Source organism: Xyrauchen texanus, chromosome 34 (assembly GCF_025860055.1).
Source record: "Xyrauchen texanus isolate HMW12.3.18 chromosome 34, RBS_HiC_50CHRs, whole genome shotgun sequence".
In the NCBI taxonomy this organism is placed as follows: Eukaryota; Metazoa; Chordata; class Actinopteri; order Cypriniformes; family Catostomidae; genus Xyrauchen; species Xyrauchen texanus.
Genome location: NC_068309.1, coordinates 26414512 through 26558690, shown reverse-complemented (window position 1 = coordinate 26558690; position 144179 = coordinate 26414512). Strand labels below are relative to the sequence as shown.

At 40.5% G+C, this 144179-nt stretch overlaps 2 protein-coding genes and 1 long non-coding RNA gene across 4 annotated transcripts; 1 reads left to right on the top strand and 2 right to left on the bottom strand.

Annotated features, from left to right (window-relative positions):
• Positions 1-38865: 38865 nt before the first annotated feature.
• Positions 38866-63294, bottom strand: LOC127627564 (neuronal acetylcholine receptor subunit alpha-9-like). The gene is made up of 8 exons (XM_052104008.1): positions 63287-63294; positions 62742-62809; positions 57322-57468; positions 57217-57232; positions 53033-53170; positions 42443-42975; positions 40608-41036; positions 38866-39119 (listed from the first exon to the last, which is right to left on the bottom strand). The coding sequence occupies exons 1-8, from the start codon at positions 63292-63294 to the stop codon at positions 38866-38868; spliced, it is 1593 nt and encodes a 530-aa protein (XP_051959968.1).
• LOC127627737 (nuclear pore complex protein Nup98-Nup96-like) lies at positions 63251-105893 on the bottom strand. Of its 2 annotated transcripts, XM_052104252.1 has the most exons (34): positions 105741-105893; positions 101341-101447; positions 101140-101235; positions 100018-100071; positions 91922-92119; positions 91662-91801; positions 91431-91538; positions 90683-90866; positions 90312-90514; positions 90060-90185; positions 89803-89935; positions 89500-89592; positions 89275-89418; positions 85797-85930; positions 85451-85638; positions 85222-85341; positions 84477-84757; positions 84207-84320; positions 83979-84117; positions 83686-83863; positions 83308-83460; positions 81539-81763; positions 81315-81441; positions 79813-80230; positions 79350-79573; positions 77118-77387; positions 76772-76929; positions 76561-76701; positions 76055-76206; positions 75680-75901; positions 75314-75552; positions 65186-65340; positions 64970-65081; positions 63251-64624 (listed from the first exon to the last, which is right to left on the bottom strand). In XM_052104252.1, exons 2-34 carry the CDS (start codon positions 101417-101419, stop codon positions 64422-64424), a joined length of 5511 nt encoding a protein of 1836 aa, XP_051960212.1. In that variant the 5' UTR covers positions 101420-101447; positions 105741-105893; the 3' UTR covers positions 63251-64421. The 2 variants fall into 2 exon arrangements, with proteins under 2 accessions (XP_051960212.1, XP_051960213.1); XM_052104253.1 differs by lacking the exon at positions 100018-100071.
• A 28314-nt stretch (positions 105894-134207) lies between these two features.
• LOC127628143 (uncharacterized) lies at positions 134208-136164 on the top strand. The gene is made up of 3 exons (XR_007968609.1): positions 134208-134269; positions 135589-135960; positions 136086-136164. It is a non-coding gene; the product is annotated as an uncharacterized LOC127628143 (long non-coding RNA).
• The last annotated feature ends 8015 nt before the right edge of the window (positions 136165-144179 follow it).

Sequence of the window (144179 nt, the reverse complement as noted above, 5' to 3'; positions counted from 1 at the left end):
GATGGCCTCAGAGAATTGATTCGATTAAAATATAGATATAATGCAATTTTGTTGCGGAAAGTGGAGTTTTGGTTATTCAGGGCAAGACAGTCATACTTTGAGTCAGGGGACAAATCAGGGAAGCTTTTGGCTAGATATATAAAACAGAGAGAGTCTTTCTCTACCATTCCCTCAGTGAAATCTGCTGGTGAAATATTTACCTTGGCCATTGATATTAATAATGCTTTGAAAGAATTATATCTTGGTCTTTATAGTTCCATGTCTGCATCTACTGATGAAGATATTAGAAACTTTGTGGAACCATTAGAACTCCCTAAACTGACAACTTGGCAAATAAATTATCTTGATTCTAAGATAACCTTTGAGGAGTTTGGCTAGGTAATTAAGGCCTCACCTACAGGCAAGGCTCCGGAGCCAGATGGTTTTGCAGCTGAATTATTTAGATCTTTTTGCTACAGAATTGGCTCAACTTTTGTTAGAAGTTTATATGGAATCATTAAAGAGCGGAAAGCTTACACCAATTATAACACAAGCCCGGATCAGTCTGAAACTTAAAAAGGACAAAGATCCAAGTGAGTGTAAGAATTACTATCCAATGTAAAAATTCTGGCTAACCGATTAAGTTATGACATCTCTTATACTGTACATACAGATCAGGTGGGGTTTATTCAGAGCCGCAGCTCTTCTGATAACATTAGGTGTTTCATCAATATCATGTGGTCAGTGGTGAATGATCAGACTCTGGTCACTGCCATCTCACTAGAAGCCAAAAAGGCATTTGATATAGTAGAATGGGATTGTCTTGGAAATGTATGGGTTTGGGAATACTTTTATTGGATGGATTAAGTTCATTTATAGACATCCGGTAGCAGCATAACAAAAACAATTATTAATTTCATATTACTTTTCTCTGGATATGGGCACCCGGCAGGGTTGCCCTCTTTCCCCAATATTGTTCTGTGCTTGCCCTGGAACCATTAGCAGCCGCGATAAGAATGGAAGATTATTTTTTCAGGGGTCTTGGTGTGAGGTATGGCACATAAGCTTTTGCTTTACGCTAATTTTATATTATTTGTCTCCAACCCCACTAGATCTATGCCTTGCCTCCACAGAATTATTCATTTATTTTCAAAATTCTCAAGATACAGTGTCAACTGGTCTAAATCCGAAGCTTTAGCTCTGACAGTATACTGCCCAGTAACAGCTTTTCAACTGGGTGCCTTTCAGTGGCCCAAACAGGGAATTAATTATTTGGGCATTTAATTCCAAGCAAATTTGTCTGATTTAGTTAGTTAATTTTGACTCTTAATAAAAAGGTTTTTAAGCGATGTGGGCAGGTGGGCTTCATTACATTTATCTATGATTAGGAAGGTTAATGTTATTAAAATGTATTGTATTCCAAAATTTAACTGCCTGTTACAATCTCTCCCTGTAGATGCCCCATTTCACCACTGACCACCCCCTTCAAAATCCACGTATCAAATATGATACAACAGGCTTTTGAGGTATATCTCTCTATCACCATTACATTAAATTCATGCTCACCACAAAAAAATAAAAATCTATGAGAATTTCAGCTTTTGAAATTATGATATATACATTATATAAGATAAAATGAAAGTGTGAACTAATATTTCTCTGTATTTTCAAATATGCAGCCTGCTCTGTCATTTATAAAAATCTCATTATTTTATATTACAAGCTATTATGATATCATCTTAAAATGATCTTACCATAAAATCCTGAGACGTGTTTTAAAAAAAAAAAAAAGACTTTTTTTTAAAAGTCTGTATACTGCTTGGTGCATAAAATACATGCAGTATGATAAAAACATTTTATTGAAAAAAAATTATTTTATTCATATTATATTCAATGTGCTGAATTTAATTGTGATTCATTTCAGTCCATATTTATAGACCACGGAGAGGAAGTTCTCATGGCCAAACTCTCAAACATTTGGTATCTCTGAAAAGCCCAGGGAGTCCTCTAATAATACCCCAATATTTATCACTGTAGCATGTATGGGCTAAGAAAAACATCTAGGTTACGTATGTAACCTCCTTTCCCTGATGGAGGGAACGAGACGTTGTGTCAGAGAAGCGACACTAGGGGTCTCTCTTGAGCGCTGATATTCACCTCTGGACTATGAAAAAAGGCCAATGAGAGTTGGCAACCAGTATTTGCATGTCCCGCCCCCGGACATACGGGTATTTAAGCGGCGCAAATACGGGAGTTCATTCAGGATTTTTCTGAGGAGGCGGAAATGGTCTGGCCACAACAGTGGCTCGGCTCAGCGACGTGGCAGGGGAGACACAACGTCTCGTTCCCTCCATCAGGGAACAGAGGTTACATACGTAACCTAGACGTTCCCCTTCTGTCGCTCTCTCCACGTTGTGTCAGAGAAGCGACACTAGGGGTCCACTTATAAAAGCGCCATGCGCTGAGCCGTGTACGTGAACTGCTGATACAGGAGCAAGCAGGTTTCTTACTTGCAGGACGACCAACTGTATCAGGCTGCACGTACCCTTCTCCAATGCCCCATTTAAGCCATCAGGATTCCTTAATGTTACGAAAGGCGCACTGTTTGACCTGAAACCCCAAACGGCTGAGGTGGCTGAGCACCTGGTCTCTGTGTGCGCATAGTAACTCTCGGGAGTGGGCCAGTATGAGCCAGTCGTCGAGGTAATTGAGTATGCGTATGCCGGCTTCTCGGAGCGGAGTAAGAGCTGCCTCTGTGACATTCGTGAAGACGCGAGGGGACAGAGACAGGCCGAAGGGGAGGACTTTGTACTGATACGCCTGGCCGTCGAACGCGAACCTTAGGAAGGGGCGTTGTCGAGGGCGAATGGAGACGTGGAAGTACGCATCCTTCAGTTCTACCGCTGCGAACCAATCTAGATGCCGGACGCCAGATAGAATTTGTTTCTGGGTGAGCATTTTGAACGGGAGTTTGGACAAGGTCCGATTGAGAACTTGCAGGACCAAGATCGGTCATAAGCCGCCGCCTTTCTTGGGTACAATGAAGTAAGGGCTGTAGAAACCCTTCTTCATTTCGGTTGGAGGGACAGGCTCTATCGCATCCTTTAGTAGAAGGGAGGTGATTTCTTCGCGCAGGGAGAGGTCATGCTGGCCGTGTACTGCGGAAAAATGTACGCCCACGAAGGGGGCGGAGACCTGGCAAACTGAATTGCGTAACTGAGTCGAATGGTCCGGTGCAGCCAGCGTGACGGGTTGGGCAGTGAGAGCCATGCCTCTAAACTCCGTGCTAGAGGCACCAAGGGGACGGGTTTTTTGGAAAACCCAGCGGGGCTTCGCAGCGGTGCGGAACAGGTAACGCGGCGTCGGGAGGCAACGTGGCGTCCCGAGGCTTTGGTGCTGAGAATGAACTCAAAGCACTTACCTTGCTCCGCGCACCCGGCAGGGGGCGGGTTCGTGACTGAGGAGGAGGTCTGATGTTGGCGTCCTCTGGACTCGTCTGAACCGGCTGGCCGGGGAACAGTCGTGGCGCTGAAGGCGGGGACACCGCGTCCATGGAGCCGGGACTGTTGAGGCCTGAAAGCAGAGTGCCGTGAGAACGGCATTTGCGGGCCATGTGCCCCAGAGACAAAGGAAATAGCTCTTTTATTGAGAATTTGGGTACCGCAGCCCTTGTTAGGGGATGCGGCAAATGAAAAAACAAAGGATTCTCCTCCCGGCCCTCCACCGGGGGATGGAGCGGTCTTACCACCTCCGGAGCTAACATCTTGGGCTCTGGGTGCGTTGTCTCAGGAGCGCCTGGGAGCCTTCCGGGTCCTCGAGGGGGTCCGTGAGACAGGGGGCGTGCGCTTCCCGCGGTTTGCTCGACACTGGGGCTGAGAGCTGGGCCCGGGTTGAGGCGGAGCAGGGGCTTGCCTTCTGGCCGCGGGAGGACGCCCTCGGCGAGCAGACGGGGCATGGGCCGTGGCGACAGGCTAGCGGCGAGGCATGATGTGAGATATGGCCTCCGTCTGCTTCTTCACCATGGAGAACTGCTGGGCAAAGTCCTCGACGGTGTCGCCGAAGAGGCCGAACTGGGAGACAGGGGCGTTGAGGAAGCGAGTCTTGTCAGCTTCACGCATCTCGACCATGTTCAGCCACAGTTGACGTTCCTGGACCACTAGCGTGGCCATCGCCTGCTTGAGTGCTTGCGCTGTGACCTTCGTCGCTCTCAGGGCGAGGTCGGTTGCTGAGCGCAGTTCCTGCAGCGTGTCGGGATCAGGGCCACCCCCGTGCATGTTGCATAGTGCCTTAGCTTGGTGGACCTGCAGGAGAGCCATGGCATGCAGGGCGGAAGCGGCGCGTCCGGTGGCGCTGTAGGCCTTCGCTGTCAGCGAGGAGGTTGCTCTACAGGTCCGGGAAGGGAGTATGGGGCGACCTCTTCAGGTGGTAGGGGTACCGGGGCATAGATGGATCGCAACCACCCTATCCACCTGGGGAATCGCCTCGTACCCATGGCGCGCTCCGCCATCGAGGGTGGCGAGGGCGGACGAGCCTGTGGCGATGTGACGAGTGGAGAGGGGTGCTCTCCACGAAGACGTCAGCTCGTCATGCACTTCCACGGGACCGGGGGGGGCGAGGCTGTGAGCGGCGCCCAGACCCCAGGAACCAGTCATCGAGCCGTGATGGTTGTGGGGAGGATGGAGGGTTCCAATCCAAGCCCACGCTGTCGGCTGCCCGGGAAAGCATGTTCTCATCTGTGCGTCGGCCTCAGCCTGGGCGTGCAGGCCCGAAAGCGGCAGCCCAGGGGAGTCCTCGGCATCAGACAACACGCCCTCCGATGCCGCGGCGAGCTCATCGGCTGCCTTCGCAAGAGGGTCGGCCGACTGGCTGTGAGGCGAGTCACCGCTACCTCGAGCACGGACGGGAATCAACGAGCGTGTCGGGGCGCAGGTGGTCCGAGGGGGCGTACCCGGTGGAGCTGCACCCGCTGCCATCCCCAAAATCGCCTCCATCGCCAGCCGCATCATCCTCAATCCCGTGGGAAGAAGAAGCGACACGGGGGGCGGCTGGAGTGGCTTGCTCATGGTTGTAAGCAAGCCGCGACCGTAACGTTGTCATGGTCATGTTCTCGCAGTGAGAACATGAACCATCCACAAACTCAGCCTCGGTGTGATCGCTACCCAGACACACGAGACAGCACCTGTGGCCGTCGGAAGCGGAGAGCACTCTACCGCATCCAGAAACAACACAGGGGCGGAATGTCATGTCTTGTCCTGTCTTGTCATGTTATGTCTCACTTCTGTTCTTTCCCCCTACTCTGTCTCCCTCTGTTGGTCATTCTATGTTACTTCCCTCTCCTTTACTCCGCTCCCAGCTGTTTCTTATTTTCCCTGAGTTCCTCTTTAATCCTCTGCCCACCTGTTCCCTCTTTCCTCTGATTAACTCTCTATTTCTCTCCTCGCTCTCGCTACATTCTCTGTCGGATTCTCCACTCAGTTATACTACCCCTTAGAAGCAACTACTGCCCTGTCTGTCTCTGTCCAGAGTCCTGTCCTGCTGGCGTATACCATTGTTATACTGTTCTCCACTAAGGACCTTCTCTGATCTCTGTGCCCAGTTACCTGACGCCACGAGCTAGTGGCACTCTACAGCTACCCGCTGCCTTGGGAGAGACCCGCTGGCTGTTATCGCTTCTCCACTCACCCTGTCTACTACCTGTGGACCACCACCACTCGAAGGGAGCATTTGTTTGCTGTTTTTGTTATCGTCCTCTCTGCGGACTGTTTTATTTGTATTCCTCTCAAGGAGAAGACCCTGTGTTGACTTTTTACTGAGCTTCATTAAAGACTCTGTTTTGTTTCTTACATCGCGTTTGGGTCCTCACTTACCTTCATAACAGAAGAATCCGACCAAGATGGACCCAGCGACCCCGGCCACACTCCACTCAGCCGTCGAGCTCCAGGGAGCTATGTTGGGCAGACACGAGGCTGAGCTGTCTGCTGCACGACACACCATAGAAGGACTGGTCGCCCAAGTCACCGAACTCTCGAGGCAGGTTCTCATCCTTCGTTCAGAGCCTCCAGCCTCCTCCAGGGTCCCCGAGCCCCCAGAGCCCAGGATTAATAACCCGCCGTGCTATACTGGTGAGCCCTCTGAATGCCGTGCTTTTCTCACCCAGTGTGACGTGGTTTTTTCTCTCCAACCCACTACTTACTCCCAGAGCAGAGCCCGTATCGCCTACGTTGTTTCTCTCCTTTCTGGACGGGCTCTAGAGTGGGGTACCACCATCTGGGAGGCGGAGGCTGGATGTACAAACAGTTATCAAGATTTCAAGGAGGAGATGATTCGGGTTTTTGATCGCTCTGTTTTTGGGGAGGAGGCATCCCGGGTCCTATCGTCTCCGCGTCAGGGTAAGCGGTCTGTTACTGACTTTTCCATTGAGTTCCGTACTCTCGCTGCCTCCTGTGACTGGAACGTGCCGGCGTTGCTCGCTCGTTTTTTGGACGGTCTCTGCTCGGAAGTGAGGGAGGAGATTCTCTCCCGAGAGGTATCCTCCCGTCTGGATGCTGTGATCGAGCTTGCTATTCGCCTAGAGAGGCGTTTCGATCGCCGTCGCCGAGCTCGCGACCAGGAGTCTACATTTTCCTTTGCACCCCCCTCCGCTGCATTACCACCCTCCTCCACCGCCCCGGTTCCTGAACCCATGCAACTGGGGAGCATTCGCATTTCTGCCAGGGAGAAGGAGCGGAGAATCACCCACCGTCTCTGCTTCTACTGCGGTTCTGCTACTCACTTCGTCACCTCCTGCCCGGTAAAAGCCAGTGCTCGCCAGCAAGAGGAGAGCTACTGGTGAGCACTACAACTCTGGTCTCTCCTTCGAGGTCTTGCACCACTCTTCCCGTCCATCTCCACTGGACTGGCTCTGCTGCCACCTGCAGGGCATTGGTGGACTCTGGCGCGGAGGGCTGCTTCATGGACGACACCTGGGCCCGGGAACATGGTATCCCTCTCTTGGACTTATGTCAGCCCACAGCCCCATTTGCTCTGGACGGCAGTTCCCTTCCTAGGATTCAGCGTGAGACGGTACCCCTGACTCTCACTGTTTCCGGTAATCACAGCGAGACCATTTCTTTTTTTATTTTTCAGTCCCCTTTCGCCCCTATTGTTTTAGGCCATCCCTGGTTAGTTCAACATAATCCCTCTATTAATTGGGCCAAGAATACTGTCCTTTGGTGGAATGTCTCTTGTCATGTTAAATGTTTGATGTCTGCTGTTCCCCCTGTATCCTCTGTATATGTTTTTCAGGAGGAGCCTGGTGATTTGGCGGGGGTTCCGGAGGAATATCACGATCTGCGGACGGTGTTCTGTCGTTCCCGGGCCACTTCCCTCCCTCCCCATCGTTCTTATGATTGTAGTATCGATCTCCGTCCAGGTACCACCCCCCCGGGGTAGACTTTACTCGCTGTCGGCTCCTGAACGTCAAGCTCTCGAGGATTATTTATCCGTAGCTCTCGAGGCCGGTACTATTGTTCCCTCCTCTTCTCCCGCCGGGCGGGGGGTTTTTTTGTGCAGAAGAAGGACGGTTCCTTACGCCCCTGCATTGATTATCGAGGCTTGAATGATATAACAGTTAAGAATCGTTACCCGCTCCCTCTTATGTCATCAGCTTTCGAGATCCTGCATGGAGCCAAATTTTTCACCAAATTGGATCTGCGTAACGCTTACCATCTTGTGCGCATTAGGGAGGGGGACGAGTGGAAGACTGCGTTTAACACTCCGTTAGGGCATTTTGAATATCGGGTTCTCCCGTTCGGCCTTGTTAACACCCCTGCCGTGTTTCAAGCACTAATTAATGACGTCCTGAGAGACATGCTAAATATCTTTGTTTTCGTTTATCTCGACGACATCCTGATTTTCTCTCCGTCTCTCCAAGTTCATATCCAGCATGTGCGTCGCGTCCTCCAGCGCCTTTTAGAGAACCGTCTTTACGTTAAAGCTGAGAAGTGCTCCTTTCATGCCGCCTCCGTTAATTTCCTCGGCTCTGTCATTTCTGCAGAAGGCATTAAGATGGATTCTGCTAAGGTCCAAGCCGTTTTAGACTGGCCCGTTCCTAAATCGCGCGTCGAGCTGCAGCGCTTTCTCGGCTTCGCAAACTTTTATCGACGATTCATTCATAACTTCAGTCAGGTGGCTGCCCCCCTGACTGCCCTTACGTCTGTCAAGTCATGTTTCAAATGGTCCGGTTCCGCCCAGGGGGCCTTTGATCTCCTCAAGACCCGCTTCACGTCCGCGCCCATCCTCGTGATGCCTGATTTGTCCAAACAGTTCGTGGTCGAGGTTGACGCATCAGAGGTGGGCGTGGGTGCCATCCTCTCCCAACGCTCTCCCTCGGACAACAAGGTCCACCCTTGCGCGTACTTTTCGCATCGCTTGTCGCCGCCTGAACGTAACTACGACATGGGTAACCGCGAGCTGCTCGCCATCCGCCTAGCTCTAGGCGAGTGGCGACAGTGGTTGGAGGGGGCGACCGTCCCTTTTGTCGTCTGGACTGACCACCGGAACCTGGAATACATTCGCTCCGCCAAACGACTAAACGCGCGCCAGGCTCGTTGGGCGCTGTTTTTCGCCAGGTTTGATTTCGTTATTTCCTACCGCCCTGGTTCCAAGAACACTAAACCCGATGCCTTGTCACGTCTCTATTCCCCCGAAGTCTCCACGGACCCCGTGGGGATTCTCCCTACGGCCCGTATCATTGGATCAACTGTCTGGGGAATAGAGAGGCAGGTTAAACGAGCACTCGCTCTCACTCCCTCGCCGCGCACCTGTCCTAGACACCTCCTCTTCGTTCCCGCCCCCACCCGCCTGGCCGTTCTTCAGTGGGCTCACTCGGCCAAATTGGCTGGTCACCCCGGCGTTCGGGGCACGCTCGCTTCCATTCGCCAGCGTTTTTGGTGGCCCACTCGGGAACGTGACACGCGTCGTTTCGTGGCGGCTTGTTCCGTCTGCGCGCAGACTAAAGCCGGGAATTCTCCCCCAGCCGGACTTCTCAGACCTCTTCCCATACCCTCTCAACCGTGGTCACACATAGCCTTAGACTTCATTACCGGACTCCCTGCGTCGGCGGGCAATACAGTTATTCTCACTGTCGTCAATCGTTTTTCTAAAGCTGCCCATTTTATTCCCCTCCCTAAGCTCCCTTCCGCCAGAGAGACTGCGCAAATAGTCATCGAGAATATTTTCAGGATTCATGGCCTCCCCTCTGACATTGTTTCGGATAGAGGTCCGCAATTTACTTCCCAGTTTTGGAAGGAGTTTTGCCGCTTAATTGGGTCTTCCGTCAGTCTCTCGTCCGGCTTCCACCCTCAATCTAACGGTCAAGCCGAACGGGCCAATCAGACTGTCGGCCGCATCTTGCGCAGCCTATCCTTCCGTAATCCCTGGTCCGAACATCTTCCCTGGGCAGAGTACGCCCATAACTCGCTTCCGTCATCTGCTACCGGCCTGTCTCCTTTTCAGAGCAGCCTCGGGTACCAGCCTCCGCTGTTCTCATCGCAGATCGCCGACTCCAGCGTTCCGTCTGCTCAAGCCTTTGTCCAACGTTGCGAGCGCACCTGGAGGGGTGTTAGGTCAGCTCTCTGCCGTTATAGGGAACAGACTGTGAGGGCGGCTAACAAGCGTAGAACTAAGAGCCCCAGGTATTGTCGCGGCCAGAGGGTATGGCTTTCCACACTTAACCTTCCCCTTAAGTCTGTCTCGCGTAAGTTAACTCCGCGCTTCATCGGTCCGTTCCGCATCTCGCAGGTTATTAGCCCCGCCGCGGTGCGACTTCTTCTCCCCCGCTATCTGCGCCGCGTCCACCCAGTTTTTCACGTCTCCTGTGTTAAGCCCGCTATTCGCGCTCCCACTCGTCCCTCCTCTCTTCCTGTACGTGTTGAGGGCGCGCCCATCTATAGGGTCCGCAAGATTCTTGACATGCACGCTCGGGGTCGTGGTCATCAGTTTCTGGTTGATTGGGAGGGTTACGGACCCGAGGAGAGAAGTTGGGTTCCTTCTCGGGACGTATTGGACCGTTCGTTCATCGATGATTTCCTCCGTCGCCGCCAGGTCTCCTCCTTGGAAGCGCCAGGAGGCGCTCGTTGAGGGGGGTACTGTCATGTCTTGTCCTGTCTTGTCATGTTATGTCTCACTTCTGTTCTTTCCCCCTACTCTGTCTCCCTCTGTTGGTCATTCTATGTTACTTCCCTCTCCTTTACTCCGCTCCCAGCTGTTTCTTATTTTCCCTGAGTTCCTCGTTAATCCTCTGCCCACCTGTTCCCTCTTTCCTCTGATTAACTCTCTATTTCTCTCCTCGCTCTCGCTACATTCTCTGTCGGATTCTCCACTCAGTTATACTACCCCTTAGAAGCAACTACTGCCCTGTCTGTCTCTGTCCAGAGTCCTGTCCTGCTGGCGTATACCATTGTTATACTGTTCTCCACTAAGGACCTTCTCCGATCTCTGTGCCCAGTTACCTGGCCACGAGCTAGTGGCACTCTACGCTACCGCTGCCTGGGAGAACCGCTGGCTGTTATCGCTCCACTCACCCGTCTACTACCTGGGACCACCACCTCAAGGAGCGTTTGTTTGCTGTTTTGTTATCGCCTCTCTGGACTGTTTATTTGTATTCCTCTCAAGGAGAGACCCTGTGTTGACTTTTACTGAGCTTCATTAAAGACATTAAAGTTTGTTTCTTACATCGCTTGGGTCCTCACTTACCTTCATAACGGAAGGGCATCTTTATAAAGACGTCCTTAAAGGCGTTCAACGCTGTGTTTTGCTCTTTTAGAAATTACTCTTAAATAAACTCTCTCTTAGGAAAAACTCGTGAGGTTTTAAATCTGCACTGTCGATGTGCCCAGGGCAGGAATGCACAGCCGCAAACAGGAGAAAGCGCTGTTGTGCAGAATCAACAGCATGCAGCAGAGGATAACAGGAACTCGTGTGTACAGCAGTTGCAGACACACCATCGGCTCGAAGAAATTTTCTGAATGAACTCCTTATTTGCCGCTTAAATACCCGTATGTCAGGGCGGACATGCAAATACTGGTTGCCAATCTCATTGGCCTTTTTCATAGTCAGAGGTGAATATCGGCTCAGAGAGACCCTAGTGTCGCTTCTCTGACACAACATGGAGAGAGTGACAGAAGGGGAACATAATACATTTCCTACACAAAAATGGTAGTAGAACTTTTTTCTCTTTTCTCAATTTTTTTTTTATAGTTTGTCTAATGGCACTAAAATCAGTTCAATGCAAAAAAAAACATTTCTAACAATTCTTTCATATGTTCAGGCTTTACAGGGTTAAATTATAAACATAATCAGTCGGGGGAGTCCCCACTATCTGTAAAGTACAGAATATTATTATTATTTACTTATTTTATTTGAAAACACTGACATTAACATGTAATGCATAAAATTAATTCCAAACTCCATTAGGAACATAAGTTTATTTATATTAATTTATTTTTGCCCTTGATTTTGAAAAATTAATATTTCCAGGTTGATACAGAAAACGTCTAGGTTACGAATGTAACCTCCGTTCCCCGATGGAGGGAACGAGACGTTGTGTCGGAGAAGCGACACTAGGGGTCTCTCTTGAGCACCGAATATACCTCTGATCTATGAAAAAAGGCCAATGAGAAGTTGGCAGCTAGTATTTGCATACCCCGCCCCCGGACATACGGGTACAAAGGCGAGGCAAATACTAGAGTTCATTCAGGATTTTTCTGAGGAGCCGGAAATGGTCCGGCCACTACAGCGGCTTGGCTCAGCGACGTGGCCGGGAAGGACACAACATCTCGTTCCCTCCATAGGGGAACGGATGGTTACATTCGTAACCTAGACGTTCCCCTTCCGTGTACGTGGTCTGACACAGGAGCGGGCAGGTGTTTTTTACGTGCCAGACGACCAGCTGTATCAGACTACACGTACCCTTCCCCAATGCCCCACAAAAGTCTTCGGATTCCTTGTGGTTACCCTGACAGGGGAACAAGGCGACACTTGCCAACCTGGGAACGGGCTAAGCCTGGCTGGGCATCTTTTCTCTCTATGTTTCTCACATAGAGCAATAGACAGCTGGGGCCCTTACACGCACTGAGGGAAGGGGGTCTTACCCAATTTCCTATTCTTTCAGGGGGAAAAGACCCTGCGGAGACCACCCCTACCCAGCTGGGTAGGTAAGGTGGTGAATACATCTCATGTGTTTTTAGGAGACACGTGGAAGTGGCTCGATGGTAGATCCAGCCTCAGCGAGGGAGGAGTTGCTACACATAGCGACCGGTGGGCAGCCGAAACGTACCCAAGGAAAACGCGGGTCCGCTCATAAGGGGACTGTATCATGGAAAATACAAACAGGGGGAGTCCGTGTAGGAGTCCTCACCCTGTGGAGCACCTATTCCAGTACAGGGTAGATTTAAGTACCCGCAGTGGATTGGGTCGGCAAGTTCCTCCGCCGAACTGCGGACCCATGAGGGCTAGGGAGGAATCGACCAGGGATTCGAGTTGAGTGGAATCTCCTGGGAAAAAAGACGCACAGTTTTACCTCAAGCGAGGGAAAGGGCGCTATATGCAAGCGATTCACCCGGACAGCCCATCAGCATGTTATCGAGCTCTACTGGCTCGGACCTGAGACAACACGGGATGAAACTGACTCAACCCTGAGATTGTAGTATCTCGTAAAGGTGTTGGGTGTCACCCAACCCGCTGCTCTACAAATGTCTGCCAGGGAGATACCCCTGGCCAATGCCCATGAGGATGCAACACTCCTTGTCGAGTGAGCTCGGACCCGCAAGGGGACAGCCTGAGTGTGATAAGCCAATGAAATGGCATCTACTACCCAGTGGGAAAGCCTCTGTTTGGAGACAGCATACAGAGAGATGCTCAGAGTGTCTAAAGCTCTGTGTGCGGTCCAAATAGGTATGCAAAGCACGTACCGGACACAGCAATGACGGGGCTGGGTCTGCCTCCTCCCGGGGCAGCGCTTGCAGGTTCACTACCTGGTCTCTAAAGGGAGTGGTAGGAACCTTGGGCACGTAGCCCAGTCATGGTCTTAGGATCACATGAGTGTCTGCCGGACCAAATTCCAGGCAAGTGTCGCTGACAGAGAACGCTTGCAGGTCCCAGACCCTCTGATGGAGGCGAGCGCGATCAGCAGGGCAGTCTTAAGAGAGAGGGCCCTGAGTCCAACTGATTCTAGCGGCTCGAAGGGAGGTCTCTGGAGGCCCGTGAGGACTACCGAGAGGTCCCAGGAGGGGAACAGGCTTGGCCGGGAGGGATTTAACCTCCGGGCGCCTCTTAGGAACCTGATGATTAAGTCGTGCTTACCAAGGGACTTGCCGTCTACTGCGTTGTGGTGGGCCGCGATAGCAGCGACATACACCTTCAAGGTGGACAGGGACAGCCTCCCCTCCAACCTCTCCTGCAGGAATAGGAGCACTGACCTAACTGCGCACCTCTGTGGGTCTTCAGCCCGGGAAGAACACCTATTTGCGAACAAGCGCCACTTCAGGGCGTAGAGCTGCCTGGTGGAAGGGGCTCTGGCTTGGTTGATCATGTCTATGACAGCAGGTGGTAGGCCAGCTAGATCTTCTGCGTCCCGTCCAGGGGCCAGACATGGAGTTTCCAGAGGTCTGGATGCCAATGCCAGAGCGTGCCCTGCCCCTGAGAAAGAAGGTCATTCCTCAGGGGAATTCACCTGGGAGGGGCTGTCGCAAGGAGTACGAGGTCCGAGAACCAGGCCCGGGTGGGCCACTAGTGTGACTTGCTCCTCGTCCTCCCTGACCTTGCACAGCACCTGTGCAAGAAGGCTCACTGGGGAAAATGCGTACTTGCGCGGCCCCGTGGGCCAGCTGTGTGCCAGCGCGTCTTCCCCGAGGGGAGCCTCTGTTTGGCCATACCAGAACGGGCAGTGGGAGGTCTCTCGGGAGGCAAGCAGGTCTACCTGGGCCTTGCCGAATCATTCCCAAATCAGCTGGACCGACTGGGGGTGAAGCCTCCACTCTCCACTGGGGAAGCGTTGTCGTGACAGTGCATCCGCTACCACATTGCGTTTGCTGGGGATGTGAGTGGCACCCAGCGACCCGAGTCGCTGCTGGCTCCAAAGGAGGAGACGACGGGCGAGTCGTGACATGTGGCGGGAGCGTACGACGCCATGGCGATTTATGTACGCTACCGCAGTGGTGCTGTCTGACCTGATTAGGACATGTTTGTCTGGAATTAAGGGGAGAAACTGTCGCAGGGCAAAGAAAACAGTCATCAATTGATATGCCAGCGCAGCGGGGCCCCTCTCCAAAGGCCCGCAGCTGCGTGTCCATTGCAAACAGCGCCCCAACCCGATTTGGAGGCGTCGGTAGTGACCAGGACGCGTCGGGACACCTGCTGCAGGGGCACTCCTGCCCGTAGAAAGCAGAGGTCTGTCCAGGGTTTGAGAGTTTGGCGGCACGCGCGGGTGATTATCACACGGTGCCTGCCGTGGGGCCATGCTCATCTCGGGACTCGAGTCTGAAGCCAGTGCTGAAGCGATCTCATATGCATCAACCCCAGCAGCGTGACTGTGGCGGAGGATGCTATATGCCCCAGGAGCCTCTGGAAGAGTTTTAGAGGGACCGTTGTGCCTGGCTTGAACTTTGCGAGGCATTTCAGCACCGACTGTGCACGCTTGTTGGTGAGACGTGCAGACATTGAGACGGAGTCTAACTCCATGCCGAGAAAGGAGATGCTCTGAACCGGAGTGAGCTTGCTCATAGGAAGGGTTGGTGTTGCGGCAGAATTGAGACGTGGAAGTACTACCGCTGCAAACCAATCTAGGTGCCGGATGCATGTTAAGATACACTTTTGCATGAGCATTTTGAACGGGAGTTTGATCAGTGCTCGGTTGAAAAACTCGCAAGTCCAAGATTGGTCGTAAGCCGCCGCCTTTCTTGGGTACAATGAAGTAAGGGCTGTAGAGACCCTTCTCCATTTCAGTTGGGGGGACAGGCCCATCACGTCTTTGCGCAGGGATTTAGCATGTTTGCCGTCTACGGACGCCCGCGAAGGGGGGGGGGGCGAGGCCTGGCAAACTGAATTGCTTAACTGAGGTTAGGCAGTGAAAGCCACGTCTCCAAACTCTGTGCTGGGGGTAATAATAATAAATAATAATACATTTTATTTAAAGGTGCCTTTCTCGGCACTCAAGGACACCGTACAGGGATACATAAGACATTTAAAAGCACCAAAATTAAATAAACAACAACATTAAAAAAAAAAGAGGTAGAGCAATTGATATCATGGGAGATTGTTTGAGTTGCGATTTGAAGTGGAAAAATGAATCGATGTTTCCAAATTGGGGTGGTAATGAGTTCCAGAGACAGGGAGCAGAGTGGCTAAATGCTCTGCTCCCCATAGTGGTGAGACGGGCGGGAGGGACAGACAGGTGTATGAAGGAAGAGGATCTAAGGGAGCGGGTGGATGTTGGACCATGGAGAAGATCAGACAGATATGGGGGGGCAAGTTTGTGGATGGCCTTGAATGTTAACAGAAGGATATTGAATTGAATACAGAACTGGACCGGGAGCCAGTGAAGCTGTTGAAGAATAGGAGTGATGTGGTGAATAGAGGGGGTTCGAGTTATGATGCGGCAGCTGAATTCTGGACCAGTTGAAGCTTATGAAGGGATTTGTGAGGGAGGCAGAAAAGGAGAGAGTTGCAGTAGTCCAAACGGGAAGTGACAAGACTATGGACAAGAATGGCGGCAGCGTGTGGTGTAAGGGAGGGGCGGAGGCGATTAATGTTTCGTAGATGGAAGTAGGCAGACCGGGTAATGTTATTGATGTGGGACTGAAAAGATAATGTGGTGTCAACGATGACACCCAAACTCCTAAACTGGGGGGAGGGTGAAAAGGAGGAGTTATCAATAGTGAGTGAAAAACTGTCGGTTTTGGATAAATTAAATTTAGTGCCAATGAGGAGAACCTCAGTTTTTAATTTGAGAAAATTTTGGGAAAACCAGGTTTTTATTTCTGTAATACAGTCAGTGAGGGAGGTGGGCGGGGAAGTGAATGAAGGTTTGGTCGAGAGGTAGAGCTGGGTGTCATCAGCATAACAGTGGAATTGAATGTTAAATTTGCGGAATATATTGCCCAGGGGAAGGAGATAAATGATGAAAATTAGGGGCCCCAGGACAGAGCCCTGGGGCACACCTGAAGTGACAGTAGAGGGACTGGATTTGAAAGACTTAAGTTGATCAAACTGAGTGCGGCCAGAGAGATAAGAGGTGAACCAGTCTAACGGAGCGTGGGTGATACCAATGGAAGATAATCTGTTGAGAAGGACGGTGTGAGAGATGGTATCAAAGGCTGCACTTAAGTCGAGGAGGATGAGGATGGTAAGGAGTCCAGAATCAGCTGCCATGAGAAGGTCATTGGTGATTTTGATAAGTGCTGTTTCAGTGCTATGAAGTGGACAGAAACCAGACAGGAACTGTTCATACAGGTTATTGTGGGATAGATGAAAATGGAGTTGAGAGGCAACTGTTTTTTCTAGAAATGAGGGGAGCCAGGGAGGGAAGGCAAGTAGGTGGCAAAGGGATTCCCATCCTGGTCCATCTTAGAATCATCATACCCCCTTATGGCATCAGTTTTTATGTCACTGAGCTTCCCAAAATCCTCCCCTTCACTCCACCGCACCACTGCAAACTTCCTCTCCATGTGTTCTAAAATTATCAAATAAATAAAAATCATTGTTTGGCTTAGCAATCAATAAATGACTGGCAGACAGAAACTGTTATTAAGATAACATTTAAGATCAGTATTCTGACAAAAAACACTTCTACTATTAGGTATCTGCAGGGTTAGGCAAGTTATATTTAAGACTTTATTGCCACTCAAAATGAAATTTAAGACCCATTTTGAATATATTGTGATACACAATTCTGTTGTCTAATTTGATAATATCAAGCACATATTAAACACATTTCTTTCTAAATTTGATCTGAAATATCCAAAGGAATATAATCTGAAAATTGCAGATTAGGGTATTGATAGGTTAAGTGATTTAACAGAGGTGAGCAGATAATGTGATATGTCTTTATGATTATTGTGATATTAATTTCTTTCATATAACGTTAGCCTATCCTACCTGACAGGTGCCTCTATAGCCTACAATCAACCAGAAAGGGTCCGGTGGGTCCGGTGTTTCCTATTAACAGACAGTAACGTTAGAGAAATACAGAAAGCACATTAACGTTAACTTACTGACTACAAGATGTTCTTGAACATGAATATTTTGGCCAAAGGCTGTGCAACCAAATGTAGTAAACATATAAATAATCATTCTATTTACTGGTTTAAAAACCTTAGAATCAAAAACAAAGGTTCTGTAATATTGACATGGAAATAAAATGGTGGAGACCAAATATTTATGCAGACATTGAAAAAATGTTAACTTTGCCATGTTATCTTTGCCTTCTGCCAATGCTAACATTACTGGATATGTTCTAATCTAAGACAAGGCCTGTCCTGTACACTCATCCAACGTTACACTTGTGTTATTATCATATAGATATTATTAAAAATAAGGATAATTAACGTTAACTTAACTAATCTTGCTAAAATGCACCACTTTGGGTAATATAAGCTGAAAGTGACTGTGAGCTAACTTAATTTAGCTAACCTTAGCTACAACAGTAACATGTAATGTTAAACCAGTTAACGTTCGCCATTATAAAAATCAGTTGTTACTTAAATAAATGTATTTCAAATTTAAGCTCAAACATTGAAGCTTAAATCGTAACGTTAACTCCAGATTCACCAAACTATGTCGTCTGTTGGCCGTTCGTCGGTCGTGATTCAAAAGATGCCTTCTTTTTCAACCTTCTACTTTTTTCCCTCCATGTCCCTCTACGCCGGTCATGGTGTTCTGCAGTGTACTCGCTCTCTCTCTCTCTCTCTCTCTATCGCTATCTATCTATCTATCTAGCGGCCCTGCGCATGCGCATTACCCACAACCTCGCACTGTTCTGTAGTCATTATTTTCGAGGAACGGGAACGTTAGCTAGCTGAAGTTTCCGGTAGCTTTCTAGCGGTAAAATGGTCACATCGTGTTGACAAGGACATTAGCTAGCTTCACCAGCAACCCTAGTAGACATTAAGCACCCCTCACCCGGCTTCACTCGCAGGCTCCCGCCCCCTCCGAGAACCAAACAGCTGGTCCACCAAAATGGAACTTCAACCCTTGGTCCACCAAAACTAAACAGCAAGCCCTGGTCCACCAAAACTAAACAGCAACCCTTGGTCCACTAAAACTAAACAGCAACCCCTGGTCCACCAGAAAATAAATTACTTAGACTGGCGGCTTCGACCGTTGGTACACCCTCCCAAAGCTGGGCTGGTGGACCAGTGGCCTCGCCGCAGGCTGCTCCTGAGACTAAGTCTTTTCCCTGGTGGACCAGGGGCGCTCTAACCTCCGCGCTCTCTGCTTGCCTGCCTCAGGCTGGGCAGACTCTGACTCGGTCTCGCATCCCCCGTGTCGACGTGTCTCCAGACCGCTGGTCCACCTTGTGTCTCCACGGGGTCGAACTTCGGCGAGCTGCCGGACGCCCGGCTGGCCGCCACCGAAACCGACAAAAACTTGGATCGAGGGCTGACTTTCAATGGATCGCAGCGAGTGAGCAGCTCTGCCACGCACGACACTCCGACCCAGAATCAGGTCGTCTACAAGTCATTTAGCACCAGGTTCTCCACAAACTTTCAGTGCAACTTGTATAATGTCATATACTAATTAAGTGCAAAATTAAATCTTTCTACGGCAAGAAATGAGTGACTGGGTCTTTTTTATTTTTACATGGCAATTTTGAATATTTGCTGCATACACAAGAACTTGAAAATCTAACTGTAAATAAAAATTAATTTTTGACTATTTTATTGGACAGAGTTACTCATAAAATCTTAAATAACAACAAATATAACCCATGTAATCATTTTTGGAAAAATTCACTAATTGAGATTGAAGAAAGTGTGATCTAAAACCTGAGACAATGCTAGTGTCATAAAATCTTAGAAATGCCATCAATTATTTTTGGTAATCTCATCATGTGCTTTTCCATGTACTTTAATGTCTCATATATGTGACATCTTACATATGTCTATTGTCTTGTAAGGTTTTTATACAATATACCAAGATTTTGGTTTCACTAATGATTGCCCAACTCATATAACTTTGATGAACGTGTATCTACTAAGAATATTGTATGTGGATTTACTGTCATATATAGTAATTATAAGTTCCCAAATTATCTTAAATCTCATATTACACAATTTTACTAAGGATTTTGTGTCTTGTTTGACTGTTATATATATTACTTACAAGTTTCAGATAAAAGATATAAACATTTAGTAAAATGTATCTATATCTTTTCCATATGGGTACTGGCTGAAGGAGGTGATTTACCCAATATGAGGCCTCTCACTTTTCTTGGCTGCAGAGCCTATACTTTAAAAATAACTGATAAGTTCTTAAAAACTGATCATAATGTTGTTGTATGGTACTGAAAAAAGGACCCCGAATTATAAAAACATAAGAATTATTTAGAATTCTTATGTTTTTACTTTGATATTTTATTATCACAAACTATTCCATAAAAGTCATTAAAAATGCAAAACTAACTGAAAACACTTCTGACACTAAGAGGTGAGAGCTGTTCAACCAGTTTCTCTAGTCTAAAACATGCAAGTGTGTATTTAGTTGACTTAAATTTAGTGAAAATAAATTGTATCTTCTTTATTCCGACTGTATACGGTACAATGGAAAAAAAAATTACTTACAACTTCCTTGCAATTCATTACAGACAATTTAAACTATTTACACATCATACAAGCAGGCAGAACTCACAAATAACAACAGTTGGTGTCTTCCCTAAAAGCCTGACCACAAATATTTGGGTTGCCTCCCTGTCAGCCATGATGTAGACAGATGACCACTTTTAATCCAGGACATCACAAATGGAGTAGGGTCAAAGACCTCTATGGGTGGTCCATTTATGTCAACAAAAGAAAAGAGAAGACAAGCTCTTTTCCTGATGTTATTAGACTTTTTATTAGAAGAAGCGACGTGACACTCCCCTCTACATCCTTTGGGCCCACCACCCATTGGAGAAACCACAGGAGTCGGGTGCGCTGCCATATGGGTGGCAGTGAAGGCCGTGGGCCTCGACGGACCAGACCCGGGCAGCAAAGGCTAGCTCTAGGGACGTGGAACGTCACCTCACTGGGGGGGATGGAGCCGGAACTGGTGAGGGAGGTGGAGCGTTACCAGTTGGATCTGGTTGGGCTTAATTCGACGCAGAGTTTTGGCTCTGGAGCTGTACTCCTGGATAGGGGATGGGCTGTATTCTTCTCTGGAGTTTCCCAGGGTGTGAGGCAACGGGCGGGTGTGGGGATACTCATGAGCCCCCGGGCTGAGCGCCGCTACGTTGGAGTTTACCCCGGTGGATGAGAGGGTCGCCTCCCTACGCCTACGGGTTGTGGGGGGGGAACTCTGACTGTTGTCTGTGCATATGCAGCAGTGCATATACAGCAGTTCAGAATATTCGGCCTTCTCGGAGACCCTGAATGGAGTCCTGAATAAAGCCCCAGTAGGGGACTCCATAGTGATGCTGGGTGACTTCAACGCGCACGTGGGAAATGACAGGGACACCTGGAAAGGCGTGATTGGGAGGAACAGCCTCCCCGATCTGAACTCGAGTGGATGTTTGTTATTAGACTTCTGTGCTAGTCATGGATTATCTACAGGTGCTGGTCATATAATTAGAATATCATCAAAAATTTGAATTTTCAGTAATTCCATTCAAAAAGTGAAACTTGGATAATGTATACATTCATTCCACACAGACTGATATATTTCAAGTGTTCATTACTTTTAATTTTGATAATTATAACTGACAACTAATGAAAAACCCCAAAATCAGTATCTCAGAAAATTAGAATATTGTGAAAAGGTTCAATATTGAAGACACCAGGTGCCTCACTCTAATCAGCTAATTAACTCAAAACACCTGCAAAGGCCTTTAAATGGTCTCTCAGTCTAGTTCTTTAGGCTACATAATCATGGGGAAGACTGCTGACTTGACAGCTGTCCAAAAGACGACCATTGACACCTTGCACAAGGAGGGCAAGACACAAAAGGTCATTGCTAAAGAGGCTGGCTGTTCACAGAGCTCTGTGTCCAAGCACATTAATAGAGAGGCGAAGGGAAGGAAAAGATGTGGTAGAAAAAAAGTGTACAAGCAATAGGGATAACCGCACCCTGGAGAGGATTGTGAAACAAAACCCATTCAAAAATGTGGGGGAGATTCACAAAGAGTGGACTGCAGCTGGACTCAGTGCTTCAAGAACCACAACGGACAGACGTATGCAAGACATGGGTTTCAGCTGTCGCATTCCTTGTGTCAAGCCACTCTTGAACAAGACACAGTGTCAGAAGCGTCTCGCCTGGGCTAAAGACAAAAAGGACTGGACTGCTGCTGAGTGGTCCAAAGTTATGTTCTCTGATGAAAGTAAATTTAGCATTTCCTTTGAAAATCAAGGTCCCAGAGTCTGGAGGAAGAGAGGAGAGGCACAGAATACACGTTGCTTGAAGTCCAGTGTAAAGTTTCCACAGTCAGTGATGGTTTGGGGTGCCATGTCATCTGCTGGTGTTGGTCCACTGTGTTTTCTGAGGTCCAAGGTCAACGCAGCCGTCTACCAGGAAGTTGTAGAGCACTTCATGCTTCCTGCTGCTGACCAACTTTATGGAGATGCATATTTCATTTTCCAACAGGACTTGGCACCTGCACACAGTGCCAAATCTACCAGTACCTGGTTTAAGGACCATGGTATCCCTGTTCTTAATTGGCCAGCAAACTCGCCTGACCTTAACCCTATAGAAAATCTATGGGGTATTGTGAAGAGGAAGATGCGATATGCCAGACCCAACAATGCAGAAGAGCTGAAGGCCACTATCAGAGCAACCTGGGCTCTCAGGCAAAAGGAGCCCCAACTAAGTATTGAGTGCTGAACATGCTCATACTTTTCATGTTCATACTTTTCAGTTGGCCAACATTTCTAAAAATCCTTTTTTTGTATTGGTCTTAAGTAATATTCTAATTTTCGGAGATACTGAAATTGGGATTTTCATTAGTTTTCAGTTTTAATCATCACAATTAAATGATATAAACATTTGAAATATATCAGTCTGTGTGTAATGAATGAATATAATATCCAAGTTTCACTTTTTGAATGGAATTACTGAAATAAATCAACTTTTTGATGACATTCTAATTATATGACCAGCACCTGTATAACAAACACCATGTTCGAACATAAGGATGCTCATAAGTGTACATGGTACCAGAGCACCATAGGCCGATGATTGATTTTGTAATCGTGTTGTCGGATCTGAGGCCATATGTTTTGGACACTCGGGTAAAGAGAGGGGCAGAGCTGTAAACCGATCACCATCTGGTGGTGAGTTGGGTCAGGGGGTGGGTAAAGACTCTGGACAGACCTGGGAAGCCCAAGTGAGCAGTGCAGGTGAACTGGGAACATTTGGAGGAGGTCCCAGTCTGCAAGATCTTCAACTCACTCCTCCGGCGGAGCTTTTCATGCATCCCTGCCGAGGTTGGGGACATTGAACTGGAGTGGGCAATGTTCAAAGCTTCCATTGCCGAAGCCGCAATGGAGGGCTGCGGCCTCAAGGTTTTAGGTACCGCAAGGGGTGGTAACCCTTGAACACCGTGGTGGACACTGGTGGTCAGGGAAGCTGTCCGACTGAAGAAAGAGGCCTTCCAGGATTTGTTGTCCCGGAAGTCTCCGGAGGCAGTTGCAAGGTACCGACAGGCCTGAAGGGCTGCGGCCTCGGCCATGAGGGAGGCAAAGCAGTGGGTGTGGGAAAAGTTCAGAAAAGCCATGGAGAAGGACTTTCGGTCCGCACCAAAGTGCTTCTGGAAAACCGTCCGCCACCTTAGGAGGGGGAAACGGGGAACCATCCAAGCTGTATACAGCAAAGAGCTCAGCTGTTGACCTCAACCGGAGGATATTGGGCGGTGTAAGGAACACTTTGAAGAACTTCTAAATCCCAACATGCCCTCTATGCTAGAGGCAGAGCCGGAGGCTGATGGGGGATCAGATTCTATTTCCCTGGGGGAGGTCACTGAGGTAGTCAAACAACTCTGCAGTGGCAAAGCCCCGGGGATTGATGAGATCCGACCAGAAATGCTGAAAGCTTTGGATGTGGAGGGGGTGTCATGGATGACACGCCTCTTCAACATTATGTGGAAACCTGGGGCCGTGCCTAAGGAGTGGCAGAATGGGGTGGTGGTTCCCCTCTTCAAAAAGGGAGATCAGAGAGTGTGTGCCAACTACAGGGATATCACACTTCTCAGCCTCCCTGGTAAAGTTTACTCCAAGGTGCTGGAGAGGAGGGTTCAGCCGATTGTCGAACCTCGGATTGAAGAGGAACAATGCGGTTTCCATCCTGGCCTTTGAATGACGGACCAGATCTTTACTCTCGCAAGGATCCTGGAGGGGGCCTGGGAGTAGACCGCTACATGTGTTTTGTGGATCTGGAGAAGGCGTATGACCGGGTTCCCCGGGAGAGACTTTGGGAGGTGCTGCAGGAGTACGGGGTGGGGGGTCTCTTCTTAGGGCGATCCAATCCCTGTACGTCCAAAGCGAGAGCTATGTCTGGGTCCTCGGCACGAAGTCGAGTTTATTCCATGTGGGGGTTGGTCTCCGCCAAGGCTGCGCTTTGTCACCAATCCTGTTTGTGATATTCATGGACAGGATATCGAGGTGTAGTCGGGGTGGGGAAGGTGTGCGGTTCGGTGGGCTGGGGATATCATCGCTGCTTTTTGCAGATGATGTTGTATTCATGTCATCATAGGTCTGTGACCTTCAGCTCTCACTTGATCGCTTGGCAGTCGAGTGTGAAGCGGCTGGTATGAGGATTAGCACCTCTAAATCTGAGGCCATGGTTCTTATCAGGAAACCGATGGAGTGCGTACTCCAGGTAGGGAAGGAGGTATTGCCCCAAGTGAAGGAGTTAAAATACCTCGGGGTATTGTTCACGAGTGAGGGGACAATGGAGTGGGAGGTTGGCCGGAGAATCGGGGCAGCGGGGTGGTATTGCACTCGCTGTATCGTACCGTTGTCACGAAAAGAGATCTGAGCCAGAAGGCAAAGCTCTCGATCTACCGGTCAATTTTTGTTCCTCCCCTCACCTATGGTCATGAAGGCTGGGTCATGACCGAAAGAACTAGGTACGAGTACAAGCGGCCGAAATGGGCTTCCTCAGAAGGGTGGCGGGCTCAGTCATCCGTGAGGAGCTCGGAGTAGAGCCGCTGCTCTTTTGTGGCGAAAGGAGTCAGTTGAGGTGGTTTGGGCATCTGTAAGGATGCACCCTGACCGCCTCCCTAGGAAGGTGTTTCAGGCACGTCCAGCTGGGAGGAGGCCTCGGGGAAGACCCAGGATTAGGTGGAGAAATTACATCTCAACACTGGCCTGGGAACGCCTCAGGGTCCCCCAGTCAGAGCTGGTTAATGTGGCTCGGGATAGGGAAGTTTGGGACCCCCTGCTGGAGCGGCTGCCCCCACGACCCGACTTCGGATAAGCGGTTGAAGATGGATGGATGGATGTTATTAGACTTGGTGTCTGTTTCATTTACAGCAGATAATCCCCTCTCACATTCTGCAGAGTAGCAAGGTAGGTTATCCTTGCAGTTAGTTTTTTTCAGGGTTTCTCCCTTCTGTGTCCACTGCAATTTTAAGTCTTTAAATTCCTCGACTGATTGTCTTGTGGATTCACAAAGAAGTTTAGCCAGGTTGTGCACCTCAGTGTCACCAAACAAGACCAGTTTGACATGTCATGGGGCTTCAGTAACTCAACTGCCAACTCAAATCTCAAACTGTAAATAACTTCTTGAAAAATTTGAGGTCGACATATTTTCCCTTATCTCACACCAATGATGTCCACACCTTTAAACTGGCCTAATGAGATACACTCTTCAGCCTTTGTGGTAGATTTACCTCCCTGAAATGTCAGTGCTTGAAGCACTTCAATGGTCTGCTCAATGTATTGGCTGCTGTCAACAAGAGTTGAATCTCTTCTCTGCAGCTTAAATGACAGGCTCTGGAGTTCCTATAGAACCTCTTTCATACATGCCAAATCATATAGAAAACTCGCATTTCTGATGTGCTTTAAAAGCCCTTTAGTATTTTTGTCTTTCAACTTCAGTCAGAGATGTGTCTTCCCCCTCCGTTTGCAAATGTTTTGCTAGTGCAGGAAACTTTTCCACACTGATTGTTACTGTGTTAAAACAACTGGCTACCCCTCTAATTGTGAAGAGCTGGCCAATTTTTGGAATTTGAATGGCCAGATCGTTTGCTACTTTTTGTAGTAATCGTGCATTCCTGTGGGACTGGTGAAACAAGCTTTACAGCTTTGAGAGGAAAATTTCAAAATGACTGCAGCTAGATACAGTTTTTAATGAATCATAAACAGCTAACTCCAGCTGGTGTGCCAAGCAATTATTGAATTTAACTCTGGGGAAGTAATGTTTTAGCTTCGCAATCACACTTTTGGCCTGTTAAAACTGAAGCCCCATCAGCAGCAGTACCAGTGACATTCTTCTGCAGAAATGTTTAATCAAAGCCAGCTGCCTGTAAACTCCACCTCAACAAAGTGTAACTAGAATCAGCATTGGTACCCTCTTTTAATTCCACCAAATCTAAAAAAAAAAAAAACATTTCAACATCACCTTCTCCTTTTGACATCAGATCTGACAAATCTGATAAGGAAGGCAACACCAAATACAGTGCTCTCATCAACTGTTACACTAATGCGAGAGTTTTTAGCTTTTATATGGGACACCACGCTCATTTTCATTTCCTTTGATATGTGCTCTATTATCTCAGCACATGAGTGATGAACGCGCATTTAAATGCTTAAAGTGCTACTTAAAGAGTCGTTGTCTGTTTGTATAGTACTGAAATATCAATCACTCACCATTGTAAATTCATTATGGCCGATAACCTTTTGAATAATGATTAAAAAAAAAACATTAAAAAATAATTTACCTGCAGCAAATAGCATATTTTCTTAGAAATTCAATAAACCAACTACATATGAGTAGTGTCAGCTATTTCTATATTAATTAATTTTTCATCATCGTTTATTTCATATTATTGCTTCTAATTTTATATTATATTTTATTTTAATACATAATTTATCAAATATGAATTACTAATTAATGATTATATTAAATATAATTAAATATAATATAAAGTATTATTTTATTACTTCCGATCTACATAAAGTGTAAACATCCTAACTGTAAAGTTAAGGTGTAATTTTGTGGTTGTCCAGCTGGTGTCCTTCACGAGTCTGTCTAATTAAGATGCACTTGACATCGACAATCCACGATTACTTCAGAGTGCTCATAGATCTGCAACGATTTTCAAGAGCTTATTAAATTACAACGCTTTTTTTAATATATTTAAAATATGTTTTTAAATATATTATAATTAAATCGTCGTCACATCATATGTTCCTACGCTTAAACGCATCTAGTGATGTAATGAAGTAAAATGTCCGCAGACACTGATCTAGAGTCAGCTTTTTGCGTCAACAGGGGCGAAGCCAGGACTTTTTCAAAAGGGTGGCCAGGCAGGGGCAAGCAAGCGATCAGTCTGTGGTGGCATCTGGTCCACCCCCTAACTAAAACCTGTTAAAGTTAAAGGTTTGGAAACGGATCACAGACAACCAGCAGTTACAGACAGTTATTGGAGCAGGAATCAAAAGAAACAGACACAAACTCTCTGTGCACAAGTGCAGTACATAACCAATCATGCTATCGTTTATGGTGAAACTTATGAAAGCAGAACAGCGACTGCAAATCACAAAATGATTTAACGAGTAATGATAACTTTTAACAATGAATCTAAATTGCTTTTTAAACTCAGTTCATCAACATTCAATGAATGACATTTTCTCTCTTCATTGACTATCTGGTAAAAAATGGGTTACATTTACATTTGACATGGCACTCACATTTTAAACACTTATGTCCAGGGGCGAAAATTTCATCAAAATGTTGGGGGGGGACAATAAACATAACAATTCTCAAGAGCAATTTTTGAAGGGGAGTGAGGCAAGGGAGGGGGGACTCAAAATGTTTAAAATGTTTTTTTGTTGTTGCCCTTTTTGCATTTGTATTATTTTCTTTCTTAAACAATTATTTAAAGAATATATCATTATATTATTTACAATACACATATTTTAATGATATTTTAGGGGGACAACACCCCCTTCATTTCCCTATGCTTTACGTCATATTCAGCTCTGTCCATGCCATTCAAATGTATGAACTAATTACGCCATGCGCTACACATATACTGGGCCCCCTTGGGCAGTTTTAATGGTATGACCCATTTTAGAGATTAAACTTGATTCAGATAAGCTTCCTACTATGAGTATTTGTTTAGAGCCCACCCAAATTTAGATTTGATCTCCTTTGGGAGGTAGTTCAGGCTTTAATTAGGAGGGTCGGACCCCACCTACATAATTCGCACCCTGAGTTTATTTAAACTGTGAATGGCATGCAGGATGTTGAAATGATGGCTGGACAAAAGTGCTTTCGAGCAATTGATGGGAGCAGTGATGTCTTTTATTCGTCTTGACTTTTTATTGGCATATTCTAAACACACATGTCAGTTTGACTGCTTGTTGGAGAAAAATCCTCTATCTGACCTTCTTCCCAGCTATTCTGCCATTACACGCATGAACACTCTTGATTACTTAAATCACAGCTTCTCCTGAGTCAGCAAGAACTGTGGCACTGCAATCATGCCCAAACTGCAAAGCCAGAGACCAGCTTCCCTTGCAAAGAAACCGATTTAAACTGCAGTCTTGGTGGTGATGAAACTCTCAAGGTGAACGGACAAAGTTAGCTATTAAATTAGAATTGTAATCGACTGCAATTTCAATGCTTTAAGACCTATCTGCAAATGTTTCAGGGCTCTGTCATCATAAGCGAAGCAGCAAATTCGATAAGCCTCAATTTGTGTGCTGTCCAATATAAATTTAGTTCTTAGCTATGCCATCCCTCCTGAGGTCTATATTGAAGTCAAACGCTAATTAACCTTACGATTGCTGTGAAAGCACACAAAAGGTGCAAAAGGTTAAATGGTGGGATGTGGAAAAAAATTAATGTTTCATGATGTGATTTTATTTGATGATTTATGGTACATTTGGTCTGCACATCAAATCTATAATTTCTGACTGATGAAGATATTAAACGTTCAGTATACCAACGCCAAATGCCTTCACACCTGAGTTTAACTGAACTAAAGGGATTAATTATATAAATCTTCTATAGACCACAATCTGTGTATCTTCCGTTCATTCCATTTCCGTTTTGAAATAATAAAAAAAAAAACAGAAAATGAAAAACAAAATATTTACTTAACTCTTCTCATCAACACTTACAAAAGTCACCGAGTAAAGATAAGAGACCTAATGTATATTTTACGTGGGGTAAGAGGATGTGACTATTCAGATGATAGATAATAGTGTAGTAAATATGGCATTTTGTGTCAAAACTATTGTTTTCATGGTGATTTTAAGGGATATAAAGCAAAGAGGCATTTAAGGGTGAAGGAAAGCCCTATTCGGACAGAATAATTTTACCAAACATAAATCCGTATATTATTACTGCAGATGTCTTTAAATTTACCGTCGATTTGCATGATGGGACTTAAGTGATGTCTGCAGAAATCATAGAGATGAATGTGTCTTCTGCATTTACACATTGTCGCCATATAACTGACCTATCAGAAAATGTATGGCAGTGCATTAATTAGGATATGCGGGACATTTTAAACATGAGCATATACTGCATCTGGGATTATTAGAAGAAATTGTTTGGAATATCTGGCAAAATATAACAGAACTGGTGATATAAGCGAGCCTGAAATCCTAAAAAAAATATGGACAATCCGTTCACATTATATGGGTACTATATATATATATATATATATATATATATATATATATATATATATATATATATATTTATTTTTATATTTAAAGATAACTATGTATAATTATTACATCATTATATTTTTAATTATTGTTATATGAGGGGCTTTCTCAGCAAATATTAGGGCCCCACGATTGGTTCGGGGCCCCCCCAACACCCCCAATTATTAATTTTTTCTGCCCATCAATTACTGTAATCAACAAAACACACAACCGTATCAATGAAACGTATTATGTTTAGTTTCGTATATTTTTCAAAATTTCTTAATCTAATTTTGGAACTAGGATGGAGGATTTTAAATTGTGTGGGTGCCGAGAGGATGATGCACGCAGCACTCTGCTGTTTCCGTTTGTCAACTGCCAGGAGCAGTAGCTAGGTAACAGACATCCAGCCATCATGAAGCGAAGGTTCCCACCTGGATCAGAGAAATGCTGTTTTCCCAAATCAGACGATAGTGCATGCCAGAAGCATGGCCTCTTTTAATATTGTTTGCTACTTTTTGTGTGCTGGATTTTTTTTCATCATTACAGTGGAAACAACTTAAAATACTCTGTCATTTTTGGGCATACAGAACTGTAAGACATCATTAGAGACTTTAAAGGGTCTACTTTTATTTGTGTAAAATCGTGTGCTTTTGTAAAAATAAAGAAAATACAGCCGTCTCTGTCTCTGCAAGCATATTTCTGAAACACGTCACAAAAATGAACTGAAACTCCGCAAATACTTATCACACAAACATGAAACATATGTCTAAAGAAAGCCTAAAATGTCTACTTTTAAATAAAACAATTAAAATTTAAAACAATTTAAAATATGAAAATGAAAAATATTATCCTGCAATGTAATCTGTATGAAACAAAGCTATGTTAGTTGACATGCTATTTTATATAAACATGTACATATTTTACTAGTGGGACTGTTTCCAGAATCGCCAGCCAAGATTCAGAGTATTGCAATTTGAAATATGTCCTAATAAGCAAGTTTTAGTTATATTTAAATGCTGTTTCGGCTAAAGCAGGTATTTCAATTGTATTATATAAATATAATATGTAATATGATATAAAAATAATATAAATTTTTAGATTATATTTTAACAGGTTAAATGAGTAAAATGCACTTTAAATATGCCCATATTAGAAAATAACCATCTTATAATGATTTCTGAAGGATCATGTGACACTGAAGACTGCAGTAATGATGCTGAAAATTCAGCTTTGATTACAAATTACATTTTACAATATTCAAATAGAAAACAGTTGTTTTAAATTGTAAAAATTTTTCACAATATCACTGTTTTTGCTGTATTTGCTGTATTTTGGATCAAATAACAGCCTTGGTGAGCAGAAGAGACTTCTTTTAAAAACATAAAAAATCTTACTAATCTAAACATTTTAAACAGTAGTGTAGGTTTAAAGTTTTAAGTAAAGTCTTTATGTAAAGAACATGTATAGTCAGATTACTTGTTTTAACTTAAACTTTATTCTGATCATTAAGTCTCCTCACATTCATTCTCTCTCAGTCACATTCCTCATTGATAGGCCCAGGGGAGGGTCTTTGTCTCCTCAGGTGTGAATCATATTAATATTTATGATTATCCACGCCTCCCCGCATATGGCCTTTCTAACACTATGTGTCTTATAAAAGTTAAAGGACTATATTGTTTTGTATGAATGAGTGATCAGGATGTTTTCACATCATTTTGTAGCATAAACTCTAGAATACAAGATCCAGTTCTCAAAAGTCTTGTAGACAAATGTTGATTATGTGTTATATGGCCTTATTTCAATGACTTACATTTTTAGTTTTTTCAAAAACCAAGCATAAACTTTATTTTCTCAAAAATACAAACATCTACATACATGTTGCTCACATATTATTGTAGTCCTACAGTGTTATCAGACTTTAGCCATTAATATGTTTTTAAGCAACTAAAAAAAGCACAAATGTCAAGGCATCTAAAAACTTCTCCAGGGCCCAAAACACCCTCAGACCCCAGAGGGTTAATTATAATGCTCCTTCCATCCATTTTTTGTATGTATAATTCTGTATAATAATATCCTTCTTCTCCTAAGGAGCACTATTAAAATATTTCGGGACAGGACCACAAACCACCTCCTAGTGAATGCTAGTGCTATCACTGCTAGTGAATGGCCCTTACTAACTGTTCTGGTAACTTATTGGTAAAATTCTCTCTCTGAAATGAGAGCTTTTTAATTTAGAAAATATCTAATTTCTCTTCTTTTTGGCTGGTTCAGAAACCTGTAGGGCCCCAAACACTATTTTTGTTTAGGGCCCCCAAAACCCTAGGGCCGGCTCTGATCTTTACCACTGAGCCACCCAGGCCCCCTGCTCTCTCGGAATATCCTTTGAGACAGACAGACAGACAAACAGACAGACAGACAGACAGACAGACAGACAGATAGACAGATAGACAGATAGATAGATAGATAGATAGATAGATAGATAGATAGATAGATAGATAGATAGATAGATAGATAGATAGATGTCAATATAAGTTCCCCGAAAGTACACTATTACATTAGTATTAAAGAGTGTAACTTGGTAACCATGACAAACAAATACTAGCCAAGAGACGTTAGCTAGCTAGTTAACCTATTGGCAATGTACAGACTAAAAAATTTATTTCATAAAGGTTAATTAAAAACAGTAAAGTCAACAAAAGAGCTGCTTTCATGTGGTCATAGTGTGTTATGCATTTCCTTTCTTGAAAATAAACTATTTTCTTGTTTTTTTTAGCAGTATGATATGTGGTCTAGACAGCTAATCAAAATTTACCAACTCATCTCTGATTGGCTGAAATTCTGGCACATTTGTTGTGCAAACAAGCAGTCAAGGCTCTGCACGCATGGAGGAGGAGAGAGCGAGTGAGATCTTGCACATGAAAAAAACAGTGGAGTTATGTACATTTCAGATTTCTTTGCAAATTCACATTCAAATAAACTTTGTTCAGCGCAAATACATTTTGTTTGTCATCAAAGATGAACTGAATTCATCTTTGCAAGAAGATGCATTGCTTCACAAAACTGAGTTCACATGGATGCAAAATAACTTTTTGTGCGCTCAAAATATGATCTTGTGCGCATAGTAGGGTTGGGCGATGTCCCCTAAATTGGCAGTTGACGATGTTGACAGTAAAACATCGCGATGGACGATGATATCGTCAGTGGGGTGGGGCGGGGGATTATATAATTTCATATAATTTTCAAAAATTATATGAAAAATTATAATTTCGTTATTTTACTAACCCAACTAATGACTCGTCGGCGCTTTATCAGTAGGTTGCACGACACGTGAAGCATTTTTTTTTAGCTGTCACTTAAGAAGAGTTGTGCACTTTTTATTTTAATATATCTCTTTACATAAAAACTATTTTCCACTTAAAAACTATCATTTCGTTATTTTACTCACTGATGAGCAAAAGGTCGAGACAGAAATGACCATGTACCTGCAGGAAATGGCCATTGATGTGGAAGAGGACCCGCTGACTTGGTGGAAAACGAACGACAAAAGGTTTCCGTTCATGGCAAGATTAGCACAGAAATATCTGTGCATATGTGCTACCAGTACTCCATCAGAGCGGGTCTTCAGCACAGCGGGTAGTGTAGTTACTCCAATCCGCAGCTTATTAAAACCAGATAAAGTGAATATGTTGGTATTTCTAGCCAGAAACATCGAAATTTAAACATGGTCTATGGTGAAAGATATTAGACTTCTTTACGCATTTTTCGCCCTCCGTTGCGGAGCTATTCGATTTTGCATATTATTTTTTAAACGTTCATTTGTGTAGTTCATATGACCACTTTACAATATTTCAATAACATAATTTATTTTGTAGCCTGTGCTGAAGTTAATTGTGCTGCTAATTATAAGTGAAATGTTAATGCCGAGTTTCGGTCTGAGTGTTGCTCCCGTTTTCTTGTTCTTTATTTGTTGTTCTTCTATGTTTTAATAAATGCGTGTTATTCATATTCACCTTGTTTCTTTCATTTGATTTGACATTATGGATTTATGGCCAAGGAAATTTTTCTTTAAAAGTATTAACCAGACAAAAGTGATTTGACGTTCGCTGGTCTGGGTTGATCTTAAACTGCCGCTTCAGTGTATACAAGAGCTATGTGACAATGAGCAGATGTTCTGAGACACTACAACTACTAATAATTAATTAATAAAGGCTATTTTCTTGTAGCCTACAACATAAAATATTTTAATCTAAATGTACAGTGTAAGACATGTAAAAAAAAGACAAGAAGCTAACAATGTCAAGATCAATATTTGTGTAGCCTGCCTGACACAGTATTTTCACAGACTAACACGTCACGTCTCTGGCATATACTACAGTATTTAAAATAGCATATATGCATTAGTTATATTCTCAATTTAATTTACAGAGCAATCCCTGCAAAGTTTTTAGGTTAACTATAGAAGAGACTAGTGAGTCACACTAGCAAGACTCGCAAAAGGGGGCGTGGCATCACGATGGTGGCTCTACATCGTGATGTTGGTCAGCCATCACGATGGACGATGATATCGTCCATCGGCACAACCCTAGCGCATAGAACATTTTAGTGTGCTCAAAATAAAATCTTGCATGCTCAAAGTATAATTTTGCACACACAGAACATTTTTGTGCTCTCAAAATATATTGTGTGCACAACATTATCTTGCAGAATTGTGGCACACATATACTCCATAATCATAAAGTGGGTTAAAGGTGTCAATACTTGTTAGCCTTTACTGGAACTCCCATGGACATTTCTGGAAATAACAGCGTACAGATTTCTAATTTACAAAATCAGTATTAAGGTAATATTTCCCAGACTTAATTGTCTGAATGCATAATGCGTTTTTAAAAAGGGAAAAACCTGTGTTAGTGAATAATTTACCAAAGCAAATAAAAAGACAAGTTTTTTCGTATTCCATTTTTTTATAAAAAAATGTATATGGAATGAACAGAAGATAAACGGATTAGACCACCCCGTAATGAATAAATGATTGAAGGTGAGATAAAGCTCAATATGGATCACAAGGGTTATCTGCACTTTAATTAGGATTTTGATGGATTTACATTCGGAGTGAAGATGAAATTTTGCCCACTACAAAACACAATCATAAAACTGTCACTGTAGAAAATGTAGTGTGAATTTATTCTTGTTTGATAGTGGCCATATTTCCTTTTTACAGTATAGTTGTACAACTCATTGCATTTAAATGACAAATTTATATTTTGCAGTGATTTCACAGTGAACAGGACCAGAAAATAGTTACATAGCAGAATTGTACTGTAGAATCACAGTGATTTGCACTTAGGATCACAGATTAAATAAAATGATAAAAACATGAATAAAAACTTTTAGATTTGTAATGTTCAAAGTATTTGTAATTTGTCACCTGTTCTATTTTGTATGCAGAGTGTTGATATCTGTGCATGCTTAGTTGATGTCTAGAACTAAAAGTTCACCATAAAGATAACAACCACTCAGCTCACCACATTAATACTGTAAACATCCCGGCTCCTTTAATTGTCCATTAAAGAGTATACAGATGAGCCACATCATTATGACCACCTGCCTAATATGCTGTTGGTCCTCCATGTGCCACCAAAATAGCGCCAACCTGCCAAGGCATGGACTCTACAAGACCCCTAATGTCGTCCTGTGGTATCTGGCACCAAGATATTAGCAGCAGATCCTTCAAGAGTTGCAAGGTGGAGCTGCCATGGATCGGACTTATTGGTTCAGCACATCCCACAGATGCTCAATCGGATTGAGATCTGGGGAATTTAGAGGCAACAACTTGTACTCTTCATCATGTTCCCAGCCGAACATTTCCCAGAGCATCACACTCCCTCCAGTGGCTTGTCATCTTCTCACATTGCAGTCTGGTGTCATCACTTCCCCAGGTAAATGGCGCACACGTACATGGCTGTCCATGTGATATAAAAGAAAACGGGACTTGTTGGACCTGGCAACCTTCTTCAACTGCTCCAAGATCCAGTTCCGATGCTTGCCTTGCCTGTTGTAGGCCCACTGGTGGACGGGTCATCATGAGCACTTGCGGCTACGCAGCTCCATACGCCGCAGGGTGCAATGTACTGTGTGTTGTGACACATTCCTATTGTAATCATCATTAACATTTTCTGTGACTTGTGCCATAGTAGACCTTCTGTTGGTTCGAAAGAGATGGGATAGCCTCTGTTGCCCTCATACATTGATGAGCCATGGGCACCCAACACCCTGTCACCGGTTTGTGGTTTGTCCCTCCTCAGACCACTGTCAGTAGGTACTCACCACTGCTAACGGGCAGCACACCACAAGTCTTGCCATTTCAGAGATATTCTTACCCACTTGCCTGGCCATAACAAATTGGCTCCTGTCAAAGTCACTCAGGGCTTTACTTCTGCCCATTTCTCCTGCATTCAACACATTGACTACGAGAACTGATTGATCGCTTACCATCTAATCTACCCAGACCTTAACATGTGGCCTTGTTAGAAGATGATCAGCGTTATTCGCGTCACATGTGAGGGGTCATAATGTTTTGGCTCATCCATGTATATTATTTCTGTACTATAAAATGTAAACTTATAGTGTAGAGCACAAGTTATAATAAGACTTAGAGTTAATCATTACATTTACATGTAGCTTATTTACTTCATGCAGCACAGTGCAACCAATTGTGTTCTACTAGTACACAATTACATTGGCTGATAGAAATTAATTAATAGTAAATAATGCCAAGCCAAATGAAAGACTAATCACTGGTGACAAATTTTGACAACTATGTACACTATTATCCCACAATGCAGAGCTTTTATTTACAGTTTGTTGTAAACTAGCCTTCATGGATTTCACAGTATAATTCAGAATACAGTATTTTATTGTGATAAATTAACGTTAAATCTTGTAAAATCCTGGCAATTGTTTACAGTGTACGAATATTTTTAGCTTTGTGATTAATTCAAAGATTCTCTGTCTCACACAAAGATAATTGGCAAAGCATAACTAAGCAATTACATTCTGTTTCTATACATTTAATATATTGTGCATACAGTATAAATAGAACATGATTTTCAGCTACAGGTGGTCACAAATCAAGTAGTGGTAATATGGCTCACATGCAGTAACAGGCAAATGGTGTCAAAAGATCTCAAACAGTCTGCGGTACAGAGGGCAGAGCCCAGAAATACTGTGGATTTGGCTCCATTTGTCAATCTCTGAACTTCCAGATCAATTTCTCTATGTTGTTTCAATATAAAGAAAAAAATTGTTGTGCAAAATCTGTATTTGGAATTGCATAACTCCTGACACAAATTAAGATTCGTTCAAAGCCACAGATTTCATTGCAAAATAGAGCAATAAGCCAGACTATACTGTTTTAAATGTAGTAAATCCCTTAATGTTACCCTTTTGTTTTGTTTTTTAACTGTTGTATAAAATCAATGTCACATTTGAAATCGTGTGGATATTCGGGAAACATTGCATCAACATTAAAAACACTGCTGGGATATCAGCCTGCATTTTGTTCGCACAAACAGCGCAAGCGGCTCGTGACAGAACACAGGCCGACTGAATGACACTTCAATTTAAGTTGACAATCTCAAATGAAGATTGCTGAACTCCAGCTCGTCTGTGTTTTCAGATCATCCGCACTTCTTGCGTTAGAGAGCGCGCGCGCATGATTGCCAGATACTATTGAAAAGACCGGGTAGAAAACATGTTCTTTTAACAGAAAAGCTCTGATTTGGGGTTTAAATTATTGAATTCTTTCGCGCTTTCTGCTATGACGTGGAGTGCGGGATGCACTCAACGTTGCATGAATTTTTAATTAGCCTGCATTAGTAACAGTTAATTTTGTTATGGTATGAACTTAATCCTAGTAAAGGCAAAAAATATATAATACCTTTGTAACGAAATCCAAGACTTTGTATACCAAATCCAAGGCTTTTAAGGCCTTAATTTGAGATTATTTTTCAATGCTTTTAAGATCCTGCGGGTACCCTGGTTAATGTGTCTTGTCCCCTCACAATGACAGTAAATGAATTATTAGGCTACATTACATCAGTCACGTCACATAGTGGTCTATTTTCAGTTCAAAATGGCGAAAACAGACAAAATTTTATTAATTTGCCTGATTATTTTTGTGATTCGTTTAATATTTATGACCTAAAAAAACTGTCAAATAGCAAATGTTTAGTTTAGCAACTTACATCTTATCTCGCACTTGACCGACCGTAAACTGAAGCGCGTCGATTCGCTCCTTTACTGTCGAGTTGCTCTGCTAAAATTCGCGCTGTGAACATAAAGCCTGCCTACTTTGATTTGATTGGTCATCTCAAATATTCTGACATTGACGAGCAGTGACAGACCAATGAGGCTCAGATGAACACACACACACACACACACACACACTCGGCGCCGCTGCGGAAGAACGCGCTGATAACAAGACTGAGGCCCTGTCCCAAATGGCGCACTTCATGCGGACTTTCGGTCTCGTGGACTTAAATTGCGCGTGCTCGCTGAGTCTACGAGTCCGTAGGCCGTCCCATTTAGCATTTTAACGCTCTGAAGTGTGCTCAGCAGCGCCCCCTTTGTACCCTTGAAGCAGTAAGGCACTTCAAGTACCCAGGAGTCCTTGCGAAAGGCCAATCAGACAACTGGTGTGAAGAGCGCTTTCGCTCACGGACACAGACAATTGATAACATGGCTGAGAAGAAAATATTTAAGTGTAAGTATCATTATGGTTTTTATGACTGTGTACATTTTACCAGTTGTTACCTACAGTTTATACAAACATTATGGTCATCGACCAGTGGTTGATGTCTCAAACATAGTAATAGCGCGCTGAATAATAGGCTGATCGCATAACGATTCATTATATAGAACCGAATGGCAGGGCTTTACTGAGTCATATGTAAGTGAAGTATGGATATTTAAACCTGTAAATTAAAAGCGACATAAAAAAACAAGGTACACATAAAAAATATAAAATACATATATATATGTATATAAAGAAAAAAGAAAATTAAACAGTAAATCAAATAATAATGACTTAATGCATTAACGACTTTTGACAAGTTATATGTTTATCTACAAAGTCAATAACATTTACTTGCTTACCCTTTCCTCCGTGCATAACATCAGCATTTGTATGCATGGAAAATAATCTTGTCTTCTACGACATCGGAGCGTATAAATGTGATTTCTCTGCATGGCAAGCCATCTCGCAAACACAATAGTAAAAACAACAACAATAGGCAGCATATTTCCCCGAACCGAACCTGCAGCTCCTGTCCAACAATAACCACGCTTCACGATCGGGTCTGTCCCAAAAATACTTCTCAATGCGCCTTTGTGGACTTGCGCGAGGGGCCCTATAAGTCTGCACTACATGATGTCACCGAAGTGTGGACTCTGAGGAAGTCCACAAGTCCGGAGTGTGCCATTTGGGACAGGGCCTGAAGCGAACACGAAGGCTTATCACATATTTAAAGATGGAAAGGGAGAAAACAGGACAGAGTAACACGGCGAATATCGCTCATATATATATTTTTTGATGACGTAGTTAAGGCGGCAGGCGTGTGTTGCTTAGGCGGCCGCCTTAGTTTCAAAGTGCTGCGGGAAACCCTGCATTTGTTTTGCTGCCTTGCAAGCACTAGTATTTTCTACAGGAAATGCACATTGTATTTTTAGTACAGCTAACACATTTTCTGCATACACGAATCCTGCCATATGGACCTTTCCTATGGTAACTACGCAGGCTTTTATGTATGAGGCCCTTGGTGCCTGTCCTTTCAACCTTTCAAACTGCTTTCCCTATAATCAGCAAACTCATGAGAAAGACCATAATAAAGAATATCCACATAAAGAAGCGATCCATGATTTTGGCAACTTTCCGCCACTCCCCACTCCGTCTTTGTGTGGCCTTCTGGTCGTAATAACAGTTAGCGATGTACTCAATATTCCTCAGGAGTGTTTGGTGATGGCAGATACACTGACCTTCAAGAAGTATTTCTTTCTTCTTCACTGGTTCTTTTCCACCCACTCCATCCTCCCTGACTCTTCCTCCACACCCTTCTTTCAAGTCAAGTAAATTTTATTTGTATAGCGCCTTTCACAACACACATCGTTGCAAAGCAGCTTTACAGAATATCAGCATTAACAGACGATAAAACTGTAATGTCTATAAAGTCGATTAATCATCATTGTGTAATTTAGATAAAATACGATTTTTAATAGTGTTTAAAGATAATTAAATGATAATTGTATTAATAACCCCAGTGAGCAAGCTGTAGGCGACTGTGGCAAGGAACACAAAACTCCATAAAATGTTGATTAATGGAGAAAAATAACCTTGGGAGAAACCAGACTCACTGTGGGGGCCAGTTCCCCTCTGGCTAACATTTTGAATGTAATGTAAATATTAATTATGTATAGGTAAAATCATGGTTTAAAATTATTAAACTAAGTGTTAAGGGTCAGTGATTAAACATCGATTGTGTTTGAACTGTAAGATTAATGACCAAAGTCTTTGAAGTCCATCTTGATTAATTGCAGAAGTTCACATAGATGCAATTGTCCTTGTTAATTGGCTGATGAAGGCTTTTGTTGGCAATAGTTAGTCTAAGCATTTCATTTCAAGATCGTAGTCCATAAATAGACCGAGGTGATGCAGGTTGGAGTTGGCATCATTTCATCCTCTGAAGTCCGTCATAATAGATTGAAGTGATGTTTGGCTGGCACCGGCTGCATTTAGTCATCATCATTCTGCGACATGTAGCAGTGGAGTCCAACATGAAGCAGGAATGGTGCTGGATCCAGCCGGTTCTGGTGACCTCAGGATAGGAGTCCGAGGTTGAGACAGGGAAACAAATAAAAAGATGTAAGCGTAGATGCCATTTAATTTATTGCAGAGTAAGAGATCATGCTCAATGTTTCTGGTTTCTGGTTCGGCAGACCCAACTAAAGCAGCCTAATTGTGGGTTGGAGGATAAATTAGGTGTATGTCTGGCTAAATAGATGAGTCTTTAGTCTAGACTTAAACTGAGAGAGTGTGTCTGCATCTCGAACAGTGTTTGGGAGACTATTCCATAGTTTAGGAGCCAAATATGAAAAGGATCTTCCTCCTTTAGTGGATTTTGATATTCTAGGAACTATTAATAGGCCAGAATTTTGCGATCTTAATGAGCGTGTTGGAATATAAGCGTGGTAGAAGATCACTTAAGTACTGCAGGAGCTAGACCATTCAAAGCTTTGTACGTAGTTAACAGAATTTTAAAATCAATACGGAATTTAACAGGTAGCCAATGTAACGATGATAAAATGGGGCTAATATGATCATATTTCTTGGTTCTCGTCAGCACTCTGGCTGCTGCATTTTGAACCAATTGAAGTTTATTTATTGATCTTGCTGGACATCCTCCCAGTAATGCATTACAATAATCTAGTCTTGAGGTCATGAACGCATGAATTACTTTTTCGGCATCAGCAACCGAGAGCATATGCCTTAATTTAGCAATATTTCTTAGGTGGAAGAATGCTGTTCTTTAGCTCCTGCAATCTCTCCATGGTCCATGCCCACAGTGATACCTTCTGTCCAGCCACTGGGGCACTCCTTTCCTGGCCCGAGAGATAACGTTGGACTGACATCTTCATTCAATTTGTCTTTTGACTTATGTGGACACACATCATTGGCTGAAACACCTTGTACCCTCAGAGCAAAGTCTTCTTCTCTGGCCCGGCCATTAATAGTGCAGTTGTTTCCCTTCTGAGCAGGTTTGTCTGGATGAGTCGACAGGCAGCCCTCCCCCATGTCATAAACAAAGCAAATCCAAGCCAGGTAGTGCAGGATAAAGCGCCGTGCCCAGGCGGGAACAGGTTGGGCCTCTGGCCCGCAATGGTGGATGTTTATAATGAAGATGGTTAAGGCAGTTGAAGCTGTGATCATGGTCATTGTGGCAATGTAATATTTCCCTGTGGAGGGTTAGAAACAGTCAGTAAGTTTGCAGAACTGTAGACAACAGATTTCATTACAAAGCAATCAGCATTAAATAGATGGTTATAAATACTCACAATGTGAGTATCAAAAGGAAAGTTTCTATGAATTATCCCAATGGTACCACAATGGTATCCCAATTACATTGCTACAACTCAAATAGCGAGATTTCTACAGTACTGTTAACGAAGGGACCACTGCAGGCAGTCCAAGTTTCATTAGGAAGGCTCATTAAAACATTCTGTGGTTATTGACTCAGGGTGCAGATTGTTTATTGCATCGCTTCTAAAGCTCCAGCAGTTTATGTGCATCTCATTCAGTCTCATATTTATTGGGTGGGGGTGGGGTGTTTCTTTTTGGTGGACCAGTTCATTGCACACCAAAACAAGCCATTAATGGTGTGTTATGTGGAATAAAGCAGATACACTATTTACACAGCATTAGCTCACGGCATCATTACTCACGTTTATGAGTAGGGAATAAAAGAACCAGAGTGGATTTACTCAGACAAAGGCAGTCAGTGCACAATAAAGTTGAGATGGCTAAATGATGGCAGAATAATTGGCAGACATCATTGGTTTTTAAGTGAGATCACGTTTAATAAATAATGCAAAAAGAATGCAAGTAATGGCAAGTAAATAACGAAACTTTGTGCTGTACAGTCAATCAGAACTCTGTGCAGTCAATCAGAACTCTCTGCACTTTTGGATTTGTCCTTCTATTGGGGGTTTGTTTCACTTCCCCTACAGCCCTATATTGGAACGCACCAGAGAATTCCAAGTATCCTCTATATCTTTGCTGGCTGTTTAGAGCTCCCACCCCTTTTTGGAGCTCTGCTTACAGCTATATTCTTCTTGATAATTTTCCCTGTGGACCACAGGAGCTTGACTTTTGGCCTAGTTTGTTTATGATATGAATTTCTGAGATCTGAATTTAAGAAATGTGTATTTGTAGTTCTACATTCCTCCTTAATCTGAAAATTTCAACCTGTAATATTATATATGGATAAAATTTTATTTATAAAATATACCACAAAAATGTCTAGAATATAAATGAATAAAATTCTAATTTTAAAACTTTAGTCATTGTTCTAGCTCCATAAACCACAGCTAATTAGAACATTGTTGATGTATATGTACCTGTATGTGTATGTGGACTGGGATTTTGGACTAATGAGATTTCACAGTGGATTGGGCTACCCAGCATAACACATCAGAAACAGAAAATAAGCAATGAAAAATGCCCTGTCGTCATAATCTCATCTGGTTAGGGCAAAATTCTGATTCACATGGAAGATACCTTTTATCGCTTGTCACTTTATCACATTGTGTCTGGTTAGGACACAAAGTAACTGTATAACTAAACATGATAAGTTACTTCTCACCGATGAGTGGCACGTTCTCTGAAGGAGGCATGCTTTCGGCGACCAATAGCTGAAAGACAGTAAGGGCCAGTAACACTGTGACCCCTAAAGACACTTTCTCTCCAGAGTCAGCTGGCAGGTAGAAGCCCAGAGGAGCCAAGAAGGAGATCATCATGCAGGGTATGAGTAGATTGAAGATATAAAAGGTAGCTCTTCTCTTCAGGTGAAGCGTGTAGGTGATATCTGGATAGGGGTCTGAGCAGCAGCCATAAAGAATAACGTTTTTCTTTGCTGGCATTCCCAAAACCTCCCACTCTACGTTCTCCACAAAGTCGGCCAGATCAGCACTGTCCAGAGCATTATGAAGGTCCATTTGGTTGCCGTTGTGTGTCCAAGAACCAAAGGTGAAGCGGCACTGCTGTGCATCAAAGGGGAAAAAAGACACATCAACTTTGCAGGAGCTCTTGGTTATTGCTGGCTGGTCCCACAAAATCTGTCCATCATGGCGGATCACCACATTGGTCTCCATGGAGCTGGAGAACTGATCATCTGCACTGGTGGACAGAAGGTAGAAATCAAGAAAGACTAGATGATGAGCTGGTGTTTAGTGCTATGTTTGTCTTATTAAAAGCCTACAACATTGCATTATTCATTAAATATACAACTAAAGTACTTATACATATTTAATCTGATGAGAAAAAGTGAAATTAAAGAGTGTCATTGTACAGTGTAGTGTAGTGGGACATAGTGTACACTTCTCAGGAGAGTACTCTCTATCCCACTACTTCATTTTCAAAGTTACCAAGAAGAACCTTGCTTACCATAAAACTCTGCGTGAATTGTCCTTGAGGTTCATCCTTTAAAATTAACAGCATCTACAACTAAGGTTTCTTCTTATTGATGCCTAGTCTCAAACAATTAAACACAGATCTAATTGAACAATTATCTTCCACAACCAGGATCACAACCGCTATAGAAATTGAGGGTGACCAATACTCAAATTAACGATCAACCAACATGGATTTTTCAATGGTTGATTTTTAAGTTACATTTGGACCCCTTAAACCCCGAATGTGTGTTTGGATCTTTGAAGACAACCACACATCACAGAGCCATGGCGGGGAGTGGATTTGGATGGCTATTTTAATCTAAATATTTTGGTTGTGGTTTGCTGCCACAAAAATGTAAAGGACCAGAATGTTCTAAAAAGAATGTGTATGTTTTGCTATGATGAGCTTTCTGGACATGAAAATGGTTGAATGGTGAGCTCAGGCCATCTGTCAGCTGACCAGCATCAGATCACCTGAGTAAGTATTTAAGAATTTCTGCTTGAACTTGTCAAAGCTTCAAAATTCTGGTCAAAGTTCAAGGGATTCTTACATGTAGAGAAATAGAAAAAGGAAATATAAGAATAATCTTAAAGGTCAGTAAACATGGACTAGAGTTCCAGGAAAAAGTATGTGAACCCTTTGGATTTACCTAGATTTCTGCATGAATCGGTCATGAAATCTTCTCAAACACAATAACAAACAAAACACACAAACAATATTTGGTGGAGATTATGCTGCCAAAGGAGGGCCAACCAGTTATTAAATCCAAGGGCCCACATAGAGATGGTTTTGAGAAGGTGTTCAATTAAGCTATGAAAATGTACCATTGTTTGATTGTTATTTGTTTAAGCCAGGGGTGCCCAATACGTCGATCGCGATCTACCAGTCGATCGCAAAGGCAATGCTTGTAGATTGCACAAAATTTAAATGTACTTTCGTTAAATTTTTATAAAAATAAATATAATAATGTCTTTCCTTCTTTTAGTTTCTGACTGACTTGCACTTGACGAGTAAATATTGACCAGGCGAGGTTTTGTTTATTCAGTTCTCTGTTCCCAGTAGTTCTTGTTTATGCGCCTTCCAAGAACTACTGGGAACAGAGCGCGAAATTTCGATGCTACTGCCCGGATTAGGCAAAACTGTCTGATTCCATACAGTGCAAGTCATCAGAATAAGGTAAATGCCCTGGCTATTGTAATCTATTGTGCTGTTGGTGTTTTGGGTTTAGTTTTAAAACTGAATGATATCAACATTGAACATTATTATATATATTTTTTATTAATTAGAAAATGAATTCCATGAAGGGATACATGCAGCAGTCCCAACAAGCATTTTCTTATTTTAAATGAAACTGTGTTTTTTAGTTGGTAGATCTTATTGAGTTGGTCATTTAAAAGTAGATCATCACACAAAAAAGTGTGGGCACCCCTGGTTTAAGCAAACTATTGTTGTGACTATTGAAGTCGAAGATCGAATAAAATTTTGGAACGTGCAATTTAAAAAAAAATTATAATCTTTTGAGCCCTATAATATCAACCTGTTTGTTTACAGGGAATTAAAGGAATACTGAAGTTCACCCAAAAATGTAAGTTCTGTCAAAAAACTTATTACCCCATGTCTTCTAAAAACTTTACTTTTTTCTTCTGAAGATGCATAAAGTTGTATTTCAATAAATATCCCAGTCTGTCTTTTCAGTACATTGGCAGTTGATAGTGACTCACATTAAAGTTTTAATCATAAATGCAGTCTGCGTCACTCTTACGTCATGTTCCAAGTCCTCTGAAGGCATGCAATGCAATTTGGAGGGAAATGACTAATTAATTTTTGTAAAACATGTTTGCGTGTTGATGAGCACTATGAGAGAAACTCGTTTCTAAGTGACACACATGTACAGTACATGTTTCCCTGACGTCAGGGAAACTTATTGGATGCCTTCAAAATACTTGGAATATGACCACATGGACTAGTTTTATGATACTTTTGCAGAATTTTTGAAGCCTGAATGTGAATATACACTGCAATTTTATTAAAAATATGGGTCAGGATATTTATTCAAATGTATAATTTTATGTTTGTATAAGAAAGAATTTTCATTTTTGATTGAACTACTCCTTTAATTATTTTTTTCATATGCAGTTATTTCCAAAATAAACTGGTGTGGAAAACTGCCGTGGTCCTTATTTAGCAACTTGTTAGCAACATACTGTTTTAAAAAATTATTGTTTGGGGTACAACTCAAGTGTGTGTTATTTAGGTTGTAGAACAAAACATCTATCTTCAAGTAATGTTTACATGGACCTTATTTCACTCAAAAGACTAAAACTGCCATTATAAAAACCCATAGAAAGATTAAGAGGGAACTTATGGCTCTAACATGCAAATTTTTCTTCGGGTTTATGGACTTCCACTTGAATCGCTCTATTAGATTGATAGAACACCACGTATGGTTGTAGAAAAGTATGGTTGTAAAACCATTCATTAAAGTGTTAGTTTGCCAAAAAAACTAAACATTCTCATCATTTACTCACCATCATGCCATCCCAGATGTGTATGACATTCTTTCTTCAGCAGAACACAAATTAAGATTTTTAGTAGAATATTTCAGCTCTGAAGCTCCAAAATCCACATAAGGACAACATAAAAATACTCTATATGACTCCAGTGGTTAAATCCATATCTTCAGAAGTGATATGATTACTTTTACTATAAATTCTCCTCCCTGCTCAGTCAATCTCCACTTTCACATACTCCTTCTTCACAGGGAGGAGAATTTAAGATAAAAATGACTTAAACATTTATCTGTTTCTCATTTGCATCCATCATATCGTGTCTGAACACATGGATTTAACCACTGGAGTCCTATGAATTACTTCCATGCTCCCTTTATGTAGATTTTGGAGCTTCCAAAAGTATTATTATTTATTTTATTTTTTCAATTATGTGACAATTTGAAAGCGCAGACTTTCAAAAATATTCAAAACAAATATTTTTTATTAATTTTACAGTTTTGTTAATAAATTCAGTAGGATTACACATCATGAATGTGACACCAAACTTTGCATTTCTTGAATTCAAGCAGATGAAGGGCTATATCAGGGGCCTATAAAATTAAAAGTAATATTTTTATTATATTTTAAAAAAAAGTTTAAAAATAATAATAATAATAATAATAATGCATAATTGTCACACTGAAATGCTCATTCTACAGTACAGCTTTGATTTTAAGTTGGATGCGGATGTACATTTTCTGGTATTCACAACAGTAAGGTTAACTATAACATCTATAAAAACACCTAACACCTCATGTTGCTAAATTATTCTGACATGACTCAGTTGGAACTCCTTTCATCAGGTTCTTATTGATTTAAATTCAGTCATCTCTTGGAATTCTGAAGGCAAACAAAACCTGTTACATTTTCTTACACTCAAAAAATATATTTTATCCTGTTATCCTGTGTATTTTGCATTTTTCCTTGTGATAATTTAAATGTATTCATAGTTTTAACAGTGGTGTTTGTAGACCATGGTAAGCACATGGAAGCCAGGATCTTCACAACCATGCTTATATGTAACTTGATTTCTATAAAACAAACTATGGCAGTTTTGTAATTAGAAACAATAGGCCTACACTAAACACATTTAAAAACAATAAATATAAACATTTAAGTTGTAACAAAAATTAATTATATCTCTCAATCCCCAAATGTAGACTATTACAAATTTAATAGAGCTGAAGTAGTGATACAGTGGTGGCCAAAAATATCCTTTTAATCTTTCATTCAAAATAAATCACAAAACTCTAAACTTCAATTCATATTAGAAATGTTTGGTGCACCTGGGTGACTATGAACATGAAAGTGTTCAGCCATGACTTCCTGTTTCACAGGGGTATAAAAATTAAGCCAAATTCCCTTAATCATCAATCACAGTGGGTTAGACTAAAGAATATAGTTCTGATGTGCAGCAGAAGGTTGTTGAGCTTCACAAAATGGGAAGTGGCTATAAGAAAATAGACAAAGCATTAAAAAAGCCCATTTCCACCATCAGGGCAATAATTAACAAGTTCCAATCAACTGGAGATGTTAAGAATCTATGGGCTGAAATATGTGCCACCAGAAACTGAATTTGAACCATTTATATTTGAATTTGAATGGCTAAACTTGAATAATTGCATTGAAAAACTGAATTTGAATCACATAATTTGAAATTGTATTGTTTAATTAAAATTGAATTTATTCAAAAACTGAATCTGAATTGTATCATTTGAAATTGAATTTATTCGTTTGGAACTGAAGTCCAATAAAATTTGATCCTCACTGAAAATTAAACTCTCTATATATCTTCACATTCACTTCTCACAATTCAGATTCAGTTCTCAAATTCAATTTCAAGTTACTGAGACAGACATCCGGGTAGTTGGAGGATGAAGGAAGAGCAATCGAGCGCAGATCGATAGATAGCGTTCATTGGCGCACAGGACTCCTCTTGGGCCAATCAGCACCAATGTTTTGGAGCACAGTACGTTACCCGCCATGAAACTATGGAATTACGATTGTGTCAATAATAATGAATGTAACTTTATAAAACTGAACGTAACTTTATAAAACTGAACGTAACTTTTTCAGAAACTATCAAAAATATTCCATTACAAAAGAAGAAAAACACAATTAAAATGAAAAAAAATGAACTCAGTCGCATCGAATTTAACAGGCTCTTCAAATATGCTTCATTTTTTGTTAATGTTTTTCAAAGATTCGTTTTCGCAAATCGTGGATTCTGAATACATTGCCACAGATTTACGCTTACGCTTCGCAGTTTTTCGTTTGCTGTTTTGAGACAAACCTCTCGTGGGGGTGGGCTTAACAGTGATCTACTCTGATTGGATAGTGAGCTTTTGATGGACAGGTGCTCTCTGACCCGGATGTACAGGCGTCACTCAGTGGCGCGATATTGGAAAGCTCTAGCGGTGATTTGTAGTTATGCAATACGTCGTGCTTTGTTGTATTACTTACTAACAATATGTAAATAATATTTGACCTATAATTATATAATTTAATATTATATGAGACCTTCGATCGTCTAATAATCGTCTTCGATCAGTCTGTAAAGATGAGCTCTCAGGAGAGACACGGAGCGGCATCATCTTCCTCCTCCTTGTCCTTCAAGGCAGCTTGAAGTAAGTTCGTGTTACTGAAGTAACCAATAACATCGATAAAAGTTTTATTCATGTAACGTTACAGTGTGCAACAGTTCTGGCTTTATTTTGCAAATTTATTGTTGTATTGTAAATGCATGCTAAATAAAATGTTGCTGTTTTGTCATTGTCATGACTGCAAAACTGAAACCTGGCCATATCTTGGTCCACTGTTTGACTCTGCCCCGACTGCTGAACGGACTGCTGCTGACCCTGCCTTGTGCTGGTATTCCCGAGCGACTGGTTAAGAATTTCAAGGTTGTTATGTACAGCTGCAGATGCAGCATCTGCACCAAGATTTCTGCCTTGCTGTAGAATAAAGACCAGTTTGATATCTGCACTGTCTACATTGACACGTCCTTGAATATAATAACTGTGCAAAAGAGCAAACAATCAAACTACATAACATCATGACATGACATCAGTGCATTGCAAACTTGTGAATGACAATAAAAAATTATTAAAAAATATATAAAAATATGATATTTTATATGTGTTTATCAAAACATTGTGAATAAATATAATAAAATATATGCAATATTCCACCACTGTGTTGAAATTTAGAGTGTTTTCTGTAAAATTAGACAATTTCTATCCATTTACTCCAATGTATGTGGGCAGGACGCTCTTTTAAATTCAGATATGCCTAATTCTCTAAAAAATTCAAAATATCCTGCAGAGCTGAAGTGGTTAAACAATAAATTTGCAAAATAAAGCCAGAACTGTTGCACACTGTAACGTTACATGAATAAAGCTTTTATCGATGTTATTGGTTACTTCAGTAACACGAACTTACTTCAAGCTGCCTTGAAGGACAAGAGGAGGAGGAGTGGAGCATTTGTTTAATAAGCAAGGTCTTTTATTCAGATATTCAGAATTTCTTTCTGAATACCAAATACCAGTAACCCCAAAAGAATTTGCTACAGTAATGGGTGCTATTCCCTCTGGTTTATGTATGCTTTTTAAAAACCGTAATTACTTCACCCCAGTATCTACTGCATCCTTTCCTAAACCTTGTGATACTTCTGTTGGTCAAATCTGTTTTTCAGAGTCGAAAGCTAAAAACTATAAGATCTTTATTTCTTTAGGATTTGATTTCTGTTCCACCTGTTATTTCCTTTTGGAATAATTTGTTTGGTAACCTTAATTGGAAAAAAATCTGGTCTTTACAGCAGAAATTCATTCTCACAAATAAAGTGAAAGAAATGTCCTTTAAGTTGATACACAGGTTCTATCCTGTTAAGAAATTTATACAAAGATTTAAATCTGACATTGAGCTAACATGCTCTTTTTGTGTGAATTCTGATGAAACAGTGGTTCATTTATTTTGGTCGTGTCATTACACTCAGAAGCTCTGGAATGATATTGATGTTTTTATCAAGTGTAAGATTTTGCCAGGCTTCTCAATACATATGAGAAACATTATATTTGGGTATTTTGATTCAGACCCCACAAACGAAAATGTCTGTTTTGTTATTAATTTAATTATTTTCCTAAGCAAATTCTATATTCACAAATGCAAATTTTTAAACTGTAAACCTATCTTCTCTGTCTTCTTAAAAGAAATAGAAAATTATCTAAATTTGATTTCAGTATCTACTAATAGGAAAGCCATAAGGACTGTTAGAATCTGCACTGCATTTGATCTCTTCATGTGAACATTTTTGTGTGATGTAATGGCCCTACCTCTTCTTTTATTGTTATATACTTTATTATTATTATCTTTTTATTATTATTATTATTTTTTTTCTATTTATTTTTGTCTTCTTTATTGTTTTGGTTGATATTATGTGATGTACATATGCTTTCTCTTTTGTATGTTCCTGTTCTTTGCATTAAACATTTAAAAAAAATAAAAATAAATAAATAAAAAACAAGAGGAGGAGGAAGATGATGCCGCTCCGTGTCTCTCCTGAGAGCTCATCTTTACAGACTGATCGAAGCGATTATTAGACGATCGAAGGTCTCATATAATATTAAATTATATCATTATAGGTCAAATATTATTTACATATTGTTAGTAAGTAATACAACAAAGCACGACGTATTGCATAACTACAAATCACCGCGAGAGCTTTCCAATATGCGCGCCACTGAGTGACCTCTGTACATCCGGGTCAGAGAGCACCTGTCCATCAAAAGCTCACTATCCAATCAGAGTAGATCACTGTTAAGCCCACCCCACGAGAGGTTTGTCTCAAAACAGCAAACGAAAAACTGCGAAGCATAAGCAAAATCTGTGGCAATGTATTCAGAATCCACGATTTGCGAAAACGAATCTTTGAAAAACATTAACAAAAAATGAAGCATATTTGAAGAGCCTGTTAAATTCGATGCGACTGAGTTCATTTTTTCATTTTAATTGTGTTTTTCTTCTTTTGTAATGGAATATTTTTGATAGTTTCTGAAAAAGTTACGTTCAGTTTTATAAAGTTACGTTCAGTTTTATAAAGTTACATTCATTATTATTGACACAATCGTAATTCCATAGTTTCATGGCGGGTAACGTACTGTGCTCCAAAACATTGGTGCTGATTGGCCCAAGAGGAGTCCTGTGCGCCAATGAACACTATCTATCGATCTGCGCTCGATTGCTCTTCCTTCATCCTCCAACTACCCGGATGTCTGTCTCAGTAACTTGAAATTGAATTTGAGAACTGAATCTGAATTGTGAGAAGTGAATGTGAAGATATATAGAGAGTTTAATTTTCAGTGAGGATCAAATTTTATTGGACTTCAGTTCCAAACGAATAAATTCAATTTCAAATGATACAATTCAGATTCAGTTTTTGAATAAATTCAATTTTAATTAAACAATACAATTTCAAATTATGTGATTCAAATTCAGTTTTGCAATGCAATTATTCAAGTTTAGCCATTCAAATTCAAATATAAATGGTTCAAATTCAGTTTCTGGTGGCACATATTTCAGCCCATAAGAATCGGCCTGGAAAAGGACCTGTGTGTATATGGTCTCCACGCACAGTGAGGAGGATGGTTCAAGTGGCCAAAGAATCTTGCCGGCTCTTGTGTGGACAGGTGTTTTCCATTTACAGGAGAGGCGGTGCTACAACGGAAATGTCTAAAACAAATTATGCCAATTTGCCCTTAAATATGATGTTCAAACGAAAGGAATGTTAATTCCCAAGTTGAAGTACCTCAGTAAGTGGGTGGAGAGTATATGTATAATTATATTAATATATCATTAAAATAAATTATTAGACTAAAAGTACACATTTCTTTTCTCTCTACATTATTACAACTCTCCTAAAATGTACCTCATGTGTTCCCTTCTAGAGGGACTTTGTTCCCTTCTCACTCAAAGTCCTCCCGCTTGATAAAGAGTGGTGTGCTGTCATATCAACCATGTTACATTCTGTTTCCATTTGTCCTATGAAGGCCATCTCGTTTAAACGAGGCTTGTTTAAAGGAGGACACTCAGTATACTGCAGCCTTCCATCGACGTGTCCTAACTAGCACGCAGCCTTTGAAACGAGACACAGCCAATGCTAGCGAATGCTAAGATGAGGCGATCACTCTAAATATTGTATTCTGTGTCTCAGGTGAGTTGTAGGCTACATTTATTTTAACAAATGGTTAAAGAAGTAGACTGATATTTAATATTTTTATTGGCAAATTTGTATATATTCGATAAATACCTTAAATAAAATTTAAATAACAATAATCACATCGTGTTACATTTAAGTTTGTGTTATGAAGTTCAGGAAAATCTGCCGCAGCAAGTACTACGTTCTCCTCCATGATGTTGATTGGTTGTGAAATAAATCCCCTCTGATTGGTCAATGACAAGCATTAGTGGAGGTTGTGACTATTGCTGGGCCTCAGTAAAAATGGATGGGCCAAGTTTTTGCCCAATTTGTTTTTACCTAAATTGTCCTTAACAATAAAGTGCCACATTCAAACAGTTCTTTCACACTTTCAGAAATCAGAATTTATGCATTTTTTAAACAGTTTTATAAATATATATTTGATGTCAAAGAATGATCTCTAATATTCTGGGTGGGCCTGGGTCTAATTTAGGTGGACCCAGGCCCACCCTTGGCTATGCCACTGGTTGCTAGACTTCAGAATCAGATGAACCACGGTACAAATGTGCATATTAATCTATTTGATTAATAAGATTAATATGTTCCTCTTTGCATAAAAATGTTTATCTAGACTGTGAATATATCAGTTCTCCATTATACAGGTTGGTACACATTTGTACCACGGTTCATCAGATTCTGAAGTCTAGCGACCAGTGGCATAGCCAAGGGTGGGCCTGGGTCCACCTAAATTAGACCCAGGCCCACCCAGAATATTAAAGATCATTCTTTGACATCAAATATATATTTATAAAACTGTTTAAAAAAAATGCATAAATTCTGATTTTTAAAAGTCCACCATTTGTAACCTAACACTCCCCTCTCTACTAATTTGCTCTCAGCACCCCTGGCATTGTTTGAATGCCCCTGTTGAAAACCCCTGATGAATGTACAGAATGTATCCTTGGTCACACCAAAGTGATAGACAGAACTTGACATTCTGGTGGATGAATTGATGAAACTTAATACCAATCCGACCTACTTGTTATATAGGACAATATCAGGTCTCCATACATAACTACTAGGTATACGGATGGTATCAAGCCCATCGTAGTCTGTCTTATTCCAGGTGAGGTAGGCATCAAACCACACCTGACGAATCCACAGGTATGTCGTGAATCTGGTTTCTTTCATCCTAGAGGGAAAAAAAGTGGATTTCAGAATCTATTTTAACACATTTATTCCAGCCAGTGAAATAAACACCAAAATCACAAATCTATTTAATAGTTTACTATGTAAAGCTGTTGGATTGTAATGAATGAGCAGCGAAGGCAGACGAGGAGATGCGGATCCAGATGCAGCTTAACTTTATTTAAGAAGACAACTGAATAAACACAAAGGAAAACCCTCAATGGGGAAACAAAACATAAAACAGAGAACATGGGCAGGGACAGGGACAGCATACCAGGCTAAACAACATTCAACGATAGACAAGGACTGAACAAAGAACCAGGGTATAAATACATGAACATGAGACAAAGGGGCCAATGAACAAACAGAACTCAAAACAAGATAACAAGGTGATAGACAGAAACCAATGGTAAATTAACGAGGGCAGGTGAAAACAATGAACGGAGAACACGAACGCTAACAGGGAGACTGTGGAGCTACAAAAGGGACAAAAAGTGAAAACTAAGGCATTACAAAAGTGACAAAAATGGTAAACAAAGGGCAACGGTGAAACAAGACAAGGTATACGTAACAGAGCCCCCCCTCAAAGGATCGGATCCCAGACGATCCTAAAGAAAACAAAACCAAAGACAAAAAACCCACAGAAAACAAAATGATGGCACCAGGGGCAGACAGGCAGACCAGGGGGGACACAAGAGCAAGAAGGCAGTCCAAGGGGCACAGAGGGCAGGCAGGAAGTCCAAGGGGGCACAGAGGGCAGGCAGGAAGTCCAAGGGGGCACAAAGGGCAGGCAGGAAGTCCAAGGGGGCAACGAGGGGAAATGAGACAGTCCACGGGGGCACAAAGGGAAATGAGACAGTCCACGGGGCCAATTAGGCAGTCCCTGGGGGCACAAAGGGACAGGTTTAGGGGGCCAGGGAGGTATCGACCTGGGAGGTGGCCACAGGACAGAGGCCGGTTTTGGTGGCCTAGGAGATGGCCGTGGGGCGAGGACCGGCTCAGGGGACCTGGGAGGTGGCCACAGGACAGAGGCCGGTTTTGGTGGCCTAGGAGATGGCCATGGGGCAAGCACCGGTTCAGGGGGCCTGGGAGGAGGATTGGCCACTGTGGAAGCCGGCAGAGCCGAGGGAGGCCCTGGAGGCAGAGCCGGGAGAGGCTCGGGAGGTGGAGCCGAGGGAGGCGATGGCTTAGGAGGCTCAGAAGGCGGAGCTGATGGAGCCACTGGAGGCGGAGCCGGGGGAGGCGGAACTGAAGGAGGCTCTGGAGGCGGAGCCGTAGGAGGGTCAGGAGGCGGAGCCGGGAGAGGCTCGGGAGGTGGAGCTGAAGGAGGCTCTGGGGCGGAGCTGAGGGAGACTCAGGAGGCGGAGCCGGGGAGGCTCAGGAGGTGGAACTGAAGGAGGCTCTGGAGGTGGAACCATAGGGAGGCGGAGCCGGGAGAGGCTTGGGAGGTTCAGGAGGTGGAGCCGAGGGAGGCGATGGCCTAGGAGGCTCAGTAGGCAGAGCTGAGGGAGGCTCAGGAGGCAGAGCCGTAGGAGGCTCTGGAGTCTCTGGGCGCAGAGCCGTAGGAGGCACGGGAGGCAGAGCCGTAGGAGGCTCGGGAGGCGGGCCGAAGGAGGCTCGGGAGGCGGGGCCGAAGGAGGCTCAGTAGGAGGGGCCCTAGAAGGCTCGGGAGGCTCTGGGAGCGGAGCTGAGGGAGACTCAGGAGGCGGAGCCGGGGGAGGCTCGGGAGGCCCTGGGAGCAGAGCCATAGGAGGCTCGGGAGGCGGAGCCGTAGGAGGCTCTGGAGGCGGAGCCGTAGGAGGTTCAGGGAAAAGGGCCGTGGAAGACTCGAGAGGCTCTGGAGGCGGAGCCCTGGAAGGCTCGAGAGGCGGAGCCCTGGAAGGCTCGAGTGACTTGAGAGGCGGAGCTCTGGGAGGCTCGAGAGACTTGAGAGGCGGAGCCCTGGGAGGCTCGAGGGGCTTGAGGGGTGGAGCCGTGGGAGGCTCGAGGGGCTTGAGGGGCAGAGCCCTGGGAGGCTCGAGGGGCTCGAGGGGCTTGAGGGGCGGAGCCCTGGGAGGCTCGAGGGGCCTGAGGGGCGGAGCCCTGAAAGACTCGAGAGACTTGAGGGGTGGAGCCCTGGGAGGCTCGAGAGGCTTGGGGGGCGGAGCCCTGGAAGACTCGGGAGGCGGAGCTCTGGGAAGCTCGAGAGGAACCCTGGAAGACTCGGGAGGCGGAGCTCTGGAAAGCTCGGGAGGCGGAGCTCTGGAAAGCTCGGGAGGCGTTGGCGCTTGGACGGTCATGGCTCCAGGCACTGGCCCAGGGACGTCGGGGCCACAGGCGCTGGCTCAGGGACAGTCGGGGCCACAGGCGCCGGCTCAGGGACAGTCGGGGCCACAGGCGCTGGCTCAGGGACGGTCGGGGCCACAGGCGCTGGCTCAGGGACGGTCGGGGCCACAGGCGCTGGCTCAGGGACGGTCGGGGCCACAGGCGCTGGCTCAGGGACGGTCGAGGCTACAGGCGCTGGCTCAGGGACGGTCGAGGCTACAGGCGCTGGCTCACTGATGTCTGAGGCTACAGGCGCTGGCTCGGGGACGGTCGAGGGCTCAGGCTCGCTCACCGTGGCTGACGAGGACTCTGGCTCGCTCACCGTGACATGCGTGGGCTCTGGCTCGCTCACTGGCTCGCAGACCGGGACAGGCGTAGGCTCGCTGACCGTGGCAGGCGTAGAGAGCCCAGAAGCGAGAGCCGGGATCGAGAGAGGAGTTTCCCCGGCAGCGAATTCCTCCACGACGAGACTCACGTATTCCTGCCAGGTGTCCGGCAAATCATAACACCGGTGTTTAGGTACACCAATCCTGTAAACGGTCTTCAGGAGGGTGTCATCCCAACCGGTGTGGCCGGCCATGCAGGAGAAATAGTGGGAGAACTCACGGATGTTTAGCTCCATTCGCGTCAGTCCCACGAAGAAAGCCGCTGGATCCATTTTGGTCTATCGTTCTGTAACGAATGAGCAGCGAAGGCAGACGAGGAGATGTGGATCCAGATGCAGCTTAACTTTATTTAAGAAGACAACTGAATAAACACAAAGGAAAACCCTCAATGGGGAAACAAAACATAAAACAGAGAACATGGGCAGGGACAGCATACCAGGCTAAACAACATTCAACGATAGACAAGGACTGAACAAAGAACCAGGGTATAAATACATGAACATGGGACAAAGGGGCCAATGAACAAACAGAACTCAAAACAAGATAACAAGGTGATAGACAGAAACCAATGGTAAATTAACGAGGGCAGGTGAAAACAATGAACGGAGAACACGAACGCTAACAGGGAGACTGTGGAGCTACAAAAGGGACAAAAGTGAAAACTAAGGAATTACAAAAGTGACAAAAATGGTAAACAAAGGGCAACGGTGAAACAAGACAAGGTATACGTAACATGGATCAATTCATACATACTGTACATACAGTGACAATACACATCTTCTATGATGACCATGATTTCCATTTCTGCATATAAGTTGGGCTTGAAATCTAAAATGTTTATCCAGCACACAGGAAGACATGTTGTCATGTGATAAGAGAACCATTAAACAGGAAATGAATTCACTGTGCAAGGCTCAGTAACTTTTAAAAATATATATTATTATATAATCTGACATTACAAGTTTTTAGTTCAGATTGTAAAATGACACAACCTAAAGGAAATGTTTTACTTTCAAAAATATGTTGGAGTACCTATTTTAATTAGTGATTCATTTACGTACACACATACAGGTAGTTGTAAGAAAAATATATGTATTACTTTTCACTTTTACGCCACTTGAAATTGTGCCATTAAAAACCAACATGAATACAAATAATTCATTCTAAAAATGTCTAAGAACTTAATATAAACAAAATTAAAAAATTAAAAATCCTGCACATAATCTTCAGACATTCTTATGAGTTAGTGAATAGTTAATATTCACTGGCAGTTTTTTTGTCACACCAGTCAAAATATGGGAGCCTTCTTTACATGAGAAACATTTAGAAGTAGTTGAAATTCAGCATTTGATTATGTTGTGCTCAGACAGCACTATTCAAAGTTAAAGACCTTGGGCAAAGCAGCACTCTGAGCCGAGACATAGAGAATAAAAATGAATGTGTGATTGACTCATATCAATGATCTGGGAGAGAGTGATCTGCAAGGTAACGTTAATGATGTTGTCCGTATCCTCCACGGGTCTCAATGCATTGGTGTAATTCTTAAATAAATCATTCAGCAGCTTAAATGCATATTTCCCCTGTGCACACAAACATACTGCCAGAAAGGAAGAAGAGAGTGAGAGAGAGAAGTTTGGGCTGATTTATTTAATTCAGGTTGATTAATCAATAAAGGAAGTTAATCAAATGTTTGATGTTTGAGTGTAAGCACAGACAACAAACATTCATTAAAAATGCTTGTTCTCATATTCTTCAATAGCTTAGTGATAGTCATAGTTGGGTCATGAGTAAAGTCATGAGTCTTCAGGGCTGAAAAAGAATAATTTTACCATTTGAGACATTTACTTTTCATTATACTGTCCATCAGACCATCATTACTCTGCAGAATCAGGAATAGTAACCCCTGAAAGAATATTGTTCTGCACAATTACTGTCACACCACAAACTATTTAACAGGCTTAATTATCTTTGTTTCACCTTGAAGAAATTGAAAATATTCCCTGCACTAATTTCCCTAGTCTCCAGATTACTGTTACTGACACTTGGATTAGACTGTAGGACAAGTAAACAAACATATTATATTCAGCACAGCATTACTGCCCCACACTGAAAAGACCAGCCTAACCCTAATCCTAACTGCTGGTCAAGGCTGGTTAGTGCTGGTCTAGCTGGTGGACCAGAATAGTTATACCGTTAGCCAGTAAAAAAAATGCAGGTCAACCAGCGTGGTCTTTCTTGTGAAGCAAGGAAGTCTAAAGGTAGTTAAGAAGCCCAGTGGACACACCAGCATCCATAACAACATATGCCAGTGACCAGGAATTCTGGTGTTTTCAACAGGGAAGACAACATTTTGTAAAAATCTACTACGAAAGTTTATCTAACTTGAAATCAGCCCTATTCAGCCGAATTACTGACAAGCATTATCCCCATCAGACCATTTTGCATCAATTCAAGCATGAACACAATTAACCTATAGAGCTACTAAGAGCGTGTTGCATAAACAATCTTTTTGATATGGGTTCTGGTCCCACTGGAACCAGGAAGTATTCACGTTCATGATTTGAAGGTTACATTTGCACTCAGAAATCTAATTTTTACTCCACTGTTAGGTTATTACTATGTTAAGGGGTTTGGGTTAGGGTATATGGTTATAAAATATGCAATCCTGTTGATTGTATTATCCTACATCATTTATAACTAAAAATACAGCATGCATTGAATGCCACTATGTGTACATTTCCAGCCTGATTTCATGAAATTGACAATGACAGCATTACTGCACAACTATATTAGGTGCTTTATTACAGGTTATTTTAGCGGTTATCTAAGTCTAAAGTTCAAAACTCTATCAGGTGAGATACCACGGAAGCTAATCACATTGAAATATGTGTGTAAATGTAGGTGGGTCTGTAATACAAGCATTACAATGTATAGTTTTTCGAATTATGCGTTATAGTGTTTCAATATCTTAACATTGCAGTGTGTGAGTAATAGTGCAAAAAATAAGTGTTTATTAAGTCATAAACAGCTGTTATACTCGCGATTCGTGTGAGAGTGAATAAAATGCACAGCTGTTGTAGCGCCTCTAGTGTTAATTTTACCAGGAAATTGCAGATAAATGTAAAACATGGCACATAAAATTCAGTTTTCAAAAATGTAGATATAGTAATGTTCATTCTATGAGACTAGGTTGGATATTTCATGTGAAAACTGGAGCTCATACATGTCCATACAGCACTCAAAAAAATGTTTAGCCTATTTTTAAGATGTATCCATTTCAATTGAATAACACATTTCCATCTAATTGAATTGAAAAGTCTTGATGAAAATGTAATTATTAAAACATGTATTTTGTAAGATTTGTACATTTTTTTTTTTTTTTTTTTTTAAGATTAGGCAATTCAATTAAATGGAAATTTGTTATTCAATTGAAATGGATACATCTTAAAAATAAGCACATGCTGATTTCGATAGCGAAACCTTCGCTGTACTGTTGCCGAATTTACACTGTGATCAATCTGGTGTGCCATGCATCACAAGATCAAGAGATTTTAAACACATTGTTATAAATGCATTATGGTGAACCACTAAAATATGGGGACAGCCTTCACTTTTATTTGCTTATTAGTAACCAGCTGGGTATCAAACTGTAGTTCCAGGCTATAAACTCTATATGACTTGCCTGCCAGCTCAGGGTTGCCTGATGCCACATTTATGATGAATGGATGAGCTAACAGACTTTACCAGCATGTGCCAAGAACTGGTGTACTGCAATAATCTTTCAAAGAGCAGTCCATTTATATTTGGCCTCCAGTCCAGCCATGCCTGAACTACTGCCACACCAAATGCAAAAGGACAACACCAGTGACCATGCAGGTTTATTTAATTGCTCTAGACTGTTCTCTGATGATGAGGATGAGTGTGGTCAGCGCTTTCACTGCCGCATCATTTCACTCCAAGAGCCAGACAAAACAGGGCTCTAATCGAAGGGAAGAATGGAGGCTGTGGTGTGAAAAGGATGTGTGAGGTCCAGCTGGCAGGGTTACTGTCCTGCAGCATCAATTGAGCAAGTGTGCAGAAAGTATCAAGTTCTTGAAAGCAAAGGTGCTGCTGCCAAAGGATTTCAAAGATGCTTGACATTGACTCTGTTCAGAATATCCACAAATGCTTCACTGACTGTTTGGCAAAAATAACTCATATTATGTTTTACACAAACAAATAGTGATACATTTTGAAAAAATATGTTTAAAATGATGTCCACTCACATGAGATGAAGACTTCTGTCATATTACATGCAAACTGAGCAAATTAAATGGGAATGCTTATGTAACCAATTCTGCTCGACAGATTCCGAGCGGGATTCGAACTGGCGACTCCGGCATGGGAGGCAAGCATGCTAACAGGAAGGCTAAGGCCTCTAACGTCAGACGTTAGTGCACCTCTTGAGGCCAGGGAAGTAAGGTTTACACACTACAAAGCTACCTACCAGCTGGCTACCGTTACACTTACAGACAGCTTTCTCCAGATATTATAGGCCTCCTTAAATTTGTTACTTTGAGATGGCTTGATTTGTTTTCACAACACTTAATTCAGAATATATGAAGCAGAATGAATAACACAAAATGTATAACACAGAATGTATAACACATTGCAGTTCGTTTTGAAAAGAACACCCATCATCAACAGAACATAAGAGGAGTGTAGGTGGTGTAGAAGAGGAGTGGAGGAGGTGTAGTGGGCTAAAGCACTAAACTGTTAAGCAGAAGGTTGTCGGTTCGATCCCCACAGCCAACACCATTGTGTCCTTCAGCAACGCACTTAACTCCAGGTTGCTCTGGGGGGATTGTCCCTGTAATAAGGGCTCTGTAAGTTGCTTTGGATAAAAATGCATAAATGTAAATGTCCTGATCGAAGACAAGAAGCTCTAGAAGACTACTGAATGGAAGAAAACTCCACACGGTTGGATGCTCAGTTTAACTGCTAAAGAATGAATGACATTGTACAAGTTCTGTAAATGTGTTATAACAATTATTAAAATGTGGTATGGTGTCTGCAGTCACACAGCAACAACTGCAATCATCTTTAACTTCACAGATTGCCATTACAAGAAGTTTCTTAATGTTACATAGTGAAATCCAGCTGTATCACGTCGTCCCCTTAGTGAAACAAGACTTGAATATCTACAAATTCATTGAACCTATTATCACTTTCAGTACAGTTGAACCATTCCTGTTTTTGTTTTTTTTGTTCTTCTAATTAATGAAAACCCATTGAAAAAATATTAGTAAATTGGACTTTAACAAAAGTTACAATACAGTACTGTTTTCTAAAGGCTATATTCATAACTAACACTCTCACCCTTTAATGCAAACCATTAGTCTTCTCTTTAGAGACTTGATCTATGTGATCTTTAACACTACAGTATAAGCACAATATTCACAAATGTAACACTGTATTTTTAATTCTGGCATTCTTAAAAGAATATTCTGGACCAAAAAAAATTATCTTTCTTTAAAAAAAAAGAAAGAAATCGAGGTTACAGTGAGGCACTTACAATGGAAGTAAATCAGGAGGGTTTACAGGGTTTACGGCATTACATCATCATGGCAACAAAGTTGTAAAATTTGATACATTTACTCAGAAGGTGTTAGTAAGCTGAATAATTAATCATAATAATTGAAAAAACACCCTCTGCAGGGAATTGAATAGGATATAAGGGTGACATTGGTACTTCTGGTCTGTGTCTACATGTCATAGGGTGATGTAAGCATTAATTATTTAGAGGAAAGATGAGAAATCAGTGGTGGAGCTAGGGGGTGGCCAAGGGTGGCCGTGGCCACCAAGGACTGAAGCCTGGCCACCCCATTGGCCACCCCACATGCAATTGCCATTTTTGAGCACAAGACTTAACATGTACTGTACTAAAATTTCTGTGCCACCACAGACTGATTGCTGGCCCCTGCCCGGCCAACCCTGTGCTCCGCCCCAGCGAGAAATGCCACTTATAATGTAACAAATGCAAAAATAAAGTCGCAGTTAATTATATAAACTCGCAATTGCCCAATAAAAACTTGCGACTTTATATATAGCAATAAAAGTCACAAATGTGAGATAAAAAGTCAGCATTAGCTCATTTATTTATTTTTATGGCATGGTGGGAACCGTCTTCCATAGATACCTAACCTTGCTCCTTGATAATCTCACTTCGGACATTTATTATTCTGGCAATCCATCATAAAGCAACCTAGTTGAAATAAACCATTTGAAACAATCAAATGTCCTCATGCTCTGTCCTCATGCTGACTTGAAGGTTAATGCAAGATTAACAATTAGACTATTTTATGAGGTAAGATACAGGCTCTGAAAATCATATTGATCATGTCAGATCAGTGTTGTCACCTCTTTACTTTTGGTAGTACAAAGATGTTCCAGATTACTGTGGGGTTTATTAGGCATAAGCACAGAATCCCTTGCCATGGAGGAGGGATTTGCAGTTTTCAAGTGGCAGACTCACAAGTTAGCAATGCAGAACGATTGAAAAGTTGTGTTGTAATTTTGTTTAGTATCTGAAATCCTTACCACGTATGAAAAACACATTTGTGTTAAATCTATGTTTTATATTTCGAATTCATGCTTCTATTTATATGCGGGAGAAACGAACAAACAAGCCCAATAAAACATTGCAAAACAAAATGTGCAAAAAAATACATTTGCAAATATTTATTATTATTTATATATCTATGTATAAGTTATCAAATAGTGTAATTGTGACATTGTTCAACATAAGATTTAACACAAGACAAATAAAAATGAAAAAACAGACGCGGGTGCCTGAATGAACTCGTTCATTAAATTGATGTAAAGTCTTACCTGGAATCAAATCAATGGTGATAATCAAATGTAGAAGAGCCAAAATGTTACGTGGATTCATTTTATGGCTAATTCAAATTATTATACGGTTTCACGACGCCAAATGCGGCAGTTATATATTTCCATAATAGAAGATGTGCAAATATCCATGCGCAAATCGCGAGGCAAGAGAGCAAGTGTCGTGTGTTAGCTGATACTAACAGTAGTGCTGAGTAGTGTGTTAAGAGTCTTGACTTGAGTGAACAATGTGTGTAAGCGTGGAGATGTGTGGTCGTTAAAGTAATATTGAATATAATCTTTGAACTTCGATTTCTCAACACTGAAGTACGAGGACAACTTTAAAGCACATACTTCTGAGGTAAATATTACTACCGGTGAAAGCGTGCCTAACCTAAAGGTGACTGAAATGTATATCTATCTATCTGGCTAATATGTTGCATTGATGGTGGTATATTTACTAGTTACACAGGGAAACCTATCACGAATGACATGAGGACTGAAATTGGAAGTTAAAATGATTTTATTCAGTTTTATAAAAGACTTACACAGACATGCACAGCAATACATCAGACTGTCACAAAAGCGTATTCATTCAAATAACAAGACCCTTAATTATGATGTATATAATCTGTCACAAACTAGGTTTAATGTTCTTAGAAAATAAACATGTGATAGAAATATGCACATTTCTGTAGAGGACTGCAATTGTAGCACAAAAAAAAAAAAAAAAAAAACTACCTGAGGGGTTGCAGGTTCTCTTTAAAGTAACTACATACATCAGCGAAATCCTATCAGCTTTACTTCGTTTTATAAGAATCGCCAGTCACATAATGTTGAACAATTTAGAAACATTTTAGAAATATATTTTTTTTTATCGACTTTTTCTTATCATAGCATAAAAATGTATTTTCTATTCTAGTAACCCTTTAACGCTAAGGTTTTCTAGATTGACACGTCTAAAAGCCAACAAAATAGATATGACGACCACTTACATTTTTAATATATGTGGCCACATATTTTTTAATACCCAATTCTTAAAGCTCTAATCTCCATAAAAAGACCAAATGGTCATTCACATCATAATGAGTGACCTTTAACATTTACACCCATAAAGAGTCCATTGGAGCCATAAAATACTTAAAGGGTGTGCACACTAACAATAAGGCTTAAAAACACCATGATTGAAAAAAAAAAAAAAAACATGAATTTTTAAATGCATTTTTATAGTATGAATAAATTGTTATTGGGCCAGAGAACAAGTACTCTCAACTAAACACATTTACACAATGTTATATTTTAACTTTAAATACACCAGATGTTAACTTCAACCCAACAGACAAATGGAAAGTTGTCAAAACTGGCATTTTCCCCTTCTAAAATGGTAAGGAAAATATCAATCAACAGGAGTATTCAAAGGATACTTTAATTATCAAAGACGCACTCACATAAATCATGTCTATGAATACAAAGACTGGATTTGGGGAAAAAAGAAAAGGAAAAAAATTCCAACCCACATTGGAATGCTTTATTCACAAGTATTGTGCCTAAATATACATCAATAGTCCAACCATGGCCTGAAACAGCCATATAACTTGAGTTCAGAAGGTCATTCAAACTCAAGACTCATAATACCTCTGCAGAACTGATTAAAAAAAAAAAACTTTGTCCATGTCTTCGTATTCAGTGACTGACTACATACTCCTGTAGATAAGATTGAGTAAGGCTGCGGAGTTCCTCTAAAGCATAGTCCTCCGGCATGGGCAGACGTTCAATGTGTGGGGCGAGCTGACAAAGAGGGATGTGGCGGGGGTCTGGGGTGCCTTCACCACCCTGCTGGAGACTCAAGACCACCCGGAGGATGTTAGCCACACGTTTGGCCATCTCTGTAAGGCAACAGAGATCCAGAATCAGAAATCTAGATCAACAGGTTTTAAATGGAATAGTTTACCCAAAAATTTAAACGGTCACAATTTACTTGGCCTCATTTTCCATGGAACACAAAAGGCATATGTTTGGGACTGCCTCAGTCACCATACACTTTCATTGTCCTCCATATAATGAAAGTGAATAGTGAGTGAGGCTTGCCCAAAATCTGCCTTTGGTGCTCAATGGAAAAAAGTCAATCATACAGCCAGATAATACTGGATAATGACATATTTAAATTTGTAGGTGAACTATCCCTTTAAGCTTAAGAGGCACTGAAAAAAAGAGAAGAAAAGAAAAATGACCTGATTGTGAAAGTCTGTCTTTAGCTTTGGAGCAAGGGAGGAGCTCTATCCTACCACATAGAGACGTCACCTCAGTATGTAATCGCTCTAGCTCATAACCTGGGCTCTCCGTCTATATAATTAAACACAAAAAAGGGAAGATCATTTGTTAGGGCTCTCAATTATGTAAACTTCTATTTGTGTAGAGTTGCAATAGTTTCCTGAACAATGGGATACCTGTTGGATGTCTTGCAATGTCTGGATGACACGGATGTAATCCAGGTAGACACGACCAGATGTGTCCCAGCCTTGAATCTGAACACTGCGTTCTGGCACTGCCAACCCCTCCAGGTACTCCAGGAGATACTTATGATTATCATTAATGATGCAATCTGAAGAGGAAAAACAGGAAGGAGAAATGTGTTAGCTTTTAAAAGGGAAAGGAATAGATCACCCAAATATGAAAATATAATTGACACATTACATCATTTACAGTCATGTTGTTCCAAACCGATATGACCTACATTCTTCTGTGAAAAATATAAATTAGATGTTATGCAGAATGAAAGACAACAGTCATCCTTTTGATGCATTCTTTTTTTTTTTTTTAACCATATAATGGAAGTGAATGCTGACTGAGTCAGTCGTGCCTAACATCTCAATTTGTGTTCCATGGAAGAGTCACAGATTTGGAGCAACATTAAGTTACGTGATGTCAGAATTAAATTTGGGGTGAACTGCCCCTTTAAAAGTACAAATGGTTATTAGAGGTAGACGATATACATCTGAAGTCAGAAGTTTACATAAACCTTTTTCCTGATATTTAATCATAGAAAACATTTCCTGTCTTAGGTCTGTTAGGATCACTACTTTAAGAATGTGAAATGTCAGAATAATAGTAGAGAATTATTTATTTCAGCTTTTATTTCCTTCATCACATTTCCAGTGGGTCAGAAGTGTACATACACTTTGTTAGTATTTGGTAGCATTGCCTTTAAATTGTTTTCAGCAATTCAAGCTTCTCACAATAAGTTGCTGGAATTTTTGTCCATTCCTCCAGACAGGTGTCAGGATTTAGGCCTCCTTACTCGCACACGCCTTTTCATTTCTGCCCAAAATCTTTCCATTTCCAAACTTTTTTTTATTGGTATTTTGACAGAACAACATAGATTGACAATTACATGGATAGGATCATTATATAAAGGAATGCCCTCATTATAAAACACATTAACTCCCACCCTTACCATCCCCACACATGCACAAGAACAAAGCATCAGAAAATGGTTTGAGTTCCAGGGCTGAGAATGTTATAAGTATCATTGCTAACACTGTTCTACATAATAGAGAAATACTAAACCGTAATAATGAATCTTTAAAATATACATTTTACAAGAGCACGCACGAAGCGAGCCGCAGCGACACCGGCAATAGCGGTAATGATTCTCAATATGTTGGAAAATCAGCAAGGAGACTGTCTGAACATTTAATTTATTGAGAGAAATGAACATTAGAGTTGTGCCGACAGATGATGATCTCAGGGATCGACGATGGTCAGAGTGATTGCCAATAGCTGATGTTTATGACCGTCAAGATGATATCTGGCAAATTATCCCATTAACGTATTCAATTATTATTATTATCATCAAATTAATATTACAATAATTTGACCGTATACACAAAGACACACACTTGAAGAAAGACACTTTATTATTTTATTAAGAACAGATGACAGAAAAGCCATCTATGCGCTTGCATGACGTACTGATAAAGAGGCATGCAGTCTCGTGGAACCCGCGCATATAAAAGTTTCTCACTCTTTGTTTCTGTCTTACGGAAAAAATATTTTTTTACGAGTACTGCAAATGACCGCAAACATCTCATCTCAGGAGGTGCTTTGAGTTCAGTTCACTATTTCCACAGTGCAGATTATTGTGAACGTAACTGCAGCCTGTAAAATAATACAAACTATATAAAATACAAAAACACGTTCACCTCGAACCATGATTTATATTTCAGTAATTATCATAGTCATTACAATTATTATTTTTACATTTATAATTGTTTTTATGTCTTTATTTGTGCAAGTAATTTTCCAAATGCATGTTAAGATGGATTCTTGCCTGATGGTAAATGGAAAGGTGGTTTGTTATATATATATATATATATATATATATATATATATATATATATATATATATATATATATATATATATATATATATATACACACACACACACACACACACACACCTAAAAGGATTATTAGGAACACCATACTAATACTGTGTTTGACCCCTTTCGCCTTCAGAACTGCCTTAATTCTACGTGGCATTGATTCAACAAGGTGCTGAAAGCATTCTTTAGAAATGTTGGCCCATATTGATAGGATAGCATCTTGCAGTTGATGGAGATTTGTGGGATGCACATCCAGGGCACGAAGCTCCCGTTCCACCACATCCCAAAGATGCTCTATTGGGTTGAGATCTGGTGACTGTGGGGGCCATTTTAGTACAGTGAACTCATTGTCATGTTCAAGAAACCAATTTGAAATGATTCGAGCTTTGTGACATGGTGCATTATCCTGCTGGAAGTAGCCATCAGAGGATGGGTACATGGTGGCCATAAAGGGATGGACATGGTCAGAAACAATGCTCAGGTAGGCCGTGGCATTTAAACGATGCCCAATTGGCACTAAGGGCCTAAAGTGTGCCAAGAAAACATCCCCCACACCATTACACCACCACCACCAGCCTGCACAGTGGTAACAAGGCATGATGGATCCATGTTCTCATTCTGTTTACGCCAAATTCTGACTCTACCATCTGAATGTCTCAACAGAAATCGAGACTCATCAGACCAGGCAACATTTTTCGAGTCTTCAACCGTCCAATTTTGGTGAGCTCTTGCAAATTGTAGCCTCTTTTTCCTATTTGTAGTGGAGATGAGTGGTACCCGGTGGGGTCTTCTGCTGTTGTAGCCCATCCGCCTTAAGGTTGTGCGTGTTGTGGCTTCACAAATGCTTTGCTGCATACCTCGGTTGTAACGAGTGGTTATTTCAGGCAAAGTTGCTCTTCTATCAGCTTGAATCAGTCGGCCCATTCTCCTCTGACCTCTAGCATCAACAAGGCATTTTCGCCCACAGGACTGCCGCATACTGAATGTTTTTCCCTTTTCACACCATTCTTTGTAAACCCTACAAATGGTTGTGCGTGAAAATCCCAGTAACTGAGCAGATTGTGAAATACTCAGACCGGCCCGTCTGGCACCAACAACCATGCCACGCTCAAAAATGCTTAAGTCACCTTCCTTTCCCATTCTGACATTCAGTTTGGAGTTCAGGAGATTGTCTTGACCAGGACCACACCCCTAAATGCATGAACAACACACATTTTAAAAGCACTAATTTTGAAATTTTAGTTAAAGTAAATACTAAAAATATGTTCAAAGTTTGAAAACAAGGTGTCTTGCTTTATTGTGTAGGCTTAACGGAAATTATCCCATAGTACCACCTAGCGTCCAACCAGCGGTAATACGAGTGTTCGTCATTTTCTTTTTTCTTGACCGGTGGACCAAGACTCTTCTTGTCCACTAATGGTTAGTTGACTATCAGGGGGCAGCCCTAATGTAGTCCGAAGGATTTCCTAAACTTGGTCCAAATTCTGAGTGAATTCGAAATGACAGTGTTTGACACAATTCTGTTGACAGCCAAGTGGAGCTGAAAACTTAACAGAAGGTAAATCATATTTAGTTTCGTCAGTGTCGACCCAGGGCGGATAATCATGGGATAAGTGGGGATTATTCCAGTATATAATCTTATTGATATTGCATGCCCAGTAATAATGGTGGAAATTTGGAAGAGCCAGGCCACCTTTTAACTTGGGAAGTTGAAGGATAGATTTCTTAAGATGCGAGGGTTTGTTGCCCCAAAGGAAAGGTTGCATCATACAGTCCAAATAAAATTAAAAAAAAAGACCAAGTGATGTGTATAGGAATATGCTGAGTGTGCGTAATTTAGGAAGAGTGATCATTTTAATAAGGTTAACACGGCCAGCAAAGGATAGGGGATGTGTGGACCATCTTGCCATGTCCTCAGTTCGATCTATGAAAGGTAGAAGATTGACTAAATAGCTGACCATATGGATTCGTAAAAAATACTCCTAGATATCTAAAGCCAGCTTAAGATAATTTGAAAGGAAACTGAGAGAACGATAAGTTTCCTAGCTTCAGGGCTGACAGGAAATCGTTCTCTTTTCTGCAAATTTATTTTATAGCCAGATAAATTAACAAAATTGTCTAAGACTTCTAGGAGCGCATGAATTTAGTAGGAAGGGTTGGAGACAAGAAGTAATAAATGTGCATACAGGGAAAGTTTATGAGTTAACCCAAAAAGAGAGATAACTTCAAAAGCCTAGAGATTGCAGAGCCAAATTGCTAGTAGCTCAATGGCAAAATTAAAGAGCAGAGGGAAGAGAGGGCCTCCCTGCCATGTCCCCCAGATGTAGGGGGAAAAATGGGATTGTGCATCGTTTGTATGTACTGAAGCATGTGGTGATGTGTAGAGAAGCCCATCCCAAATTTCTCAAAAAAGTCCCATTCAACTCTATCGAAGGCTTTCTCGGCATCTAAGGTATGATGACTTCCGAAGATGCGGAGCAAGGGGAGGACAGAATATTGAGAAGTCTCCTAGTATTAAAAAAGAATGGTCTCCCTTGAATAAAGCCTATTTGGTCTTTCGAAATTTAAAAAGGGAAAAACTTTTGAAGGTGGAGGCTCAATTTTGGATAAAACTTTGAAGTCAACATTTAAAAGGGAAATAGGTCGGTAACTTCTGCACATCACAGGGTCTTTTTCTTTTTTAAGAATAAAGGAGATGGAGGCTGCAGTAAGGGTTGATGGGAGATAGCCATCAAATTTTTGTGAGTACCAGAGGGGCTTTCAGATATGCAGCTAAATCAGCATAATAATCAGCAAAGGCAGAGTTAATGCATGCTTGATCGCATATCCCCTGTCGGAGATCTTATACACAAGATCCACCTAGAGGTGCTAGCAGCACGCGCCTGGTGCGCTAAGAGTTTCCCAGCTTTATCACCTAGCTCAAAGAAATGCTGCCTACTCTGTAAGAGCTAAGTAGTAATCACATTCTTCATGAGCAAATCAGGTTCTGAAAGTAATTTTAGTCATTTAGTGTATATGGAGGGAGATGGGGAGTCTTATCTATGTCCTGCAATTCACCTGATAAAATTGCTAGCTTAGAGGCATTCGACTTCCTCAGATATGAAATATAAATATATCATCTGACATTTTAAAAAAGGTAGGAAATCTCCAAGATATGGACATGTGACTACAGGCAGGAAAACTTAGATCGACAGATACAGGGGCATGATCAGAATTAACCAGGGGGTGATAAGTACAAGTTACGTTATGCAGCAATCTATTTATTATCTAGTAGGAAGAAATCGATCCAAATAAACTATGTTGAACATGGAAAAAGTATGAAAAGGCTTCACCCTGATGATCCTTAAATCTCCAAGTATCCAAGAGACCTTGCTGAAAATAATAATGAAGTACTACATTGGCCGATTTAGATTTTTAGAGGAAGATCTTTCCAATGAAATCCTGTACTAGGTTAAAGTCTCCACCTATAATGATATAATGGTTGCCAACGCTTGGTAGGCTAGAAAATAATTTAATAAAAAAACTTGTTGTACCAGTTAAGGGCATAAACGGAAGCAAGAATGACCGGAGTGTTATAAACCCTGCCTGCGACAAAATGGCCATTTGAGTCAGACATGGTGATGAACGGATCAAACCGAACCGATTGGCGGATAATGATGGCAGCATTTACTTGTGAAGCAACAAAGATATTTAGACTTGCTTTAAGAGAATGTATATTAAATATAAGTGTATTTTGAATATAAGTGTACATTAGGGCTGCACGATTTGGACAAAAAGTAATTGCGATTATTTTTAAAAATATTGCGATTGCGATTTGAACTGCGATTATGATGTTTTCCACATGTTCAACTGCAAAAAGGCTACTGGGGTTTTCACACTTGAGCCTTCTTAAAAAGAACCAAACTGAGACCTTTTGTCAGTTTAACCACAAACAAATAAATAAACAGTGAAACGAAGTCTTCATATCCAAATGTTACCATCCACCATGTACCTGTTTTTGTCCATTTAGTGACAGGATCTTAGCACACTAATCATTGACATTAGTTTTTGAAACAGTCAACTTGAATATTTGGGATGCTCCAATCAGGATTTTAACATCTCCGATTTTCTTTTCATCTCAATCGATGCTGATCATTTAACTTTTATCAGCAGCTCTGTCAAAACTGATTATAAGTAAACCCTCTGCTCAATGTCACTGTTAACTACATTTCCCTGTCAGTAATACCATAGTCGTTGCCTAGTTTTCGCTGCCAGTCAATAATTCAGTATACTCAAAATATAATTTTAAAATATAAATGCTACTCTTTATTCTAGGCCTTAGAAACTAGTAGGCTTATACAATCTATTCTTTACTGCATATAAGATAATCTGTATATAATAAAAATAATTTTTATTCATTATTTTATTTAAATTAGCAATGCATTATATTACAGTAACTCAATATTTGATATAGATTTATTATATGCATGTTCCTTCCTTTTCATTTTGTTGGATGTTGGTAATATATTAGTTGCGCTCTCACTTGTTTCCGTGGGAAATGTAATAAGAGTGACACGCTAGTAAAAGTAAACAAATGACAGGAGACTGGAGGAAGAGATGCTTCTGGACACTACAGGTGTTACTGTTAATGCTGTTTGCTCAGCAATCATTTAATAAAGATGTTTGAATTATACCCCATCTTGTATTCCACGTTATTATGAGACCTGTTTCTTGCGGAGACTGAGAAGCTGTTACCGAAGATAATAATAAAAAAACGCTTCATGCAGGACGTATACAGTTTAGTGTAAATAAAGTGTTTAGCGCACGAAAGCAAACGGAACTGAACTCTGATCACTTCTGTTACTCCAAGAATGAGAGGGAGTTGTGGAGCACAGAACTGCTCTGAAAACACTGTATTAATGCTCTAACTTAATACACACCGGACAGAGCTGCGCAGATAAACTTTGAAGCGAGCATACTATTTATTTAATTAAATCGCAGCCCTTTGCAATTTAATAATCGCACAAGGCCATATCGCGGTTTCGATTTCATTTCGATTAATTGTGCAGCCCTAGTGTACATTTTCAATTGGTTATACTTCTGTGAGTGCAGTAAAGACAAAATATAATTCTATTCAAAATCTATTCTCAAAGCAAGTCAAAATATCTTATAGGCTGCTTCTCAGGTAAAAGCATATTTTCTAAAGATTTTAGATATTTTAAAATTTGTATTTTTTATATTATATTCAAAATTCTCAGATAACAAATTTTCTCTTCTGCAGTATAGCCGCTAAAGAAAATGTACATAGTTTTAAAGGAGTTTGGGATATTCATATTTCAAAACAAGCTAAAACAAAAACAAATAAAAAAATTATTTTATTTGCAGTGTATAATGGAGTGAAGACTTCCTCTGACCTTTGTTCACTTCAATCCATCTTTAACTCACAAAAAAAACAAACTCTCTTATTAATAAAGCTGCGTATTGCCAATTTTCTTCACGATAAGAAATACACAGTGACATGATTCAATAAGTCGCGAGCCATCACGTTATAATCTAGCTGCAGCAAGCATGCAAGCTCAAGGGACGAGTGTCCCCATGACATCAGCTTGCTGCAGTTTAAATTTCTCCCCCTTAGATTGGGACATTCAAGTAACTCATAGATGAGGCACTGACCGCACAGAGAAATGCCAGTTTCGGAGCTTGTAGTTATTTACATGATCTGCTTTCGTATTATTTGAATTTTTTATAAAGCTATCACGCATTAAATATAACTTCATTAAAGATGTAACGCCGCAGTTTTTCCTTTAAAGATGCTCCAAATGCAAGCTTTACTTCAGCATCCAGCTCTACTTATTCCACAAAGAGTGTGCTTCTGTCTCAACTAATTTTGTATTTTTGTATATTAATTGCCTCATACTTGGCGATCTACATTACCTGAATCTGTTTGGAAAGTTTAGAGTGCATCTGGACTGTGAGGTGTAATTCTTCCTCTACTAGGTCAGGCGCAAGCTGCAGTGCTGCTCTTGCGCATTATCATTAGAGTTTAATGTGATTAACATTATCATGTTTAGTTAAATGAGATCAAACGACTATTTGCCAATGCAAATTTTTGACGACAATTTTTTTTATAGTTGACGTTGTTGATAACGTTGACTAATCCATTCAGCCCTACTTCAGGTGCTTGGAAATTTCTCCTAAGGATAAACCATATGTGAAGGTCCACAATTTTTTTTCTGAGATCTTGGCTGATATCTTTTGATTTTCCTATGATGTCAAGCAAAGAGGCACTGAGTTTGAAGGTAGGCCTTAAAATACATCCACAGGTACACCTCCAATTGACTCCAATTAGCCCATCAGAAGCTAAATTAGGCTTGACATAATTTTCTGGAATTTTCCAAGCTGCTTAAAAGGCACAGTTAACTTCTGACTCACTAGAATTGTGATCAATTAAAAGTGAAAAATCTTTCGGTAAACAATTGTTGGAAAAATTACTTTTTGTAATGTCATGCCCAAAGTAGATCCTAAATGACTTGCCAAAACTATAGTTTGCTAATATGAAATCTGTGCAGTGGTTAAAAAATTAGTTTTAATGACTTCAACCGAAATGTAAACTTCTGACTTCAACTGTATATAGTTTTAACACTTAACGAGAGGAAAGGAAGCTGGAACCGGCTGACAGAGCACAGACATTTATTGTCAGACTTTTCAGCGGTCCACAATAACACTTTTTAGCCGTACATTTAACATATATGCTTCTTTTCAGCACCCACACTTCTGGCACGCAGACCTACACAAACAAGCTTCCTGTGTATCTCTCTCTCCTGTCTGCCGATGTATCTTCTCCTTCAGTACTCCCGCTACCCCTCGCTGGAACGCAAGGCCAGTGTGGCATGCAGGTGAAAGTCATTCGCCAGTTATCTATCTTCCCTGCCTAGCCTTGCCCAGATGCCGCTCTACTCACCACAATCGGTTTAACCAATTTATCAGTTCTGATAATTGCTTTATGGAACTAGCGGTTATTAGCAAAAATCTAGCCCTTACTGGACTTCCTAGGTTGCCTATTAAAGCCTGTAGACTGATTTTCATGTGAAGGGAGCGGGTCGCTTTTGCCAGGAAAATCCACAGGATGTGACGTTTATGCCCGCTCCCGAGAACCTTGCCTCTGCACTTCTGCTATTCAACAGCATCAACAGACAGTCTGCAACACTAGGTAACGTTATCTTAGAGATGGAATCCAGCAAACGTCCGGCTACCAGCACAAAAAACAAAAAAAAATTAGCTACTGAATCCTGTCTGGTTAAGCGGGAATGTGATCATGGTCGAGTGAAAACTAGAGTGAACATCGGCAGGGCATTTGATTCATGGAGGGACCTTAATTTGGTTTTGGGGATCAAAACAGACCCTGAATTGGCATTCTTCTTTTTGGACAGTTAAGCTTCCATAACTGCAAAGCATATGAAATATAGTGCCATAAGGATTGATCTGTGTAATTTTAGCTAACTTGAACTTACCTGCTAACGCTAATGAATTGCAAGCTTCCTTGCTTCATAACTTTCAAAAATTTAAAAGATCTTCTCTTTACACTAAAAGTCAGGATAATGTCAATATTAATCTGTAATTACTCAGCAAGGTAAACTACAATAACATATGAAATGAATTCATTAGTGTAACGTTACTTGGTTACAGAAAATATATTCATTCACTCGTGATCATGACCAACAGGTAGCTGGCTGCAGTTCACTTAATGGCCACAAGTGTCATTAATAGCAATGGTTTCTGAATCTTACATACTGCACCTTTAAAAATAAAGCATAGTAACGGAGCCAAGTCTCCGTCATTTCAAATAAGTCTCTGTGGTGTGTTTCAGGCTTGTTTAGGGTTTAAAGTCACACATTTTGCACCAAATCTTTTTTCTGATTATTACTGGGATATAGTTTGGTACGGCTGGGGGGGGCTAGATCAGGGATTTTATTTATTTTGTACTCTGGCCTCTATATCTGTGCCTACTAAGAAAATGTTGTAAAATTCTATGAATCGATTTTAAAAACTATCTGACAATTACTTGGTTATAAGCCTTTTCTATCACCTTAGTTCTCTGTATTGGCAAAATCCACTATCGTCAATCTCTAATATGTATTGATCGTCAATGTATAATATGTATTGATGCATAATATGTATTGATGCATAAGTATGTTTTTCGCTTATACCAACCTGAGGCCAGGTGCTGGATGACTATCCTATGGCAGTGATTCCAGTGGCCGGCCCTGTAAAGGTGCAAGGCCTCACGGTGTTTGTCTCCACTGCAGGCACGGATGGCCTTGGCTTGATGGATCCACTGGATGGGGATGAGCAACTTTTCCATGAGAAATCGCTCCTTCTCCATTGACTCTTCTGTCTCCTCCAGGGAGCAATGCAAGTTGAGCATCTTCCGCACTGCACTTTCTCTAGATCTGTGCAGTCACATAATAGAGATCATCTAATGCACATTTCAACTCATCACTGTGTTCTGGATTAAAATACTACTGCTATACCGCATAGTCATCAACTAAACATGTACTCAGAAAAACAGAGACTAACCCAGAGTCAGGTATGTGCAGCAGCACAAAGATAGCCATCTCCCATAGTCCAGTGCTCTCCAGCTGGGCAGCATAGCTGGTGTGCAGCAAGCCCTGGCATGAGGTGGAAAGGTGGTTGTAGTTCAGAGCCTGCAACACGTTCCACAGGTGCCAGCTCAGCCGGTAATCAAGACGATCAGCAGTTACTGTGCTGGGATCTAGTAGCTGTTGTAAGCTGTAGTGCCTGATGAGGAAAATGGCACAGAACAGCAAAATCAGACCACTCAAAGACAAACATAACCAAATGGGTTGTAGGGGGTGTGTACTGAGCAAAATGGTATGGATTCACTTTTTCAATTTATTTAAAGACCTGGAACCAGAGAGACAGATTACCAACCTGTCACTGTAAAGTTTGAGCAGGTGGAAACAGATATCATAGAGCGCCCTTTTGGATTCAGTCTCCATTTCTTCATCGCAATCCAAAAACTCAATTTTATCAGCATAGGGAGGTAAAGGACAGCAAGCATACTTTTTCCCTTCTTCTGAACCCTGCAATAAATACAAATATAAAAGATGATCATCAGACAAATTGTTATATTACATTGTATGTGCCCTGTAAATGAGTTTAAAGTCATTTAAATGTTTAAAATTAATAATTTCTTCAAATGTTATGTCCTGTTTTTAGAGTTAAAAAGGTAACCAAGGTAATTAATTTCATTATAATATTTTTCTTTGAATACATGTTCTGTCTACTTACATTTATTTTAGAAATATCTATAGGCTACAAAGATTAAAAAACAAACAACAAAAATCTTGGTATAAAATTGTCACTTCCTATGTAGCAAAATTGAAACATCTAAAAGTAACAGATACACCTTCCAAAAATATTGTGTTGCAAGGTACCTGAAAGGCAGCTTCATATTTGGCGAGAGCATCAGCTATAGAAGCAGTGGGAGGCAGCATGTACCAAAGATGAACAGCAACACACCGTTTCCAATCGAGCTCAGAGCAAACGTTTATACAGCAGTCTGTTGACTGCCAAACCTTAAAAACATGAGGGTTTAGATAGAAAGAAAATTAGAAGAACCAGTGTGATGACATTTCCGTTACTTACTGGCTTGCCTGCAAGCAGAGCGAAGATTAGTAATCTCTCCTCTTCTATAAAGGAGTCAATCTGCATCCTGTTCCAGTCACTCAGCTGTAGAGCCAAAAGATCTCTACAATACTGAGAGCCCACAGCCTGAGACAGCATTAGAGAAAGGCGATGGTCCCCTAAGGAGACACGCACAGTCCATATATGAACCAAAACTTAAGCTGCTATACATAATGCAACTATACATGAAGAAAGTGTACATACTAAAAGTGTACACTAAAATATGCAGCAACATCAGAAGTTCATTATCGAAATAAAATTTACCAAGGAACTCTTCAGAGCTCAACAGAAAAATGTGTACACTCACCACTTTTCTGGGCTAGTTTGCATGCCTTACTAATGCAGTGGCCAGTTAGGTAAATGAATACAGCCCCAGCATGGTTGCGTTGCAGGGCAAGGCCCACCTCCTCCTCAATACACTCGGCTGCACTCTCAGACAGCCAGTGCGAGAAGCTCCTACGGCGCTCAAGCTGCTGCTGGTAGTCTGAATATTGCTCAGACTCTACCTCCTGGTCACCCAAACGACCCCACAGAGCAGCACACAAAGTCCAAACCTGCCGCCAGTGAGCCAGGCCAGCTAATGGGAGAGATCAAAAGTATTTTAAAGTTGTTTTATTCCAAAACTTTTAGTTGTCAGCCATGTGTAGGGGATACTTTAATTCTTACACAATCTACTCTATAGAAAACCACATACTACACAAAACTATGTGGTTATGGAGCACAAAACTCACACTTAAGGCCTTTGCACACCAAAGGCGATCTGAATATGAGAATCACTAATGAAATCGCCCTTTCCCATAGAAAGTGAAGCGAATGTTCACCATTGGCACATTTATGCATTTACAAAAGGTGGAGCTAATCGACAAGCAATTGTACACCAGTATGGTAGGTGGCTCATCGCACCTTTGAACTGGCCCTCTGCTCATCACCAGGTGAGAATAACCACTTAACAAGTATGCAAAACAAACAAGGAAATAAATTGGTTCTTTAGTGAGCTGATCGAAAAAATAAAAACGCATCTCTCTACAAGCTGCAGCAGCAATTATGAGTGTGTTGTTTGCTCAACGAGAAAAGAGAACTTTTGGGACACTTCACAAACCATTTCAGTTCACCTGCTGGACAAGTTGAATGACAGTATGATCATGTGTACACAGTCTGAGGGATGTTTAAAAAGAAGTGTAGAAAAGCGTCTGGCTAGGATTCCAAAATTGCATCTAAATGTCCAGGATTTGGCTTTATCTTCATAATGACATGCTCTCTACAGTTAGAAAAATCATTGTGTATTTGATACTGCACATCAGTTTTCATGAGTTTACATTATGTCCTTTTGTGTGATTAACCTGGCTGAGAGCAGCAGCGTAAACTCTTTCAAAGTACTTTCTCTCTCGCCCGTCTGTGTGCTTTATGTGTGTGCGCATGAAAGGGAATGCCACACATGCTCTGCAGCTCTCATCCAGAAACATCAATAACGCAAGTATACTTTTAAAAGAACGTTCCCCAACTCTGCAAATTATTAAATAGAACAAATGATTTATCAGACTCTTACTACGCAAATCCATTTCTAACTGAAAATGATGACTATATCGAGACAAAATCAAATATGCTACATATTAGGGACATTTAAAATAATATGACGGATGAAATAGACCATGGAAATTGTACAACTCAGTCCATTACATATTTGTAGTGCAACCTCTGTGTTTTACCTGTAAAGTTGGCACTTGCGTTTCAATGGCAAAATAGTCAGAAAATACAATTTAGAACACAAGAGAAAAATAAGTCTCTATTCACCTATTATCCATACTAAAAATAATGTGAAAAAAATAAAACACGTCACCTCAAGGAGAGTTTGTCATGAAAAAAAATGTCTTTAGTGAAGTAGGCTAAGACTGAAAAGTGTGAAGTGTAGTTGAATAAAAATTTATTTATAATGGTATCTGATCTTTTTTTTAAATATATATTCAGTTAAAAGTTTTAATATTAACATTTATTAAACATTTAATAAATTACATGTATTTCACCAATATTTTTCCTACTAAATTGAAAAATAAAAAAAATGGAGAAAAACTAAATTACAATTTGAAATATCATCTCTGGTTGTAATGACTGATGCAGCTTTCACTTTCTTTAGTCCATGTTTTGAGAGGAGGGGGAAAAATCAACAAATAACTTAAAAAAAAAGTCAACAAAACACAATAAAAATGGTTAAACGGACAGTTTTGTTTTCATACACTTGGGGCATATGCTTTCACTCTGAAACCACTTTGAAATTTGTTCAGCAGGATACTAATCTTAAAATGCGAATATGAAATGCAACAGGTGTTTTTGCTGCATTTATATTGACAAATTGTTTTTAAAAGAAGCATGTTGAGTTTATGGTTATAATTTTAATTCAGATCCATGAACAGATTAATTCGGACTCAACCTGTTATGGACTCGGTCTTGAGTTAGGACTTCCCCTTTTGGACTCGGACTTGATTGTTTAAAGACTGACTCGACTCCAACACTAGTATGAAGTAAAACAAAAAACACTGCATACCATCTGTTCCTGTCTCTTTGTTGACCTCCACAATCCATTCGGCATACTCATGCAGAGCGTCCACTCCTTTTGCTGGCTTGATAAAGGGACAAGGATCCTCAGTGTTGATTGTGCTATGTTTCAGCCCGATCTCCAGTGGTCTATGGTACAGGCTCTCAGCTGATTCCTTGGGTTCAAGACCCACAACCTGCTCCACACGCACTTTAAATGGACTTTCAGTGATCCTGGGGTCATACAAAGATGGGGAAAAATACTCTGAGAAAAGATTTTGCCATATGTGAGGTTCTTGTAGACCAATCATGTTACCCTTATTATGATGACAATTGATTGGTTTGAGAGAAATACTGTTTCCTATAATAGGAAAGCTAACCTTATTATTATGATAAAGCTTCAGGAAGTTAAGGACAACTGGATGAAACTGCAAATTCATATTATTCACAGAACTGGGAAATGCTAAACTTACAGTTTACTCTTAGTTGGTTTGGGCAAGAAGCCAAATCCCATGCTCTCCGTTGCCTGCTCCTTCATTGCTTCAGTGACACTAATTTGATCTCCACTGTGTACCAGTGTCCAATTAGGCCCCCAGCCAACTCTAAAAGATCGGCCTCTAAAGAGAGCAGCGTCCATCAGCAGACGGCCTTTCCCTGCAGTTATAGAGCTCTCCAGAGGGACAAGCCCCCCTAGCCTGCGGGCCCCCACAGTCCGTAGAGTAGATTCTGGGGGAGGGGGTGGCAACAGGAAGGAGGGGCCCAATGAAGGCCATGGGGCTTCAGTTGCTAATGTTTTACTAAGCTTCTGAGGGATTCCACCAAAAGGAGCCTCTGGCAACTGTGAAAAGAGCCCTCCTCCCGAGGTGAACTTGGACTGTAGCAGGCCTCCAACTGTGAGGGCAAAGTCATTGAAATTGATTATCAGACATCAAACTAGGGCTGCATGAGTTGGTCAAAAAGAACAATGCGTTTAATTAGACAAATTTAGCGGAGTGCTTTGCATATCAAAACACATTATAAGCAACCCCACAACAGTCAAAGTTTAACAAACTCCAATCCACCAGTTTGTGTGAAGTGTGCACATACAGTATTACAAACAGCTTAAAAGTGCAATATTATGAGCACCACATGTATAGGAGTATGAATGAGTAATGGGTGATGCCTCTTCACTTTGAAACATGCAGCACATGCAGACTTTACATTTATTTAAAAAAAAAAAAAAAAAAAAAAGACAGCATTGTGCATTTTAAAAGGAATATTCCAGGTTCAATACAAGTTCATCTTAACAGAGCATTTGTAGGATATTATTCAAAAACACAAAAACAATACACTCGCCCCTTGTTTGTCTAAAAAGATTATTTTAAAGGGTTAAAGTAAACCACTAACAATGGAAGTATGGGAACAGACTGTAAACTAAAATACACAATTTAAAAAAGTATAGCCACAAGACATAAACATTATAACTGTTAATATAATTTTAGTGTGATACAATCGCTGTTCTTCATGATGCTTGTGTCATAAAATCACTTTACTGATGCTACATCGTCATGGCCAAGCAGTTGCAGTATTGGATATACTGTAATTTTATTCAGATAAGGCGAGTAAGTGATGTCAATCACACTAAAATCATGCTCCCACAATGTTTGCATCTTGTGGCTACACTTTTAAAACAATATTTATTTCAACATTTATGGACTGTCCCCATTCACTTGCATTTTAAACCACTTTTTTATATAAATAAATGAGAAATCAAAATTGTGGAAATCATCATTATGCCACAACTCCTGTTACTTTAGCTCAACTTTTATTGAGATGGAACCTTCCTTTAAAAATAAAGTAAATATCATGATTTTTATTTTATTTCGATTGTACAGCCCAAAATGAATTGGCACAGTTCACGTAAGTATTCTTCCCACAAGCATGTCAATAGTGTTAACTGCAGCTCTCATTAATTGCATTAATTATACTGGCGTACTTGATGTGCGGCCAATTCCAGAAAGTTGGACTTTGGGGGAGGCCACTTCCTGTGAGAGCTTTGAGGAGACATGTTCTTGATACAGGTCACACTCATCATCCTCTGCAAACAGAGAGGCCTTCATGATCTGTGTTGAATACAAGTCAACGTTATTAAAACAGCAGAACATCGGATGTGAAAATTTTGACTGAAGAATGACATGATTGAGTAGATATGCACGCTACCTGTAAGGTATGAGGGTTGATACCCATTGAAGAAGCGAATTGACTGGAGGCAGAAACCCGCTCGTGTTCAGCAGGAGTCTCAGCTCTCAGTTTGCTCTCCTCGAATGCAGTTCTCTCTCCATCCTCCTCACCCAAAACACTGTCTACTGTGGGTTCTTGAGTAATGTCAGCCATGTCGCTGTCCAACTCCGACACACGGCTGAGAAGCTCAAAAACTGCAGTACTCTACACACAAAATTATCAAGTCAGGTTTTCCCCTTGATTTTAGTGCAGAGTTCTATGATCTGAATTTATGTATAATACGAAGTAGACATAATATATTGCTACACCTCTGGTTAGTCCAAAAATCTGCTAATTAAACTTCACTTTAAAAAACTTGGTGAAAAGATTTGTCAGGCTATAAGGTTTCAGCTGCTCTGTATTCAGAACATTGTTTTGAAAGCATTTCTGTGTAACCCATGAATCTGACTGACACAAACAATTTATCTTTATTGTACTTTTATTTGTCACTGAAATACATGGCAAAACAGAAGCAAATCCACACACTGTCGTTCATACATTTGCAATCTCTACTATACGAAAACCTAATACATTCTAAAAACCCACAAGTTCATTTTTCTGGAAAATAACTGATCAGATATCCCTTTATCACTGTATTTAAAAATTATTCTTAATAAATCTCCATGTATAAAGAAGAAATCTAAAATACACCTGTATTTCCTCATTCTTTGCATGTGTTGCACAAATCTCATTACAAAGAAATATACTTCATATATTTTGGCAAGATAAAAGAATCCAAGAATCATTAAATAATAAACTTTAAGCTTTTCTGCATCATACTTGTCAAAACACATTCAGAATTAATTTGTATCATTGTTTAATAAATCAAAACAATGTTTTCATTATAGAAAATGCTTTACTGAATAAAGAATTGTGTCCTGGCTGGTGTTATGATCGGAAGACAGGTCATCCTTAGGGGATGAAGTCAGCTGGAGCGCCCTTGTTTTGAGAGTGGTTCATGGAGTTGGGCAGGGTGGCAGCATTTGAGGGGTTGATATATAGAAGGCTGGGCAACATGGGTTAATTTGATTAAAAAAAATGGTGCAGTTATTTGGACTTTTTGGAGGGCTCTCAGGGGAGACGGAGGAGGGAGATAGACAACGTTAAATGTGTGTGCGCATTCTTACTGTTTTTTTTGTTGTGTTTATAAATACTTTGTTGATTTATTGTATATTTATGTGTCATTATTAATTTATTATCATCAGACCACTGAGGTGAGCATTTGTGTCAGGTGTGGGGGAATGTTTGAAGGGAAGGGTTTTAAGTTCATTTCATTTGATTCCGTATTTTCTGTCATGTTTATTTAATCTGTGACGCATCAATACAAATAAAAAAATACTTTACTGAAATTATGGAAAGATTTCAAACTCAAGACTTTTTATACCAGCCAAGCACCCACTAATTTTGACTGGAGAGCAAGGGAAAGGTGACCTTTCAGAGTATAAATATTATCATAGATAAAAAGGTACCTAATAAACACCCCAACTCTTTAAATACAACTCTTAGTATTTAAAATGTGTGCATAGTATAGCAATAACTTCGGAGTTCTAGGAGTCACAGGAGATTAGCATTTGAACCACTATAACGCTTTGCTCTCTCCCCAATGTCAGTGTTGATCTGGATTGAGGAGGGGGCACAGCATGTATGAGTGAACTCGAATGGCCCTCGAAGACCAAAGTGTGTCAGACTTGGTGTGTTCCTCAGTCTACCTGAGCCTGTGGCGGCATCTGCTGATGGGTCAGTGGAAGCTGCTGGATCCCAGAGGGAATGCCAGTCTTTAGCTTCTTTAGGTCGACCTTAGATGGGGGAACTTCCTCTTCTTCATCAGATTCCTGAAGGCCATACTTTGAGAAGTGGGCAACCTGTAGTGGAAAGAGAAATCAGTTTAAAGTCCAAATGCAGATGATTTTAGTTTAATAAAACGTTCTCAATTTATCCATGAAAAAGAGATGTGTAATACACAATTGGTAGTGACAGTATGATAACAAAATGTTGTGGGAAAGTGAGAGAAAATATGAAGTCGCCCATTAAAATAAATATTTAAAAAAATACTTCTAGATAGAAAGCTAGGGGTAAGTCATGTATACCTCAAACACCCAAGAGCCAGTTTCGGGCCGGTACTCCAGGAAGCGAGCACCCTGTTTACGTGAGGCAGCCTCCAGTCGGCCCTCATAATTCATCTCAATCAACCTCTCAGGACTCTTAATCTGAAAGCATGTTGTCTTGTCATTGGGCCACACACCATCAAGAGTGACCTCTGCTCGTCTGTGTATTACATGCAACAAAATAAGTTCAACCAACATGGAAAAATGCTTTTTCAAAAAGATTGACTAAAATGATCAAGTAGAACAAAAAAAAAAATGATCCATAGATAAATTACCTGTTGAGACCCTCACCCACAGGAGGCTTGTCTTGGTCATCAGGGTACACAATTACCTCCTTGCGTCTGAAGTGCACAATGTCATCCAGGTTCATGTTGGTAAGGTTCAACTCACCAGGTAAGAAAACTGACCCGTAGCCTGCAACACAAATAAAGCTCAAGTCATGATTAATTACACAAATTTTTTTTTTTTTTTTTTTTACAATGGCTTCATGCAAAAGTTTTTACCTTTCCTGCCAACAGTGAAGTTCTCCACAACACATTCTCCATTCTCATTCAACATCTTTCCTAATTCTTCCATGGATGGGATGGTGTAGTAGCCCAAACGGCTAAGAATTATACCTTAGAGAGGACAATTAAGACACAGAAACACTACATCAAACTGGCAATTCTTTAATAGAATGGCAAGAAACGTTACTCCTAACTGGTGTTTGTAAATTTTAAAGCCTACAATTGGTGGAACTAGCCTGCTGATTAAATCAACAGAGGCAAACATACCAGCAGGGTGAGGAGGTTTCTGAGCCTCCAGCTCCTCATCTCTCTCCTCCTGAATGGAATCCTCTGCCAGAGAGATCTCCTCACTGCTGGCCTCCAGGCCATTGCGATAGCTGGAAGCTCCCCGCATGTTAAACTCAGTGATGGTGTCCTGTAGTAAGGGGCTTGGCTTGGTGTGTGGAATGGGTTTAGTGATTGGGTTGGGGTAAAACTTTGAGACCTCCAGATTGTCCTCCCCACTTCTATCAACGGCCACTTCTCTGGTCTCTCCATCCACACTCAAACTGAAGTGTGACAAAGGAAAATTCATTAATATGCTACACAATAATTTAATGTATCATTAAAAAAATAAAGCATTACTGATTGCACCTTTAAAATAAACAAATGCATTTGCAAACTATTTTACTTTTATGACGACACATTTCAGAGTGAAACAGTATAGTTAACAAGAACAAAAAAGTCCCACAACAGTATGGAGCCAGACCTGAATGTTTGCTAAAAAAAAAAAAACAATGCCCAAGTAATTATTTGTCTATTGATAAACAATCCAAATGCCTACATGGCCTATGTGAGGTCAACAGAAAATAGAAGTTGTTTCAGATATGAATCAAAGTAATTCATTTTAAAGAAGATATAACATACTTGGAACAATAGTCACTTAAAGATCAGAAAAAAGTATCAAGTATATAATGATTTCACACTGAAAAAAAATACTTCAAACCAAAGTTAAGGGCTAATGTGAACAAACCAGAGTCCGTTCTGTGGATACTCTGAAGGGGAGGCCAGGTCATCAGCCTCTCTGTTCACAGAGTTGTTATACAGACTGCTGTTGTTGAGATTCTTCAACACAAGCTTTTTTATGCTCTTCCTAAAACATAACATCATAAAAACAGTAAGTGCACTAGAGTAGGGCCACTCATTTTGGACAATATTTGTAATAAGAGGATGTAGTACTTTATATGACTCGCTGTACTTACCTAGGCATGAAGGCTACATTGTTGAGAGATGGTTCATCATCATCAAGCCCATCAAAAAGCTGAGATTTGGAAGAGCCTGAGGAGGAGAGAGCTTTGGGACGCACACGTGTGGCAGGACGTGGGGTCAGTTTATATTGGGTGGGGGTCGTCAGGGCTTTCTGGGCAGCTGGATTTGTGGGCTTCAGACGCTAGTAAGGGAGAAGACGCAATCCATGTCAGCAATGAGTGTACTGTGCAACATCAGATCAATATTTTAATTAAAAACAAGTATTCTCTTATCGAGCCACTCACTAATCTAAATCAAACAACACTGGACAGGTGTGAACCAAGTAAATTTTATTCAAACCTCTTCTTTCTTCTTGGGGTCAGACAGTGGATTTCTGAAGAGAGGAGAGTCTCCAAAAGGTGAGTAGGCCAATGCACTGATCTGCTGTTGAATGACAGCCTGTTGAGCAGCTGCTGCACTCGGGTCAGTCAGAGCTATGAACAAAAAACATTTCCAATTATTTAACAAAACGGTCTACAGTGGGCTGCAAAAGTCCTCTGGTAAAAATGCTTCTTTTTAATAACCATTTTATAATTTAATACAAATATTTCATTATAAATTATGTTAGTAATTTGTGAGTAAATTAAAAATTTAAAAGAAAAACTGAATTTAAATATTTAGTATTTACTCATGCTTTAATAAGAGCATACACTTAAACCAGCAGAGGTTCCAAAATTAGTTCCAAGTTGTTTAGAACCTGATGACATGGTTTTCTGCAGAATTTAAGAAATTTTTAAGACCGCGTAAATGGAAACGTAGATCAGAAATGCAACATTATTGTTATTTTTACTTTTAAATGCAAAGGGAACATATATGGTAACATTTGAAAGATTACAAACTCTAATATCCACCGTACTACTAGGCCTGTCACAGTTACAAAAACAAAACCTCTGATAGTGGTTATTAGGGATGCACTGATTTTAAGTACAAGAGTAATATATTTAACCATGCACCTTTAACTTTAAAACTTCAGGCTTTTATTTTGACATTCTGAACTCTCCAGGAAGTCCTGTGAGTGGTATGTAGGGGAGCTCAAAGTAATTTAATTTGCTTATTCAAATTCTGGTAAAATGTTTGGATATAAATGCATATAAGCGAATTGAACTTTGAGCATCTACAACTGAGATGCTGTTCTTGAGTAGTGCTCAAATATTGCACACCAATGTGAAGGCTAAAAATAGCCACAGGTGCTTCACCAGCTTGCGCGTGAGTTTGTGTCAGAGCAGTGCCATTCACTAACCTGCTGGTGCTGCGCATACTATATATTTACTTATTAAACACAGACTTTTGTGATTCGCAGAGCTATCGCACGTCTTCAAGTGGCTTTGAATAAAATGCAGAAGTCATATGAACTGCTTTAATGGGGTTTTTATGTTTTTTATATCATTTTTGGAGCTTGACATTAACAAACATGACTAACACACAGCAACGGATTTTGATCGTGCTCGTCGTACCGATACCCGATCCGTCTAACAGCTTCAGTATCGGAGCAGATACTGATCCAGGTATCAGATCGGTGCATCCCTAGTGGATATGAGCAAACTTTATTTGACAAAAAAACACAATTATTATGCACTTCAAAATCCAAATCACATTTTACGGTCCAAATAAGGGAATTTTATAAATGTCATGGATGGCACGTGTGTCTAACATTTAACTGAACTCCGCACATCTCACTAATTCGCAAGGCAGACCACACTTTTTTGTGAGTCTGCGAGGACTCACGCCAAACTTTAGTGCACGCAGTGACAGAGATGCCCGCTTACTCTAATTTTGTGGAGATGACAGAAAGACAGAATCTAAAAGGTCTTCCTTTGTGAAATAAGGGCTGGTGGGTTTCATTTGAGAGTATCAAAATCATGTGTAAAAGGGAAGAATTTTAAACAGAAATATTTTACTATAATAGCATAGCAATTCAGATTGGCTGGGAACCAACAGCAAATGTTAATATATAATGGACAAGACGAAAGATGACCAAAAAGAGAGTAAATTATCTGAAAATATTTTTATATTTAAAAAATTTGTTTTAGTTTCATTCATATGAATTTAAAACCTTTAAAAGGAAATCACCATTTTGACTCCATTAAATATAAATTAAAAATGACTGAAGGTGTATGTGGTGTGCGGGGCAGGACCAAGCAGAGCAAAGCCGGGATGGACAACTGGGGTGAATTCTCTCGCCCAGCTGTTGGTGACTGTGGTGCTGGCAGTCGAGGGATAAAGAGCTTCAGTCAAGAGAGACGCAACGAAGTTGTGCATGTGTGGTTGAGAGCAGCTGCTCTGGTTGCAGCTTTATCCCTCGTCCCCAAACACCATAATCACCAACTGCTGGGTGAGATAATTCACCAGGGCTCTGTGTTAAAATGCCATTGAATGTGTCAAATTACTCAATAAATGTAATTAAAGTGGTTAAAGAAAATAAACAAGGGGGAGAACGATTAAAACACCTACTACAAAGGGAATGCTTTTGGATTTATTCGTTGAAGGCCACAGTTTGACTAGATTCAATGATGAATAAATATTTTTTTTAGGAGAGTGAGCAACCCAAATTTAAAATTTGTTTTTTTTTTAATTATCTAGTTTTTTCCAATATGCATCTATACTATTAGGACAAGACTTTTGAAATCATGTATTTAATGTGTACTAATTATATTAATCATTTTAGATTTGGACAAATATGTTCAGTTAGTGTGGATTTTAGATGTCCATGTTTGGATTTTCTGTCTGGTCTAGCGGGTTGTAACATAACTTTTGAACCAAATGTCTGAGAAAAAATGTATTAATACTTAATTCTAGAATAAAATGGACAAATATGCCTTAGATCATCTACGGACCAAGAAAACCGACACAATTTTAAAAAGCATCTTGATAGATCAAAATGATACTTGTATAATGCATTCGACTTAAATGGTGAGCATGTCTTAAGATGTTGAAGCTATATCTTGGCAACGCTTTAGCTTATTGAAACAAAACTTGGAATATGCAATCATAACCATGACCTTAGGGTACCTGAGCAGTTTAGGGACTGGGCCATCTACTGTTCAAAAAAACTTGGAATATGCAATCATAACCATGACCTTAGGGTACCTGAGCAGTTTAGGGACTGGGCCATCTACTGTTCAAAAAAACTTGGAATATGCAATCATAACCATGACCTTAGGGTACCTGAGCAGTTTAGGGACTGGGCCATCTACTGTTCAAAAAATATTAATTTAAGAATTTGCTTATAACTTCTGAACAGTTTGCTGTAAAACCATGAGCTTGGTCTCTTTAGAGTCCTTGTCATCCATTTTGTTATAAATTCTGTATTTTCCAAACATCTTGGCGAATTGCTGTGAAACTTGGTATGCATTACTAGTACCATGCACTGAGGCTACCTGAGAAGTTAAGGTGACAGTGCCACCTGTAACAAAAATGCTTATAACTTAATGTGGCTTATAATCAGGAGCCTGATGTCCTTTGATTCCTTGCAGTCATTCAGAGATCAATGACATCAACTTTTCCATGTTCAGCTATATTTCCTGGCCAGCTTTTTGAATTTCAACACCTCCATTGTTCATCAGATATTCCACATAATTGGGTCAGACCATCTTCAGACCATGCCATCAAAAAAGTTTCCCTATGCTTTTTGATAGACCAAACCGTTCTTGTGTAACACATCATTGAATTTAATAGCAAGATGCCAAAACTTTTACCCCACTGTACCTCACATAAAAGCAGTCACTTAGTAATATTGGTTTAACAAATTCAGGGAATGAAAACCTTTATTTGCACTGACCCACAGGCTGTTGAGGAGCACCAAAATTCAGTGTGTTGGCTCCTGTGTTGAAGCCTCCAGTCCCGAATGTGCCCATTGACCCTAGGGTGCAGCCTAACTTGTTCTGATTGTTTCCAAACAATGATGTCTGCCCAGTTCCTACAGCTACAAACATGGAAACATACTTGTAAGTTATGTTTTAATTCTAAAATTAACAAATGACATTCCACATTCAAAAACATATACCTCCTCCAAAGAATGTTCCCAATCCTGTTCCCATGCCTGTTGCAGCAGTTTTGTTCCCAAAAAGACTCCCACCAGTACCAGTTGCTCCAAATCCTTAAAAGATAAACATTTGACAGAATATATTAGAAGGATATTAAAATGGAATATCTTGGAATTTCAAATCTGAGTGGAAAAAGCTGCCCATCACAGACAGCACCAAAATTTTGAATTAATTTGACATCATATACTGGCAAGCTTCAACATCGCACAGGCAAAAGCAAATAATGGTAGATAAACTACACATTTATTGAAAGAAAGACTCACCAATGGTAGAGGTGTTTGTGTTAGTTCCTAGAGTGAGTGTAGGCTTGTTTCCAAACAGACCAGTGCCTGTGCCAAAGGGGGGTGCACTAGTGGTGGTGGTGCCAAAGCCAGCAGGCTTATTACCAAAAAGGTTCTGCAAAATAAATGACAGGAGTCACACACAGTAGAAAATAAATGGTTACTCATATGGTGAAATAGTCTGCTGGTGGTGTTGGGGTTTGCCTCTCCAGAAATCTGGGTGCAGAAATTATACCCACATTCCCAAAGCCGGCATTAGGTTGACCGAAGAGTCCTGTGCTTGTGCCAAAGCCTGTGGCGGTACTTGTATTAGTGTTTCCAAATAGTCCTCCAGCCTGTGAGGGAGCAGTGTTGCCAAAAAGACCCTGTATAGATCAGATACTGGATTAAAAACTGAATTGATAAGCCAACTGAACCTCACTAGATGAAGAGCATAAACTTGTAGTGTGCAGAATATGATGTAGACATGTAGTGGACCTGCTGGTACTCACCATGCTGCTGGTATTGGGCTGGCCCAGGGTACTGGCGTTTCCAAAGGAGAAACCAGTGTTCTGAGTGGAGGTGGCTGAGCCAAATGGTTTGAAAAGACTGGAACCTTGCTGCTGTTGTTGCTGCTGCTGTTGTTGTTGCTGTTGTTGTTGCTGCTGCTGCTGGCCAAACAAACCTCCTGTGGTTGTGCCGAAAGCTCCTGTGCCTGCAGCGCAAACAGTTAACACACAAAGCAAAGAAAAACAGTAAACTTCAGTTACATACATTTTTCTACTTTTAAACAAAAAGTTTACCTAAACAGATGGTGTATATCTAAACTGTGATTTTTAATGCTTATTCAAGTAAAAATAGTTCAAACGATAAAACAACTTACTGGTGCCAAAGGAGGTCTTGTTCTGGCCAAAGCTGAAGCCAGTGTTTGGAGCAGAAGAGCCAAACAGTCCAGTACCAGTGCTAGGTGTAGCTGTGGCTGCTGCTCCAAAAAGACCACCTGTTCCAGCTGCCAGGGGGTTGGAAGGTCCCTTCCTTCCTGCCTGGTAATCCTCAAACCTTAATTCCTTGATGCAAGGAAAGAGTTATATTGATGAGCATTTATCAATACTTTTTTTTTTTTTATCCCATTTTCTCCCAATTTGGAATGCCCAATTCCCACTACTTAGTAGGTCCTCGTGGTGGCATGGTTACTCACCTTAATCTGGGTGGCAGAGGACAAGTCTCAGTTGCCTCCGTTTCTGAGACAGTCAATCCACGCATCTAATCACATAGCTCGCTGTACACGACACCACGGAGCATGTGGAGCATGTGGAGGCTCATGCTACTCTTACCACATGCCCCATTGAGAGCGAGAACCCCTAATCACGACCATGAGGAGGTTACCCCATGTGACTTTACCCTCCCTAGCAACCAGGCCAATTTGGTTGTTTAGCAGACCTGGTTGGGAGTCACTCCAACCAGCATGCCCTGGATTCCTGGCTTAGATCATTCTTTATAATGATAATAATAAATATTCATACACAAGCATTTGATGTACATTTTTGTGCTTGTGACAGAGTACTTAAACTGGAAAAAAAAAAACAGGTGAAATCCTCAAACAACTATCATAAAGGGAGTGTCCTTCCTACCTCTAAGGATTTGTTCTCATATTCCTTCATGGCGGTGATGCACTGGTGTTTGGTGTTGATGCTGGTTGTCACACCAGACTTCACCATTGTGTCAGTCCCAGTTGGTGGCTGTTACACAAAATATTTTGGTTAATCAATCATTATATGAACAACTAGTAACTCAGAATAATGAAAGCCATCCATGATGAATAAAAAACAAAGAAAAGAAAGTAGAATCATGTCTAAACCAACATTGAATTTGATTGTTGTGCCAGGTGGTGCAGCAGTAAAACTTGATGCCCCAAACAAAGAGCCTGATGTTCCTCCAAAAGGGTTGGATGTTGTGTTGGTTGTCCCAAATAATCCACCACTACTGGTGTTGGTACCAAAAGCTGCAAAGCAATTCATACAATTACTGTAATTCATAATTACTATAGTCAGTTTTGTACAAGCTAATATTTTACATCCTTACAACACTTCAGTCAATTTAGAACTATGACAATTTCACTTACTGCCAAACGCGGCTGGTTTATTGGCAGCAAATGCATTGTTTGGCTGGGAAAAAAGTCCTCCTCCTCCTCCTCCTCCTCCTCCAGTGTTGGTGCTTCCAAAGAGGCTGTTTGATGTGCCACTGTTGGCACCAAATCCAAATCCACTACTGGTGGAAGATGTGACAGGCTGACTAAAAGTGTTTGAGCCGAAGAGGCCACCTAGAGAACAGACACAAACACATTCAAAATATAAATTACATTAAAGGGACCAATCATTTCTTAAATATTTGTAGAATGTCAGTGTTTATCAAAAAAGCTCTTGAAACGGCACTTTCACAATCAAATATTCTCAGATATAAAGTCTTCTTAGCAAGTCACCACATGCTTCCGCACCGCTCCCAATCCTACGATCCACCTTGCGGGCATGACGCTTGGCTTTCATAGGAATTAATTGAAAACGCTCTCAGCTTCGCTCACAACGCGCCAGTGGTAACATAGGGTCAGACTGGATGAACTTGCTAATGCTAGATGCCTTGCTAATAATTAGGTTACATCGGACACCGGATTGATTCCATCCACACCGCAAGACTTCATGACAACGGTTGCAACAAACATGCATCATTTCTACTAGAGCTGCACGATTTATAATTTCACAATTGTTGTGATGTCAGCCTGTGCGATTACACGGCAAAATGCTGCGATTTTATTAAATAAGTTAATGTGTGGACGTGACAGCCCATTCTCTCAGAGCTGTTTGCCCATTTTCTACAGAGCTAATTACAAGATGACCAGTCTATAATGATGACACGCGAGACGAGTACTGCAGCTCGAGTGTCTGATAGAAACACAGATCACAGCAATATATCTTTATTTCATTCTTAATTAAGCTTCAAATAATACGGGTGCGTGCCATGTAAATAAGCACAAACTCCAAAAGTGTCATTCTCTGCAGTCAGAGCCGCTTCAACCAATCACGGAAGAGACCCAATCTGAGCAGGAGTCGAGACCGGGAGAGATTTAAAGTTCCGCCGACTGATGCGAACTAACACGGAGAGGCTCGTCTTTCACCCCCTGTCTGCAGCTCGTAATTTTAGTGTTATTTTTCACACAAAATTGCAACAAATATATAATAACACCCTTATGGCTAAAATGTTTATAGTGTTCAGTGACTAAAAATGTCAATATGACTAAATGTTACTAAAAAATTACTAAAATGTCAACAGTTTTCATTGACTAAAACCACAAAAAATGCCCAGACTTTGTCAAACAAAATGACTAAAAACAATAAATAGTCTTAATCCTGTGTCAAATGTCTTTAGTTTTTATCATATTTTGTCAACCTTATTCTTTGATTAATTAAAAAGAAAACCACTTACAAAATGAACACTAGTATTCAGTTGCCAGGTCATTAGGAGTGTATTAATGCAGTCAATGTTTGTGTTTTTAACGTCACTTTTTTGATCAGTATTGTAACACCTCCGCCTCATTTTGAGCCAGGAAAACACTGGTTATATATATTTTGGCTTTAAGATAACTGACACTGAGCAGAGAGAGGTACTGTTCAAAATTAAAGTTGCTACATCACATGGAAACACGACAAATTTATATCAGCACATGAAACGGCACAGAGGAAAGTAGAAAAGTGAGATTTCAGAAAATGATCCACACACTGGTCAAGAGATACCAGCAATAAGCAGAATTTTTTAGAAAGAGGATTTGGAAATACCAGTTGTCATTTAAAAAACAACCGTATTAGTGGTTTGATTGAGTGAGCCACACTTTTATAACCAGTTTCCTTTTCAAAAGAGTTTATACAAAGTATGTGTTACATCCTGCTTAAATGTCCCTGTTTGTTTGGACAATTTTTTTTAACCCTATCTTTAGCGGTTAAAAAAGGCATCTACTGGTGCGTTGTGCATCACTCAAGTATCTTTTTTCGCCAGCCCAGTGCTAGGTGACTTAGTTTAGTGATAGCAAGTAAAATACTTCACTGTTTATCCAGACTCGCACATTTATTTATTTATTTTTTTCGCAGTTTAAAACGTAATTTGTATTTAAGGTTAGATGCATAGGGAGTTTTTATTCTGATGGTATAAGTTCAAAAGCTTTGATGACAGGTGTCAGACATGGAGTGCCACCAAATTCTTTTCCACATTCACACACAGTAATTTTCACTCTCATTTGCTCGCATACTAGGAGACCTGTTTTTACATTGTTGCATGATGTTTTTTCAGCAAATGAGCTCAACCTTGCTAACAGTGACAAATGTGACATAAAAAAGCACCTTGAGCTGACCGCGCAATTGCAGATACTGAACCGCAATGCTCAAATTCGGCTGGCAATGCCATACCTGCAATGATGCGCAATTCCAGCACAGAACCGAACATTATTATTGCATACCGCAAGCAACGTGATGAGGGGGGAGTTAAGTTATGCAGTTATATCGTATCTAGCATTCCCATCTCAATCGGTAAGCCATTTATTCAGTATGTATATAATTAATATAACATGTACAAATATAACATGTTTAATATAAGGGAGTTGATTTACAAAGATAATTGTGTTAAATATACATATTTCAAATTACATTGTATCTATGCGTTAGAGAGGGGGTACGTGAAAGGATGTTGAATGCTTGAAGGGATACACCACTGTAAAAAGTTTGGGAACCACTGATCTAATTTAACGTAACATGATATCACATTAAACTGTAATGATGGCGTACGAGAGCAGCCCTGCAGTTCACACAAGAATGAGGAGAGGAAGAATTACACAGATCACATTCCAGGTGCACTCTAAACTTTCCAAAAAGCTTCAGGTAATGTAGATCACAAAGTATGAGGGAATTATACAAAAATGCAAAATAAGTCAATTCAGAAGCACTCTCATTGTGGAATAAGCAGAGCCAGAGCTCTTTAAAGGAAACACCCCGGTGCATCTTAAATGTGTTATAGCTTTATTAAAGTTCAAATAATTCAGAAGCAGATCATGTAAATAACTACAAACGCCGAAACTGGCATTTCTCTGAGTTGCGCAAATCTTGCCATTCGAGCGTGCATGCTTGCTGCAGCTAGATTATAACGTGATGGCTCATGACTTAATGAATCATAATATATGTCACTGTGCATTTCTTATCGTGAAGAAAATTGGCAATACACAGCTTTAATAATAAGAGGGAGTTTGTTTTTTTGTGAGTTAAAGATGGATTGAAGTGAACAGAAAGGTGAGTCTTCACCCCATTATAAACTGCAAATAGTTTTTTTTTGGCTTGTTTTCCAATATAAATATCCAAAACTCTAAAACAATGTACATTTTCTTTAGCAGCTATACTGCAGAAGAGAAAATTGTTATCGGAGAATTTTGAATATAATATATAAAAAATACTATTATTTTAAAATATCTAAAATATATGCTTTACATGAGAAGCAGCATACAAGATATTTAGACTTGCTTTTAGAGAATTGATCTTGAATAGAAGTATATTTTTTCTTTACTGCACTTGCAGAATTATAACCAAGTGAAAAAACACTTATATTTAGGGATGCACCGAAATAAATTCTTGGCCGAAACCGAAAAAGAGGAAACCAAGGCCAAAAACCGAAACACCGAAATAAATTATGCCTATTAGTACCATTGCATTTATGGCTATGACTGTGTACTAACTTTACTAAAATCAAGGCATTGCAATTGCATAAATTAATATTTTATTAATATATTCAAAGAATAAATCGATTACAAATTATGCAAATATTTATTTAGCACATTGTTGCAATGCACAGTATAAAATAAAATTCAAACTAAAATGTTTAACTTGACCCCACTCATGTGTACATTAAATAATAATGTACAGGCCTACTGGCCTGCAGAAAGGTTTTAAAATGAAACGTTCTCTCATAACAAAGTGCATTTAGGTCAAGTGCATTTTACATTTTTCTCTGTAGGACTACAAGAAAGTGCATTCAGAACAAGTGCAACTGCTTAAAGATACAACAATATTTTATCTGTAGGCCTTCAACATAATAGTGTATCAAAACAAAGACTGCCATAGCCCATATGTTAACTGTAGAACAAATGCACCAAGAATTGCAGATGTGCAAAGTGGATAATAAGTATTTAAGCACTAGACAAGCCCATTCTACTTCTTAAGGTAAAGTGGCAGGTTTTTCTTGATGAAGAGTAGCTTCTCTGCTTTATCACAGTGAAGTCTGTTCCTCTTCTCATCGAGAACATGAGCTGCTGCACTGAACAGTCTCTCACTGTCAGTGCTTGTGCACGGAACAGACAAGTACTTGCGTGCCATCTTTGCCAGGTCAGGAAAGCAGCCGTGATTACTTCTCCAGTAGGCAAGAGGGTTATCACTTCTGGGGATGGGGACTTCAGACAGATAACCATCTAGCTGTTGAGCTTGTCATCTGCCTGACATTTGAGAAAGATTTGAGAGAGTGTACTTAAATAGGGCCAGTGCATAAATAAAATGTTTTTATCAAATTAAAAAAATATCTAGTAGAAATATGGCTACAATCTGATATATAGTCACATATATAGTAGCCTAAGAACAGAATAGCCTACCTATTATTATTATTTGAGGCACTTTCTTGCAGGATTTCAGTGAACATATCAGACAACGAGGGTGCATGCCCCTCATCTGGTGCAGAGAGGCGAGTCTTTTTTTGCACTCTGATCTCCTCCTGCGCTGGGCGCTGCACCGTCTCTGTCTCCACGCGGGTTCTCCGCATCCATCGCGGCCTGGATCATTTCTCGTGCGCGCTGCTTTATTTCCGCATTCAAATAATGGTCTTTATAACGCGGATCAAGTACAGTCGCGATGAAGTGCAGAGGATCCGAATAGATCTCAGTGAAACGTGTGCTGACAGACTCTAAGAGTGTACTTTTCATTGTTTTCACTCCGTGGTCCGTCTCAACCTCTTTGCTTAGGAGACGCTTTAGTGCTGCAATTAAAGGAGTAACGTCCGCTACAGATGCATCAGAGGAGCTGATCTCTTTAGTTAGCTGCTCAAAGGGGGCAAGAAGAGAGAGAATGTTCTCTATTAAGACCCACTGATGTGAAGTGAATGTCGCGGGGCGCTTGTGGTCTGCGCTATATGCAGCCAAGACTCGCTTTTGCGCAAAGAGGCTTTGCAACATGTAAAAAGTGCTGTTCCACCGAGTACTCACGTCTTGCTGGAACCGTTTTATTGGTGTTCCAAACTGATCTTGCATAGACTGCAAGCGGGAATAGGCCAGCTGAGAATGTTTAAAGTGGCCAACAATTCTTCTGCCTATAGCCAGTACGTCTTTTACGCTGCGTTGAGACAACACTCCCTCATTCACAGCAAGATGTAGTGTGTGGGCCATGCACCGTATTCCCTTCAGCTGGCTGTCTTCTATCGCTTTTGTCATATTTCTTGCATTGTCACTGACAATGACATGCACTTTATATTTGTCGATATGCCAGGTGTCGAACATATTGGCGAATGCATCAGAAATGGCTGCTGCTGTATGTGACCCTCGAAACTCTTGTGAATGGAGCAGAATCTTTTGCAGCTGGAAATCAGCGTTGATCCATTGTGCGGTTAGACTGAGCATACTGGTAATGCTGACGTCTGAGCTCCATATGTCTGACGTGAAACTGATTGCTGAAATATCTGCAGCTATATGCTCATGGACGTGAGTTGCAACAACATTAAACAGCTCAGGTAAACACCTCTGAGAAATGTCGTCTGCCCGGCACGACATAACGGGGCTCAATGTGCTCGATCAGCCTACGAAATCCCACATCTTCTACGACAGAGAATGGCTGATCATCTAAGTCAATGCATTCCATAATCTTTTGTGTAATGCCCTTTGCTTTGACACCATCACTGGGAAACTTCCTTGCCTTTTCAAAAACGTCCGCCACAGACGGAATGGGCGTGCTCGGAGGCGTTTTCCTTTTCTGTGTCGCGTTCCTCTCATATTCAGCGTAGTGATCGGAATGTTTGGATTTCAGGTGATAAATTAAACCCGACGTGGAGAAAGTCTTTGCAGATGCACCTCCTCTTGAAATTTCGGCATTACGTGTTTTGCAAATCGCTGTCCGTGGGTCTTTCTCAGATATACTGAAATACGTCCACACCGCAGACATGTTTGCTTCAGACAAGCACGTGCAGGTCGCGGTTTCTGTTTGCGTCATCACAACATTTCGGCCGTATTGTTTCGGTGATAAAAGTCTTTCGGCCGAAAACCGAAAATGCACTTTTGGTCCATTTTTGGTCGAAAATTTTCGGCGGCCGAATATTCGGTGCAACCCTACTTATATTTAATATAATTTCTCTTAAAGCAAGACTAAATATCTTATATGATGCTTCTCATGTAAATGCAAATCCCCTGCTGGAGCCGCTGCCCCCGCGACCCAACGTCGTATAAGCGGTTGAAGATGGACGGAAAAAATATTTTTCCTCCTTTAATTCAGTGAATGTCATTGAGGAATTTTCCTCTTTATTGTTAGCAAGCACATTTAATTCAAACTTTCAAGTCGGGTCACAAGCTGAATAATCGGTTAAGAGCTAAAGATTAATTGTAGCAACTAAAATCTGAGAATAGTCAAATAATCATTAGATTAATCAATTATCAAGATAATTGTTAGTTGCAGCCCTAATGGATATAGCTCCTAATATATATATTAGGAGCTATATCTCCAATTACATCGGCAACCCCCGGGCTGAGGGATCGGTGAATATTCTTGCTGTAATGATTTTGAATTTAAAATTACATTTATTAAAGAAAAAATTATAATTATAATAATTTAAATCAAATACATTTCTAAATTCAAATTGCACTCCTAACGGAAACGAAAAAGCAATTAACCTGTTGATACGCACACACTTTTTGAGCACAAACCATGAAAATGACAAACCTGAACTTAAATGGTTGTATTTACTGGACCCTTTTGAGTATGGACAGAGTTGTAGTATCTTTTGAAAGAACACACTTTGGGCTTTATTTCCCAAGTTTCAGAATTAATAAATGTTGTTATTTTTTAAAGGTAGAGAAGCTGAAATTTATAGTAATGGAAATATTTTGTGCTGAATATGTTATTATAATCTAAACAAACAATAATAAAAGTGCCAAAACAACCCATAAATACAATGATCTCAAAGGCACAAGTCTAAAGAAGTTATGTTTCAAATTTGAAGATGATATATCAAAAAACGAGGTTTATGAAAGCTTTTTTTCTCTGAAAAATCGCTGGAAGCATACAGAGTAACATTAAGGCTCCGCCTTTCAAGACGACAAAATCTGACTGCACTGCTTGGCTATTATGAATAAAACTACACCACATTTTTAAAAATAGACTTTGTAGACAGGCTCGTTTTGTTTATGAGACTAATATATAAGATAATATACAGTTTTACAACATGAATGCTTCTCAGATTGCATAATTTGTTGAAGAACAATGACAAAGGGTAATTCTTTCAGGCGAAATCTCATGTAAACAATGGAGAATATATCAATATTTCTCAGATTTATCACTTTTATGGACAAAAAGTGCTATTGGATGCTTGACATGGACAACTGAATCAAGTGTGGCGAACTGGATTCATCTGGCTATCGCGTTTTCATAACAAAAGGTATGAAGTCCCATTTTGATATTGCATGTTTTCATTTGTACTCCTGGTACAAATAACTAAATTGTCGTTTCTGGAGCATTGTTTTCGTGAAACAGAGATCGGATATCAAAGTTGAACCCTTAGACCTTTGAAAAGATGTATAATTTGTTAACATTAATTACATTTATAGATGGTAAATCATATATTTGATTTAAGCAGAGTCACTACCGCGTGCTGTCGATTGCCTATCCACAGGTTAAAAAAATTATATACAAGTAACCACCTTTCCATTTACTGTCAGGCAAGTATCCGTCTAAACATGCAGGTGGAAAATTACTTGCACAAAGACATAAAAACAATTCTAAATGTAAAAATAACAATTACAATGATGATAATCACTGAAATATAAATCAGTTTGCGGTGAACGTGTTTTTGTATTTATGTTTTAAATCACCGATGTATAGGCTGCAGAGTTGGTTACAATGAACTGTTCTGTGGAAATAAAGCGAACTGAACTCAAAGCATCACCTGAGCTGAGATGTCTGAGGTCATTTGCAGCACTCATAGTTGATACTGTTCTTGCTAAAAAAATTCAGAAGACAGAAACAAAGAGTGAGAACCTTTTACATGCGCGTGTTCCACGAGACTGCACGCCTCCGTGCAAACAGTAATACATGCGCAGATGCTTTTCTGTCATCTGTTCTTAGTAATATAATAAAGTGTGTCTGTGTATAGACAAATTATTTGTAATATAAATTTGATAAAAATAGCCTAATAATTTAATACATTCATGTGAAAACAATTTTCACATGAATGGCATCGTCAAAGGCATCAGCTATTGGCGATCACAATGACCATCGTTGATCCTAGAGATCATCATCTATCGGCATAATCGTAATGTGCATTTCTCTCTAAATTTTAACAAAATGTTCAGACAGTCTACTTTGCTGGGTTTTCCAACACATTCATAATCATTACCGCTTTTGCCTGTGTCGCTGCGGCTCGCTTCATGTGTGCGCTTGTAAAAATGTATATTTTAAAGGCTCATTATTACAGTTTAGTATTTCTCTGTAAAGTAGAACAGTGTTAGCAATGTTACTTATAACATTCTCAGCCCTGGAACTCAAACCATTTTCTGATGCCCCCCATATATTCAAGTAATTAAATTAATATAAAAAACATGCGACTATTTGACTAATGGCTTAAATTAACTCCAAGTCGACTAGGAAAATCTTTGGTCGGGGGCAGCCCTACTCTATTGTGTTAGATAATTAAATGATTATCTATAACTGTAACAGCCCTAATCCAAAAATATAGAACAGGGTTTACTATAAGATACTGATGTTATCCCTTGATGTCAGTAAACAGGCACAATTTGCCAAGGTGCCATATTCCTGTGTGTTACAAACGTATTCAATGCAAGCATAAAAAAGTGTCTTAAGCAATTATCAACTACAAACACTGCACCTACAATAAGGAATTATTCATGTTAAAATGATCACATCATGACACATCACAACTAAGAGGAAACGCAATCCTGGAGTATAAAATTATATTAGAATTTAAAAAGGCAGCTTTGATATACTATATACACTGTACATCTAGCACTAAGTGTGAAAGTATTAAAAAAATAAAAAGTATAATGTATACCAGGTTTATTCTGAGTGGTTCCAAATAGTCCTCCTGTATTGTTTGTTGTCCCAAATGCTGAAGAACCAAAGCCACCTGCTGTTCCAAACCCAGTATCTGAGAATGAAAGGTTGAACAAAGTTTTCACGTACTACTGAACACAATTAATTCTTGGTAATCTCATTCATACACACACAAAACAGCTTATCATTTTTAACTTACTTTGCTGCCCAAAAGTCGATGAAGTTCCAAATCCTCCTGTACCTCCCCCAAAGGGAGCTCCAAAAGATTTGTTGAACATCTTTCACTGCTAAAGAGCCTGCATATGTCTACACAAGGTACAGCAAAATATACTCATGTTAACACTGTGCATCATTTAGTACAATCTTTTTATGTATTCCAATATATTTCAGATGTCAAAACATTGTTCATAAACACACGATTTTGACCTATAAACGACCCTGTGCATCTTTTTTTTTTTTTTTTTTTAAATACAATTGCACATTACTGTACCAAAGTTTGTCAAACTCATTAAAGGCGGGTGCACACTGTACGATTTTGGCCATGATTCTGCCAAAATCGGCAATCTAACAACGTTCACTGTGACATGTTCACAGACACAGCAGCCATATAGTGTGACTGCTATTAAGACAGCCATACGAGATATTCCGCTCCACTCTCGCACCCCAATTCACTTGGAAAGAAACCTGCTCCACGTTTGCACCACCATAGCAATATTTATCCCCAGTTATCACTCTACTCAAGCACTTTCAATGTTTTTTCTTTTCGTTTTATATAAAAAGCTTTAATAAATAAGCAGAAAATACTTGGAGAAAAGTGTAACACTTCAGCAATATGAAATAGGGCTGCCCCCGACCAAAGATTTTCCTAGTCGACTAGTAGTAGTAATTTAAGCCATTAGTCAACAAGTCGCATGTTTTTATATTAATTTATTGAATATATTTTTGGGGGGCATCAGAAAATGGTTTGAGTTCCAGGGCTGAGAATGTTATAAGAAGCATTGCTAACACTGTTCTACATAATAGAGAAATACTAAACCGTAATAATGAATCTTTAAAATATAAATTTTACAAGAGCACGCACGAAGCGAGTCGCAGCGACACCGGCAAAAGCGGTAATGATTCTCAATGTGTTGGAAAATCAGCAAGGAGACTGTCTGAGCATTTTGTTAATTTATAGAGGAGCACATTAGGGTTGTGTTGACAAACAATGATCTCATGGTCAGAGTGATCGCCAATAGATGATGCCTTTGATGATGTCAAGACAATATTTGTCTCGTTTTCCCCATGTATTAAATTATTATTAGGCTATTATTATCAAATTAATATTACATATAATTTGCCCCGTGGCACACAGACACACGCTTGAAAGACACTTTATATTATGAAGAACAGATGGCAGAAAATCCATCTATGCACTTCTATGACACTCTGATACAGAGGTGTGCAGTCTCATGGAACACGTGCATCTAAAAGGTTCTCACTCTTTGTTTCGGTCTTCCGATTTATTTATTTAATTTTTAGCAAGAACAGTATTGTCTAGGAGTGCTGCAAATGACCTCACATCTCAGCTCAGTTGATGCTTTGAGTTCTGTTCACTTTATTTCCACAGAGCAGTTAATTGTGACCAACTCTGCAGCCTATACATCTGTGATTAAAACATAAAATAATGCAATAACACATTCACCGCAAACCATGATTTATATTTCAGTGATTATTATCATCATTATGATTATTTTTACATGAATTGTTTTATGTCTTCATTTGTGCAAGTAATTTTCCGCCATGATAATAAGACTGATTCTTGCCTGATGGCAAAATGGTGTATATATATATATATATATATATATATATATATATATATATATATATATATATATATACACACACACATATATATATAAGAGCTGTCAATCAATTAAAAATTTTTATCGAATTACATGTCACAAATAATTAATCGTATATACAAATATTGCTGAGAAAGCCCCTCATATAACAATAATTCAATATATAATGATGAAATAATTAAACATGTTATCTTTAAATATTAAAATGATATATATATATATATGTATATATATATATATATATATATATATATATATATATATATATATATACATACACATACACATACATACACACACAGAGAGATAAATAAAATGCATTACATTCTTGTGGCAGAAGAGTTAATCATTAAGACAATACAAAAAACGGCTTTAGAATACAATGTATTGTTTACTACCATATTATTGAACATAAATCAATCATTGACATACAGTTCACAGCAATCCATTTCACAAGTGAATTTGTCAATGAGTTTGAGAATTATTCTGAGGACTTGTTTAAGGACCCGTCAATTTCAACAAGCGTCAGACATGCTTGTGTAGCGTCTCGGGTGCATTCAGTCATAAACATAAAATGTTTAGGTCACTGTGACAAGTTAAATATAGTTTAATAATTAGAACACAACTTGAGATCCCTTAATTCGGATTTGCGCTCCATCAAATGTTTTGAACGCAAGAATGTAACATGTCTGTGTTGCACTGTCTGCTGGATGTTTGTTTTCTTCACTGTATAAACAGTGCGTTGCCACACAGCTGAAATTTCAATTATTGCATTTCTCAGGAATCTTCCGTATTACAATATGGCGTCATTGTGATTAATTGCGTTAGACTGAATTAACGCGTTAAATCGACAGCTCATATATATATATATATATATATATATACACATACACACACACACAGAGTCACCTAAAGGATTATTAGGAACACCATACTAATACTGTGTTTGACCCCCTTTCGCCTTCAGAACTGCCTTAATTCTACATGGCACTGATTCAACAAGGTGCTGAAAGCATTCTTTAGAAATGTTGGCCCATATTGATAGGATAGCATCTTGCAGTTGATGGAGATTTGTGGGATGCACATCCAGGGCACGAAGCTCCTGTTCCACCACATCCCAAAGATGCTCTATTGGGTTGAGATCTGGTGACTGTGGGGGCCATTTTAGTACAGTGAACTCATTGTCATGTTCAAGAAACCAATTTGAAATGATTCAAGCTTTGTGACATGGTGCATTATCCTGCTGGAAGTAGCCATCAGAGGATGGGTACATGGTGGCCATAAAGGGATGGACATGGTCAGAAACAATGCTCAGGTAGGCCGTGGCATTTAAACGATGCCCAATTGGCACTAAGGGGCCTAAAGTGTGCCAAGAAAACATCCCCCACACCATTACACCACCACCACCACCAGCCTGCACAGTGGTAACAAGGCACGATGGATCCATGTTTTCATTCTGTTTACAACAAATTCTGACTCTACCATCTGAATGTCTCAACAGAAATCGAGACTCATCAGACCAGGCAACATTTTTCCAGTCTTCAACTGTCCAAATTTGCGTGGCCGATAGGTTACTAATCTAAAAGAGGAGAAAAATGTACTATAAAAATGTACTATGTGTCTTTCTTGTAAATGTTAGCCTATGCTTTTGATGGAGTGTATTGGAGCAAAGGAAATGCTGATGTCCTGACTTGAGAGAAAAAAATAAATGCTCCTCCGTGGTGGGCAAATTCCACTGCTTCGCTTCTTTTCCACAACGCTCTCATAACGTGAGTCACGTTCACTGAACGGGACCACAGTCGGCTACGATGTATATCGTGTAGTGTGACATACCATAGCACAGTGTGCCATGGCGATATGAATGCGTTCATATCCTACAGTCTGACAAGCAACAATCGTAAAGGACTATTATAAATCGTACAGTGTGCACGCGCCTTAAGTCGTTCAGTTGAAGAAAAAAATAAGTATTAAAGCTACAAAATAAATAATGTAATTGTTAATTTAGGCTTTATACAGGTTATTTATACCCTCAAGAAAAATGTACATGGTTTTAATGCAATGGGGACTAACTGGACATTATATGCAACTAAACTACTTCTAATGTCCATTCAGAAACAAATAAGTTTGCAGAAGAAATCTAAGTGCAGCAGTAAACGTGTTTCAAAACAAAAGGAAGCGTGAGAGCACAAATTTGAAGATGTAACTCGACAGTTATGGTCTCATGTTTTAGATATTATGGAATAACTTGTATATTGTTGTTCTGGAGGTTTGTCGACGTTCAAAAACAATGTTGGGCGCCAGAAATGTGCTGCGGAATGAATATGTGGATTTAAGGCCTATGTGAGATTGCCGCTGGGTTTGGCATGTTTTTATTATTATTAACTGGCTGCCGCTAACCAAGACGACTCATTATGCAAACAAATATTTTGGTTTGTTCCGGATTAAACCTGGGAGAACCAGTCTGAACAGACAACTGCGAAGCAACAGACGATGGGCCACAAAATAACGAATGTAGCCGTCATGTGCTTACGTCAAAGTTACAATTTTTAATAAAAATGTTTAAAGACTCAACGGCCCGCTACGGAAATTATTCAAAATGTAACATTTAAAATACACGTTAAATATTTAATGACACAGAGAGAAACATAGATGCCATATGACCCCAACTTTTAAATTCACATGGCTCGCCATAATGCTAACCTGCTAGCAAATGGTTTGAAACGCTATGAGCGAACAAACCATTTTACTCTCTTACCGTTAATTATGCTTCGATAGCTTTCCTAAACGTCCAGTAAACCGTTTTTCACCAAAAAAAAAAGGCTCAGAATTTATAGCCAACTTGAGTCCGTTGCTGTAGGTTTTGGATGTCAACTAGCCGACTTCACGACTGTGCTCAGTGTTGATGGAGGGAAACAACGTAGCAAACTGATGGCAACCCGCGTCGTATTTAGACCTCTAACGTCATCACGTAAGACGTGATAATTTCCTTTTCTTGCTTCTCTTTGGCTCTTGAGACTCATGGTAGTTGTGTTTTAATAACTGTTTAAAAACGAAGACAATTCGTTGTTTTGGGGATGCCCAGTAGTTTTCTTTTTAGTAATGCTTTTATTTTAGAAACAGTACATGGGGTTTTATACAATATAAAATAAACAAGTGAATAATTTAATAAAAATAAAGCACATAAGTTCCACGTGTAAAACAACAACACCATATATAACAGTTCTCTTTCCAAGAAGTCATTAATTATTTTCAATAAAACAGATGTTCAATCAGTTTCTTGTTTGTAGTAGAACACATGGAGTCATTACATAATTCTAAATCAATACAGAAAAACCCTAATGTGGGTTTTGAAGCAGCAGCCTCACATTTGTGTTTATGAAATTGTACACAGATGATTCACACTTTTATCAAAATTATAGCCATAACCTATTTATTCAATTACATAATTATAATATTTATAAAACTGATTATGTAAAAAATGTGTAACACATATTAAGTGATTGCTATTATTTACATAAAAATAATAGTAACAATAACAATTGTATTGCTTAATAATACACTGCCTGGTCAAAAAAAGGTTGGACCACCTTTGGCTTTGATTGAGGTGTACATTCTTCGTGGCATTGTTTCGACAACTTTAGGCAACGTGACAACATTTATTTCCATCCAGATTTTCATAAATATTTGGCCGAAATCTTGTACTCACAGTGGGAGAGTCGAACCAATCCATAAAGTCTTCTCCAGCACATACCAAAGACTTTCAATGGTGTTAAGGTCAGGACTCTGTGGTGGCCAATTCATTTGTGAAAATGGTTCCTCATGCTCCATGAACCAGTCTTTCACAATTTATGCCAGATGAATCTTGGCATTGTCATCCTGGAATATGCCCGTGCCATCAGGGAAGAAAAAAAATCCATTGATGGGATAACCTGGTCATTCAGTACATTCAGGTAGTCAGCTGACTTCATTTTATTGGCGCATAACGTTGCTGAGCCTAGACCTGATCAACTTAAGCAACCCCAGATCATAACACTGCCTCCATAGACTGGTGCATCGCTTCATGACCTTCCCTTCTTACCCTGATGCACACATCGCTTTGGTATAGGGTAAATCTGGACTCATCAGACCACATTACCTTTTTCTATTGCTCCGCAGTCCAAATTTTATGCTCCCTAGAAAATGTAAGTATTTATTTTCAGATTAGATTCACTAACAAGTGGCTTTCTTGTGGCCACACAGCTGTTTAGTCCCAATCCTGTAAATTCTCATCACACTGTACATGTGGAAATGCTCTTAACTTCACTATTCAGAATCAGAAAGAGCTTTATTGCCAAGTATGCTTACACATACAAGGGATTTGTCTTTTCGACAGAAGCTTCCAGTGCACAAACAAAACAACAACAAGACAGAGATAGTCATAAAAATGTTTAATAAAAATAAAAAGTGAATAGAAAATATAATATATAGAGAAATACACTATATTACAAAAAAAAATATATAGGCATGTACAAATACAAATCTGTAATATACATATGCAACGGACTGTAATGGCAGGAGAGGTAGGGTATGTTGGAAAATTATAAATAGACTAAGCTTTGTATTGCATGTAATTATGCTCAATGGGGCAGTTTTGACAACCAATAATCCTCTCAGCAGTCCGAACTGTCCTTTATAGTGTACTGATGTCCGCTTTCATAGCTGAAACAAACCAGACAGTTACTAAAGTGCAGAGGACAGACTCAATGACTGCTGAGTAGAACTGTATCAACAGCACCTGTGGCAGGTTGAACTTCCTCAGCTGGTGATGGAAGTACAACCTCTGCTGGGCCTTTTTCACAATGGAGCCAATGTGTGTCTCCCACTTCAGGTACTGTGATATGGTAGAGACCAGGATCCTGAATGACTCCACTTCTGCCACAGTGGTGTTCAGAATGGTGAGGGGGTCAATGTTGGGGTGTTCCTTCTAAAGACCACAGTCATCTCCACCGTTGATGAGCATGTTTATCTCCAGGTAGTTTTGACTGCACCAGTGAGCCAGCCGTTCGATCTCCCTTCTGTATGCAGACTCATCATCATCTTGGATGAGGGATCATCTGCAAACTTCAGGAGATTGATAGAGGGGTCCTTAGCTGTGCAGTCATTGGTTTAAAGTGAGAAGTCAAGTCAAGTCAAGTCAATTTTATTTGTATAGCGCCTTTCACAACACACATAATTTCAAAGCAGCTTTACAGAATATCAGCATTAACAGACGATAAAACTGTAATGTCTATAAAGTCGATTAATCATCATTGTGTAATTTAGATAAAATACAATTTTTAATAGTGTTTAAAAATAATTAAATGATAATTGTATTAATAACCCCAGTGAGCAAGCTGTAGGCGACTGTGGCAAGGAACACAAAACTCCATAAGATGTAGATTAATGGAGAAAAATAACCTTGGGAGAAACCAGACTCACTGTGGGGGCCAGTTCCCTCTGGCTAACATTATGAATGTAATGTAAATATTAATTATGTATAGGTAAAATTATGGTTTAAAATTATTAAACTAAGTGTTAAGGGTCAGTGATTAAACATCGATTGTGTTTGAACTGTAAGATTAATGACCAAAGTCTTTGAAGTCCATCTTGATTAATTGCAGAAGTTCACATAGATGCAATTGTCCTTGTTAATTGGCTGATGAAGGCTTTTGTTGGCAATAGTTAGTCTAAGCATTTCATTTCAAGATCGTAGTCCATAAATAGACCGAGGTGATTCAGGTTGGAGTTGGCATAATTTCATCCTCTGAAGTCCGTCATAATAGATTGAAGTGATGTTTGGCTGGCACCGGCTGCATTTAGTCATCATCATTCTGCGACATGTAGTGGGGAGCGCTCACATCCCTGGGAGGCACCAGTGCTGATCGTACAGGTGCTGGAAGTGAATTACCCCAGTCTCTTTAGCTGCTGCCTGTCCGTCAGAAAGCTAGTGATTCACTGGCAGATAGACATGGGAACAAAGAGTTGGTGTAATTTAGTCTGGAGAATAGCTGGGATGATGGTGTTGACAGCTGAACTGAAGTCCACAAAAAGGATCCTTGCATATGTCCCTGTTCTGTCCAGATGTTGCAGGATATGATGCAATCCCATGTTGACTGCATCATCCACAGACCTGTTTGCTCGACAAGCAAATTGAAGGGGATCTAGAAAGAGTCCAGTGATGTCCCTCAGGTGGGCCAACACCAGTCTCTCAAATGACTTTATGACCACATACGTCAGAACGACGTGTCTATAATCATTAAGTCCTTTGATCTTGGGTTCCTTTGGGATGTGGATGATTGTGGAGCGTGTGAAGCAGCAGGGAACTTCACATTGCTCCAGTGATCTGTTGAAGATCAGTGTAAAGATGGGGGCCAGCTGGTCAGCACAGGAATTTAGACAAGTGGGTGAAACACCATTTGGGCCCTTTGCTTTCCTTGCTAATGTGACAAGTGGTATGGAAAAGAAAATATAATTTATTTTGATACCGAGTAATCTATTTGAAAAGCAAATCTCATTTTGAAGTTTATTCCAGTACTACTGTTAGGAATCCCTTTGTCTGCCATTTTTGTCACCTTTGCATTCCTTAGTTTTCACTTTTGTCCCTTGTGTAGCCCCTTAGTCTCTTTGTTAGCCTTCGTGTTCACTTGTCATTGTTAAAGAACTACACTTCCCAGAATCCACCTGCCATCATCACTGCCATTTTGTTCATTGTTCTCACCTGTGTCTTATTCAGTCATCACTCACTGTGTATTTAAGCCCTGCTTTTTGTTCACTCCTTGTCATTCGTTGAATGTTGTTGTTAGCCTGGTATGTGTTCCCTGCCCGTGTTTTCTAGTTTTATGTTTTATTTCCCCATTGAGGGTTTTTCCTTTGTTCCCGTGTTTTGCCTGTTTGTTTACTTAATAAAGTTGAACTGCGATTGGATCCGCATCTCCTCGTCTGCTTCGCTGCCTCCATTCGTAACAACTACAGTATTCCATTTTTGGGACATGTCATTTATTTTCATTTATAATAGCTAATGGTTATAATAGAGTTTATGGTAAGTTGGTCGCTGTATAAAACTATACAGACGAGTGAAGGCGAGAGCTGCGTGTGTGTCTCTTTAACCTTCACAACACTGACAGCACAAGATGAGGATGCACATGTTCTTGCATTCAAACAGCTTGGAGCACAAATTAGAATGCAGGGATCTTAAAACTTGTTTCTTTTCATTTTTATTTTATTTTAAATGGTTAAACTTGACACAGTGACCTAAAAACAGTATGTTTATGAAGCTAATTGAGATGCTCAAAGCGTTCATCTGACGCAGATGTACACTGACACGTCCTTAGATAATCTCTTCTTATAAATCTCGAACAGATTTACAAATTCAACTGCAAAATTGATAGCTGTGAACTGAAGGCCAATGGTTGTCTCATGTTTTATAATAATAATGAAATAAACAAAATATTGGATTCTAAAACCACTTTTTGTATTGTCTTAACAATGCTATACTTGTCTGCCACAATGTAATGCATTTTATGTATCTGAATTGTTTTTATTATATAAGTATTTATATAATAAAAGTATTTCATTATATAACGTAATTTGAGGGGGTTTCTCTACAAATATTTATATTTGTGATTTAATTGCAATTTAATTTGATTAATTAATCAGCATAACATGCAATTAATTTGATTAAAAGTTTTAATTGATTGACAGCCCTTATTTCAATTCTAGTGATGCATGCACCATTTAGTACTTGTATATAATAACCTTCAAACGCTGGCACAGATAAATACCCCAAACCCTCACAGTGAATTAAAGTGAGTTTTTTCTAACATAGCAGTGAGTTCTACTGTCTATTTATTTTTCCGACCACATTTCCTCCACAAAGCGGAAGGTTCACCACTATACTTCCAGGTTTTAATAATGCGTTGGACAGTTATTAACCCAATTCCAGTGATTTCAGCAATCTCCTTAGTTGCTTTCTTTGCTTGATGCAGGACAATAATTTGTCAAAAATCAGAAGCTACACACTGCATCAGTTGTGTTAAAAGAATTGTTGCAGCTGAAATATATTAATCACTGCAATAATGATCCAACCATAGACTCTTTAATTATCTGCTTATTTAAACCCAAACAGCGACTTTTTTTGGTTGCAGTTTGGATGTAAATAAACAATCAATCAAATCCCAACAAACAAATCTGTGGTGTTTTTACCCTTTAACAGAACACACTCCATGCGGTGTACACATCAAACTTTATTCCTCTTTTCATTACGCAACACAATTTCTCACTAGAGTCCCTAGTGGTGCAGTTCCACATTAATGCGTTATAGTTAGCAATTACTATGAATTGAACATCAAGTATTGTATGCTTCTCAACACAACATCTCCCCCAATACTCAAACATAATTTCTACTCTTTTAAGATCATTACCTTATTCAAATCTTATTTACTCAAACAACAACTTATCTCAAAGAAGCATATTCACATGACCTCTTAGGCATTCAAACAACAGTCAATTTTGAATAGGCATTTCAAAGGAGCATAATGAAAGCTTCTAGTACACTTTTATCCTTTTAACATAACAGAATAACACTAATCAAACATTTCAGTATTCAGTGTACATTCAATGTTTTGTTTTTGTTTTTTTGATAGTGCAGCGGTCCGCCTACACCCTTTACATATCCTCTTGGTCTGACTACTTTCTTTCTCTTCAGACACATTACTCCAACACATAGTCTTGAGTCCACAAAGGTGGTTGTCTCTGTCTTAAATCCCTATTCAAACTCACAGCAGTGTTCTCGATTGTACAGCCTCCTTCAGGTATTTCATCCTGTGCAGAGATTTCCTCTCTTTCTGGGCATAATGAAAGACGTGCTGAATTCCATCTTTTCCCATCACTTAAGAGGAAAGTCCTCGGTCCTATTTGTTGTTGTACTGACAACACACCACGGAACCGGGCTTCTCCTTTTTTCACGTGAAAAGGCTTTCTCACTCTCACCTTATCTCCAACCACAATTTTAAGAAATGTAGATTCTCTTTTACGATCGGTGTATTGTTTACTTTTGTTCTGTCTTTGTGTCACACGAGCTCTGACCTGAGTAAATTGATCAGGGCTAACCTCAGGCAGAAGAACATTCAGCTTCGTCCTCATAGGTCGGCTTCTCAAGAGCAGAAAAGGGGTCTCACCCGTTGTAGCATGGGGTGTCGCTCGATAGCTCTTCAGCATGGTCAGGACTGCAGATTTCAAGGGCTTACGAGCCCCTTCAGCTGCTTGAAGACACTCTTTAAGCACCCTGTTGAACCGTTCAATGGCCCCATTAGCCTGAGGGTGAAAACACTGGTCTTTATGTGCTTTATTCCCTGTGTTTTCACAAAATCAGCAAATTCAGACAAAGTGAACTGCGGCCCATTGTCTGTCGTGATGGTGCAGGGGTTTCCTTCTCGAGCAAAGATAGTGGTCAGAAATTTCAGAACAGTCTCTGTTGTTACTGATGAAGCAAAACCAACTTCTGGCCATTTGCTAAAATAGTCAATCAATGTTATTGCAAACTTAGAGTCAGTAGCTCCCTTTTCGAACGGTCCTACTATATCAATAGCAACATGTTGAAATGGGCCTTTTGGGAACTCCACTGGCTGCATTGGAGCTGTAAATGTTTTGGCCGATTTATCACTGGCCTGGCAGGTCACACATAGGATTGTTTGAACAAGATCGTCCATTCGTGGCCACCAATACAGCTCTCTCAGACGCTGTTTGGTTCGCACCAGCCCTTGATGTCCCTCGTGTGCCAGGTGGATGAGGCGTTCCCGCAGTACAATAGGAACAATCAACCGATTCCCTATGAAAATCAACTGAGATTCAACAGCCAGCTCATGTCTAATCAGGAAGTATGGACGTAAGTCACTGGAGACAGACTTTTGCAGTTTGGGCCAACCTGTCTGAATTGTCTGATGTAACTGAGACAGCTCTGGACAGTCCTCGCATTCAGCTTTAAGGTCCACTAGCGGCAACGCAGTTAGGAAGGGCTGAATTTCTGCGATTTCAGAAATCAAATCCTGTTCAATGGATACAATGCTGTCTGTGTGGCTCAATGGCATACGGGAGAGACAATCCACCACACAGTTTTTACTACCTGGACGGTACTGTACATCATACTGGAAGCACAGGAGCCTAGCAGACCACTGAGCTACCCTCATGCCTGCTCTATTCATGCCCTTTGTGGAGAGAAGTGTAGTAAGAGCCTGATGATCAGTTCTTAGAGTGAAACGATGTCCCCACACATACGTTCTCCACTTTTCCACCACCCAAACACACGCAAGCGCCTTCTTCTCCACAGTAGAGTATTTCCTCTCAGATGGTGATAGCGTCCTGGATGCAAAGGCTACAACATGTTCGACACCATCAGGATGTAGCTGTGTCAGAACAGCACCAAGGCCGTAATCTGAGGCATCTATAGTAATGAATGTGGGAAGGGAAGGATCATAAATAGAAAGAACAGGGCTCTCCAGCAGCATTCTCTTAAGCGTATTAAAGCTATCAACTGTCTCTTTACTCAACTGTAGTGGCATTTTTGCATCAGCTCTGAGCATCTGCCTCAACGGCTCAACCACAGTAGTAACCTGGGAGAAATTTGTTGAACCATAAAGTGAGCCCTAGGAACGAACGTAAAGCTACCATATCTGTAGGTCGAGGTGCTTCTGAAATGGCAGTAAGGTGGTCTGGGCTGGGATGTAATCCTTCTTTAGAAATTACATGACCCAGAAACGGAATACTTGCTTGGTTGAAGGAGCTTTTATCAAAATTAATCTGCAAGCCAACCTCATCTAGCCTTTGACGAACATCTTGGAGGTGCTTATCATGGGCCTCATTAGAATTACCAAACACTATAATGTCATCTAAGTAATTCTTTACCCCTTTCAGCCCCTTTTGGACCGTTTGCATCATTTTTTGGAAGGCTGACGGCGCTGAAGCTAGTCCAAACGGAACCTGAGTGAAATGGAAAAGGCCTTCGTGCATTATGAACGCAGTCAGGTTACGACTGTCAGGAGGCAGCTGGTGGTAAGCAGAGCTCAGATCAATTTGACTGTAATGTGACGCACCTGCGAGTTCTGTAAACAAGTCGTCCATGTGAGGTAACGGGTAGCAATCCATAATCACACTCTTATTGGGTTCACGGAGATCTACACAAAGTATAATGTGTCCATCACGCTTACGTACCACCACCAACGGACTAACCCTAATTTTGGCTTACTTAGGGTGCATTGTGAGAAGTGTTTCTTATACACATCTTCCGGAATAATGGAAACTGATGCGCCCGTATCTGCAACCAGTTGTAACTTATGTTTCTGACCTCCTGGTGCTTCAATATTCACTTCAAAGGTGATCTTATCATTGGCTGTAACAGCTTGTTTTACATTATCCACACAGAGCACAGTCACGTCTGGAACTACCACCTCTCTTACTTCACTCACTGCTGCTTTACACACTCTAGCAAAGTGTCCTTTTTTCCACACTGTCTGCATGTCACTTTAGCAGCAGGGCAGTTTTTATCATTTGCCAGATGTTTGTCCGATCCACATCTGAAGCATTGTCGACGTTGTTTGTTTTCGATCCTCCGATCGTCTCTGAGCAGCTTGTGACTGCTTAGTTGAACGTGCACCCTTTCCCCCTCTGCCATACTTAGTATCCATACTAATTGCTTGTACCGACTTCATGGCAGTAGCAGTGGAATTACAGAGTAACAACGCATTTTTAACAGCAGCTTCCACTTGACAGGCGATTGTAATAACTTTCTCTAGAGTGAGGTCATCCTCCAACAGTAATTTGTCCTTTACTGCAGTCAACGGCGCATTTGCGATCAACTGATCACGGAGCATTTCACTCTCCATTTGCCGGAACGCACATGGGGCTGCTAACGCTCTTAAAGCAGCAACGTATTGCGTAACAATCTCATCCGCTCTTTGCACTCGCTGTCTAAACGTGTGTCGGCATGCGACTACGTTAACTTTAGGCACAAAGTGTTTCTGAAGTGCAGCCATTGCTTCATCAAAAGTAGTACCTTGGTCTAGCAGAGTATAAAACAGGCGCTGGCCTTCCGTCCCCAAGCAATGCAGCAAGACTGCTCATCTGCGTCACTATCATGTAATTATGGAAGATTTTCTGCCACGTTTCAAATGGAATTAGTGGCTCCCAACTAACAGGAAGAAATGGGGGCGGGTTCGGCACTGAAGCGCTCATCCTTGTCGCCAATTTGTGGTGTTTTTACCCTTTAACCGATCACACTCCATGCGGTGTACACATCAAACTTTATTCCTCTTTTCATTACTCAACACAATTTCTCACTAGAGTCCCTAGTGTTGCAGTTCCACATTAATCTGTTATAGTTAGCAAATACTATGAATTCAACATCAAGTATTGTATGCTTCTCAACACAACAAAATCTAAGTTACCCGTCTTCCCAATGGCACCTCTTCAAAAGCCGCCACCCTCCCCATCTCTGTGCACCAGCTGACCTCCAACCCCTCAAAATAATCTGCCTGGCGATAATCACACAGGTCAGTACCCAGGAATTTCTGGTTCTCAAGATACCCCTGATCAGTATGTATAAGAGATCTCATAACTTTACTTGATCAGTTAGCAAATAGTTTTGAGAAACAAATTTACGTCTAGCTGGATCAGGGAAAATTGATGGTAACTCTTACACTCGCTTGGATCTTTGTAATTTTTAAGAATCAGACTGATCCGGGCTTGAGTTATGGTTATATTGTAGAAATTCACTATTCACAGTCAGCCATGATTAATTTAATCCATGAGTGAAAGTGTCCAATAAAAGGGCGATTACCGAAATTAAGCGAGTAGTATTCGGCTGGTCATGTGATTCTAACATGGCAGCCCTCGTGTGCAGACCCTCTACATATAAAATAAAATAGCTTTTATAAGGTTACTGATATGACTGGAGTCTTCATGTGAGTGGTCACGATTTTATGCAGTACATACATTTCAAAATTACAATTAATTTCTTAAGGAGTAGGCTACAACTTTTTTAATGAGGAAAAATTACTGAGTGCACCTTTAAAAAAAAAAGCAAGAATCTGGTTAAGGCACTTATAGTGCAAGTGAATTGGGCCAGTTCACAAACAAAATCCACATGGCTTCAAATGTATAGCCACAAAATGTGAACATTATATGTGTTAACATGATTTTAGTTAACATAATTTTATCTGTGTTGTAAAACTTTTATCACACAAAAATCATGTTAACACGTATAATGTTTGTGTCTTTTGGCTATACTTTTGAAATGTTTATGGACAGGCAGCATTTCCAATGTAAGTGCATAGATGTGTATATATATAATATATATTTTTTTTTAGGGATAATTTGAAATATTTTTCTGTGGTAACTACTATTATTCAACAAAACCTGTTGATTGAGCTTACATTTTTAATTTCTTTTCTTTTTTTTATTGCAATAAAGAAAAAGATAACAGCGCTGCATATATCTATACAAGAAGATATAACAAAGGGGAAAATAAAAGCAAGATACAAAATATACAAATATATCAACAAAGAGAGCATCGGTCAATAAAATAATCTATACTTCATAACAAATCTGTTATACTTGTTATTATTTATAAGTTTAAGAGATTTCACCGTAAGAGATATGTCAGCAAGAAATACAAATCTAGGCACAGTATTGAGAAACTTGCTTTTGTGGATGAAATATTTGCAATGCAAAATAAAGAAATTAACAATAAAATAATCTGCATGGTTACCATCACAAAAATAAAGCAATACATCTTTCAATGAAAAACATACATCACATTTTAGAAAAGGTGATAGATAGCTACTCTCCCAAAAAGGATGTATCTGATTACATTGATAAAATAAGCGAAGCAAGGTTTGTTCTTCTATCTTACAGAACACACAAAATTAGAAATATATGCAAAGATAGAAACCTGGGAGTTTGTTGAGTAGATATTATGTAATATTTAAAAATGTATTTCTCTTATTTTATTGGAGATGAAGAATTTTAATGGCAGAGGAAAATTAAACAAAGTCATAAATTATTCATATTCAAGTATACTGCCATTATTTTTTAAATAAATCAAAATCCAAAACAAAAACAATACCTCTATCAAACCATTTGTCCAAGAACTAGGATTTGTTTCGGATTACAATATTAGTCATTCCATAGAATTTCTTGTGGGGAGAAAATTTGTGCACGTAACATAATGCACGTAACATAATTTCCAAGCAAGCAGAGCTTGTTTGTAAAATTTAGATGGAGTAACATTGCATTTTAAAAGAAAGTCCAAGCCTCCAAATCTACTGAAAATGGAGTTAGGGATAAAATACAACACTGAGTAGTTGCTTAAACATTTTTTTTAACCAGTGAATTCTGAAGGAGCTAACTAGTTTACTGAAATCTAATACTTCAAGCACACCTTAAGAACGTTTATTAGATAAGATTGGTATTTTCTAATTTTGTGGGAATTATTTTTCCAAATAAAATTAAATAATATTTTGTTAATGTCTGCACAATTTTTTTTCTGGCAAATAAAGAAAATGAAGGATAGACACAATGAGATAAGCCTTTGATTTTAGCGAGAAGAAATCTGTCTTAAATCGATAGGAAACGCTTTAGCCAATAGTTAAAAATGGATTTGGTTTTCACTATTTTGGGGGAAAAGGTAAGTTGTTGGCGCATTAATCTATCTTTGGTGAGAAAGATCCGCTAGTACTTGACAGATTCTTTCACAGGTAAATGTTGTATAAAGGATTGCTAAGTATCATAAAGACAAAATAGTTCACATTTTGACCAAATTAAATATAATTCTGAGGCTTCTGATTTAAAGATTAATGTGTGTGTTCATGTTTTCATGTCTTTTATTTTGAAAAGTCAAGTTCCTGGTTTTTGTCATGTGGTTCCCTTGTCATGTGATTTCATGTTTCCCTCCATGTTCATATGTCTTGTTTTCATTGGTTCATTGTTTGATTACTTTGTTATTAGTTCTAGTTTGTCATTGGTTTTAGGTTATTAGTCTTGTTATCTTGTTTTTAGTTCTGTCTGTTCATTGGTTGTCTTGTTACACATGTCTGTGTATATAAGCCCTCATGTTTGCCATTGTCTCTGGTTGAGTATTGTTAATGTAACACTGTTGTTTCGTTCAAGTCATAGCCAAGTTTAGTTGAGTTTGTTCATGTCAATGTTTTGTTTAGTTCATGTTTTATATTAAGGTTATTTGATATCACGTTTGGAAAAATAACTGCACTTGGGTTCGTCATCACATCATTGTCTGCTCCTGTGTCATTGCCAACTACGTTACAGAATACTTGACCTCACAATGGACCCAGCAGTTCGGTTTCTGAGACTCTGTCAGGGGAATCATCACCTGGAGAACTGTGATGGACTTCTGCTCGCTGGCCAGCCAAGTGGACTTTAATGAGGTTGATCTCAAAGACGTTTATTGCTTTGGACTGATTGAGTCTCTCATCTTTGATGCCTGGCGGTTGCAGTCCCCTCAATCTGGCTCAATATATAGACCTCGCCCTACAGATAATTGGTTCCGCGTTCACCGTGGGGGAGGCAGATGCCGAGCCAGGGTTCCTCAACATGGCCGCCGCCGAGCCAGGGTTCCTCGACATGGCCGGTGAACCCACGCCTGCCACGGCCGACGAGCCAACGCCCACACCTGGAAGCTGGAAGCCTCGTCCGTCCCAGAGCCAGCGTTGCCAGCCTCGTCCATCCTAGAGCCTGCGCTGCAGACTCCTCCTCCTCCTTCAGGAGGCCGGAGGAGGAGGAGGAGGAGGAGGAGGAGGAGAAGGAGAAGGAGGAGAAGAAGAAGAAGAAGAAGAAGAAGAAGAAGAAGAAGAATTTTGTTCCCGAGATTCAGTTTATGTTCGCGACCACTGAGGTCTTTTCCCAGTCATCCAAGACTCTTAGTTACGAGCCTCCCATGGCTCTGCCTTCCACGACTTTTCCACAAGTCATGGCAGCCACGCCAGAGTCAGCTTCAGGCCATGTGGTAGCCACGCCAGAGTCAGCTCCAGGCCATGTGGCAGCCACGCCAGAGTCAGCCTGCTCCATGCCATGTCACAGCCAAGCCCCAGACTGCTCCATGCCATGTCATAAGCAAGCCTCTGCTCCACGGTCCAGACCCGCCTCTGTTCCATAGGGGACCTCCATCCCTACGGTTCCACCTTTGTCCTCGGCCCCAATGTGGCGATCCGGTTGCACCATACTTAAGTTACAACTTAGCCTAGTTGTGGCATAAATGGGCTCAAAGTCAAACATATAAGCACTACTAAATTGATGATTTACAGTATTAACGTCTATAAAAATAGCGTGAGAAACGAGATATAAATCAATTCTGGCTTTAAGAGAGCCAGATTTGTTAGACCATGTGAAATCTCTACAGCCAAAGAAGCGCCAAGCATCTACAACTGATAGATTATCAATTAACCATAGAATAATATTATCATTTAAATTAGAGGTAGTTCTTGTGGGAAATCTATTTGAGCGTCATCAGGAGTTTCATTGAAGTCTCCATCTATGATCAAATAAGCATGAGTGAAGAGATTTTGTATGTTAATAAGTGTTGCACCTAATTGTTTAAACATGGAATTATTCATTGAGTGTAAATTATGTTCGTAAACATTACAGATAATGAATACCACATTTTCAGTCTTGCATACTAAAATTATCTATCTGTCTTCGTTCGATGAAAAAGATTCTAACACGTTACCACTAAATGTATGCAACAGAATGTACCATCAGAGCGATTAGTACCGTGACTCATAAAAAGTGAATTTCCCCACTGAGTTTTCCAAAATGTAACGTTTGATTCACGTGAGTGACTTTCTTGAACAAAAATAATATCTGCATTACTCCGTTTGCAATACAAAAATAAAGCTTTCCGTTTTATATGATCTCTTAAACCCCTATCATTGAGAGAGACTAAACTAAAAGAGGAAAACGACTCGGTTACTAACGTAACCTCGGTTCCCTGAGAGGAGGGAACGAGTATTGCGTAAGTAGCTTACGCTATGGGAAAACTCCGTTTCTTGAGAAATATTGAAGTCTTTATGTAAAACGCATTGCAGCTGCACAGCAGACAGTAATGAGCGAGGCAGCTCGGTCATTGGTTGTGCTGCGGCAACTGCTCGAACCAATGACGGGGCGACTCTGAACGCGCGACCAATGGGTGCGCGCCTGCGTCGCAGCTCAGAGCCCGCCAAAATTAGCATAGCCAGGCTATATAATGGGCACCCCGTCATACGAGTTCCTTTAGGTTCAATCGACTGAAGCGAACTGACCAAGCACAAGCACGGCAGCTTACGCAATACTCGTTCCCTCCTCTCAGGGAACCGAGGTTACGTTAGTAACCGAGGTTACGTTAGGTGGTCCATGGTGGGGCGCTCATAGTACAAACACAAGCACATATCTTATGTACTGAGTTTTCTATGTGCTGATATGCATAAAAAATCCTTTAAGTCAATCAGAAACGGACCTTGTAAGGGAGGAGATAATGCTCAGCATATACATACTCCAGTCCATTCTACAGTCAGGCTGATAGAATGTTGGAATGCATTTTTCTATGTACTGGCATGCATAAAAAATCCTCTGAGTTGGTCAGAGACGGACCTTATAAGGGAGGAGATAATGCTCAGCATATACATACTCCAGTCCATTCTACAGTCAGGCTGATAGAATGTTGGAATGCATTTTTCAATGTACTGATATGCATAAAAAATCCTTTTAGTCGGTCAGAGACGGACCTTATAAGGGAGGAGATAATGCTCAGCATATACATACTCCAGTCCATTCTACAGTCAGGCTGATCGAATGTTGGAATGCATTTTTCAATGTAATGATATGCATAAAAAATCCTCTAAGTCGGTCAGGGACGGACCATATAAGGGAGGAGATAATGCTCAGCATATACATACTCCAGTCCATTCTACAGTCAGGCTGATAGAATGTTGGAATGCAATGAGGGGACCTGTAGGTTATAAAACCTGATAAATGTCGAAGGCGAGGCCCAGCCCGCCACGACAAATATCTTAAATGGGTATCCCACTCGACCAAGCCCACGAGGAGGCCATGCTCCTCGTAGAGTGAGCTCTGAGGCCTAAGGGGCATTGAAGGCCCATGGCTTCATAAGCTAGCGCTATAGCATCCACTATCCAGCGCGATATTCTTTGCTTTGAGACTGCGAGACCTTTAGTGCGGCCGCCAAAGCATACGAATAATTGTTCCGTCTGTCTGAAAAGGGCAGAACGTTCCAAATATACTCTGAGCGCCCTGACGGGGCAGAGTAAATTAGCGTCGCTTTCGTCTGCTGGGGACGATAACGCTGCCAGAGATTATCACCTGTGTTCTGAAGGGTGTGGAGAGCACTTTAGGAATATACCCATGCTTTGGCCTAAGGACAACTCTGCAGTCATTAGGTCCAAATTCCAGGCAAGCAGCACTTGATGACAGCGCGTGCAGGTCGCCCACTCTCTTGACTGAAGCGAGCGCCAGCAAGCGCGCAGTTTTGCTGTTTAAGGTGCACGGTTCGGAGAGGTTCTAACGGGGCACTCTTGAGTGTGTCCAGGACCGTGGCCAGGTCCCAGATCGGCACCGAGGGGGGGCGAGGAGGGTTCATCCTCCTAGCGCCTCTTAGGAAACGAATGATTAGATCGTTTTTCCCTAATGAATGTCCTTTATCAGGATTGTGCGATGCCGCTATGGCAGCCACATAGACTTTGAGCGTGGAGGGTGTGCGGCCCGCCTCCAGCAGCTCTTGCAAAAAGGCGAGTACACTTGGTATCTCACACGATTTGGGGTTCAAGCTCTTGGTATCACACCAGTCACTGAACACTTTCCACTTTTGGGCATATAAGTGCCTCGTAGAGGGTGCTCGCGCCTCAGTGATGGTTCTCAAAACTCTACTGGGAGGTTCTCGGGAACCCGTTGAGGGGCCATGCATGGAGGGCCCTCCATAGAGTGCAGGGAGCTCAACCTAAGTCCACCCTGGCGATTTATATACGAAACTACCGTCATGTTGTCCGTTCGGACCAGGACGTGTTCGTTTTTCAGGTACGGAAGCAGGGCTCTGAGAGCCAAGGCGACTGCCTTCATTTCCAAACAGTTTATATGTAGGCGCTTTTCCGGGTTTGACCAAAAGCCAGAGACAGGCCTGCCCTCGTAAAGGGCCCCCCATCCTATTTTGGAGGCATCTGTTGTGATCATTTTTCTCCGCGTGTTCACGCCCAGACTCACGCCGGTTTGATACCAGTTGATGGCTTTCCAGGGCGTCAGGGCTTTTATACAGCCGTGATTCGCTCTGATGAAAAAGTGGCCCGAGCGCCACGCGTGAGTGGGGACACGGCTCTTGAGCCAGCGCTGGAGAGGACGCATGTGCAACAATCCTAGCTGGAGTACAGCTGATGCCGAGGCCATGAGACCGAGCATTCTTTGAAATCGTTTGACGGGCGCATGCCTCTCTGAATGATGTTGCAAGGCGTCGAATAGAGAGCGCAGCTCTGATGAGAGGCGCGCTGTCATCTGCACTGAGTCTAGCACTATTCCCAGAAGAGATATTCTGGCTGGGGATAGCACGCTCTTTGCAAAATTGATTCTCAGACCCAGGCATTCTAGATGGCTGATAATCCAAGATCTGTGCGTCGTTAACTGACCCTCTGATTGTGCTATGATTAGCCAATCGTCGAGGTAATTCAGTATTCGCACTCCCCGCTGTCTCAGGGGGGAAAGTGCCGCGTCCATACATTTCGTGAATGTACAGGGGGCCAATGATAGGCCGAATGATTTTGTGAATGTACGGGGGGCCAATGATAGGCCGAATGGTAGTACTGTGTACTGGTATGACTGTCCCTCGAAAGCGAATCTCAGAAAAGGCCTGTGATGAGGCGCTATCGGAATGTGAAGGTAAGCGTCTTTCAAATCCACTGATAGAAACCAACCCCCGGGGCGAACTTGCGAGGATATGTTTGGTTGTTAACATTCTGAACGAGCGAATCATAAAAGCTTTGTTCAGATGTCTGAGATCTAGGATGGGGCGGAGGCCACCGTCCTTTTCGGGACAAGAAAATAGCGGCTGTAAAAACCCGCCTCGCTCATAGAGGAAGGAACAGTTTCTATAGCGCCCTTCTCTATCAGTTCGAGCACCTCGGTGCGTAGAACATGTGACACATCTTTCCTCACTTTCGTCTCGACCACCGCTGAAAAGCGGGGTGGTCTGCGAGCGAATTGAAGTGAGTAACCGTGTTTTATTACGTTCAAAACCCATTTTGGCATGTCGGGGATTTTTTCCCGTGCTGGTGCCCGTGTCCACTAATGTCGACGGCGCGGGGTCGAAGGCCGAGCCCGGCCAGTCGTCGGATGCAGCGCCAATTGGAAAGGCTGTCATCCTTTTCACCGTCGTCCCCTGGCGCGCCGATGAGACCCACCGCTCTGTTGGAGGGGTGCTGGTCCGTCTGCGTGAATTGGACTGGCGGCGGGGAGTTCTCGGGTGGTGGTGAAGCACGCGGGGACTGGCCCGGCGTGACGTCACTGAAGTCCGCGTGCTCTGGCGGCCTCCGTGAGCGCCGCTTTTTTCTTGCGCGGCTCGAACAGAGGGGACGGCAGCACGGTGGTAGCAGGCTCATTCGCGGCGAAGGCAGCGAAGCGAGCGCGCGGCTCGTTGAGGCCCAGGGAGTCACATTCGGGGCATCCGCCTCGACTGAAAGCAGCTTCTGCGTGGTCAGGTCCCAGGCAGCGAGTGCAGATAATGTGATGGTCCCTGTCAGGAAGAAGGCCTCTGCATGAGGCGCAGGTCGAAGGCATTTGGAACAACGCCTCGAATTTGCTCTTTTACTAAATACAAAAAGTGTTGCAAAGGCGAACACTTGCAAAGTAGCTTAGTAAAAAGGATATAGTGATGCGCGCCGGATGGCACACCGAGTCGCCCCGTCATTGGTTCGAGCAGTTGCCGCAGCACAGCCAATGACCGAGCTGCCTCGCTCATTACTGTCTGCTGTGCAGCTGCAATGCGTTTTACATAAAGACTTCAATATTTCTCGAGAAACGGAGTTTTCCCATAGTGTAAGCTACTTACGCAATAGGAGAGACCTCTCGATAGGGAACTTAAAATAATACATAAGATACAGATACAACACTAAATTCAGTGCAACAAAAACCAGCTAAACGGCTGGTGAACAAAATGAAAATCCGACTTTGGCTTAAAGAAGTTGACTTCTTTACATCCAACAGGGTAGGTGGTGATTAATCGGAGTCTCCAACATAATATTATAATAACATAAAACAGCTTTGTGTAGTCAATATATTTTAGCAAAGTAAAGTACATTTCCGTAGAGTAATCGATCCATCCGAAAACTTCAGATTCAATTAGCTGTCCATCATTTTCTGTCCATCAATGAACGCAAATGGCCTGGATAAAGATGCTTTCTTGCATCATCTCTTGCCTTCTTTACAATAGGCCATAATTTTGATCTAGCAGCGACATCTGCAGGAATCAGGGCTTCTGGAAAGCGCATACGATTTTCTTTCAGGTTGGAGTTATCCTTGGCAGCCTTCCAGATAAAATCACGGAATGATCGCACGGAGAACTGTATTATGATGTTTCGATTAGGATTATCCTGTATCCGTTTCCCTATTCGGTGCAACACGTCAAGTGCATCATTCATTTTAGTGTTTGAGCTGTCTTTAATGTTTAGAACAATTGACCGTAGACCTTCATTCTTGAATTCAGGAACCCCATTTTAGACACCAACGCCGACTGTAGCGTTCAAGCTGCACAATTCTCATTCTGACATCCTTGTCTGAAGATCTAAGCTCAATATCACCTTCCATTTTGTACATCTTCTCTGCATGTTCTATTACATCAGAAACTAGCTTCTGCACCATCACAGATAGGGTGTCAACAACTTTCGAAGTAGCTTCAGTGGAGCTCTCAATAGCGATGAGTTTTTGGAAGGTAGCCTGCTTTGAGGACAACGCTTGAATAGCAATCAGAATATCGGAAAAATTCCCGCTTGTTTCAGCCTTTCTTTTTAGATTTTTTTTGAAGGAGGTCTTTTACATGAGTTTCTAGAAGTGGCATTGCAAATCCAAGTTTGTCATCATAGTTTACATTAGACGACACGTACTGATCAGCAAGCACAGCGAATCTGTTGCTCGAGCACGTGTCGGAGGCTAACTCAACTTCGGCGCCAACCTCGACATCTATATTTTTTGACTATGCCCCTTCAAATTTTCAAGAAGCTGATATATAAAAAAAATTTTTTAGTGCTGGAGTCACTACGGTACACAAAAAAGTGAGATAAATAGTTGGCTGATTAATCACACTCCTACCTTCACCGCCAGCACAAAACTACATGACCACCCTTAGGCGGAAATCGCGGGGGGGTCAGGACCCCCCCATCTGAGGGTTGTCCCCCCCTAAAATATCATTAAAATATGTGTATTGTAAATAATATAATGATCCATCCATCCATCCATCGTCAACCGCTTATCCTGTGTACAGGGTCGCGGGGGGCTGGAGCCTATCCCAGCTAACATTGGGCGAAAGGCGGGGGACACCCTGGACAAGTCGCCAGTCCATCGCAGGGCCACACATAGACAGACATACTCTCACCTCCACATCCACATCCACATCCACATCCACACCTAGGGCAATTTTTTTTGGAGACACCAATTAACCTAGCCTGCATGTCTTTTGGATGGTGGGAGGAAGCCGGAGTACCCGGAGAGAACCCACGCAGACACGGGGAGAACATGCAAACTCCACACAGAAAGGCCGGGGCAATAATATAATGATATATTCTTAAAATAATTGTTTAAGAAATAAAATAATACAAATGCAAATGGAGCCAACAACAAAACCCCCCCTGGTGGTGTCCCCTTCAAAAATTGCTCTTGAGAATTGTTATGTTTATAGTCCCCCCCAACATTTTGATGAAATTTTCACCCCTGTGACCACCCTCCACGACGCCATCTTGGCCTCCATTGATTGAGCTTTAATTTGTATAGAACTGTTCAGCTGTGATGTAATTTTGTAGGCCTCCATTGATTGAGCTTTAATTTGTATAGAACTGTTCAGCTGTGATGTAATTTTGTAGGCAAATCCGGAAGAGAATTCACCATGGGTTTATTGAAATACTCTTTGTGCCTCCAACAACTCCAAGGCTTTGAAAACCATTGGACTGTATAGTCTTGTTAATTCTATCTTAAGTATTGTGTACTATACCCCTGGCTTTTTATGCATTTTATGTACTGATTCCATTTATATTTAGTCTTGTCCCTCCAAAATGTTTGTTTTTAGTGGCAAGAAAAGAGATTGGCTGTCAACAGCAATGGAATGACGTCCGTGAATTTCATTTATAAACGTTACTAGGCAACCAGTAGTGGGAACACCCATTAGCGACTTCACCACAAGCCACTGGCGACCTGCAGCGACAAAGTCGCTGGCAGTGTGTACGCACCTCGCGCGCGATGTTGCTGGCAGTGTGTACGCACCTTAACCAGTGCAGTTTTCAGGGTGTGTCGCCCGGTGTCAAGTTTCAACACATTCGAAATATATTTAGGATATTAAAATGAATAAATGTACATTTTTTCAGCCTGATGTATTAGTATTTATTTGTCACCCCTTATTTATTTTATATACAGTTATATTGTTATTTACACAGGGCAAATTATACTATTTATAAAATCACTTTTATTACCTATCGTATTTTGACGAGGATATCATTTATAACAGCTGACAGTTACACGAGCAAACAAGGTTTGAACGTCAACCGTAACAAGACCAAACTGAAATTCAGAGACATATCCAGCTGCAGACCCGCAGCACCACCAGTTTCAGAACCCCAGCGCCAGAACCTGAAGTGAGGGGCGGAGTTATTGACAATGAGACAAGCATGGCGGAGAGCATGGTGAGTTGTGTAACGTTTTTGACATCATGTTGTGAAAAATTATCGCATATATTAAGTTCAGCGTTTATCTGCTAAATATTTAATTTGTGCATAACTTTGTCATCAAAAAAAGGTGATTTTGTAAGTCAATATAATGAGATACTAAGTCATTATTATGAGAAACTTTCTCATAATAATGACTTAGTATCTCGTAATAATGACTTAGTATCTCATAATAATGACTTAGTATCTCATAATAATGACTTAGTATCTCGTAATAATGAGAAACTTTCTCATAATAATGACTTAGTATCTCGTAATAATGAGAAACTTTCTCATAATAATGACTTAGTATCTCGTAATAATGACTTAGCTATCTCATAATAATGACTTAGTATCTCGTAATAATGAGAAACTTTCTCATAATAATGACTTAGTATCTCATAATAATGACTTAGTATCTCATAATAATGACTTAGTATCTCGTAATAATGAGAAACTTTCTCATAATAATGACTTAGTATCTCGTAATAATGAGAAACTTTCTCATAATAATGACTTAGTATCTCGTAATAATGAGAAACTTTCTCATAATAATGACTTAGTATCTCATAATAATGACTTAGTATCTCATAATAATGACTTAGTATCTCGTAATAATGAGAAACTTTCTCATAATAATGACTTAGTATCTCGTAATAATGAGAAACTTTCTCATAATAATGACTTAGTATCTCGTAATAATGACTTAGTATCTCATAATAATGACTTAGTATCTCGTAATAATGAGAAACTTTCTCATAATAATGACTTAGTATCTCGTAATAATGACTTAGTATCTCGTAATAATGAGAAACTTTCTCATAATAATGACTTACTCTGCGCATGCGCAATGTGCTCAGTCAGACGAATTGTGCGTTTCAGATTGAGACGGATCACACAAATGACAACAGCACAACTCTTTTGAAAGTAAGTATAGTTTTATAGCAAGAGGTTTGCAAATAACAACAATTTAGCGCGATGTAAGTGCTGGGCAAGTGTGACTCGCGAATCGGTTTCACACCGCAAGCGAGGTGTGCATTATTAAAATAAATATATAATAATCTCGTTTATAATACCACAGTTGTTACACCTCAAGACATTTTCAGGTTTTAATTCCTAAAATGCTCTTGTGAGTATAACTACGTTCTTACGCCAGGGATTCAGGGGTGAACCTCATTGCGCGCTGTTTTTAGTTCTTCACCTAGGGTCTTGCGTACAAAGTCTCCGTTACGGATTCGAAAGCGTCACTTTAGACCTACTAACGGAGGTTTATTGGAGTAACGTGTGTGCGTGTGCGTATGAGCGCTGGAAAGAAAGTGTTCAGACCTGCGTGTGTACCTGTGGGTTCGAGCTGTTATGAATCAACTGGGGATCGTTTTAACTGTGGATGTGCGCTTGCACACTGTGGTAAAGTTAGTTTTACGTATACTGTTACAATGTGATATGTAAATAAATAATAAAACAATGTGACAAGCAATACATCTTGGAAAAATGAACCTAACATTTATATACTTGCACTGTTTTAAAAAGATGCCCATCCAAAAACGTAGGTTTACATTCCATGTTTTAAAAAAGTTACTCTGGGTGCTTTTGGATGTTATTTAAATAGAATACTTGATTTTAAATTTGTTATTTAGGTGATGGCTTAAATTTCAGAACTGACATATGTTTGTCTACAGGATGGAAGATCTAAAGGAATTCTTGAGACAGAGGAATGTCCCTGAGGAAACAATAGAGACACTGGAACATGAAACGGTGAAACAGATACAGATTAACACAGATAATGTTCATAAAAGTTTAAAAGTATTTTGTTAGAGATTAACATTTTAGCTCCAAACTCAAATATAAGTCAAATGTCAGCTTTAAACATTTGACTAGAAAAACTTGATTTTCATTTGTGCCAGCTGTGGGCAACAATGAAACTACTTTTCTCACTAAAATCTTGCAGTTACAACTAAATTGGCTGGCACTGTACACTCCTGAGCACAAAAAAAACGGGTCAAGCCCAAAATGTCAAAACATTAAGTGAGGAATATTAGCAAGACTTAAACAAATGCTCTCCTGAGACCTTCTGTGCCACCATTTGCTCATTAACTGTTTGGGGAAAAAGCTGGAAACGGGAAATGCACTTGTTTTTTACCAAATTTGGGGAAAAAAATTATATTTCTTGTTGCTTAGTATCTCAAAAATATTATCGGTGAAGAAAAAACATATGTGTGAAAAACACTTTGTTGTCAAGTCACTTCATAGACTTCAATGTATTCTGCAGTGCTGATGCGAGTCATGTGAAAGATTCTTAATGCGTATAAATATCACTCACTTTTGCACATTAATCATTGTTCTTCACAATCACAAAAGTGACAGATTGTGGTTTCATAATGGCGAATTTCTCCGAAAGGTGAGCAGTTTAGATCCCTGAAAATATTATTATTTTCATGCATTTATTTATTTTGTGGAATTTGATCATTTTCCACGGCACACCTGACAATCTTTCACAGCACGTGGCACAGTGGTTGGGAAACACTGACTTAAGCCAATTCAACTTTGAAAACATCAACATCAGACATCAAACAACATTAGCAAGATGGACAGTGCTGTTTTGTCACAGTATAAGCTTACATTAAGCAAAAAAAATAAACGGTAGAAAGGAATAAAGGTAAATCGTCCTCCACCTGCAGCCTTGATCTGTATCTCACATAAGTAAGAGGAGGGAAGGGGATGAGGAATTTCATAGCCTTTCGAGAGAGCCTGCTGGAGATACGTCACAATATTTATTTCACAAAAATGTAACCTGAAAAATTTAATGAAATACAGAAATAAAGAAAAGAAAATCTTAAAGAAAGCCCAAATGTTAGTTTGGGATTTTTTGAAGCATTTACCTAACTGCAACAAGAAATATTAAAAAAAACTATTTTGAATGTCTCAATTTACATGCTCATTTAATTGCAATTAATTTAAGTAATTTTTTGTACAATTAATCACACTGAATTAATGCAATTAATCGCATGCCCACGGACCATAATAAAGAAGATTCCTGAGAAATGCAAGCTTGTAGTACCACCTAGTAAGTGAAATTTCAGCTGTATGAGCAACGCACAGTTTATACAGTGAAGAAAACACTTTAGTAGGCAGAACAACATGCGTTAAGTTCTTGCGTTCAAAACACTTGGAGCGCAAATGCAATCTAAGGGATCTCAAGATGTGTTTAAAGATTGAGTATTAAACTATATTTAACTTGACACAGTGACCTAAACATTTTATGTTTATGATGCAACACACCGAGACATCTGATGTAGGTGTAAATTGAAAATTTTGTATGGTCTTATCTATGATTAACTCTTCTGCTACAGGAATGTAATGCATTTTAATTATCTGAATATTTGTTTATTTTATATATATATATATATATATATATATATATATATATATATATATATATATATATATTTATATATATTTAAAGATAACTATGTATCATTATTTCATCATTATTTTAATCAATTGACAGCCCTACTTTATTTACATCGTTACTGATTTGGAGTGCACACAAGTTAGTTTCGTTGTGTCTGTTATTTATATTTGTTTCAATTTGAGTTTAAGTTTACCGGTGATGAGTGGCGATGGTCTTCAGACAAGGATGGCAGAAGCAGCATATTGTGGTGACGAAAATTAGAGTCCGGGCAGGATGAGGAATTTAAGCATTATTGGTTCCGATCCGCACATACCATTTTGCTCAGATTGCATGGGGGAGGAGGAAAAACTGATATCTTTATTAATTGACTTCTTTAGTTCTATATTTATGGTATCTTTATAAAATTAGCTTTTCTTCAATTTTGATTTCATAAATGTATTTGTTGATTTGATCATGATTTAAGTGTTAATTGTTAATTGTTAAATGTAAAGTTACTTTGTTTTCCCTTCTTGTGATGTAATGGGCCCATCCTTTCCTTTATAAGCTGTTGCTTTGTTCATTACAGGGGACAGCTTTAGTTTGTTAGTTGTTTTCTATTGAATGTTGTGTTATCTTATTTTCTTTTTGTTTGTGGATTTTGTTATGTTGTAAGAAATTTATGAGTTTGTAAGTCCTTTTTTATTTGGGTTCAAATAAAGACCAATCTTTTCAGTTAAGAGCTTGTGTTCTTTGTTTCTGACCCTCTGTCCCTCACAGTAGGCAAGCTCACAGTAGTTTAATTCAGCTTCTTATCATTCAAATTCTGTTAAAATTCACCTCTGGTGCCGTTCTAAATGCATGAATGTGAACCGAACTATTGAGCATCTACATCTGATATGCTGTTCTTGAGTAGCGCCCAAATATTGCGCACCACTGTGAAGGCTAAGTGACATTTTTGGAAAATGTTATCAAGGTTTTACATTTGCCTATAGTAAGACTATATAAGTGAATTTCCCCATTTCCAGCTTTTCCCCAAACAGTTAATGAGCAAATGGTGGCACAGAAGGTCTCAGGAGAGCATTTGTTTAAGTCTTGCTAATATTCCTCACTTAATGTTTTGACATTTTGGGCTTGACCCGTTTTTTTTGTGCTCAGGAGTGTACAATGCCAGCCAATACATTTAGTTGTAACTGCAAGATTTTAGTGAGAAAAGTAGTTTCATTGTTGCCCACAGCTGGCACAAATGAAAATCAAGTTTTTCTAGTCAAATGTTTAAAGCTGAACGAGTACTCGATTAATCAATTACTTGTGCAACATGTTGTAATACTACCAATGTCAGTGCAAGAATGGATTTGGCGGCTTATATTTGAGTTTGGAGCTAAAATGTTAATCTCTAACAAAATACTTTTAAACTTTTATGAACATTATCTGTGTTAATCTGTATCTGTTTCACCGTTTCATGTTCCAGTGTCTCTATTGTTTCCTCAGGGACATTCCTCTGTCTCAAGAATCCCTTTAGCTCTTCCATCCTGTAGACAAACATATGTCAGTTCTGAAATTTAAGCCATCACCTAAATAACAAATTTAAAATCAAGTATTTTATTTAAATAACATCCAAAAGCACCCAGAGTAACTTTTTTTAAAACATGGAATGTAAACCTACGTTTTTGGATGGGCATCTTTTTAAAACAGTGCAAGTATATAAATGTTAGGTTCATTTTTCCAAGATGTATTGCTTGTCACATTGTTTTATTATTTATTTACATATCACATTGTAACAGTATACGTAAAACTGACTTTACCACAGTGTGCAAGCGCACATCCACAGTTAAAACGATCCCCAGTTGATTCATAACAGCTCGAACCCACAGGTACACACGCAGGTCTGAACACTTTCTTTCCAGCGCTCATACGCACACGCACACACGTTACTCCAATAAACCTCCGTTAGTAGGTCTAAAGTGACGCTTTCGAATCCGTAACGGAGACTTTGTACGCAAGACCCTAGGTGAAGAACTAAAAACAGCGCGCAATGAGGTTCACCCCTGAATCCCTGGCGTAAGAACGTAGTTATACTCACAAGAGCATTTTAGGAATTAAAACCTGAAAATGTCTTGAGGTGTAACAACTGTGGTATTATAAACGAGATTATTATATATTTATTTTAATAATGCACACCTCGCTTGCGGTGTGAAACCGATTCGCGAGTCACACTTGCCCAGCACTTACATCGCGCTAAATTGTTGTTATTTGCAAACCTCTTGCTATAAAACTATACTTACTTTCAAAAGAGTTGTGCTGTTGTCATTTGTGTGATCCGTCTCAATCTGAAACGCACAATTCGTCTGACTGAGCACATTGCGCATGCGCACAGTAAGTCATTATTATGAGAAAGTTTCTCATTATTACGAGATACTAAGTCATTATTATGAGAAAGTTTCTCATTATTACGAGATACTAAGTCATTATTATGAGATACTAAGTCATTATTATGAGATACTAAGTCATTATTATGAGATACTAAGTCATTATTATGAGATACTAAGTCATTATTACGAGATACTAAGTCATTATTATGAGAAAGTTTCTCATTATTACGAGATACTAAGTCATTATTATGAGAAAGTTTCTCATTATTACGAGATACTAAGTCATTATTATGAGATACTAAGTCATTATTACGAGATACTAAGTCATTATTATGAGAAAGTTTCTCATTATTATGAGATACTAAGTCATTATTATGAGAAAGTTTCTCATTATTACGAGATACTAAGTCATTATTATGAGAAAGTTTCTCATAATAATGACTTAGTATCTCATTATATTGACTTACAAAATCACCTTTTTTTATTTAACTGTGGCGGAAACCGGCTTCCATAGTTGTCATAATGTACTGTATTAAAAAAAAAAAATCTACGGATGGTTCGATACATTTTTGCGTGTTGTAAACACTGATCTATATATATAACTGGATAGCTCATGATGTCACAACAGTGAAGCTACTGCGCCGCCATCTTGGTATTCCCTAACGTTCTGTATTCCTATGGGTCTCAATGGGAAATCGTCTGTTTTGGTGAGTAATTTTTACCTATCCAGTCACATTAAAAACAATGTTTTATGTCTGCATACACTGCATCACAATGCAATCTTCCTAAATATGTAATTCATTATTTATTTTGACTTTCATTTTTCCCCTGCTTATTCTAAATGTGAGCGTGTTATGTTACTCTTTATTGCAGCAGCATTACGTTCAGCGCACGTGTTACTTCAATAGAAACAAGTTTAGAAACTGAGGTAAGATATCAGTAGACATTTTCAAACATATTTTTAGCAGGCTTTAAAGTTTTTATTCTGAATACATAATTATGTTTTGTAGCTTTTGTTTACGTTGAACGTGCATTGTGGTTATTTTCTTAGGATAAATGAATATTAGCTATGCAGCTAACGTTAACTTAGGAAAATAACCACAATGAATAACAGTATAACTCACCAAGTTAGCTTTTTTGGTCAAGTTGAATATCTAATTGCAGATCAACACCAGTTACATATGATAAATATAATGTGGGCTTTCATTAATTCTCTGTGTGTGATTTGTACTTTTTGCAGTGCAGGCCTGAATACAGTCCAGCTCACGGGCATCATTTATAAAGTGATCAATTGGAATAGACGAGGAGCAGGGCTGGACTGGTAATCTGGCCTACCGGACATTTTTCCGGTGGACCGACGCACTTAGGGGCCGATCAGTGTGGACTGGCCATCGGGAGAACCGAGCGGGCCGCTGTGTCGTCTGCGATAAGCTAAACGAGCCGCCGCGTTAGCAATACTCTCCCCAACAACTTTTGGGCCAGTTATGTAAAATCCGGGCCGATTTCTCTTTCCAGTCCAGCCCTGACAAGGAGCACATGGATATTGTTGAAGTTAAACAAGGTAAGTTTGCCGTTTGGATTTCAATAAACATCCCACTGAATGTTAGATAAAACTGGAATTGGTTTGCAACAGGAGGAAAAGCTGTATGAGGAGACAGTTGTCAGCCTGGCTTCACTGAAGAGCTGTTTTAACAGAGTAAAAAATATTTTTTATTTGCAATGAAGATACTTTTGCAACATGCAGTATAAGTCTCATAAAATTACTGTGTTTCAGATAGTATAACATATATAACATTTAATATTAATAGAAAAGTTGACCCAAATATGTAAATTCTGTCATCATATACTCAACCTCATGTCCTTCCAAATCCATGTGACTTTCTTTTGCAGAACCCCCAAAAATGTATTTTGTATTCCATATAAGGAAAGTAAATGGTGAGCAAAATAGCTTGTTTTGGTCACCAATGGCATTCATTATATGGACAAAATTTTTTTTAAATGTCATCTTTTGTGTTTCACAGAAAAGTCATACAGGTTTGGAAGGACATGAGGTTGAGTAAATAGCTGTGCGTAAGGTCTTAAGTTGGGGTATAAAGTTCAAGGCTTCAGTAACTACTAGTTAGTTTGCAACTAAGTCGGTGCTTAATTTGGTTGCTCCACCTGTTCTTAAGGCAAGTCTTAACTAGTAAGTCAGTAAACTCTCCATAAAGTGATGCGTAGTCGCATACTATGACGTTTACCTGCATTGATCTATTAAGCAGCGTTCATATTTGTACACAGAAGTATTAAAAATCCATGAACTTCAATTTGATTTTGTTACGGTTGATGTACAAACCTTCACTGCGGACGTCACAAGAGCAGCTCTCTTGAGAAACATATTTTGATAATTAAGATATTATTTTAATTATTTAACATTTTATACTTTTATATTTGACTGTCATTCATATGATTTTGAAGCCTGAAAAGGAAATCATACCCTTATTTTATTGTATGACTCAAGCTTGTAAAAATCTGTATAAATGAATTAGTGAGTTTGTATGGTAATAAATCATCATATTTATGAAACACCTAAAACAGTCAATTAATTGTCAAAATCACAATTATTTGATTGATGCCTATTATGCAAAACATGAGATTATTGATGTCATAAAATATCAGTCTGCTTTTTTTATTCCATCAGTTACACCTGCTCGGAGTCTTCCGTAAATATTTAGTTTATACGTAGGGTTACGTCGTACTGAAGTTTAATATTTAGTAGTGCGTAAATTGTGACTTCGTGCTCATTTACATCACAACAAGTCTAAGTTTAAACTTTTGTATAGCTGGTGCAACCGCCCCTGATCTTTATATCAAACTTTTAATTTTTCTTCTATTTTGCAGTACAAGCTTGCCCAGAGTTTTCTTAAGCCGTTTGGAGTGTGATGCAGCACATGTTTCCTTGGCAATGAAGTGGAGCCTGATGTTTGTGCAGCTTTCTGCAATGCACTTTGAGTATGAAGATGTGATTGTTGTATGGTTCTAGGTTGAACACATTTGCCTCAAGTTCCTTGAATGCAGAACCACCATGGAGATCCAGAACCTTTGTGGGGACAGAGATGGGCCTTGTGAGTGTGTGCTGTTGAAGAAATCTCTCAGCTGTCTTGCAGACTTTCAGGACGCTGTCTGACGGTCTTATAAATCCACCTCAGGACTTCATGTCGATCAGTGTGTTCATCTTGGGAAGAGCTCTCGACACTGAGTGCTGATAAACAGGTAGTGCACAGAATCATCTTCATAGTTGTTTTAACTGTATGCTATGTACCCCACCACAGCCTCTTTGAACATGGACAAGCTGGGAAGACATACAGTGATGTTTTTCTCTGTGTCTTCTGTTTCAGGCTGAACGTCACTGCCTGAAATGCCAGCATATCAGAAGATGTTGCCTCCAGTGTCACTGTGCTATCCGGTGGAGAACTGTTGCCACTAGATCTGATGGCTTGTCTTGCTAGCATTCTTTTGAAAGCTGAGTAATGTGGGATTGTTGTTAAATCCATTAGCAGATTTGTTCCCACATATCTGCAAATTTTTATTGTATTGTTCAGTTTAAGTACATTTTTGTATGTACTTGGAAGCTTTTGTTATTGAACAAATAAATATGTATGATTTCCTTGAGTGTGCATATGTCAATAAACTTATTTCTAATTATGATTTAAAAGATCAGGGGATTGTTGAAATAATTAAATGCTCACAAGCTGATATGTACATATTCCAGAAATGAATGCAAATGGATAATTCCATTAAGTAAAAGTAAATTAATTTATATGTGTGTGTGTGTGTGTATATATATATATATATATATACACACACACTGTATATTAACTTGTGTGTGTGTATACTATACTACATTTTTATATTTGGTTTATATTTATTCTGAAGAGGTACTGTCTAGTTACAATATAACACAAAGCTAGTCGTTTTTATTAACAACTTTAAAATGTGTTGATGTGCATGCACCCCCAAATTAGTTCACATTTACTATATAATCTAGTCAAAAATGATTAATAATGTTGGCAAATTATGCAGATGTATAATTTGTCAACATTATGAACAAGGAGCATCAACAGATTTAAACTATGAAGGCAGAGAAACATTGCATCCTGTAACAATCTGCAGATGGATAACTTTGCTTTAAAAAGGGGTATTAATACACTTTGGTGTTGTATTTTTACTGTTGATTATTAGTGGTGCTTGCAAAGCATCACTATTGTAATCTCACATACTTATTAGTGGTGCTTGCAAAGCATCACTATTGTAATCTCACATACTTATTTTTATTTTTCTTCTTTTAGTGGTGCTTGCAAAGCATCACTATTGTAATCTCACATACTTATTTTTATTTTTTCTTCTTTTTATTATTATTCTATCTCCGCACAAAACTTCGCACCTAACTCGTCCCAAGCACCGCTTAGTGAGACCCACAAATGAGGTGTCAAATCGAACGGCCTATTGAGGACACGCAGTGCTATGACTTTTATAAGCTTATCGGGTACGGTATTTGCCCCAGGGGCAAAAAAGCGCCGAAAAATCCCATAGACTTAACATTGTGACAAACTTTGAGGCCACAGCTCCGAAGCTGAGGATTTCACAGAAACGCGTGATTTGCCACATTTGAAGAGGCTGGCAGGCTCTGTAAGAGCATACCTCAATATGGGGTAAAAGTTGCACTCCTGGGGGCAGGAGCTGCCCAAAAATGCCCCAATTGACTTATAATGGTGTAGGACTGCCCATGAAATGAAAAGGCATAGGGATTTGTATTGAACATAGCTCTGGATCACAGTGTCATAGAGACCAGGGGTGGGCTCATTTTACTCAGACGACCAATCAGTCTCTCAGGATCATTGTGAAGCTATCAAGCCACGCCCTAGCAACCATTAAGAGCACCTTAGCAACAAGTCCCATAGACTTCTATTGAAACAGATCAAAGGGATATCTCCGGATAGAAGTGTCATAGAAACACAAGGGTGGTCTCGCTTGACTCGGACAGCAAACAGCCAATCATGCATCAAATCAACACTTCCTAGCCCCTCCCTAGCAACCATTGTCGAGCACCTTAACAACCAAAATCCATAGAGGGATATCTTCCATTCTGAATGTCACAGAGGCATGGGAGTTGGTTTATATCATTCATACTGACAAGCAGCCTTTGGAGATTCATGATTGGCAGCTGCCAAGCCACTCCCTAGCAACTAAACAGAGTACCCTAGCAACCGCTTAGCAGTAACTATATCTCTGCACCACAAAATCAGAGAGACTTCTGGGTTGATTTATTTCAATCAGGATGGCAAGGAGACTTGATTAGTATCACTATGGTAACTGCCTAGCAACCAGATGGGGTTACCCTAGCAACCGAAAGTAACAAATCACATATCTCTGCATCAGAAAACGTAGAGACTTCCGGGTTGACTTATTTCAATCAGGATGGAAAGGACACTTCATTAGTATCACTATGGTAACTGCCTAGCAACCAGATGGGCTTACCCTAGCAACCGAAAGTAACAAATCACATATCTCTGCATCACAAAAACATAGAGACTTCCGGTTGACTTATTTCAATCAGGATGGCAAGGACACTTCATTAGTATCACTATGGTAACTGCCTAGCAACCAGATGAGCTTACCCTAGCAACCGAAAGTAACAAATCACATATCTCTGCATCAGAAAAACGTAGAGACTTCCGGGTTGACTTATTTCAATCAGGATGGCAAGGACACTTGATTAGTATCACTATGGTATCTGCCTAGCAACCAGATGGGCTTACCCTAGCAACCGAGTAACAAATCACATATCTCTGCATCACAAAAACATAGAGACTTCCGGTTGACTTATTTCAATCAGGATGGCAAGGAGACTTGATAAGTATCACTATGTTAACTGCCTAGCAACCAGATGGGGTTACCCTAGCAACCGAGAAACAAATCACATATCTCGGCACCAGAAAAGAGTACAGACTTCCGGTTGATTTATTTCAATCAGGATGGCAAGGACACTTGATTACTATCACTATGGTAACTGCCTAGCAACCAGATGGGGTTACCCTAGCAACCGAGAAACAAATCACATATCTCGCACCAGAAAAGAGTACAGACTTCCGGGTTGATTTATTTCAATCAGGATGGCAAGGACACTTGATTACTATCACTATGTTAACTGCCTAGCAACCAGATGGGGTTACCCTAGCAACCGAGAAACAAATCACATATCTCGGCACCAGAAAAGAGTACAGACTTCCGGGTTGATTTATTTCAATCAGGATGGCAAGGACACTTGATTACTATCACTATGGTAACTGCCTAGCAACCAGATGGGGTTACCCTAGCAACCGAGAAACAAATCACATATCTCGCACCAGAAAAGAGTACAGACTTCCGGTTGATTTATTTCACTCAGCATCGCAAGGACACTTGATTACTATCACTATGGTAACTGCCTAGCAACCAGATGGGGTTACCCTAGCAACCGAAAGTAACAAATCACATATCTCTGCACCACAAAATAGTACTGACTTCCGGTTGATTTATTTCACTCAGGATCGCAAGGACACTTGATTACTATCACTATGGTAACTGCCTAGCAACCAGATGGGGTTACCCTAGCAACCGAGAAACAAATCACATATCTCGCACCAGAAAAGAGTACAGACTTCCGGTTGATTTATTTCACTCAGCATCGCAAGGACACTTGATTACTATCACTATGGTAACTGCCTAGCAACCAGATGGGGTTACCCTAGCAACCGAGAAACAAATCACATATCTCGCACCAGAAAACAGTACAGACTTCTGGGTTGATTTATTTCAACCAGGATGGCAAGGACACTTCATTAGTATCAATATGGTAACTGCCTAGCAACCAGATGGGGTTACCCTAGCAACCGAGTAACAAATCACATATCTCTGCACCAGAAAACACTACAGACTTCCGGGTTGACTTATTTCACTCAGGATGGAAAGGAGCCATGTATTGTATTACCTTGGTAACTGCATAGCAACCACATGGGCTTACCCTAGCAACCGAAAGTAAAAAATCACATATTTCTGCACCAGAAAATCGCACAGACTTCTGGGCTGATTTATTTATGACCATAATTTTTTTCTTTTCCAGTTACAACATGCTGTTTGATCTAGTTTTGCCACGGCAAGCACCACTCACATTTTCTTCAGGAAATGTACCCATCTAGTTTTTATTTTATTATTCTTATATCTCTTAACAAAACTTCGCACCTAACTCGTCCCCAAGACCGCTTGGCGAGACCCACAAATGAGGTGTCAAATCGAACGGCCTATTGAGGACACGTGTGCTATGACTTTTATGTTTATCGGGGTACGGTATTTGCCCCAGGGGCAAAAAAGCGCCTAAAAATCCCATAGACTTAACATTGTGACAAACTTTGAGCGCCACAGCTCCAAGCTTAGGATTTCACAGAAACGCAGTGATTTGCCACATTTGAAGAGGCTGGCAGGCTCTGTAAGAGCATACCTCAATATGGGGTAAAAGTTGCACCTCTGGGGGCAGGAGCTGCCCAAAAATGCCCCAATTGACTTATAATGGTGTAGGACTGCCCATGAAATGAAAAGGCATAGGGATTTGTATTGAACATAGCTCTGGATCACAGTGTCATAGAGACGAGGGGTGGGCTCATTTTACTCAGACGACCAATCAGTCTCTCAGGATCATTGTGAAGCTATCAAGCCACGCCCTAGCAACCATTAAGAGCACCTTAGCAACAAGTCCCATAGACTTCTATTGAAACAGATCAAAGGGATATCTCCGGATAGAAGTGTCATAGAAACACAAGGGTGGTCTCGCTTGACTCGGACAGCAAACAGCCAATCATGCATCAAATCAACACTTCCTAGCCCCTCCCTAGCAACCATTGTCGAGCACCTTAACAACCAAAATCCATAGAGGGATATCTTCCATTCTGAATGTCACAGAGGCATGGGAGTTGGTTTATATCATTCATACTGACAAGCAGCCTTTGGAGATTCATGATTGGCAGCTGCCAAGCCACTCCCTAGCAACTAAACAGAGTACCCTAGCAACCGCTTAGCAGTAACTATATCTCTGCACCACAAAATCAGAGAGACTTCTGGGTTGATTTATTTCAATCAGGATGGCAAGGAGACTTGATTAGTATCACTATGGTAACTGCCTAGCAACCAGATGGGGTTACCCTAGCAACCGAAAGTAACAAATCACATATCTCTGCATCAGAAAACGTAGAGACTTCCGGTTGACTTATTTCAATCAGGATGGAAAGGACACTTCATTAGTATCACTATGGTAACTGCCTAGCAACCAGATGGGCTTACCCTAGCAACCGAGTAACAAATCACATATCTCTGCATCACAAAAACATAGAGACTTCCGGGTTGACTTATTTCAATCAGGATGGCAAGGACACTTCATTAGTATCACTATGGTAACTGCCTAGCAACCAGATGAGCTTACCCTAGCAACCGAGTAACAAATCACATATCTCTGCATCAGAAAAACGTAGAGACTTCCGGGTTGACTTATTTCAATCAGGATGGCAAGGACACTTGATTAGTATCACTATGGTATCTGCCTAGCAACCAGATGGGCTTACCCTAGCAACCGAAAGTAACAAATCACATATCTCTGCATCACAAAAACATAGAGACTTCCGGTTGACTTATTTCAATCAGGATGGCAAGGACACTTGATAAGTATCACTATGTTAACTGCCTAGCAACCAGATGGGGTTACCCTAGCAACCGAGAAACAAATCACATATCTCGGCACCAGAAAAGAGTACAGACTTCCGGTTGATTTATTTCAATCAGGATGGCAAGGACACTTGATTACTATCACTATGGTAACTGCCTAGCAACCAGATGGGGTTACCCTAGCAACCGAGAAACAAATCACATATCTCGCACCAGAAAAGAGTACAGACTTCCGGGTTGATTTATTTCAATCAGGATGGCAAGGAGACTTGATTAGTATCACTATGGTAACTGCCTAGCAACCAGATGGGGTTACCCTAGCAACCGAAGTAACAAATCACATATCTCTGCATCAGAAAAACGTAGAGACTTCCGGGTTGACTTATTTCAATCAGGATGGCAAGGAGACTTGATTAGTATCACTATGGTAACTGCCTAGCAACCAGATGGGGTTACCCTAGCAACCGAAAGTAACAAATCACATATCTCTGCATCAGAAAAACGTAGAGACTTCCGGGTTGACTTATTTCAATCAGGATGGCAAGGAGACTTGATTAGTATCACTATGGTAACTGCCTAGCAACCAGATGGGGTTACCCTAGCAACCGAGTAACAAATCACATATCTCTGCACCAGAAAACAGTACAGATTTTTGGGTTGAATTATTTCACTCAGGATGGAAAGGAGCCATGTATTGTATTACCTTGGTAACTGCATAGCAACCACATGGGCTTACCCTAGCAACCTAGTAACAAATCACATATTTCTGCACCAGAAAATTATACAGACTTCTGGGTTGATTTATTTATGACCACAATTTCTGTTCTTTTCAAGTTACAACATGCTGTTTGATCTAGTTTTGCCAACGGCAAGCACCACTCACATTTTCTTCAGGAAATGTACCTATCTAGTTAGTGGTGCTTGCAAAGCATCACTATTGTAATCTCACATACTTATTTTTATTTTTCTTCTTTTATTATTATTCTATCTCCGCACAAAACTTCGCACCTAACTCGTCCCCAAGACCGCTTGGCGTAGACCCACAAATGAGGTGTCAAATCGAACGGCCTATTGAGGACACGTGTGCTATGACTTTTATGTTTATCGGGGTACGGTATTTGCCCCAGGGGCAAAAAAGCGCCTAAAAATCCCATAGACTTAACATTGTGACAAACTTTGAGGCCACAGCTCCGAGCTTAGGATTTCACAGAAACGCAGTGATTTGCCACATTTGAAGAGGCTGGCAGGCTCTGTAAGAGCATACCTCAATATGGGGTAAAAGTTGCACTCCTGGGGGCAGGAGCTGCCCAAAATGCCCCAATTGACTTATAATGGTGTAGGACGCCCATGAAATGAAAAAGGCATAGGGATTTGTATTGAACATAGCTCTGGATCACAGTGTCATAGAGACCAGGGGTGGGCTCATTTTACTCAGACGACCAATCAGTCTCTCAGGATCATTGTGAAGCTATCAAGCCACGCCCTAGCAACCATTAAGAGCACCTTAGCAACAAGTCCCATAGACTTCTATTGAAACAGATCAAAGGGATATCTCCGATAGAAGTGTCATAGAAACACAAGGGTGGTCTCGCTTGACTCGGACAGCAAACAGCCAATCATGCATCAAATCAACACTTCCTAGCCCCTCCCTAGCAACCATTGTCGAAAGCACCTTAACAACCAAAATCCATAGAGGGATATCTTCCATTCTGAATGTCACAGAGGCATGGGAGTTGGTTTATATCATTCATACTGACAAGCAGCCTTTGGAGATTCATGATTGGCAGCTGCCAAGCCACTCCCTAGCAACTAAACAGAGTACCCTAGCAACCGCTTAGCAGTAACTATATCTCTGCACCACAAAATCAGAGAGACTTCTGGGTTGATTTATTTCAATCAGGATGGCAAGGAGACTTGATTAGTATCACTATGGTAACTGCCTAGCAACCAGATGGGGTTACCCTAGCAACCGAAAGTAACAAATCACATATCTCTGCATCAGAAAAACGTAGAGACTTCCGGGTTGACTTATTTCAATCAGGATGGAAAGGACACTTCATTAGTATCACTATGGTAACTGCCTAGCAACCAGATGGGCTTACCCTAGCAACCGAAAGTAACAAATCACATATCTCTGCATCACAAAAACATAGAGACTTCCGGGTTGACTTATTTCAATCAGGATGGCAAGGACACTTCATTAGTATCACTATGGTAACTGCCTAGCAACCAGATGAGCTTACCCTAGCAACCGAAAGTAACAAATCACATATCTCTGCATCAGAAAAACGTAGAGACTTCCGGGTTGACTTATTTCAATCAGGATGGCAAGGACACTTGATTAGTATCACTATGGTATCTGCCTAGCAACCAGATGGGCTTACCCTAGCAACCGAAGTAACAAATCACATATCTCTGCATCACAAAAACATAGAGACTTCCGGTTGACTTATTTCAATCAGGATGGCAAGGAGACTTGATAAGTATCACTATGTTAACTGCCTAGCAACCAGATGGGGTTACCCTAGCAACCGAGAAACAAATCACATATCTCGCACCAGAAAAGAGTACAGACTTCCGGGTTGATTTATTTCAATCAGGATGGCAAGGACACTTGATTACTATCACTATGGTAACTGCCTAGCAACCAGATGGGGTTACCCTAGCAACCGAGAAACAAATCACATATCTCGGCACCAGAAAAGAGTACAGACTTCCGGTTGATTTATTTCAATCAGGAT

Excerpts from the sequence above, each read along its gene's own strand:
- LOC127627564 (XM_052104008.1), bottom strand. Across the intron at positions 57,469-62,741 it reads CACCATTGATTTGATTCCAG|TATGTTTGTGTGCACAGGGG; the intron begins GTAAGACTTTAC and ends CCTTTCTGGCAG. Across the intron at positions 39,120-40,607 it reads AGAGATTGCAGGAGCTAAAG|GGGAGGATGGAGTGGGTGGA; the intron begins AACAGCATTCTT and ends GAGGAAGAGTCA.
- LOC127627737 (XM_052104252.1), bottom strand. The coding sequence starts at position 101,419 with ATGTTCAACAAATCTTTTGGAGCTCCCTTTGGGGGAGGTACAGGAGGA. Across the intron at positions 91,539-91,661 it reads GCACAACAATCAAATTCAAT|CCACCAACTGGGACTGACAC; the intron begins GTTGGTTTAGAC and ends TTTGTGTAACAG. Across the intron at positions 81,764-83,307 it reads AGATGCCGCCACAGGCTCAG|AGTACTGCAGTTTTTGAGCT; the intron begins GTAGACTGAGGA and ends TTTTGTGTGTAG.